A 139,461-nucleotide genomic window follows, 5' to 3' on the forward strand; every position below is an offset into this window, starting at 1 on the left:
CCGAGTGGGTAGGCCGCAGAAAATCTCTCGCAGGGGAAGGATGGAAGTTGCCCTTCCGCTTTCCTGAGGAATGCTCATAGACTCCGACTGACGTATGAGTATGAACTCTGGCACAGGTGATAACTCGCGCTTCCGTAGCTCCTCATTCTGTGGAGCCTCTGACTGGATTTCCACCCCCCCGGTGCTGCGTTGGTGTCGTCCGACCCGGTCACGTGGGTGATAAGATGGCGGCCCCCAGAGCACTCTGTGAGCGTCGAGGTTGGTGAAGAGGTGGTGGCAGCGGCGGGAGCCGGACGGTCTGGTAGGTCTTTCGATCTGGGAGCTCGCTGGAGCGTTCTGGCGGCGGGGAGCACAGGGTGGGGTCCAGGCCTGGCGAGCGGGAAAGAGGAGGGCGCCTCATTTGGAATCCCGGCGCTGTTCGTTGGCTGGTGGGGGAGAGTAAAAAGGCCTCCTCCGACAGGTCCCGGCGAGATCTTTCCCCTTAGTTCTGGAGACCCTATCTCTGAGGATCCATTCGCTGAAGAGTCAAAGTGTGGGGCGGGGGTCCCAGATAGGGCGACTCCTTTCTCGGGGTTCTGGAAAAACCAGCCTGTGAGGGGTCCAGTACTGGGGATCCACGTAAACAGTTCTAGAGACATCCAGATGCTAGGAGACTCTTCCAAAGAGCTTTGAGAAGCCTGTCCTCGCTGGGGGATCCTGCAAGCAGCCCTGAGGTATGCCTTGTCGGAGCGATCCCTCTTTGAGAAAGGTATCTGTCAGAAGTCTTTTTGTTGGGAATTCTTGGTTTAGAGGGGCCAGATTTCGGGGATCCTGAACTCTTCATCCCTTACTAATTCTTCGTGTCTGTCTCTAAGACACACCTTCGCAAGAGTGAGCGGATCCCCAGATTCTGACTTGGCTGAGGGCGGGTCCTCCAACCCCACGCCCACACCCTTGAAAAATGGGCCTGAGGTATGAGTGGCAGGCTTCAAGTGGTTAGGTGTACCTCCTTTGTCCTTCAGAGCACAAAGATGGGTGTTGGACTCCCTGCTGGTATTTTAATACCAGCGCTGGTTTATCAAGTGCATCCTAAGTGCCATCATGGTACTCAGTGCTCTATGAACATAACTTCATTCATAGCAACTCTGTGAGGTTGATGTGCCCGATGTTACAGATGATACAGAGTTATACTGTGTATAAAGCGCTTAGTACCGTGTCTGGCAGACACTGGATGGTCAATTCATTCAAGGGCACTTTTTGAATACCTGCTACCATGGTGACAGACGCTGTGCTAGGTCTTGGGGTCATGGCAAGGAAGAAAATAGTGTGTGTCTCTCCTTTGTGTCTTGAGGGAGGCCCTGCATAAATCAGGAGTCAGGAGTCCTGAGTCCTGTCTGACCTTGATTTGCTGTGTGACTCCAAACAGGTCACAGCTAATCTGTGTAGAACGAGTTCGGGTCTCAGTGGTCCCTAACACCTTGCCAGCTTGCTCACCCCTGGCTTCTGGGGTTTCTGTTGGTCCCTCTTTTCAGAGTTACCTCCTTTGATAGTCACTTATGCTCAGGCAGCCGCACCTCCCTCATTAAACCAGGTCTGCCCTGCTAGCACCACTGGGAGCTACAGCCTGTTGTCAGGTTCATGAAGCATCCTTGTTGGTCTGGAAGATGGAGCGGGGTGGGGGTGGGGTGTGGGGAAATTTCTCCCAGGCTGAGCTGTGTCCTTACATAATTTTTTTTTTTTTTTGGCTGAACCCATGGCATACGGGACTTCCCAGGCCGGGGATCAAATACAAGCTGCAGCTGTGACGTAGGCTGAAGCTGCAGCAATGCAGGATCCTTAATGTGCTGTGCCACAGCGGGAGCTCCTGTCCTTTCATCTTAACTCATCTGTTCAACATGGGGTATGTGGTTTAGAGCTTGACTCTGGAGCCCAGCTGCCTGGATTGATAACTCTTCACTCTGTTCCTAAGCAAGTGATTCGGCTCTCTATGCTTGTGTTTTCTCTCCTATTAAAAGGTGGCGATCCCATTGCTTGTCTTAAAGGGTTATGGCAAGGATGAAATGAGTTCAGGAATGTAAAGGGCTCAGAGGAGACGCCTGGCACATCACACGTCCTATGTAAATGTCAGCTGCCGTTATCCTATGACCGTTGTTCTTACTGAGGAACTGTGTGCTGAAAGTAGGGGTGACTAAGAGAGACTCCATCCCTGCTTCATATTCTAGTGAGGGATAAGATGGACCATAAACAGCTAAGCTGAAATATCAAATACAGTATCTTGTGGTGGTAAGTGCTTCAAAGAGCAATAAAGCAGAACAAGACTAGAATCGGAAAGGCTTCCCTAAGGAGCTGGCATTTGCCGTCTCAGGGATGAGCATGGTGGTCTTTGGGGAAGATGTTCCTGGGGAGGAGAACAGCCTGTGCAGAGGTGCCTGGTGTGTTGAAGGAACACTGAGGAGGCCTGTTTGGTCGAGTGAAAGAAGCTAAGAAGAGAGAGGGAGGAGGTGAGAGGGAGGAGGTGATGGGGGCACATTGTGCAGGGCCTTTGAGACAGTTAAGGAGCTTGAGTCAGGACTTTGTGAGGGAGGCACTGGTCCAGTTTATATACTGAAAGGGTTCTCATGTCAGTTACCAATGCTTTGTAAATTACCCCATACTTAGCAGCCTTTAAACAATAGTAAACACTATCTCACAGTTTCTGTGGACTCGGATCTATGCCTGGTTTTGTTGGGTGGTTGTGGCTGTAATCTCTCATGAGGTTGCAGTGCAGACACTGGCCAGGGCTGCATCATCTGAAGGCTGGATGGGGCCTGGAGGAGCTGCTTTCAGCCTCCTCCTCTCTCCTGGCTGTTGGTGGGAGGCCTCCGTTCTGGGCCCCTGCATGAGGCTAGTTGAACTTCCTTACAGTATGGCTGCTGCCTTTCCTTAGAGCCGATAAGGAGAAAGCCAAGTGTCTCTGACCACCTACCGTCAGAAGTCACACTGCTGTTTCTTCCTATCCTGTTATTCACCCAGGTCAGCCCTATTCACTGCGGGGGGTGGCGGGGGCGGGGAAACGACCAAGGGCACAAATACCAGGAGGTGGGTGTCATTGAGGGCCAGCCTGGGGACCAGTTACTACAGTCCCTCTGGCTGCTGTGTGGGGAGCAGACCAGCAGAGGTCATTGCTGATGTATAGGCCAGAGGCCCAGAGAGGGAAAGCACCTTAGGAAAGGCCATACAGCAAGTAGGCAGGGCAAGAGCTGGACTTTCAACCAGGCCGGTCAGCAGGTAGAAAACCACCCCACTGATGTCCTATCTCTGAAATAAAAAAATCAGCAAGCAACAAAGGGCACCTCTAACCTGGCCTCTCATTTTCTGCTGCAGGTCCTCCAGCCCCTGAGTCCCCTGCTTTAGTCCAAGCCCAGTGACTTGAGGAAGGCAGCAGCACCATGGTGACAGAGCAAGAGGTGGAGGCAGTGGGGAAGATGCTAGTGGATCCTGGGCAGCCCCTGCAGGCCCGCTTCCGGGCCCTGTTCACGCTTCGAGGGCTGGGAGGGCCAGGAGCCATCACCTGGATCAGTCGGGCCTTCGGTGATGACTCGGCACTGCTCAAGCATGAGCTAGCCTACTGCCTGGGCCAGATGCAGGACTCTCGGGCTATCCCCGTGTTAGTGGATGTGCTCCGTGACACCTGCCAGGAGCCCATGGTGCGCCATGAGGCAGGTGAGCGGTGGGTCCAGGCCTGGGCTCTGTGCCACGCGGGCTCTGTGGGGGCGGGTGATGTGGATGTTCAGATGATCTCTATCCCCAGAGCTCAACTCTGCCACCAAAGCATAAGAGCCATCCTAAGCCTCAGTCAACACGTAGGTGTGGCTGCAAGCCAGTTCGGCTTTAGTGGTGCTGAGGTTTGAATTTCACAATCCCTTCTCGCCACATAAAACGCGATCCCTGGAGTTCCCATTGTGGCTCAGCCGTAACAACCTGATGAGTATTCATGAGGATGTGGGTTCGATCCCTGGCCTCTCCTGAGCCATGACGGGAACTCCCCCAGTCGTGTTATGATGGAAACACTTATGTAAGTGCTAAGGAGGGAAATAAACCTGGGAACAGGGGGTTCCTATTGTGGTGCAGTGGAAACAAATCTGACTCGTATCTATGAGGATGTGGGTTGGGTCCCTGGCCTCGCTCAGTGGGTTAAGGATCCAGTGTTGCTGTGAGCTGTGGTGTAGGTTGCAGACAGGGCTCAGATCCCGAGTTGCTGTGGCTGTGGTGTAGGCCAGCAACTGTAGCCCTGATTTGACCCCTAGCCTGGGAACTTCCATATGCTGCAGGTGTGGCCCTAAAAAGCAGAAAAAAAAAGCTGGGAACGGATGGGGGCGCGGGAGGTGCCACTGCACTTTTTGGGGGGCAGGGGGACACCCGTGGCATGAGGAAATTCCCAGCCCAGGGATTGAACCTGCACCACAGCAGCAGCCTGAGCCATGGCAGTGTCAATGCCAGGTCCTTAACACACTGTGCCACAGGGGAACTCTGGTCCTGCTGCTTTTTTCTTTTTTTCCTTTTTTTTGTCTTTTGCCTTTTGTCTTTTTATGGCCATACCCGCGGCATATGGAGGTTCCCAGGCTAGGGGTCGAATCGGAGCTGAAGCCACAGGCCTATGCCACAGCCATAGCAATTCGTGATCCAAGCCAAGTCTGTGACCTATACCACAGCTCATGGCAACGCTGGATCCTTAACCCACTGAACAAGGCCAGGGATGGAACCTGTGTCCTCATGGATGCTAGTCGGGTTCACTAACCGCTGAGCCATGATGGGAACTCCCAGGTACTGCTGCTGTCTAATCAGTGGACAGAGATCGAGTGAAGTAGGGAGTTTTCTAGGTGGATGTCTGGGGAATGGTGCTCTAGGTAGAGGGCACAGCAGGTGCAAAGGCCCTGGGGCCTGTCTGCTGACCCTCCTTGCCTGCGTCACAACTTAGAACCTTCAGGTTTTCAGGGCTCTCCTTAACAGGCTCAACCAGGCTGGATGTTCTTGGCTCCTTGCCACCAGTGCCCCCAAGTTGTTACGACACACTTGTCTGCATCTCCCCTCTAGGCCATGGACTCTAGGGGTGCCGGCCAGGGCGGGTTCCAGCCTGGTTCCAGTGATGTCTGATTTCTGGGGAAGGGACTCTAATTGGTGCAGCTTGGGGGCTGGACCAGCTCCTGTTCTGCTCTGCCACAGTTGGGGCGGTGGTTGGGGCCACAACGCAGGATCCAGGCAGAGTGGGGGGTGGGGCATGAAGGAGGCCATGTGCTGGTTAGTGCCTCTCCACACCTTCCCACACTGCCGAGGCATCCCTGGTTGGTTTCCCAACCAACCAACGAGAACTTTGCCCTGTTCTTCTTAGGGGAGGCCCTGGGGGCCATTGGGAACCCGGAAGTTCTGGAGATCCTGAAGCAGTACTCTACTGACCCTGTCGTTGAGGTATCAAAGCCTGGCTCTCCCTCCCCCTCCCTGTCTCTGGTCTAGGAACCAGCCTCAGACTCTGTGGTTGCCAGGGTGATCACCTGGCCCAGGGATGCTGAGAGAGACCAGGTAGCTACTGCCCCTTTGGACAAAATTGCACTCTTGATTCACACGTAACCCCTGCCCTGCCCTGCCCTGCTCGGCTGGCCCTGCCCCCTCTCACCTCTTTCCCTCAGTGTCCGCAGGCAGCCCCTCCACCTGTGGGAGTCCTCTAGCCTCCCCCCACCCGACTTCTGTACTTCTGCTGCCCCAGCCAGCCTCACCCAGAGTCTGCTTGCTGCCTGCTTTCTTATTTCTTTCTTTTTTTTTTTTTGTCTTTTTGCCTTTTCTTGGGCCGCTCCTGTGGCATATGGAGGTTCCCAGGCTAGGGGTCCAATCGGAGCTGTAGCCACTGGCCTAGGCCAGAGCCACAGCAACTCGGGATCCGAGCTGCGTCTGCGACCTACACCACAGCTCACGGCAATGCCGGATCCTCAACCCACTGAGCAAGGGCAGGGATCGAACCCGCAATCTCATGGTTCCTAGTCGGATTCGTTAACCACTGCGCCACAATGGGAACTCCTCTTATTTCTTTTAATAACAGCTTTATTGAGATACGTGACATACTATAAAATCCACCCTTGAAAATGTACACTCTTAGGTGGATTTTAGTACATCCACAGTGTTGTGCAGCCATCACTTCTGATTCCAGAACATTCCATCACCTCAAAAGGAAACGCTGTCCCCTTTAGCAGCCGTTCCCCACCCCCTCCCCTGACAACCAGGAACCCACTCTTTGTCTCTGGATGCGCCTGTTCTGGTTGTTTCCTGTCCATGGAATCTCACACTGTGTCCTTCTGTCTGCTGCTCTCACTGAGCATCCTGCTCTCAAAGTCCATCCGCATCTCTGGCAGCCAGGGGGTGTATGTAAAACTTAAATCTGTTGACCTATTCTGTGCCTAAAGACTCATGGCTTGTCATGGCCTGTAGGACAAAATCCCAAGTCCTCACCTCAGCCCACAGGCCCTCAGTAGTCTGGCCTGACCCCTTCAGGTCACTTCTGTTACTGCCTCTTTCCTGATGGGTCCAGCATGTCCTGCCCCAGAGCCTTTGCACTGGCTGATTCCACATGACGCCCTCTCTACTGGTTCTGATGTCCACCTCTGAGTGAGCCCCTCCTGGCCCACTGTCCTGGTCACTCCCTAATCACAGCAGCCCCTGCTGCTTTGTTTGGAAGGATTAGTTAGTCCTCTGCCCAGCTCCGCCCCTGCTAAACCTGGAGCCCTGGGGGCCGGGGGAGGGCCTGTCACATATGCCCACCCTGTCCCCAGTAGCCACCTGTGTGCCCTTCTCCCCCCAGGTGGCTGAGACCTGCCAGCTGGCTGTCCGGCGGCTGGAGTGGTTACAGCAGCACAGCGGGGAGCCTGTGGCTCAGGGGCCCTACCTCTCCGTGGACCCCGCTCCACCCGCCCAGGAGCGTGATGTGGGCCAGCTTCGGGAGATGCTGCTGGATGAGGCCCAGCCACTCTTTGACCGATACCGAGCCATGTTTGCCCTGCGTGACATTGGTGGCGAGGAGGCTGCCCTGGCGCTGGCTGAGGGTGAGGAGGGATCTGCGGTTGGGGGTCGGGGTCAGGGCCTGCATCTATGATACCAGCAAGTTGTCCCAGAGCATATGTGTCCTGGGCTCTGCATGAAAATACCCATCCTCAGGTGGGCAGGTACGCTTATTACCCTCTCTTCTCTGTGAGGAAAACCAAGGCCCAGAGAGGCAGAGAGACTTGCCTGAGGTCACACAGCGGTCTGAGTGACAGTGGAGTTGGGATCTGATCCCTGACAGCCTGACTCTTAATTCCTTAACCCTCTTTTATCACTGCCATTTTCAACCCAACTTTGTATTGAGCCCTGTGCAGGCCTGGGGTGCTGGGGTCCCCCCACCTGCAAAGGAGAGGAGGTAACTTGGAGCATCCCAGGGTCCCCTGCCCAACCTCTTAGGCCCAAGGTGTCCTGCTTCCCATCCAGCCCCTCTCTGCTCTGCCCTCCTGGAGCTTCCTGTCTGTCAGGGACCCAGGGAGGCTGGGCAGGAGCCAGGTGGTAGGTTTGTCCTGGGGGGTGCTTGGGGCAGTGGCTGCACAGTCCTCCTCAAAAGTGGCATCTGATCACAGGCAGGCCACTCTTGTGTCCAGCCATGAGTTCCCCATCAGGAGAGGCAAGGGCTGTCTATGAGGCTGTGGAGGGTGAATGGCCAGGGACCCTTATCATGTGTGGGAGCATGTAGAAAGCCAGAAGCACAAATGTACAACACATCTGAAAATGACACTGGGAGGTGTGGGGACCACACAGAAATCCAGGGGGAGGCAGGGAGGGACCCTGGGCCTGGGAAGGATCAGGCCAAGTCCAGCACACCCACAGGCAGGGAGGGAGGGCTGAGTTCCCAGTGTGGCTGGGTTCTCACCGCTTCTCTTGCCAGAAGGCTCTGGCAAGCTGAGCTGTGCTAAGCACCAGGACAGGGCTGCGGTATTCTTGAGACTGGAACCCCCTTTCCACCCCTTCAGTCCCTTCTGACTCCCAGTGCCCCACCCCAGGTCCCCTCCTGTCCCGACGATGCCCCCAGGCCTTGACCCTCTCTCCCACAGGCTTGCTCTGCGGCAGCGCCCTCTTCCGCCATGAGATCGGCTATGTCCTGGGCCAGCTCCAGCACGAGGCAGCGGTGCCCCACCTGATGGCGGCCCTGGCACGGCCGGCTGAGAGCCCCATGGTGCGACATGAGTGCGCGGAGGCCCTGGGGGCCATCGCCCGGCCCGCCTGCCTGGCTGCCCTGCGGGCCTACGCGGCGGACCCCGAGCGCGTGGTGCGGGAGAGCTGTGAGGTGGCCCTGGACATGTACGAGTACGAGACGGGGCCAGCCTTCCAGTACGCAGACGGCCTGGAGCAGCTGCGCGCACCCCCCTCCTGAAGCTGCACTGGGGTCTCCCCTGCGGACTTCGTGTTTAAATGACCTCACATATAAACCACGTTGGAGTGAATTGCATCTCGCGGCCTGTCTCCTGGCCGCTTTGGCATCTTGACCCCCCGAGGGAACTGCAGGCTTCTGGGGGCCAGGCTGAGGTCTCTTCTCTCCCCCACTGAGCACAGGGCCACAGTGTCAGTGTGGGAGGGGACACCTGAGCAGGGGCAGGGCTGTGCTTCGGGGCATTGGGGTGCTGTGGCCCAGCTTTGCTAGGAATGTGGGGGTGTGGGGAAAGGTGCTGTGGGGAAACCCACCCCCTTCAGGCTGAGTAGGGTCTGGGGGCAGTGGAGTGCTGTTCTTGGGGTAAGGAGGTGATCCCTGGGTCGGGTGGTCTGGGCTGGAGCTCAAGACCTGGGGAGGGACGAGCAGGTCCCAGGATACTGCCTATGTGGACTATTAAATTATTTTTGCCAAGTGATGACTCTCTGTGTTGTGGGGGTGGCAGAGGGAAGGGTTGGGTGCTCTAAGGAAACATCTTTTTCTACTTTTTTTGGCCTCACTCGAGGCATATGGAAGTTCCCAGACTAGGAGTCAAATCAGAGCTGCAGCTGAGGGCCTACATCACAGCCATGGCAACAGCAAGACCAGACCTGAGCCGCATCTGCGACCTATACTGCAACTCAGGGGAATGCTGGATTTTTAACCCACTGAGCAAGGCCAGGGATTGAACCTGCATCCTCATGGATACTAGTTGTGTTTTTAACCCACTGAGCCACAACGGACACTCCTAAAGGAATATCTTTTAAGTGTGGAGGGCCAGGGCCTTTGGAGAGCTCAGCTCTGGGATCTGCCCTGCTCCAGATGCTGTGCTCCTATTTCACCATCAGTTCTCAGAAGTAAAGCCTGCCCAGCAGCCTTCTCCAAGGGGGTTGAGGGGAATAGCCCTTCAGCTGGCCCTCCCCAAGACCTTATCTTCACCCAGCCCATATTGGGGGCATGGGGGAAAGGGTTTAGTGGTATGGCCAAGAGCTCGGGCTATGGGTTCCCATTCCCACTCACCTCCCCTACTTCCTCCACATGCAGTCTCAAGCAGCCCACACACCACTCTATAAAATGTGTTAACAGTAGAACCTAATTTCACATGTGATGCACTTTCCACACCAAGCAATTTTCCCATTTCTCCTTGGACATCAGTTGGGAGTCCTACGATTCAGTTCTGTTCTGATGCTCTCTACCCAGAGTCAGCGAAGCCCCTACAGGTTCAGGGCTCAGTCCTGCAGGACAGCCTCCACTTTAGACGCCGGTCCCAAGACCAGGCCTCCTATACTTCTGGCTATAAATTGGGACTCCCACCACCTCCTCACATTGCATGATTTGTGAGAATGGCACACAGGACTCAGGAAAGCATTTTTCTTACCTGTTGATCGTAAAGGAGGCAGATGAACAGCCAGGTGAAGAGGCACGGGGTCCAGAAGGTCCCGGAACACAGGAACGTCTGTGGAGTTTGGGATGCATTCTTCCTCAGACACTTCCGTCCACCCAGAAGCTCTTCAAGCCCCTTCCTTTAGGGTTTTTGTGGCTTTTATGGTGGTTCCATCACGTGGGCACCACTGATTACATCATTGGCTATTGATGATTAGCTCAATTCCCAGCCCTTCACCTCTCCCGGGGCGGGGGGGGGGTCGGGGGGCTGAAAATTCCATCCCTCTAATCCCAGGGTCGGTTCCCTTGACCACCAGCCCCCATCCCCAAGCTACCCCTGCCCCCGTCCTCATTAGCATACATGCAGGTGTGGAAAGGGGCTGATTATGAACCATAAAGGTCGCTCCTCTGGCCCCCATCACTTAAGAAATTACAGGGTTCTGGGAACTCCATGCCAGGCATCAGGACAAAGATCAAACACTTGTTATTTCACGTGAGCCTCAGGTGCTGGCTGGGAGCCACCTCCACCATGTAGTCCCTGGACGCCAGCCCCATTTGCCAATTTGGCCATCATTTCAGCCATTCTCCCTTCCCCCGGTTTCTCTCATTGCCCATTAGCATAGGCAGGCTGTAATTTCTTAAAAACAGAAAAACAGCAATCACCTGCAGCACTTCCTGACCCCAGCCTTCCAGCGCTCACCCCCATAAGCTCTAGAAGGTTGTCAGACTCTCACAAGCTCTCATTTCCCTCCCTTCTTTCCTTCCTGTCTTCAGAACTGTTCTTGCTTACAGGTAACCTCCCAGTGTCCAAATCTAATGGTCATATCTCAGTCTGCACCCCACCCCTCTCTGCAGCCTCTGACCCAGCCTGCCCTTCTACTCTAGGGAACTTGTCCTCCATCTCCCCTTCCTCTCCCTCACTGGCCCAGCTCTGTACTCTCAGGCCCCACCCACACCCCACCCAAGTGGCCTCATTCACTCTTGGAGCTGGCATTCTATGTCCAGTGACAGCCACAGCCCTGACTGCAGCAGGGGCCTCCTCTGAGTTCCCGATTTGGGGTCTAGTCTGGGCATCTCCACTTAGATATTGAGGAGCATCGCAAACTTAGCATGTCCTTGGGATTTCCTCATGTTACATTCCAAAGTGGGTCCTCCTACAGGAAGTGGAAACGCCATCATTCCAGGTGCTCAGCCTGAAAACACTAGGGTTTGGTCAGTTTAAAAATCTATCCCTAAAACAAAACAAAGAAAGAGAAAGAGGGAGGGAAAAAGGAAGGGATTGAAAAAGACAAAAAGAAAAAAAAAATAGAAAAAAACAAGAAAAGAAAAAAAGAAATAAAATCTACCTCACCTCTGCCCACACCCAACCTCCCGCCCTGCCTCCACCTGGTCCAGCCTCATTTTTACCCACCTGGACCAGAGCAGTCCCTCCCCACCGGGATCCCTGGTTCCTACCCTCACTCCCACAGTCTGTCCTCTCCATAGAAGCCACCAGAGGGCGCCCAGTGAACCAGTCTCGCCCTTGGGCATCCCACCATCCTCAACCCCACAGTCTGTCCTCCCCGCAGCTGCAACTAGAGGGCACCAGTGAACACCCAGGTCAAGTCCAGGCACGGCCCGCCGCAGGGCCTTTGCACCTGTTGTTTCCTCTGCCTGGAAAGCTTTTCCTCCTGATACTCCCATGACTAATTCCCTTCCTCCTCTAGGTCTTGGGTCAAATGTCATCTGAACATGGCCCTGTCTGCTCTACTTAAACTTTAACTCCCCTCCAAGCAGTCCCACCCCTTAAACCATGGTCTCCCCCACCCCCAAATCACTTTTCATTTTCTTTCTTTTTTCTTTTTTTCTTTTGGCCTTTTTAGGTCCGCATCCAAGGTACATGGAGGTTCCCAAGCCAGGGGTCGAGTTGGAGCTGCAGCTGCCAGTCTACACCACAGCCACAGCAAACGTGGGATCCGAGCTGCGTCTGTGACCTACAGCACTGCTCATGGCAACGCTGGATCCTCAACCCACTGAGTGAGGCCAGGGATTGAACCCTCAATCTCACGGTTACCAGTCGGGTTCGTTAACCACTGAACCACAACAGAAACTCCACTTTTCATTTTCTAACACATCATTTATTCTAAGGCTATACATTTCTCAGAGTCTATGTCCCCGTCTTGAACATCGGATCCACAAGGGCAGGGAACGTCATCCCAGAAGAGGGAACAGCATGTGCAAGGGACCTGAGGTGGAAATGAACATGCAGGGTAGCACTTGGTGAGGCTGGAGCTGAGTGGGGTGGAGGTGCTGCGGGCGGAAGTGATTTGCGATGTGATCAATCCAGGCAGATGGTGGCCACGGGGGAGCCCCAATCCTCTTACCCAAAGCTCCTTAATACTTCCGCCACGAGGGTCACCTCCCGGCCTCTCCTGCTCTGGGTGGCTGCCATGCCAGGGCGGGCGGTTGAGGAGGGCATGGAGGGCTGGAGCCCAGCCCCTCCACTCTACGAGGAGTACCGTCCGCCACCACTGGACACCATCCGCCTGCCCAGGTACGTGCTGTACCTGCTGCTGGCTGCGCTCCTGGTGGTGGCTGTGGCCTATGCCATTGTCGGGCATCTCATCAAGGACCTCGCCCACGACCTGGCCGGTGAGCCGCTATGCACCACGAGTCTGGCTTGGCCTAGTGCTGGACCACTGGGCGGGGGGTGGGGGATGAGGGGGTGGTCCAAGGGCCTCTCCTGGCCAGGGAGGGAGCCAAGGGGCGTGGCCCCACCCTGGGAGGCTCCTGACCAGCCTCCCACCCATAGACTGGCTTTTTGGCCCGAAGCCAGACCAGGAGGACGCCCCCCGGGAGCTGCCGGAGAGCCCAGAGGGCGAGGATCTGGAAGAGCTGGACCTGCAGCTGGCGCTGGCCTGGCGGGGTGACGAGGATGCCACCTGTGGGGGTGGCGAGGGGGCCCCTGCAGAAGCCCCAGCCCGCATGCCCCGCCGCCCCTCCATCACCTTCAAAGATCCACCATCCCGAAGCTCCTTCTGGAGGCTGGGCTGAGCCAGGGGAGCCGGTTTAAATGCCGTTGTAGAGATGGGATGTGTGCCCATCAGAGCCCTTCACTTATCTGCAGCTGCCTTGACAGAGAACATCCTTGTTCTTGGCTGGCAGGCGCCAGTGGTTGGAGGCTGGTTTATTTCCAACACTCCTGCTCCCCCTGTATTCCCAGAACCTAAGCTACCCAGCCTCCTCCAAGCACTTGGCAACCTGTAAACCGAAAACGCTAAGAAGCTTTTTAAAAATAATAATAATTATAGTGGCCAATCCTTAGCTAGTGCTTTGAATGTGCTGGCTGTTGTGCTAAGCAAGCCCTTTCCTTGTATTATTTCACTGAATCCTCTGAGGTAGGACTTATCGACCCCATTTATCAGGTGGGAAAATGGAGGCACACAGCCCAGGAATGACTTGGTCGGAGGAAAGAGAACATTTTGCTGACCGAGGCCAGCCCATCCACCTGCCTTGCAAAGCAGCAGAAGACTGCTCCGCTGTGCTCCTCCGCCTCGCACAGCATTGCTGGCTCTGCTGCAGGGCTGCGGGATCCAGCTGTCTCTGAGGGTCTTGACTTCCCAACTGGCGGCATGGAGATTTCCTTCCCTCCTGAGTTTTGCACAGGACAGGGCACACAGGGGGAGCTTCACCTGTGCCTGCCTTCCTGGTTGCAGTCAACTTGTCCCGGAGCTCCGCGGAGGCCGTTGTGCACAAGGACAGCTGTGATCAGACCTCAGGAAGGGAGGGGCTCCGGAAATATGCAGGCCCTCTGGCCCTGCACTGTGGGAGCCATGGGGCTGGCATCCGCCAGCCCCTAGGGGCCCTGCCAAGGACTCAGGCCTGGAGAAGGGCCTCCCCACCCTGGCCTTCTTGCCACGTGCCTGGGCTGTGGCTGCCCCGTGGCAGCTGGGGTGCGGTTCCCCCTTCGCCCGGGCAGGCCCCCCTATCTAATCAACCTGGGATCAAGGTTGACAGGAGAGCCTAGAGCCTGAGTCATCAGCTGCTCGGGCGGCGAGTGGCGGGGGGGGGCATTCTCCGGCCCCACAGGAGTGGCTGGGCTTGGAAGTGGACTGTGGGCATGTGGCCCATCCCTGTGCTCAGCCCTGAGCTGGCTGCAGGTCCCCAGGGCTCAGGGAGCCGGGGAGGGGGGGAAAGCGGTATAAGCAGGTGGTGAGGGAGCCCACGTTCATGTCCCAGCTCCAGCTCTTTTTGCCGGGCCTGGTGCTCCTGGCCTCCACGGCTGCTCTGCAAAGTGCAGGTGGCAGCATCTCCTGGGGTGTGTAGAGAGGCAAACGTAATGATGGGAAAACACACTGAGTGGGGAAGGAGGGTCAGGGCCGCCTCAGCAGGGAGCCTGGAGGACCATGAGGCTGGCGGTCCTGGGGCGGGGCACCAGGATCTGAGTTAATTGTTACGCAGGGTCCAGAGTCTGCCCTCCAGGAAGGCGGGGGAGAGGGGATGGGATGCCAACCAGGTGGGGCACAGGGAGGGCCCCTGCGTTGGACCTGCTCCGCCTCCAGACCTGCCTGCCCCCTTATCAGGGGCTGGGCAGGGTTTCCCCTGGCTCTGACCAGGACTGCGCACTCCAGCACCCTGGCTGCTGGTTCCTCGGTGCCATGGGGACCCTGGAGACCCTTCTTCTGCTCAGCGCCCTGCTCCTATCGCCAGCTGAGGCCCAGCAGGGTAGGGCTCTAACCTCTGGGGCTTGGGAGGGCGGACGGGGGAGGAGGGGTCTGGGGATGGGCTGGGTGGGCCATCTCCCCATCTGATGAGAAACTGAGGCGCCTGATAGGAGGGGCAGGTGGAAGAGGAATGGGGTCAGGCCCCTCTCGGAGGCCCCCTTCCTAACTCCAGCCCTGAGAGTGTCCCCCCAAAACACCCCTCTGAATCCCAGACCTTTTCCAAGACCCCTCTGTCTGACCATTCCCAGCCCCCTTCTCCCTCTCTCCTTTTGGGAGCTCCCTACCCTTGCCATTTCTGAGTCCCCTCCCCGCCACCTTCCAACAGCCTCAGAGTATCGCCTGAAGCCCTGGCTGGTGGGCCTGGCTGCGGTTGTGGGGTTCCTGTTCATCGTCTTTGTCCTCATGCTGACCAACCGTCTCTGGTGCTCCAAAGAGAGGTGGGAACCCCTTTCCCCAGCCTCCTGGCCGCCTATCCCTGGGCCCCCCTCCCCCGCCCTTCCCCCTCTCTCCAAAGTGCTGGGCACCTCCTTCCACTTTATGATCCTCTCTGGTCCCTTTCCCCATGTCCCCATTTCCCTGCTCCACCTATACCCTACACCGAGGACAGCCATGTAGTACACGTTTTGCTTCCTGGAGTCCCCCCCCGCCCCCAACTTGGGGGAGACAGACTGAGGCTGTCCCTGCTCTTGCCCTTCTCCCAACCTCACCCCTCCATCTTTATCTCTTCTGCAGAGCTGAGGATGAAGAGGGGTCCATACTGAGAATGAATACCAACCCGTATGAGAATGTGGACTTGAGGTATGCCTGTGTGGTGTGTGTAGACATGGGGGGTGGTCAGGGGGGTCTGTGTGAGTTCCCTCCTTAGGAAGGGCTCCTTAGGGGCTCTCCTCAGGGGAGGGGTAGGTGTGCAAGATGACCTCTGTCTGTCCTTGAACACCTCAATAACATTCCTGCCCCAGGGCCTTTGCATGTACTGTTGATTCTGATTGATAACACTTTTCCCCATATCATCTGGCTGGCTCTGTCCCTCCTTGAGTCCCTGCTCAGATGTTTCTTCCTCACAGAAGCCCACTCTGCCCATCAGCCTTCCTGACACTCTCTATCCCACAGCCCTGTATCTTTCTCTGAACATTCTGCCAGCTGAAATTATCTTTGTCATTTATCAATTTCTCAGCACTAGAGAGTGGCTTTCAGTAGGTGAATTAGCTTTGGTCCTGGCTGTGTCCCCAGTGCCCAACACAGAGCCTGGCACACAGTAGGGTCTTAACAAAGACCAATTGAACAAGTCTATGGTGTGGGATTGTGTAGGTGTCTCTGCACAAGTGTGTGAAGTGGTGTGGATGACACTCTTGGATTCAGCATCTCCCATGGTCCTGTTTCCAGACACGATTCTGACAGAGGGCTCAAGGATATGGTCAGGGCTAGGGGCTCTGCTGGGGCAAGATCCCAACTTGGGCAAAGGCATGAGGACAGGAGTAGGAGTGCAGGAGCTGGAAGGAGACTATCCTAGAAGAGTCTCAGCTGAGCTCAGGATGCGCCTGAGGGAGAGGTGCAGGCTAGACTATGCTTTGTTTAAGACCCAATTCAGCCCTAGTAAAATGTAATTCCTACTCTGAGGATGTGTTGAAGGTTCTAGATCTCACAGGTGCCCCTAATTGGTAGTGTTCTCCCAGCCTTGTTCCTTCTTCCTTCCATCCATCCATCCACCCATCCATCCATCCATCCACTCATCCATCCATCCACTCATCCATCTACCCATCCATCCCTTCATCCATCCAGCCAGCCAGCCACCCATCCAACTATCCATCCATCCATCCACAATCCATCCATTCACCCATCCATCCACCTATGCATCCACCAATCCATCAATTCACCCACCCATTCATCCATCCATCAACTTATGCATGCATTCATGCATGTATCCATCCACCCATCTACCAGTGCAGCCATCCCTGCCTCTACCCATCCATCATCGATCCATCCATCCACCCACTCACCCATCTGCCCATCCATCCATCCATCCACCCACTCACCCATCTGCCCATCCATCCATCCATCCACCCACCCACTTATCCATCCATCCACCCATCTACCACCCCTTCATCTACTCATCCATCCATCCATCCACCCACCCACTTATCCATCCATCCACCCATCTACCACCCCTTCATCTACTCATCCATCCATCCATCCACCCATCCACCTATCCATCCATCCATTCATCCATCCACCCATCCATCTATCCTCTCATCACTCATCCTTCCTTAGGGCAATTGAGACTTAGTTTCTGCCTTTGTAAAATGGAAAAAACAATGCTGACTTGTTAGGGCTGTTTTGAAGATTAAACAAAGATATATAATATATTTTTTGTAAAACACTCATCACAAGGCCTGCCATAGGTAAGTGTTCATTAAGTGGGAGTGACTCTGTTCCTTATTGTGGTCTGGGGCCTTTGTGTTCCTACAGTAAAGAAGGCAAGAAGGAGAAGAAAGAGAAAGAGAAAAAGACTAATAACAACAAAAAGGCTGAGGACAAAAAGTCCAAGAAGAAAGGAGAGAGCAACTTGGGGCTGGAGCTGGAGGAGAAAGAGGAGCCCCAGGACGAGGAGAAAGTCAAGAACACGGCCATGTGAAGACTCCACAGCCACCACCTCCAGGCAGCCCCCCAGAGATGCCACTTCCACGCCCTAGAAGCTATGACCTGGACGTGAAGCCAGCACAGTGACTTCATCTGGGGTTGAGAGTACAGTGCCCTGAATGAAGACACTTGGGACCCACCCTCCCCCCTCAAGGAAGGCTCTTTGTGCATTATGTGGTCTATATGTGTTATGATTGGTTCTGCCTGGTGATTCTTCTTGCACTTGAAGAGCATTCCTGGTTACCAAGAAACCCCCAAGCCGCTGCAGTCTCATGGCTCCACTTGCTTCTACCCACCGTCTGCTTTCTTTCCTCTCTGCCTGATATCTGTCAGCCAGAACTTCCTCCCTCCCACTCAGCCTCAGGACCAGTATTGGCCAGAGGCTGCCTCTTGGGGAGCCTTTCAGAGGGCTCCCATCATCCCTCGGGACTTAGTTTCTGCTGTGGGAGACAGGGTGGGGGCAATGCCCCGGCAGGTGTGGGAGACCAAACTCCACAGAGCCCAGATGCCCAGGGCAGATTAAACGCTCCCCCTGTGATCTTGATTCTGTTGTCCTGAGTCCTGGACTTTGAGCCTGAAGGCCTGTCTCCTAGGAAATCCTTGCTCCCCCCCCACCCCAGGGTTTTGGGTCATGTGACTCCATTTCTGGGAACTGGGTCCTGGAGGGTGGAGGGCCCCAGGGTGCACTATCTTGGGAAGAGACAAGCACTCTCCCCTCCCTGTTTCCATCTACCCTGTTTTCTCCCCCCTCTTCTCACTTTCTCTGGGCCATGGACCTTGCCCTGCATGTTAACCATTTCCTGACGAGAACTCTGATAAAGACTGGCAATTGGGGCTCCCTTGTGGAGCATGTAGCGGTGGGGTTGGTACAGGAACCAAACTAGAAGGCAGGGAGTTTCTGTCTGAGGACATCCCAGGATGGTCCACCAGGGGGCAGAAAAACCATAAATTAAAAAATGTAGCAACCGCCGTAATAGGTGCTGGGGCTGAACACCTAGCACCCTTCTGGTCTCAATCTCTGTCAGTAGGCATTTAGTCCCACTTTCCAGGTGACACTTAGAGACTTAGTCTCTTCCTGAGACTTAGAAAGAGATAAGTCACTGGCCAGATCTCCCTGACTGCTGTTGGCAGAGCTGGGATGGAAGCCCAGGCTGCCCAAAGGATGGGGCATGTGCAGGCTCTGGTTAAGGTGAAATTTGGAGGTTCATGTCCCAGGATGGGAGAGGGTTGTGGTAGGGGGTTATTTCTCCTGGCTAGCTGGGAGAACACTATCCCTCTGGAATGCTGTGTGGCCCCAGGGAAGTGGCCTGACCTCTCTGAGCCTAAGTTGGTTCCTATTCTGCAACGTGAGGACAGGAGTTCTGACCATCTGACTGCGAAGCTTGAAGGAAATGCCAACGGCTTAAGAGCCATTGTATGGCCTGGCACATAGTAGGTGCTCAGAAAATGAATTCCCCAAATTTCCAGAGCCTCCCCTCCCTTGGCTCAGGCTGTAGGGAGTGACTAGGTCAGGGTGGGCCTGGGGCGGGGAACCCAGCGCTGGGATGCTTGAGACGCTGAGCCCCTCCCCATGGTGCCCGGAACCCAGTGGGGGGGGCCCACCTCCCACTTCCTGCGGCACCGGCCACACCCTGCCCTGGGTTGCCCAGGGCAGGCCACTTCCTACTCCCCAGAACTTTCTGACCAGGGGCGAGGACAGGTGGAGCAGAATGGATAGATTCTGGACGACCCCTGGCCAACTCTCCCTTCTCACAGCTCTGGTACCGCGGCTGGTTCAGGCCCAACCCTGTAAGGTCTTGGGAGGGACTGGGGATGGGGTGGGGAAGCGAGTCCCAACCGGGCGGCCAGGCCGCTGACCCCACCCTGCTCCCATCAGCAGTGGCCCAGCGGAAGCCGTGGCTGGTGGGGCTGGGGGCTGCGCTGGCCTTCCTCTTCCTCATCTTTATCCTCACCTTGGTCTATGCCATCTGGTGCCTAGAGTCCCGGGACAGGTAGGTCCTCATCCTTCTGAGCCCCTCCCTCCAGAAATCCCTCTCTCCCCTCTGAGCCCCGCCCCTCTAAGCCCCTCCTTGCGCCGAGCCACCTCCCTCTCTGAGTCCTGCCCCTTTAAGCCCCTCCCCGCGCCGAGCCCCCTTCGCTGTCTGAGTCCCGCCCCTCTAAGTCCCCGCCCCTCTCTGAGTTCCGCCCCTCTAAGCTCCTCCCCGTGTCAAGATCGTCCCCTCTCTGAGCCCCTCCTCTCTCTGACCATCCTCCTGGGAGGTCGGGCAGGACCGGGGAGCTATTCTTTGAACCAGAATCCACGCGGGCCTGACATAACCTCAGTTACTTCTCTGCTGTCTCCCTACCTGCAAAACGAGGATGGCTTCCTTACAGAGAACCCCATCCCTAACATGTGTTTCAAATGGGGCCTGTAAAGTCTTTATCATCCCCACACCAACTGCATCCACAAATCCATCCATCTATGCACAGCCACTTATCCATCCACCCTCTAGCTGTCCACTATCCATCCATCCACTCATCTTCCCGCCACCCATCCGCACGTCCATCCCCCATCTCTTTGCTCGTCGTTCACTCATCCACGGTTTTGACACCCAGGAAGCCAGAGAGGCCAGACGTTAAGAGCTGAGTTTTGGCTCAGGCAGCTCAAGTGCAGGCTTCTGCGCTTCCTTTGTGTTCAAACAGGGCTTGTGTCCTAAGCTGCCTGAGCCTCAGCGTCCCCTTCTGTACCAGGGGAACAGCAGGGGGACGCTGCAGGACTCAGAGGTTCTGCGTGAATTGTAAGAGGCCTGGAACACTGTTAGTCCTTATTAACTTGGGTTATCTGGGCTCTTATCTCCACAGCAATAAAGAGAAGGAAGAGGAGACTGTGAGAAAGGAGGAGAAGGAGGGGGAGGACGACTGGGGGCTGGAACTGGAGGAGAAAGAGGGGCCACCAAACCATGAAACGGTGGTGAGCTCCTCCATGTGAAGGCGTCCCAATCACTTCCTCCAGGCAGCCACCCGCCCCCATGCCTCAACACCTTCTCCACACCCTATCTGCAAAGACCAGGGGAATGACTCCGGCTGGGACTCGGGGTAAAGCATCCCTGAGTGCAAGGACTCAGGACCTGCCCCTGGTTCCTCTGGGAGGGCTCTATGTGCGTCACATGGTCATCATGTACCCCTGCCCAAGCCTGGTCTCCACCTAATGATTCTTCCTGAGCTTGGAGGGCACCCCTGGACAAGGAGCCACCCACATTCCTGAGAACCTCCCCACTCTCTCATTTCTCAACCCATCTGCATCACAGGCTCTCTTTTTACTCACTGTCTGATTTCTTCTCCTGCCTCTGATTTCTCTTGCCCTTTGGATATCATCAGAGAAGCCAGCTCTACCGCTCGTCCAAGTGCTTTTGAGGCCCTGCTTCAGTGAGGCCCTAGGAATAAAGTGGCTCCCATCCCCTCTCCTGGCCTCAATTTGCATCTCTGCCATGTGGGAGCTGGGGGAGCCCCCTGTGCCTCCTATCCAAGCCCCCTTTTCACTGGTCAGAGGGATGGTGGGGAGAAACCATGCAGATGGTTCTTCAAGTCTTAGCAGAATCCAGGGCAGATCCAGCCCTCCTCCTGGTCTCGCTTTTGCTGCTAGGGAACTCGAACTTTGAGCTGGTTCAGAGCAGGGCTGTTTTCTGGGAGATGAGGGCCCCTCCTACTCTGTGCTGAGTTTCAGGCCACTGTCCTGGAAGCTGGGACTCGCAGGGACCCAAGTGAAGGTGCAGGAGTGGGAGTGAGGGGATTCTGCATGACTGCAGTCTCTAACTGTCCTGCACTTCTGGTGGTGGCCCCATGGTGAAGGAGAAGGTGCTAGTCTCAACCTCTTTGCTGTGTGGCCCCAGGGCAAGTAACTTATCTTCTCTGTTCCTAAGTGTCCTGTCCTGTGAAAGGCAGGATAATAGATCCTTTATAAATTGTCTTGAGGACTGAATGAAATACTGTCCGCAAAACCCCTGAGTGCTGAACCCAGTACCCAGAAGACGTCTAATAAACGTCAGCTTTTTCTACGCTAAAATGGTAAAGATGTGTGGGCCTCCTCCCTCAGACTTGGGGGCTCCTGAAGGTCAAAGGGAGTGTTTCCAGACAGCAGCTCTGGGAGCGGAGAAGTTTTCTGCGTCAGGTCTCCTCTGTGCGTGGCCTGGGGCTTCGGTGGGTGGCGGTGCTGGGGGCGGGGGCAGGGGCGTTGTGGGGGGGAGAAGGGAGGGGCTGTCAGGGCTCCTCCCTTTCCGCAGGGACAGGACTTCCCCACTAGGGGGCGCCTGGGGCATTTTTTTTTCACTTGTCACAAGCCTGCCCCTTTTTATGGCATTCAGTGGGAAGCCAGTACTGGGACAGACCCTCAAAACCAAAAACTGCTTCACCCCAGAGGCCCATGGCCGAACGACAACAAAGGCTTTCCTTGAGATTAAAGGCCAGATTGAGCCCCCTATCCCTGCTGGCGCTGACCCCAGAATGAACCTCCAGACCGCAGCTGAACACTCCATCCCAGCTGAACCCCCATATGCCGCTGGGCCCCCACTTTCAGCTGAGACCGTGACCTCCGGACTGAGCCCCTTACCCCGACCCCTTCCCCTCAGCGAGTATGAGTTATTTTCTTTTTTTTTTTCCTTTTCTAGGGCCACTCCCGTGGCATATGGAGGTTCCCGGGCTAGGGGTCTAATCGGAGCTGTAGCCGCTGGCCTATGCCACAGCCACAGCAACCCCAGATCCGAGCCGCGTCTGCGACCTATGCCACAGCTCACGACAACGCGGGATCCTTAACCCACTGAGCAAGGCCAGGGATCCTCATGCAACCTCATGGTTCCTAGTCGGATTCGTTAACCACTGCACCATGACGGGAACTCTGCAAGTATGAGTTCTGTACCTGTTACTGGGTGGTGTGGTTGGGCTGGCACCTGCCTGGGTGCCTCTCAGTGTGTCTCGGAGTCTCTCCGTGCCTCAGTTTCCCTGTCAGTGAAAGGGGATATAAACGTCCCTCCCTGTCCCTCCCGGAGGCTTGGAGGTAAGATGGAGGGAGCTTGTGCACCAAAGAATTTTTTTTGTTTTGTTTTGTTTTTCTAGGGCCGTACCCGCGGCATATGGAGGTTCCCAGGCTAGGGGTAGAATTGGAGCTGCAGCTGCCAGCCTACACCCCAGCCAGAGCAACCAACGCCAGATACAAGCCACGTCTGCGACCTGCACTACAGCTCACGGCAATGCCAGATCCATAACCTACTGAGCCAGGCCAGGGATTGACCCTCTGTCTTCTTGGATGCTATTCGGGTTCCTTAACCGCTGAGCCACGATGGGAACTCCCAGCAAAGAGCTTTTTTTTTTTTTTTTTTTTGTCTTTTTGCTATTTCTTGGGCCGCTCCGCGGCATATGGAGGTTCCCAGGCTAGGGGTTGAATCGGAGCTGTAGTCTCTGGCCTACGCCAGAGCCACAGCAACGCGGGATCCGAGCCACGTCTGCAACCTACACCACAGCTCACGGCAACGCCAGATCATTAACCCACTGAGCAAGGGCAGGGACCGAACCCACAACCTCATGGTTCCTAGTCAGATTCGTTAACCACTGCACCACGACGGGAACTCCCCAGCAAAGAGGTTTTAATGCACGTCTGGGGGCGGTGGTGGCAGGGGGCGTGTCTCTGGGAGACTTGAAATGAGAGGCAGGCAGGATAGGGGATAGGGATTCAGATCTCAGCCCCCAAGAAAGTGAAGGGACTGCCCCCCATACCCATGGTTCTTCCCTGACCCCAGCCTTTGAGGGGTCCCTTTGGCTTCAGGGAATGAGCTGGGCATGGACACAGCCAGCTCTGAGTGGTCAGGGGTTGGGTGGGAGAGGATGGGGGGTTGGAGTGCTGGGAGGGCCAGCAGGGGCTCTGCCCAGGCAGGTAGGGAGGGCCTCCTGGAGGAGAGGGTATCGGAACCAAGTTAATTCCCACCCCCTCCTCCTCTGCCCACAGCCCTCCAGGGGCTCCCATCTGCCCGAGGGAAAAGCCCAAGTCCTCCCATGGCCCACAAGGCCCTGTACAACTTGTTCCTGTCCCCTCCCTGCTCCCACCTCCTCCCTCTCTCCCCTTAGCTCACTCTGCTCCAGGCACATGAGCCTCCTTCCTGTTCCTCCAACACACCAGGCACAGTCCTGCCTCACGGTCTTTGCACTGGCTGTGCCCCCTGCCTGGAAAAGTCTCCTGCCAGGAGGTTGTTTCCCTCCCTCTCTTCAAATCTCTGATTAAATGCTCTTTCCTCCCATGAAGCTGACTCTCCTACCCCTTTATTTGTCTCACTGGTGCTCACCTCTTCTGACATACACTTTTTATTTTTTGGCTGCACCCGTAGCACATGAAAGTTCCCGGGTCAGGGACTGAATCTGAGCTGCGGCAAGGCTGGATCCTTAATGCACTGTGCTAGGCTGGGGATTGAACCTGAACCTCAGCAGCCACCCGACTCGACGCAGAGAAAATGCTGGATCCTTAACCCACAGTGGGAACTCCAGACATACTTATTTGTATTGTTTATTGTCCTTTCTCCCCAACTTGGAATTGTAAGTGCCATGAGGGCAGATCATTTGGGGTGTTTTTTCTCCATTGTGTCCCCAGTACTTGGTACCCAGCAGATACTCAGGAGAAAAATACTTTTTTTTTTAGGGCTGCACCTGCAGCATATGGAAGTTCCCAGGCTAGGGGTCAAATCAGAGCTGCAGCTGCTGCCTATGCCACAGCCAAAGCAGCGCGAGATCCGAGCTGCTTCTGAGACCTACGCCGCATCCGTGGCGATGCTGGATCCTTAACCCACTGAGCAAAGCCAAGGATTAAACCTACATCTTTTTTTTTTGTCTTTTTGTTGTTGTTGTTGTTGTTGTTGCTATTTCTTTGGGCCGCTCCCGGGGCATATGGAGATTCCCAGGCTAGGGGTTGAATCGGAGCTGTAGCCACCAGCCTACGCCAGAGCCACAGCAACTCGGGATCTGGGCCGTGTCTGCAACCTACACCACAGCTCACGGCAACGCCGGATCCTTAACCTACTGAGCAAGGGCAGGGACCGAACCCGCAACCTCATGGTTCCTAGTCGGATTCGTTAACCACTGCGCCACGACGGGAACTCCTAAACCTACGTCTTGATGGACACCAGTAGGGTTCTTAATCCACTGAGCCACAACGGGAACTCCTACTCAAATAAATGGGAGTTTGCTAGGTGGGAAAAAAAAAAAAAAAGGAAAGGCATTCTGTGCATATATAGAGCACAAACTGTCCTTGGAGCCAGGTAGGAGATGGAATTCCCTGTGCTTGGCACAGAGCAGGTGCTCCATGGATGCCCATGAAATTTGTTGATCAAAGAGTCTGGGGAATTCTGAGACTGGTGGGGGAGGGAGCCAGGCTGGGGAATAGAGGGAATGCTTCCTGGAGGAAGAGGGTGTTGCTGTGGGACCTGAAGGATTCTACACAGATAGGGAGACAGTGATGGGCAGAGGGGAAGCTGGAGCAAAGGTGTGTGAAATGGCCCATCCCAGGAAGGGATCTCCCTTGGGGCAGGGGGGATAGAGGAGCTGCATCTACAGTGGTTGTAACCACAAGGTGTCCAGATATTGCAAAATGTCCCCTGGGGCACCTCTGATCTGAAGGTCTCAGAACACCCGCCAGCTCCCTCAGGGTTGGGGGTCCCTGTTTCCTGAGGCCACCTGCCCCTTGGCTTGGGCACACAACGCAGAACAGCTCAAACAGAAAGGAGGACCCGAGACAGCCAGAAAGAGTCGAAGCATAGCTTGTTTAATTTTTATACATTTTTTCTTTTTTCTTTTTTTTTGCCTTTTATTGAATCTTTTATGGAACCCCCCCTTTCATTTTTTTTCTTTTTTTCATTTTTTTTTTTTTTGCATAGGGAAACAAACAAACAAAATAATAACAGCCAGAGTCACTTTCTGTAAATGGTACTTAGGTAGGCGCGTCCGCGGAAAACCGAAATGACTGCTTAATATACAAGGTTATGATCGGAGTATGATGTGAAGGAGCAGGGCGGGGGAGCCGGGCCAGGAGAAGGCTGGGCCTGGCTCTGCCCCACGTCCCCTGGTCCCCCATCCTGTCCCCACCTTAGGGAGGAGGAGGGGCACAAGGTGGGTAGTGGGCCTGGCCCGAACCTTCTCATGACATGGGTTCATGAGCATGGGTGTGTGTGTGTGTGTGTGTGTCTGTGTGTGTGTGTGTGTTTATCCATTGTGTGCAGCAAGCAGAAAGCGAGAAACAGAGAGTAAACTATCCTGGTAATATTGGTAAAATACAAAATGGGGAAAAAAAACTCAAAAAATATCTGAGGGAAAAGAATGAACAGCAACACCACTAAAAAATCTTAGAAAGAAAAGAGATGAAGAAAAAAGAGGAAAGAAAGTTCAGAGAGGAAAATGGGTCTCTCCCTCTCTCCCCACCAACCCACCACTGCCCCCCACGACCTGCGTTCTATCCTCAGGCACTCTGCCTTTCTGTCCCCACGTGCGGTTCTGGGAGGGGGAAGAGGCCAGGACCCCTGGATTTGAAGGGGCTTTGGTTTCAGGGGGGCCTGGCTGGGACCTGAGGTGGGAGGATGGGGTGTTGATGCATTTGGGGAATGGGCTTTGGGGGTTCACAACTGGAGGGGGGCTGAGGTGGCCCCGACCCCTTTCCAGTGGGTCCCCTTCTAGCCAGGTGGTGTGAAGCAAGGGCTGCAGGGAGAGTGGTGGCTTGGGCGTGTGTGACTTTCTTCCTCTCCTGGAGCCCTTAGTCCTGCTGGATCCCGCCTCCTCTTTCCTGAGGCCTGGGGGACCCCCAGGGAGTGGGGGAGGAGAACCCCAAAGCCACACCAGCAGACATGTGAGGCACTGCTTGGGAAAAGACTGTTTTGGTATCGCTGGCAACAAGTCCTGCTGGGATTGCTTTGGGTCTGTCTCCCCCGTCTCGCTTGGGGGGAGAGGGTGGGTGGGGGGTGGGCCTCCGGGCCAGCTCGGACCCCACACGCTCTGAAATGCTTAGGGATGGATGGACGCGGGGGAGGGGGTGGGGGTGGGGAGGAGGTGTCAGTTTGGAGTTGAGACTCTCAGGAAGTGTCCAAAGGGGCAGAAACGGAAAGACAGGAGGATGCAGGGGAAAAGTCGGCCTCAGAGAGAATCCAGGCCAAAATAAAAAGTAGCCACTGTATAATCTGTAGTACGAGAAAAGAAAGTCCAAAATTATATATATATATGTATATGTATACTCTAGCCCTACACTGGAGTCAAAGTACCGTTGGAGAAGCCAGAGTGGGGGTTGGGGACCCTGTGTGTGGTCTCTTCCAGGGGCTGGACGGGTGCTCCCGGCCCCGGGTCCTGCCTCACTGGCCGCTGTCCAGCCATATCTGCTTCCTCCTGGAACACTGCTGTCTCTGGGGACAGAAAGTTCTGGAGCTGTCTGCTGCTTGGGGAGCTGCAGCAAGGCGCTCCCTCCCAAGTCTCTCCTTTGGGGTTCCTTTCCAGTCTGATTGTCTAGCTTGGAGTGGGATCTGGGCTCAGGGCTCTGCCAGAACCTGAGTTTCAGCCATGGGCACGGGGGACCCCAGATGCCCCCATCTCCGCGTGCATCCAGGGCCGGGTCTGCTCCCTCTCCATACCTCCCTCTCCACCCCGCCTGGGGTCTGGTGCCCTCATCCAAAGGGAGAAATGGGGCAACTTGCATCTACTGGGGAGGTCTCCCTAGTCCACAGCAAGGGCTGGATCCCAAGGTCAGGCTAGGGGACTCTCCATGGGATAGACAGTGGGTGAGTGGGTGACAGTGGGCTTGGGAGGGGATGGGGTTTGCCAAGATGTCAGTTTCATACATATCAAAAAACCACCCAACACACCCTGCAGGCCCCCCGCCCCCGCCCCCTCCCAGACATGAACCCAAAGTGCAAAGGCTAGTGTTTCTGCCTTATTCAGACACACAGCTGGGGGCCAGGAAGGGTGGTGCTTTGGGTGCTGTGAGGTGTGGGTCATGAGGGACAAGATGGTCCCAGTGAAACCCTTGGGGAGGGGTCCTGTGGGGATGTGCCACCCACTCCCTCTGCCACTGGCTGCTCCCACATCCCTGGCGTGGGCCTGGGGAGTGAAAACCAGCAATCAGCCCTGGGGAAACTGACAGGCATGGCCTTGGGCTCTCAGGCCAAAGGGCAGTCCTTAAGGGCAGTGTCAAGGCCAGTGGAGGCCTCAATCTGGGCTCTCCCTCTGTCCCCTGGGGCTTGCTGAGGTGTCTTTTTGGAAGAAAACATGGCATGAGCATATGGTGGTGCATGAAAGCCAGGGCCTGTCTGCAAGGCCCCACCCGGCTCTGGAGACAATTCGAAAATCTGAGGTGTCGGCTGGAGGATGAGTGGGGACCTTTCTCCTGGTGTATCCCCATGGGAGATGGCTGAGGGGCGTGGGGGCGGGGAGGGCCAGTGGTGGCCAGGAGGGATGGCCTGAGGTTGCAGGACCCAGCCCTTTGGTCCTCCTGCCCAGACACCCCACTAACAGCTACTGTCTCAGCTTTGGTTGAGTTAAAGTCAAGGAAATTGGGGGGGGGGTGGAGTGGAAAGAATCAAAAAAAAAAAAAAAAAAAAAAAAAAAAGAAGAAAAAAGAGAGAGAAGATAAAACCAAGTAAAAGACAACAGCATGGCCAGCCCCCAGGACAGGGCTTGGGACGCGGTGCCCGCGGCCACTCCTCACGCCCTGGCCCCCTGCCGCCGGGCCTCCAATGGCTGAGCTAGACCTACAGGTACAGACAGACAAATATTGCATATATCGGGTTTGGTTTTCATCTTTTTGTTTCACACCAGACCCCCTCCACAGTCACAGCTGGAAGACTTGGTGGAACTGGGTGGGTGGGGCAGGAGGGACCTGCCACCCAAGGCCAGTCTCCACGGGTGGGTCCTTTGGCAAGAAGGAAGGGGCTGCACAGGGGGACGAAGGAGTGGGGGTGGGACAGCGATGTGACCCTGAGCCAGGGGGACGCCAGCTTGCAGGAGAGGTGGGTGGGGGAGGTCTGGCTGCCAGCAGGGTGGTTCCCCCATGGGGACACCGCCTGGGTCGTGGGTGCACGCGTGGCGTCTGGGGGGCTGGCCAGCGGCCCAGTGAGGGGAGAAGCCCTTGCTCAGGGCCCACCCCTGAGGTCTGTCCGCTGCTTGTGGGCAGGGGATTCAGAAATGACCCCTCTGGAGCCCGAGGGTGGGGCCAGGGGTTGCAGAGCACCAGGGGGCACCCCCAAAGCAGCAGGAGGCGTGGAGACAGAGCTGAGGGTGGGCTGGGGGTAGGGCGATTGTTCCATGGATTGATTTTTTAGCAATGTGATTTTTAAGCATGTGATTTTTCTTTTTTAAATTCTTAATTTCTTTTACAAATAGAAATACGTCCCTTTTCAATTTTTACTTTTTATTTCATGTCACTGTCTTTTTTTTTTTTTTTTTTTTTAAACTACACGAGCAGTGCATGCAGCTATCTGTGTGCGCTGATATTGTTTAAAGGTAATACTTATTTTCGGAAGGCAAGGCACATCATGTGGTAGAAAATTTCGTGCAAATTAGGAAACATGGAATTTTTTTAAGGTTTTTTTTTTTTGTATCTTTTTTTTCTTTTAAAGAGGAGGGGGTGGGGGGAGGGCTGGGGAGGGCTGGGGAAGGGAGATAGAGCCAGGTATAATTTGCCATGCAGATATCAGCCGCCGCGAGCTGACGTCAGGAGCCAGGTCACAGGAGTCCTTGACTAAGCACCATGCAAAGTTAGGTAGCTGGGGGCCCGCCAGGTGCCCCCTCCCCTACCCCGCCTACCCGCACCCTAAGGTTCCCAGCTGAGAAGCTTCCAGACACCATCAACTGCACGAGCCATCCCTCCTGCCCTGCCGGAGAGTGACCCATGCTTTGGTCCCCAACAGCCACCTGGTGGAGGGGCCCTGGGGACAGCCGGACCAAGGGTTCTGAAACCCCTCCGGACAGCGGGAGGGGGGCTGGTGGGAAGGGTCTTGGGTCTTTCTCCTTATGATCGAGTGGGTTTGCCAAGCCCCTTGGGCTCGTTTGGGAGGAAAGTCCGGTGTCTGGGGAGGTGGGAGGAGGCTGACCAGGCCCGGGGTATAGGCAACCGGAGGAGAGGGCCAGGCTGGGAGCAGAGGAGGTGGAGGCCCTGCCCAGGGCAATGGCTTTGGCCTAGGCCCAGGGATGGGGGATGTGGTGGGGAAGAGATTCCCCAGCGCCAGGCATGGAGGAGACCAGTTGGGGCTCAGACGGATGGGCCTGGTGACCCTAGAACACCTAACACCCCCTCCCAGGCCCCCCCACCCAAGATGGCCATCCTGGGGTGGGGGCAGGGATGGAGCTGGGCAGCTGGGGTGAGGGGGCACCTGGTATCCCCAGGTTTAGTGTTTTTGGAGCGGCTCAACGGAAAACGCTTAGCGGATGAGATCCCCTAACCGGCTGCAGGGAGCCCCGAGGTGCTGACCCTCCCCACCCCCATTCAGAACCCTCCCCGTCCAGGCGCCATGTGGACTGCACTCGGCCTGGCTTTCTCTCCTTCTGGTGGGCCAGCTGCAATGAACCTCCCGGTTGTGCCCCACTTTGGGGAGGGGGATGAAAGTGCAAACCATGGTCCCCTTTTGGGCCGGGAGGCACCAGGGAGGGGGTGTTGCTCCAGGATGTAAGGCACTGGCAGAGGAGGTGTGTGTGGGGGGGCACACCGGCTTCCCCAGATCCCACCCCTGCGCCACAGCATGGCAGGATGCTGGGGGGATGCCCAGCTCTGCCCCTTGGGCCCATTTGGGGCGGGGGTCCCATCTCTCTAGCTCCCAGGGAGGCATAGCAATGAGGGGTCAGCGACGGGAGGGACCAGGTTTTGGGGGAGGAGGGCGGAGGATGCCCACGGCCACTTGCGTCCCAGCTGGACAAAGGGGAGGGGGGCGGGCGGTGGGAATCAGGCACTTAAACCACTCGCTCTCACCTCCCACCTCCATGGGCTAAGTGGGGGGTCCTCCCCTTTCAGGGCTTGGGTGGAAGGAGAGTCAGAGGGGTGCCCCCTTGGGAGCTCTGGGTCTCTCCCCTCCACCGCCCCCAGCCCCTTCCTCGGAAAGTGCATTTCTTACAGTGTGTGCAACTCGGAGCCCTCCCCCCTTCCCCCAGGGGTGTGGAGCCGGGGCTGGGGTGCGGTGGGGTGGCCTCCTATGCCTGGGGTGGGGCTGGGGGTCATTTGCATAGAGACATCTCCCAAACCGGGTGGCGTGGGGCTTCGCGAAAGACCAAGTCCCCAGTGCGCTCTGGGGCAGGCGGAGGTCCATGACTACAGGACACTCCTGAGAGTATTGGCCACGTGTCCTGGGCCCCTGGCGACGCCCGGGGTCTCCCCACAACCCTCTTCTGCCCTCGTCACTTCCCTGCCCACCTCGGCCTCCATGGTAGCCTCCAATGCCTCCAATGCCCGCTGCTGGGGTCCTCCACGGCCCTGGCCCCGTGGGGCCTGCCTCCCCACTTGGCAAACAGTCGCAGGGGCCCAGCTGATGTCCAGTGGAGAGGTGGCCTCGCTGGGTGTACCGCCCTGTTGGCCGGGCGCGGGCACCAGGCTGCGCTCACCTGGTCCTGGGCAGAGGCGGGAGCGGCCGTCCCTCCCAGAGCAGCAGCAGCGAGAGGAGATGAATAACTTAGGGAGGCCCCTTCGCGCCGGCTCCCAGGGGTGGCAGGGCCTGGCCCTCTGGTCCAGTCCATCCGGCCGTGGCTTCCCAAGAGTCCGAAGCGTTGCCATCTTTACCTTTTGTCTTCTTGGTTGGGTGGGTTTGTTTTTATGTGTGGCTTTTTTCTTTTTCCCTTGTTTTTTTTTTTTTTCTCCTTTTTTTCTTTCTTTTTTTCCTCCTGTGTGTATGTGTCTGTATGGTTTGTCTTTCGGCCGGGCTGGGCGTCGGCGGGGTGTTCTTGCTTGCTTTAGCTTTCCACCGAAAACGTGGGCCGGGGGCCAGCTATGCAGCCCCCCGGGATTCCCGGGACGAAGGAGCAGGGCGTGGGAAGAAATCTTTCTTATCCCAGATACCAGGACTGGGTGGCCCAGAGAAAGAGAGAGAGAGGGAGAAAGAGACAGAGAGATGGGGGTCAGGCTCTGACAGCTACTGCCCATACCCACCACGGCCCCCCGACCCCCAACCCCGGGACCTGTGACCTCTGTCTCCCCTATCCCAGATCTGTCATAACCTGCTGGCTGAACCCTGGGCAAGTGACCTTGCCCCTAAACAGTGCTGCTACATAAAAGTCAGGATGCCCAGGGAAAGCAGAATTCTGGATACAGTGAAGAGACCTTTTAACACAAGTATATCCCTTTCAATTTCGGGGATATGCTTATGCTTAAAAATTTTTTTTTTCTTCAATCCTTCGATTATCTGGAATTGAAGTCTTCATTTTGCTTTTTTTTTTTAGGGCTGCATCTGTGGCATATGGAAGTTCCCAGGACAGGGTTCCCTACACCACAGCCACAGCAACACTGGATCCAAGCCACGCCTGCAAGCTACGCTGTAGCTTTTGGCAACACCGGATCCTTAACCCACTGAAGGAGGCCAGGGATTGAACCCACATCCTCATGGATACTCGTCGGGTTCTTAACCCAGTAAGCCACAACAAGAACTCCTGGAATTGAAATCTACCTGAGCATCCTGTAGTTTTGTTTGCTAAATCTGGCAACCCAACACCTTTGAGCCTTGGGCCCTGAGAATAAAACGGGGGGGGGGGGGGCGCGCGATGGTTGAATTTTTATGAAGCACCACCATATTGAGGCTCTGGGACTACGGTGGCTTGTTTCCTTTTTTGTTTTTAACATTTGCCTACTTAATGGTTTCCCCAGAACACCCACAAAAGAGGAACCCTTGCTTCCTACTCCGTTTTGCAGAGGAAAAACCAGGCTCATAGAAGTAAAGTAACTTGCCCAGGTCCACCAGCGTGGGAGGGGCAGAGCCGGAACTCAAACCCAGGCCTGTGAGGCACCAGTTGTTGCTTGTCCCTTGCCTGGGGCTGACCCCTTAGCCTGGCCTCTGGGGGGGTCATGACCCCCACTTTACAAAAAAGGAGACGGAGGATCCAGGACAGGAGGCCAGCCTGCACAGACTGCCCCAGTCTGGGTCTCCCCAGGGAAGCGGCTGTACAGCCCCTTCCCCTGAAAGTACATCTTCCGCCCCACACCGCTGAGGTCACAGCAGAGCTGTCCCCCCAACCCCTGCTGTAAATCAGTAACACCCCTTCCCACCAGGCTGCCCTCCAGCCGAAGGGCCATCCCATAGAACTGGCGCCGAGGCTCCCAGCCCCCCACCTCCAGCCAAGTTCAAGTTCATCTTGGCCATTACCTCATGTCTGGTTTCCGTTGGCAACCAGACAGATTCTGGGCGTGACCCTCCCCTGTGGTGGCCGGCCTCCCCTAGGCCCTTCCTCCCTGCCTCCTCCCCTCCTAGGCTCTCTGCTAGGCTCTGGCCCCCCTCTGTATTGGGGGGAGGGGGGCAGACACCCTCAATATCCTTCCCCATCTGCGTTGCCAGGGGCAAGGTCTGGGCTCTGGCATTCCCTTGACCTGGCCGGAGCCACCAGTGTGGCTTTGGGCACATGGCTTAACCCCTCTGGTCCTTAGTTTGCTCATCTGCTGAATGGGTGTGATGCTGAAGGAAGCTGGTGGTGTCTGGTGTAAGCGGGGTGGGGGGTTGGGGAGGGGGGGTGTCAGAGCCCACAGGCCCCATTCTGGGGGCCACAGTGAAGGACGGCTCAGGACTGGGGGGATTGACTATGAGAGCCGAGGGGTGGGGGGATACAAAGTGCACAGTGGATCAGGGAGAGATCAAGTGACATTGATCATGGGGAGGGGATATCGATCAGGGGGAGAGGCCCTGACTGGGGGCAAGGCAGGAGAAGGAAGGGCACGTGGCGGCGAGGGGGCAGGGGCGGGGGTCAGAGAAAAGCAAACCCACCAGGGCTAATGAAGGCAGAGGAAGTGCTGACTGGGCCAGAAAGGAGAGGCCTCTCAGCACTGAGCCCTTTGCACAGGGGCTCCAAGAGGGGGGAGCGGGTCTCCCGGCTCCCTCCTCACCTTTCCCTCCCTCTGGGGTCTTCTGGGGCCTTGGGCACCCTTAGTGCAGGGACATTTAGTGCAGGGCCTGCCTGCATGGTGCTGGAGGGGTCCTCCCTCAGACTCAGACTGAGGGCCTTGCCTTCCCACAACCCCTGGGGGCCTGTCACCCACCTGTCACCTTCTGTACCTTCTCCCCCCACCGCCACCAGCCCAACACAGTTCTTTCCAATTCCCAGCCCTGGCTGTGCCCCTCCCTCCCTCTAATCCCTCCCAAGGCTCCCTCTGGCCCCCAGGCCAAAGCCCACATTTGAGGGTTTTCCACATACAGGCTGCCTCTCCATCGTTTCCGGCCTTTGGCAGTGCTGAGCCCCCTGACTGGACACCCATATCCTTCTCTGCCTGACACCAGGCTCCCCTCCCCGCCCAGAGAGGGCCCAGGATGCCCCTCTCCCAGGCGCCCCCATAGTCCTGGTCCCACCTGCTCTGCATCCCCAGAGGGGCCTGCTGGCCTGAGAGGGGTGACTAGAAGCACAAAGAACCAAAGGAGTCCCCCCACTTGCCTTGATTTCCCTCTTTCCAGGCCATCTGCTGGGGTGGTGGGGGTGGTCCCACCTTCCTCCACGCAAGGCTGATAATGGGGAGGGAAGGTGGAGGGGGGGAGGCTGGGGAAGGGTTAAGAGGGCAGGGCCCCCTCCCTGTCACTTTTATTAGCTTTGGTTTCTGAAGCAATTAGGACATTCCCAGCCTCCCGTGGGGAGGGATGTGAGTAGAGGCGGGAGAGGAAACGCCTGGCTCCCTGAGCACTGTGGGGGCAGGGGTGTCCATGGCTGGACAAAAGCCAAAACCCAAATCAGGGAGTCCTGGGGCCGCCCAGACTGGTGGGTGACCCTGACTAAATGACCCCTCTGTCTGGGTCCCGGCCTGGGCTCCATAAGGCAGGACACAATATTTTGGGTGTACGAGGGTGTATGTATGTGTATGGGGGGAGACCTTGGCCTTTCAGTGCCCTTTTTGGATAAAATTGTCCCCTAATGGTCCAGACCCTTCAAAGACTCCCCAGGAGGTGCCCAAGGCCAGAAGAGACTGAGGTTCAGAGTGGGAGAAGTGGATCTCCAGTCTCCTGATCCCAGCAGCCCCAGTTAAAGTCTGGGCAGGGAGGGAGGGGGACAGCCAGGTCCTTCCTACCCACTCTGATCCCTTGAGCACCAGCAGGAATCTGGTCAAATGCTCTCCAGGCAGTCAGGCTGTGGTGGGAGGTTCCTTGGGCCTGGTCAGTGTGGCTGATTCTGGTCTGTAGAGGATGGGGGACGTGGTTACCTCCCACCTCCTCCTGCCCCTGTCTGCGGCCTCTGCTGCAGGAGACCCTCTCACAGTGGCTTGAGGATCTGAACATGACCCTGGGGGACCCCAGAAGTCCCTATGCTCTCTGGCTCTGGTGATCTGGAGAGGCTGGGGGGCCAAAGTTGGGCCTTGGAGGGCCTGTGGCAGCTGGTGCCTCCCTGTTTTATATCCCTTGACCCCTTCCCCAGCACACATCAGGGAGTGGGCCCTGGGGCCCAGCCACCACCCTGGAACACCATCTGCCAGCATGCTCCTGGCCTGTACACAACACAGGTATGGGCCCCAGACCGAAGGCGGGTGTCAGGGCCACATGGGCTGGGGCTGAGGCCACCTTCCACCCTGAGGGAGGCTGGGAGCCAGGAGTCTCAGTTCTGGACCCACTGAGGCTCTGCCACATACGACTGTGCAGCCTCAGGCAGCTTACTCCCCCTCTCTGAGCCTCCCTGTCTGGCCCTCAGCCAGCCCACCCTGGGGCAGCAATGTCAACTCCGCCTCTGCCCCCTCCTCCCAACCTTGCAAGAGGGGGACTCGCACGCTCTATTGGGAGGCCCTGCCTCCTGCCATGGGCCTGTCCCTGGGATCCTGGGGTCCTCTGCCACCCTCGACCCCCTCTCCTGTGGGCCCTCTGGCTGGTGTGGGAGGGGATGAAGGCTGGGGGTTGAAAGCATGGGCGGACGCGCTGTGTGATCCTGGGCAAATCTCCTCGCCTCTGTAAGCCTCAGTCTTCCCGTCTGTACAAATGGGGCCAGGGTTGTAATAACCTCAGCCCCACGGCAGCTCTGCCATGACTGTGCCCTGGCAGGAAGTGGCAGGCAGAATTTGGGGCCATACCACATCCCCGGGTGTGGGCTCGAGGCCCTGGAAGGCTGGCCCCCTGCCACGCTCAACAGCCACGGCGCCAGGGGTGTGGCTGTGCGAGTGGCATAGGACCCAGCGGGCCGGCCTCTCCCTGTGCGCCCGGCCGGCCCCTCTGCCCTGCCCCTCCCACCCCCCCCAGCAGCCGGCCTCTTGGCCCCTACCTGTGCCTGATAAATGCCCGTTGGATCCCTTGGTCCTAATCCCACAAAGGAACGGTTTGCAGGGGACGTGCCGGGCGTAGAGTAGGCTGCGGGGAGGAGAGAGACCGAGAGCCCGTTAGCGCAGGGGCGGTGCAGGAGCACCAGAGAGGGTGGCTACTGCCCAGGGTCACACAGCTGGGCCTTCGCACCCAGCACCGAGTGCCTCTGAGCTTGCCGCCCTCCCCTGGACAGTCCGGGCCCCCCTGAAAAGCCCACAGTCTTGGGCCCTGAGGGTCACGCGGGCGGGCGTCAGCTGAGAGGGAAGGCACAGGATGAGAGATTCATCATCTAGTAACCGCCTGTGAATTATTCAGGGTGTTCCACTGCCTGGTCCATCCTGCTCCTGTGGCCTGCATCCTGCGCAGGGCACCATGAATTATTGAGGGCATTTTATTTATTAATTTTCCTCCTGGAGAGGGCCTGGGGAAGGCTGGGTGTGTGCATACACGTATATATTTATATTTTAATCTCACTGATTGCGTCTTGTCAGTGAGTGAATGATTCACAAGCCAGGCTGGGGAGGGGACAGCAGGGAGGAGAGATGGCAGGAGGGTCCCCCACGTGGTCTCAGCCACAGCGCGGGTCCGTGGGAGGTAGTGAGGCTTGGGGGGGCTTGTGGGAGGTAGGCTGGACCTGCAGTTAAGAAGCCAGTGCAGGGGAAAGGAGAAGATATCCACCTTTATTCCTCATCTATTAAGTGTCTACTGTATGCTAGCACTGGGCACCACCCCACTCAGCGCAGCAGACATGATTAGTATGTCCATTTCACAGACAAGAAAGTAGGTAGAGAAGGGTGAAAACCAGCTCTGGGTGCCGACTCTGTACTTTGCACCCAGCCTCCCACTAAACACTCTCCCTGATTTGTTTCATGGACTTGCTCTCCACTGTCCGCAGGTGACTGTCCCATTTTGCAACTGAGAGAACTGAGGCTCAGAGAGGGGAGGACGTTTGCCCAAGGTCACACAGGGAGCAAGCTGAAGGGGCAGGATTCGAACCCAGTGTGTGCACCACACCCGGTGTTCAGAGAAGGCCTGTCTGCATGCGAAGCTGCCCCGAGTGTTGGCGGACAGTGGGTGCTGGGGAATAAACATAGGGGCTGGGGTGCTGCGTGTGGGGAGTGGGGCCAAGAGGGCCCAGACGGACCAGCTGGCCCCTCCTGCTCGGGTGGGGGAGGAATCTCACTTGGGGAGCAAGGGAGAGAGATACACTCAACAGGGGAGGGTTAGGAGGAGAGGCTGGGGGCAGAGCCACTGCTGATGGGGTGGACCCTGGGACAGGTGAGCCACATTTAGAAAGTGGAAGAAAGCTCTAGAAGGTAAGGAGACCCACCCAGGGCCCTCCACCAGGCTATCAGCTGGGAATGCAACCAGAGAGTGGGAAGTTCTAGAAGGCCAGGCAGCCAACCCAGGGCCTCCTTAGGTCAGGCAGGCAGGTGGGGACTGTCCTGACTAAAGGTGTGGCCCAGCCCCAGTTACCAGCAGGAATAGGTCCATTTACCCCCAGAATCCAGAACTCTGGAATTTTTATGTAAGACGTTCTGATTTTAAAACAGTAGCAGCAGCAGCAACAACAACAACAACAACAACAACAACAAAGGATTCTCCACATTTTTTTCCACAAACAAAATGCATCTGGAGGCCGGGCCTGGCCCTCCCGCCTGCCTCCCGCTTAAAATCTTCATCTACTATCAGCTGCTGGTTACAGGGAGGGTTTAGAGGCCCAGAGCAGAACACAGGGGCCCAGGCCACTGGGCCAATGGGGGCAGACCCCGGACTTGTCCTTGGCCATCCCCTAGGGCTGCCTTGGCCCTTGTGGACCTGACCACGCAGTCCCAGGCCCCTATCTGGGGACCCACCAAACTCGCCGGGACCCACCGGGTGGGCCTGAGCCCCTGACCCCAGTAGCAGGGCCAGGGAGGGGAGGGGCCCCTCGGGGATGCCCGCCCTGCCACGGGCACCACTTCCCGAGTGCTTACAGGGCGAGGTCGGCGACGAGCTTCCTCCCTCGGAGGTGGGTTTGGTGGCAGGGGGGAGCGCCAGCCGCGGCAGCCCGGGGGGCGGGGGTGCCAGCATCTGAGCGGAAAGGCAGTGACTGGACATTTTGAGCTGGCCACTTCCATTTAACTGAGGGGAACAGAGAGACAGGTGGTTAAGGCGGCAGGCGCCCGCGCCGCCTTGGGCTGCATTTGCCTGCGGCCCCGCGGGGTCGGGTGGGGGCCCAAAGGGCATGGCCGGGGCGAGTTTGGTGGGTGCCCGGTGCTGGCCTGGCCCCGCAGGCCTCCAGAATCCTGGGATGTGCTCCCTTTGCCGCCTCCTCAGGCCGCTTGGTACCCACTCACTTTCCTTGCTCCTAAACAACATGGTTCAAGCTCGCGGGTGGCCCGGGCGCATTTCCCTGTTCGCTGCCATACACCTTCATCCACCACCTTGCCCGTGGCTCCCAAAAGGCTCCCAACACCCAAAGCTTTGGTGGGCATTTGGCCAAAGCCAGCCTGAGCGCAGCCGTAACCGTGTTTGATTTCGGGGCTTCCTATGTTACACGTGGTCCATTCTGACACCTGAAAAAGCCTCAATTCCCACCCCGTCTGGTTCCAGGGCCTGCAGACCAGCCATCTGCAAAACAGAAGTTGTGCGGAGGAGCAAGGGCCTCCTGACACTGGCAGAGATGCGCCAGGGCCCCGGGGAGGTCGTGCCCCCCAAAACTCACCGGTCCAGGTTGCTGACTGGCCGGGTCGCAGGCCAGGGAGACCAGATCTTTGAGCGGGTCCTGGGGGTTGAGGTGAGGCGGGTAGCGGATGGCTGTGTGGGGGAAGTAGGTGGAGGCCGTCTGGGGCAGGATGGAGGTCGTGGGGAAGTGCAGGGCCGAGGATGGGTGAGGGCTCCGGGCGATCCCTGTGGAGAGGGGGCGGTTAGTCCGCTCTGTCTCCCAGTAACTGTGGACATGGGTCACACCTGCGTCTCCATGTGCTTACAATACTAATGTAGTGAGAGCCAGTGGCACCTGCCATGACCAGGCCCTGCTGTCATTTACACCCCCCAATTCGCTGACTCCACTGTGACCCCACAGAGTTCTGCTATCATCCCCAGTTTTTCGTTTTGTGTTTGGCTGTAGCGTGCAGGAGCTTGATGTGGGATCTCAGTTCCCAGACCAGGGAACAAACCCAGGCCGCAGCGGTAAAAGCATCAAGTCCTAACTACTAGGCCACCAAGGAGCTCCCACCCCAGTTTTTTTTTTGTTGTTGTTTTGTTTTTTTATAAAAAAACACTGTCTGGTGGCTCTCAAAGGGAATTTCCCCTCCCCCAGGCCACATGGTAAGCAGGCAGCAGAGCTGGGGTTGGAGCCCAGGCTGACTGGCCGATTTGGATTTTTTCAACTGAAATATAATTTGCACACTATAAAAGTTACTCTTTTTATTTTCTTTTTCTTCCTTTCTTCCTTTCTTTCCTTCCTTCCTTCCTTTCTTTTTTTGCCTTTTAGAGCCGGAGCTTCTCAGGCTAGGGGCTGAATTGGACCTCCAGCTGCTGGCCTACACCACAGCCACAGCAATGAGGGATCTGAGCCGCATCTGCGACCTACACCACAGCTCACCTCAATGCCAGATCCTTAACCCACTGACCAAGGCCAGGGATGAAACCCGTGTCCTCATGGTTTCTAGTTGGGTTCATTAACCACTGAGCCAAGAAAGGAACGTCTCTTTCTTTTTTTGGTCATGCCCGAGGCATGTGGAAGTTCCGAGGCCAAGGACTGAACTAGCACCACAGTAGTGACAATGCTGGATCCTTAACTTGCTGTGCTACAGAACTCCAAAATTCACCCTTCTAAAATGTACTACTTACTGTTTTTTAGAACATTCGTGGAGCTGGGCAACTGTGACTATAGTCTCTTTTAGAGCATTCCATCGCCCTCCAAAGAAACCCTGTCCCCATCAGGAATCAGCCCCATGTCCCCTCCCCGCAGCCCCTAACAACCAGGAACTCACCCTCTCTGTCTGTGGATGTGTCTGTACTGGATGTTCCCATCCATGGACTCACACACTGTGTGACCTGTGTCTGCTCTCTCACTGAGCATCATGGTCTCAAGGTCTGTCCTCGTGATAGCGAGTGTCAGGGCTTCTCTCCTATTTGTGGCTGAGTGATGCTCCCGTGTGGTATGTGCTTTTTTCCCTCTTTCTAGACAATTCAGTGACTTTTACTATATTCGCTTTGTAATTCCAAAGAAGCCCTATGCCCATTAGTGGTCACTCCCCCTTCCTCTCTCTCTAGCCCCTGGTCGGATAGGAAATGTTTTTAACTTTTCAGGCCACAGGGTCTCATAGCCTGAAAGTTGCCACAGATGTCCATGTAAATGGATGGGCATGGCCTTGCACCCATAAAACTTCATTTACAAGAACAGGCGGTGGTGGGCAGGGTGGAGGGGTGCTGCTTTGCTGGCTCCTGGTCTAAACCGCTGACCTCTTTTGACTTTTGCCCCCTCCCTGTTATGTGTGCTTGTATGGACTAAATCACCATCAAAACCAAGGGGCAACAAGTGATATTTGAGCTCTTATTTAACTCATTCGGTTCAACAGACAGCCTGGAGGGGGCTGTTTCTGAGGCTGAGTGAGACAGGTGACTGGCTCATCTCATGCCTAACAGTTGCTGGAAGTCTGTCTCCTCTGCTGTGAGTGTGATGATTCCCATCTGTGTGGCCGGGGCACGTGTATCCCTGTGTGACCTCTGTGTGTGTGTGTATGTGTCTGCCTCCTTCTGTTGCCATCCAACTCCAGTCTGTCCAAGTGTCACTCAGGTGTGACATATAAGGAGCAGATTGAGGGGTGAACCCTGGGCTGCACCTCCTCATACAGAAGGGGAAAATGAGGCCCCAAGAGTTGGGCCAAGCAGTCTCTACCATGGCACCTGTAGGCTTTCTTGCCTGGTTGGGAGGCTACGGCAGATAGCTGATGGGACTTCCCTGGCCACCAGGGGGCTGATGAGAGGGCCCAGCTGCCCCTCCCTGCCTGGGGCCCTCAGTGCTTACCACTGTGCACGGCAATGACGGGCCGGTGGTGCTGGGTGAAGCTGGAGAGGCGAGGCGAGTCCTGGGGAGATGGGCTATTGAAAGGTGACTTGTCCATCTCTGTTTTCTTCACCGGGGATGAGATGCCTGTGGGGAGGGCCATGGGGTCAAGGGCCTGCAGGCAGGGTCGCTCCATTCCCAGGACCCCTGGACTGCCTTCTCCCAGCAACTGTGGGTGAGGGGATGGGGCCCAATGTATGGAAGAGCAAACAGAGGTTCAGAGTTGAGAAAGGGGTCGCCCAGGGTCACAAGGCCGTGGGATGAGTCTGATGCTACACGGGGCCCCAGGACGGCACAGCTTGGCCCCACCTCCTGTTCTTCGATATGAGGCTTGGCTCAGGGCTGCCCTAGTCCTCTGGCAATGCCTGAGCCCTGGACAAGGTGGCAGGGCAGGCGGCGGGGAGGGTCTGGTCCAAAGCCCAAGTGGCTCTGGCTTGTAGCCGCTGGTCCATCCTGGGGGAACCGAACTTTCCCTCTAGGATCATCCCCACGAGTAGATGAGACACAACACGTAAAATCATTACACCAGGACCTGGCACACACCCATGTGCTAGCATTACTTGCTGCCATTTCTCTGTAGACTGGGGCCTCCTGACCTCCCCGGGGTGCCCTCAGGATCCCAGACAGTACTCAGCTCAGCCTCAGTGAGTGAAGAATGTAAGATGGGTACAGACTCCGTGGAGGCTCTGGCGCAGGGCAAACACTGGCGCAGAAGGATCCTTGTCATGATGTGCAGGACGGACTGCCCTGGAGGAGCGCGGATTCCCCCGCGTGCCTCCCAGCAGCCCCTCCCTGCCACCGTCTGCAGAGGCTTTTTCAGGTCTAGAGACCTGAGGATGACGATGGCCCTGAATAAGGACAGAGTCCCGGCCCTGCCCCGTCCCTGGAAGAGGACTCTCAGGGAAGTGGGGCCTGGAGATGGACATGTTGAGAAATTATTTTAAAATTCATTTTAGGGTGAAAGGCACTCCCTCAAGTCCCACAGCGGATTCACACACGGTGAGGGGTTTGACATCCTTCCCACCCAGCACAAGTGGCTTCTCTGCTGACATTGGGGGCACTCTCTGTGGGGCCGTTCTAGGCGCTGCAGAGGTGGAGCCACAGTTCTGGCCTCACCCACTTGATGCCAGGTGCCCCCCCCAGCCATGACAACTATAGATGTCCCCATACAAGGCCCAGGGTCCCCTGGGGCAAAACCACCTGAGGTAGAACCCCCGCCTCTCTATAAGTCCACTGTTTCTGGGGTCTCTTGCCCATGATTCTGTGAGCAGGCATCTCTGTCCATCCCCCACGCAGAGGCATCTTCCTCTGTGTGAGGCTATGTGTATGTGTGCATGTGTGTGGAAGGTGGCGGGCTCCCTGCTGGCGCAGGGCTGCGGCGGGAATGAGGTTAGGGCTGTCAGATGTGCACTTAGGAGGATTTCCTAGAACAGCCTGTCCCGGATGGAAATAGCCCAGAGTGGATCCCGCCCCCAGGCCCTGCTAAAGCTTTCTGAGATGGGGCCTGCTTGAACCAGGGTGGAGGGGAGGGGTGACTGCCTGGGATTGCAAGAAACAGTGAGCCCTGGAGCTCTCTTGTGGTGCAGCAGGTTAAGGATTGGTACCGTCCATCATGGACACGTGGGATAGACATGTTTGCCGGGGCGGAGGGGAAGGGAGTGGGGTGAATTGGGAGTCTGGGGTTAGTAGATGAAAACTCTTGCATTTGGAGTGGACAGGCAATGAGATCCTGCTGTACAGCACAGGGAATTGTATATCTAATCACTTGTGATGGAACATGATGGAGAAAAATGTGAGAAAAGGAATCATATATATATGTGTGACTGGGTCACTTTGCTGTACAACAGAAATTGACAGAACACTGTAAATCAATAATAATAATAATAATAATAATAAAAAGACTGGTATTGTCACTGCAATGGCTGGGGTCACTGCTGTGCACCTGTTTGATCCCTGGCCCAGGAGCATACACATGCCATGGGCATGGCCAAGAAAAAAAAAAAAAAATGTGACCTCTTGGGTAGGCTCCAGGAGGGCCCCGCACACGTCTGTGTTCCTGCATCTGAACAGCCCCCGTGTGTTCAACAAACATGCCAGTAACGGCCCCAGGCCAGCAATCTCTGTCCGGGTAACACAGTGCATGCCCTCAACGTCCCTGGATCCGAGCAGCCATCTACTTGCTCAACATACATGTCTACAGGTCCCCATCTGAGCACCTCTATGTCCCCCGTTGAAGATATAAACCCTAAGGGACACACATGAGGAAGTTCCTGGGCCAGGGATCGAAGCCGTGCCACAGCAGTGACAACGCCGGATCCTTTTGTTGCTAGGCCACCAGGGAGTTCCCTGAGTGATTTACCACCTGCCTGTCATACATGTCCGTCTGTCCCCTGTCAAAGCACATACTCTTCATTCAACAGGCAGCCCTATGCATCCCCATGTGGGCACCCATTCACCTGCTCAACAAACTAGCCCATGCCCTGCACAATGCCAGCTCCAATGGGGAGGACACTGCAGCCGACTGCTGGGCCTCTGGGGTCCAGAATACAGGGGTGGGTGGGAGCACGTACAGTGGACAGCTGGGTGGACAGAGCCAAGTTCTGCTTGCCATGGCCACCACCCATGGGTACTTACTATGCCAGAGGGTCATCCCCTCTCCTAGCACTGCTGACGTGGGGGCTGGGTTGCCCTGTGGGGCTGTCCTGGGCACTATGGGACATGGAATAGCCTCTCCTGGTTTCATCCACTGCACGCCAGGAATCCCCAGTCATGATGACCAGAGATGTCCCCAGACATCTCCCCGTGACCAGAACTGACCTGGGTGAGGACCTTTATGAGGTCCTAAGGAGCCAAGAGGTGGTGGATCTGGGATTCAAAGGCAACTCGTAACTCCACAGACCATACTCTGCCACCCCCTGCCCCCCAAGTTCAAAAAGATATGGGGGAAGTCCTCCTGGGTAGCAGAGGAGAGAGATGGGAGTTACGTGTTTCATTTCATATAACTGCCTGTGGCAGGAGGGTTGGGGGGAGGATATGTCCCCTGTGGAAAGGCCACAGAAACAGCAAGAGCAAAGTGCTTTGGGGCCCCCTTTCTGCCCTGTCTGGGTGGGTATCAGGAAATGCCTCAGAAAGAGCAAGGGCACTCCTGGCCTGGGCACGGTGTGTGGGGGGGGAAGGACTGGAAGCTGGCACATGGGGCCTGAAAGATGTGGTTGCAGGAGTCTAGCTTGGGTGGAGGGTCTTGCCTGGGTGGGGCTGGCATGATTCCCCCCAGCCTCCACCCGCTTCTGCCCTTCCCAGGCACCATAGCGTGGAGGCTGGGGCTGGGCTTAGCCGAGCGCTGCCCACAGTGGCCACGGCAGAGGAAGGGAGAGAGTGCTCTAATCAGCTTAACCCCCTTAATGAACAGCTAATTGGGGGCCGTCTAGACAGGAAGCTGGAGGAAGCCAGGAGGAGGAGGAGGGGAAAAAGAGTGAGGAGGAGCAGGGGTGGTGGTGGGGGAACAGAATCCATCTCCAACTAGCCTGTGAGCACCCAGAAGGCAGGGGCAGGCACACACCAGAGGTTTCTACTGAGGCTCCCACAGGAAGGAGGGAGTTTGCCATCACCCAAGGCAACCAATGGGAGGGACAGGGGGACTGACTTCCTCTGGCATTCCCTTCCAGCTCTGTGAGTCCCCATCACACACCAGAAGCTAGTATGGGCTCCTCCTTGTCCTGCCCCATCGTGGCCACTTTATTCTCAGGGCAGGAAGGCCAGACCAAACCCCAGTGGCTAACATTTCCTTTGCTTTCAAATTGTGCTTTTCTTTGTTGAGTGTCCTCAATTTAAACCTCGGTTCTTTATTTCCAGACTTTCTCTTTTTCTAATCAACAGACATAAAGGCTATAATTTTTCCTCTCGGGCTGCTGTGGCTACATCACAGAGGCTGTCTTTCAGTTCTAAGTAGTATACACTTTATACATAGACACCCTCTTCAATCACAGAGTTAATGTGAAGTGCTTTTGAGTTCCCAATCAGCAAATGACAGGGAAGAAATTAAATGTCTCCCAATATCTGCCTTACCCTTCTTCTTCAGTAATGGAACCCTTGAATTTGCGATGGGTACACAGTTACCCAAAATAAGACTACATTTCCCAATATCCCTGACAGCAGAGTATATCCCTACTACTAACTCAGAGGCCTAGAGATAAGTAGAAGAGGTAAATCCATCTTCTTTTTTTTTTTTTTTGTCTTTTTATGGCTGCACCCATGGCAATATGGAGGTTCCCAGGCTAGGGGCTGAACTGGAGCTGCAGCTGCCAGCCTACACCACAGCCACAGTGATGTAGGATCCGAGCAACATCTACAAATGGAGCTGCAGCTGCCAGCCTACACCACAGCCACAGTGATGTAGGATCCGAGCAACATCTACAACCTACACCACAGCTTACGGCAACACAAGATCCTTAACCCACTGAACAGGGATGGAACCTGCATCCTCATGGATACTAGTTGGGTTCATTACCACTGAGCCACAATAGGAACTCTGCCTGCAGCACGCAAAAGTTCCTAGGTCAGTGATCAAAACCGAGCCACAGGAGTGACATGGCCAGATCCTTAATTGCTAGGTCACCAGGGAATGCCCCTGAGAATCATTTTTTTTTTTTAAAGTCATTCTTAAAGGGAGAGGACATGCCCAGATTTGACCCTTCTTCTTTCCTGCTGGCTGGAAAGCAGACATGATGGCCGGAGCTCCAACAGTTACCTTGGACCATGAGGTAGCAATGAACCCCACATTCAGTGAAACATAAGGCAGGAGACTAAGTCCTTCACATTACACTTGCCCAGGGCTACTGATTGCTGGACGTTTACTCATGAGAGAAATGTACTTCCTTTTGGGTTTTCTGTTATCCACAATCAGACTTAAAGCTTACTGAATAAAGAGTCTTTATAGAGACAGACTTGAGACAGATGGGAGACCCACAGAAATAAAACCATAGAGACACTTAGACCCATAAATTCAAGCCTAATAAATAGACAGGCCCTCCCAGCATTAAGTACCTGCTCTGGAAGCCCTCCTGAGGAAGGAGGACACATGGAACCTCCAATGTCACAACCAGATGTGTTAGAGACCGATTTAAAGAGATGAGAATTTTTATAAAGATATGGAAATGTTGACCAAGAAACTTCTGTTTTCTGGGCACTTCTTTTGTTGTTTGTTTGGTCTTTTGTCTTTTTAGGGCTGCACCCGTGGCATATGTTGGTTCCCAGGCTAGGGGTCGAATCAGAGCTACAATTGCCGGACCATGCCACAATCACAGCAACGCTAGATTCAAGCTGCATCTGCAGATTGCGGCAACACCGGATCCTTAACTCACTGAGCGAGGCCAGGAATTGAACCCACATTCTCGCCAATACTATAATGGGTTCTTAACCTACTGAGCCACAGTGGGAACTTCAGTATGGCCCTTTTTACAGACAGATCTTTTTTTTTTTTTTGTCTTTTCTAGGGCCACTTCCGTGGCATATGGAGGTTCCCGGGCTAGGGGTCTAATCGGAGCTGTGGTTGCCAGCCTACGCCAGACCCACAGCAACACGGGATCCAAGCCACATCTGCAACCTACACCACAGCTCACGGCAACGCCGGATCCTTAACCCACTGAGCAAGGCCAGGGATCGAACCCACAACTTCATGGTACCTAGTTGGATTCGTTAACCACTGAGCCACGACGGGAACTCCCCAGATCTTTTTTTTTTTGTACAGACAGATCTTTATGAGAAATTGGACTCTACAAGGATAAGTAGCAGGGAGAGAAGAGAAGGAGAGAGGGAAATAATCATAAGGTATTCTGGGCACTTATTATGTGCCAAGCTTGTTTTAGGGATCATATGTATTAATCCACTTAGTTCCTACAACAACCCTATGAGGTGGTTACTGCCAGGTATTAACATACCTATTTTACAGATGAAGAAACTGAGGCCCAGAGTTCCCTTAGTGGCTCAGTGGTTAACAAACCCGACTAGGATCCATGAGGATTCGGGTTTGATCCCTGGCCTCGTTCAGTGGGTTAAGGACCCTGTGTTGCCATGAGCTGCTGTGCTGTAGGCTGAAGACACAGCTGGGATCCCGTGCTGCTGTGGCTGTGGCCATGGCTTAGGCTGGCAGCTGCTGCTCCCTCCCCTAGTCTGGGAACTCACTTTGACCCCTGGCCTGGGAACTTCCATATGCCGAGGGTTCAGGCGCCACACCACACCCCCCCTCCACAAAGAAACTGAGGCCCAGAGAGGTGGGGTCACCAGGAAGCTAAGGGCTGAGGGACTCGACTGCCCATGTTTGTAACCACTAGGCTATCCTCTGGCATGAAGTTTTTTTTTTTTTTTTTTTTTTTTTTTTTTTTTTTTTTTTTTTTTTTGTCTTTTGTTGTTGTTGTTGCTATTTCTTGGGCCGCTCCTGCGGCATATGGAGGTTCCCAGGCTAGGGGTCGAGTCGGAGCTGTAGCCACCGGCCTACACCAGAGCCACAGCAACGCAGGATCCGAGCCGTGTCTGCAACCTACACCACAGCTCACGGCAACGCCGGATCGTTAACCCACTGAGCAAGGGCAGGGACCGAACCCGCAACCTCATGGTTCCTAGTCGGATTCGTTAACCACTGCGCCACGACGGGAACTCCCCTCTGGCATGAAGTTTTGATACAAGATGGGGGCTGGGAAGAGCCATGCTTCTAAAATTTTGGGGCACAGACCCAGCTGAGGATCTGAGGAATGCCAGGGTCACCCTTCCTTCAGGCTACTTTGCTAACAATTTCCTGAAAGTCACGGATGCTGACCCGCTAGAGAGCAGCAAAATCAGAAGGTGAAAGGGATTTTTTAGATGAGAACCACAGTGAAGGGAACTCCACAGGGAAATCTTCAGAAAAAGCTCCTGGGGAGACGGTAAACAAACAAAGAATCCCGATGAAGCAGCGCTCGACAGAAAAGAGACCCTTCGGAACCACTGACCCTACAGAACAGGAATCCCATGAAAGGAATCCTCTGGAGAGGACCCTAGGAGGACAGAAGAGCAACAAGAAAATCTACGGGAAAAAGACGCTATGAGAAAAGAGGCGGGGCTCCTATGGAACTGGAATCACATGGAGCAAGATCCTACGGAGATGGAAATCCTGTAAAAACAGGAACTCCAAGGAGGACCCAGCGAGAAGGGAGCCTACATCGCAGGACCTTCTAGCGACGACCCTTATAGCTGACGGTCTATAGCAGACTCCAGGAAGAAGCATCCCGTAGATCTCAACCGCTACTAAGTCAATTCTGTAGATCCGGAACCCCACAGAGATTGGCCCTTACAGGCAAAGCGCAGGAAAGCCGGGCAATTGATAATCTCCGCCCACCCCGGCCAAAGCGGAACCAAAGAGTTCCGGAACTTTACTTCCAAACGTGCACAGCCGGCGCGACTACAATTCCCAGGAGGTCCCGCGGCTCCAGGCCGGTTCCCAGCTCCCTAGCGTCTCCCGCAGTGCCTGACGGAATACGTAGTCCCAGCCCAGCCGCTGTAACCGCGACCGGAAGGCCGGCCCGCCCCCGCCGCGCCGCCAGCCCCACCTCCTTCCATGTCCTCCGTCCAGTTGCGGTTGCTACTCGTGGGAGAACTGGGCGAGGTGTAGTAATCGCCGCCGGGGCTCGTGTCCACGTCTTCCTCCATCGAGCCCGATTTGTGCCGCTTGCTCCTAAGGGACGAGGGGAGGAAGCCAATAAGACGGTTACCAGGGAGATGCAGTGGGCCAGGCGGGCTTCGCTCCTTCCGGCTCTTAGGGGGCGGGGCGAAGGCAGTGCTATCGCGAGACAGAATGCGAGCCGCAGACCTGCAGCTGGTTCTCACTTAACACCTGTTTCAACCTGCCAGTTACTGGGATGGGATGCCTGGGGCTAGAGGCAGGGAAGGACTCAGTCGAGGTCCAAGCTAGCAAGCTAGCAGAGTGGAGCCTAAAGTGCTGAAGGCCTTGGCCTACTGCGATCCTCTGAATAATTCAGTAGGAGTATGATCCCATTTTACAGATGGGGAAACCGAGGCAGACAATGTGATCGACTCATGGTTATATAGCGTATCTCAGAAAGAACCGGTGTCTGCATTCTTATGTAGTCTTAAGGTGTGGGCTTGCAGGACTCGAGGCTGTGGGAGCCCAGAGTAGGACATCAGGGCTGGGGAAAGAATCACTTGGGAGCTGGGTTTTGAAGGATGAGTAAGTTTCCCAGGTGGAATGTGAAAACAGAGAGAGGAATGAACAAGATGGGGCTGGATGGAAGTGGGCGGGGGGCCGTCAAATGACCATAGGTTTGGCTTTGGGCACATACCCGCTGGAGGAAGTGCTGGGTAGCGTTCTTCTCATGCCAGTGCTGGCTGGATTTAGGTCATATGCCAGGTGCCCCTGAAGCTCCCCCAGGGAGAAGTTGGGTCCTGTTCCAGTCACCACAGGTGCTGTGGAGGGCAACAGAGAGGAGAGTGAGGGAGGGAACAAAGCCCAGGGCTGCAGTTTGCCCTGGAGAGGTGGGGGGAGCCATCTGAGGGCTGGCAGTCTGAAAGGGAACCCCTTCCCAAATTGACCAGTTTCCCAATTTGGCTGAAGCTGGCCTTATTCTATGGATCAGAAGCACCAGGCCACTGAAAGAGGCCAAGGTCACACTGTGAGGTAGAGGCATAGCCAGAGCTGGAGGCCAGGCTTCCTGGCACTCCCAGAGGCCAGGCTCTGCTGATCTGGGCAGGGAGGGCAATGGTTAGGGTTAAGGCAGGACAATGCCCAGAGCTATTTGTGGCAGGATTCAAACAGGGGTGTCTGGGGGGGGGGTTTCATATGGGTCCCCCGCAGGTCCACAAGTAAGGCAAGAGGATAGGGAGCAAAGCAGATGGGGGAGGGGCCCTCTGGGGTCTCCTCCTGGGGGGGTGAGGGAGGCCCCAGGAAGTGGGGATGCTGGGGCAGAAGTTTCTTTAGCCCTTCCACCAATCACCTGGAGTCTTTCCTGGGGAAGAGCATTTTGCCCTAACCTTGGGCTCTGGGGTCTGGATACCGTCCTTCCTAGGAACTTTGGCTCGGTGACAGTTGTGGCTAGAGAGGACATGGGGGAGTGGGGCAGGGTGCTGGGCTCCTTCTTCTTCTCTGAGCCCTGCCTCTCCCCAAATCCTTTTTCCTCTTGAAGCCCCCATCCTGAAGACACTTCTCCTTTCCAACCCCCCTCCGCACTGTGGGTCCCAGCACAGTGTGGGTGAGGACACTTACTCCGGGACACTTGGATGAGCTCAGTGACACTGAACACACCAGAGGTGACGAAGCTCTCCTGGAAGTCGGTGGTGTCTGGAAGAGTAGGAGGATGGGGGTCAGCAAGCGGTCACCCAAGCTAGGTCTGCTCCCCGCCCCCCCTTGATACCTTTAGGCCACCCTGACTCTAGGGGCTGGACCCAGCCCCGGTGCCCCCTGTCCCCTGCAGCCCAAGGATGGCCAGCTAAGCCCTCCAGTCCGATGCCAGAGTCCTAACACAGCTGGAGTGGATAGTCTTTCCTGAGTGTGCTGTGTTTTTCTCCCTGCAGCCTCACCCAGCCTCCCCTTCTCCAGCCCGAGCCTTCACACAGCCTCCCTGTGGGTCATGGTGTTCCTGGCAGTGGGAACAGCCAGTGCAAAGTCCCTGGGGTTGGGATGCACTTGGCAAATCAGAGGCCAACAGGGCTGGAGTCAGGGAGAGACTTCAGACTGGAGGCGGGACCCTCAGGTGAGCAGCTCCTATTTTTCTGGGGTAGTAGAAGAAGTTCTTGTCTTGGCCCCCAGGGGGCAGCAGGGAGCTCACAGCAGCGCCCAGTTCCCCAGAGGTCTGCTGCCCCTGATCCCTGCTTTGTGTACACCATTTCTTGAGCAATTACTACCTGCCCAAGCCCACGATGGGAGGCTCGGGACCATTACATCCCAAGGAGGACAGGGCGGTGGCCCTCAGTGTCCAGGGGAAGTGGCCATGGCCATTTCCTGCTGACCCAGCTGGCCAGCTGGTGTCAGCATGTCCCTGAGCCCTCCCCCCACCGGGGTTTCCTGTTTGTGCAGCGCTAGCCCAGCTCCATCTCCAGGGGACTCCCTGGCGGGTGGGGAGGAAGTGATTTCCTCCACCAGACGCTGGAACTCCCAACGGGACCAGGCCAAGCGCCGCAGCCCCCACCGCCTGCCTTGAACATCTGGCTTGGAGGGAGGTGCCTGGAGATCACAGGAGGCCAGGGAGGACTCGGGTCACAGATGGCCAGTGAGGTGTGGCCTGGGGGCCTGTGAACCTCCTGGAAACATACAGCCTCCCTTTGCATGCCTGTGCTGGACCTTCCAAAGACGATGCCCTCACCCACTGGCTGATTCGTCTTTCTCTCTTTTCATCTCTCCTCCTTCTTCACTGCTGATGTACTGTCTCTTTAGTTTCTCTTCTCCCCTCTGCTTCATCCCTCCGTCTCTCTCTCTCTTTTTTTTTTTTGGCTGCACCCAGGGCACATGGAAGTTCCCAGGCTAGGGGTCGAATCAGAGCTGTAGCTGTCAGCCTACACCACAGCCATGGCAACGCAGGACCTGAGCCAGGTCTGCAACCTACACCACAGCTCTTGGCAACGCCGGATCCCTAACCCACTAAGCAAGGCCAGGGCTCAAAGCTGCATTATCATGGATACTAGTTGGGTCCATTACCACTAAGCCACAATGGGAACTCCTCCTTCTCTCCTTCTTTCTTTTTCTTTTTCTTTTTTTTTTTTTTTGTCTTTTGTCTTTTTAGGGCTGTACCTGCGGCATATGGAGGTTCCCAGGCTAGGGGTCGAATAGGAGCTACAGCTGCTGGCCTACGCCAGAGTCACAGCAATGCAGGATCTGAGCCATGTCTGTGACCTACACCACAGCTCACAGCAAGGCCGGATCCTTAACCCACTGAGTAAGGCCAGGGATCGAACCTGCAACCTCATGGTTACTAGTCAGGTTCGTTAACCACTAAGCCATGATGGGAAGTCCCTTTTTTTGATTTCTACAAATATTTTTTGAGTACCTACTGTGTTCCAGGTCCTGTTCTAGGCCCTGAGCATACAATACTGATCAAGACAAACATCTCTGCCCTTGAGGAGGTGATAGTCCACCAAGTGAGATAAGCAAACACATATGCAATCACTAATTTCCTCTAAAGGAAATAAAATTGAGGGCTGCCATTGAGAGTGGCTGAGGCTGCTTGGGCTGAGGAGCTCAGGGAAGATATGCCTGAGATGGAGGCAACTGAGCTGAGACCCAGGTGATCTGGAGAGAGAGTGAGCAGGTAGTTGTCCAGACAGAGGTCACAGCACATGCGAAGGTCCTGGGGGCATGATGGTGCCTGGCATGTTAGAGGAATAGTGATGAGGCCCATGTAGGTGGAGTGGAATGAATGAACTGGAGAAACGGAGGAAGTGAGGACAGGGGAGGGATGAGGGAGGTTGCAGGGCCTGTGGTCTGAGGGTAAGAGGTGGGCTTTTACCCTGAAGGAGGTGGGAGCCATGGAGAACTGTAGGCAGAAGAGGGGCAGGAACTGACTCAGGTGCTCCTAAGCAACCTCTGACTAGGGAGGACAGTCTGGGGGTGGGGAAGCGCAGGGTCCAGGGGACCAGAGTAGAAGCGGGGCCTCTTCAGCTTCCAAATCCTTTCTGTCCAGAGCATGGATCCCTGTCCCCCTTAACACAGAACTGACTTGTACTACTCATCCTTAAGTGTCACATGAGACTGCAGGGCCTCTCCCATGGGGGGAGCACCTCAGAGCTCAGACACTAGAGCTCTGGGTCGTGGGTTCCAACCCCAGCTCCCTGGCTGCCCCTGGGAAAGCCCATGAGCCTCTCCTGGCCTCAGTCTCCTCATCTGCAAAACGGAACAACAACAGCACCCACCCCACTTGCAGGGCTGTGAGGAATGACTTAGGTGCTCACACAGGACCATATAGAATCCAGAGGGAGTGCTCTGAAGACGTTTTCTAAGTAAAAGATGGAAACGAGCTGTGCCCCCATCCACGCTCTCCCCAGACTCACCCAGTGTGATGGGCTTGCTGTCCTCCTGGTCGGAGCCCATCCCTGCCCGCGGACTGCCGCTCTGCTCTGCATCTGCAAAGAGATGGCAAGGGAGTTGGTGGCATGGCAGGGACGCCCCCCACCCCAGAGGGGTGGGGACATCAGTCCCCTGCTAGGCTGGGCCAGCACCATGGAGATGGTGGTTCGGAGCATGGCGTGGCCCCGGCATCTCTGCTTGGCCCCCTCCCCTATAGCTGCCCAGGGGTTCATGGATGTCTGAGGTCACTGGGTTCCAGCCTGCCTGTGTGCGGGACCATAGTGAGAATCTGTGGGTAGGGGTGGGTGCAGTGGTGGGGAAGTGCTCCCCAGACTGTCTCTTCAGCGGCAAAGTGAGAACCACTCATTCATCCTGCCTCTATTGTATGAAGTGGGAGCTCTTGTTATGCCCATTTTACAGATAGTAAAACTGAGGGCCAGAGAGATGCGTACTTGCCCCCTCTGGACCCTCCCCTCTGCCTCTACCTTCGAAGTCCTGGGGGCCCATACTGTGGTCTTGGGTTGCTACTCAGGGCTCCCAGAGAGGGGGCTGAGGGGCATCTTTCTGCAGCCCATAATGTCCCCCCCGCCCACCCGCCTGGCTTGGAGGCTCCCTCCCACCCTGGCGCCCGCCCCTCCATCTTATCTAAAAATAATCAGGCTCCTTGGCAGACAGACGAAGCAGACAGACGCTGAGCTCAGCGTTATCGGCTCCTGAGGCCTGGATAGAGGGCGGGTGGAGCCAGCCCACTCTGCAGCCCCCACACCCTCCACCCCAGACTACGGGGGAGCACATGGCTAAGCCAAGCCGGACAGAACCCCCAGCCTTACCCATTTGTTTCTCTGGTCAAGGATGAAAGTGGTGGGAATCACCATCAAATGCCATCAAATGCCAGAGAAAGAAAATCAGGCCCCTCCCACCTTCCACGCTCCACAGCCTAGAGGTAAATTGCTGTGTGACCTCAGGCAGATTGCTTAACTGCCCTGGGCCTCAGAGTTTTCTCTTTCAAATATGTGAAAGCTGAGTTCCCTGTGGTGCAACTGCTAAGGATCTGGCTTTGTCACTGCAGTGGCCTGGGTCACTGTGGTGGTGCAGGTTCTATCCATGGCTTGGGAACTTCCACATGCCCCCAGGGCAGCCCCCAAAATAACAATAATAATAATAACAAGTATGTGAAAGCATCTCAAGGCCTGTCTAGGTTGCCAGGAAGTGGCAAGGAGATAATAACATGAGGCGCTTAGGGCATACTGAGCTCCAGATATATGGTAACATCCATCCCATGATTATTACTGTTATTGATTGTTTTTCTTTTTAGGACCACACCCACAGCACATGGAAGTGCCCCAGCTAGGAGTTGAATCAGAGTTGCAGCTGCCAGCCTACACCACAGCCGCAGCAACAGGGGATCCGAGCTGCATCTGTGACCTCACGGCAACGCAGAAGCCATAACCCACTGAACAGGGCCAGGGATGGAACCCGCGTCCTCATGAATACTAGTCGGTTTCCTTAAAGCTGAGCCACAATGGGAACTCCTGTTACTGTTATTTTTAAATCCCCTCTGATGACTGCAGATGTGGAGCTTTGCTGTTCCCATTTCATATGTTCCCTTAGGTCCTTAAGAGAGCCACAAATCTGGTACTGGGATTGTACCCATTGTGTAGACATGGAAAACCGAGGGTAAGAAGGAAGGAAAACTGCTGGCCCCACACCCCGTATTGTAATTGCTGGTTTGCTCATGCATCTAGACATCTAGCCGGCTGCCGGCTGCTGATGCCAGCATGAGTCTCCAAGCTTCATCGATCAGCGGGCGCACGTTCGCATGGAGCAAGTTCGCAACCCGGCTCTAGGAGTCTAGGAGGTCGCCTGGTCCTGGGGAGATCACTTCCCCTCCTGGGGCCTAAGTTTATGCAGGGTTGCTGTGGGGATAATGATGACGTTTCCTACAACAGTCACCGTGCACTTGCTGTTTGCCTGGCATCGCACTAGTGGCTTTGCACACGCTGTATGCTGAGCACCTACTGGCAGCCAAGAGCGGGGATGCTGTAAACAGGATGGGAGCAGTCCCACCCTGCCTCAGTTTCCCCATCCGCGACAGGAGCAGATGCACAGCCCTCCTTGGCTTGGCTGAGTAGCCCCTGTGTAGTCAACTGGGCTGGGCAGCGGTGAGGGGACTGTGCCCGGCTCGGCCCCACGCCCTGTGGCCACTCCTGGGCTTGCTGGGCAGCCAGCAGCCCCTTGGAGCCGGCCTGTCCTGCTTGGATGGCCACACGGCTGGGCACGGGTGGCCACTCCGTTGGGAAGGGCCCAGCCTGGGCAGCCAGCCGTCGGGCTCCAGGCCTCGGGCACAGACCCTCTTCCGGAATCAGCGTCCACAGGGCCTCAGCGGGCAGCAGTGCCCGGCTGGCACTCAGGCGCTTATTCAAGAAGGGGGATGTGTCCTGAGCTCAGATTATGTGCTTGAGTTTTGGAACCTGGCAGCCAGGGCTGTGGGCCCCAGTCGAGTCCCCTCATTGCTCTCTGTGCCTTACTTCCTCCATCTGTGAAATGGGCACAATTACAGCATCTCTCTCAGAGGCTGTTCAAGAGGGGAAAGGTAACAATGAATGCAATCAAGTAACCCAAACAAGTGGCTGGTATGTAGCAAGCACTTCACTCCCTGGAGGGAGGGGTTCATTACTATTATTACTATCTCCTTGCTGTTTCTGCCTTGGGTGCTGTTACTTCCTATGGATTGAAAATCACAGCCACTCTATGGCTGGCTCTAGTTTGGAGCCCTTATCCATTAATCTGTGACCTCAGGCCATACCACCTGTCTGAGCCTGAGTTTTCTCATCGGTAAAATGGGAATATAATAAAACCCACCTCCCAGGTCTCCAAGTCAGCTAATAACGAGTATAAAAGAGTTGGCACTTGGAGTTCCCGTTGTGGTTCAGCGTTAACAAATTGGACTAGGAACCATGAGGTTGTGAGTTCAATCCCTGGCCTTGCTCAGTGGGTTAAGGATCCTGCGTTGCTGTGGCTGTGGTGTAGGCTCGCAGCAACAGCTCCGATTAGACCCCTAGCCTGGGAACCTCCATATGCCGAGGGTGTGGCCCTCAAAAGACAAAAAGACCAAAAAAAAAAAAAAAAAAAAAGAGTTGGCACCAAATTGACAGTATATGGTGGGTTTGGGGAGCAATTATAAATAAGAGTTTTTGGGGTTTTTTGTTTGTTTTTACAGCCACACGTGCGGCATATGAAAGTTCCCAGGATAGGGGTTGAATCCGAGCCACATCTACGACCCACTTGAAGCTTGTGGCAATGCCAGGTCCTTAACCCACTGAGCAAGGCCAGGGACCGGACCTGAATCCTTATGGATACTAGTCAGAATCTTAACTTGCTGAACCACAATGGGAACTCCTAAATGACTGTTTTTAAAATTTAGGTATCTAATTGTTCATTGCTAGCATTTAGAAATGCCATTGGTTTGGGGGTGTTAATCTTGTATTCTGCAACCTTATTGAAAACACATACTAGTTCTAAGAGCAAATTTTTTTTTTTTTTTAGGTAGATTCCTTGGGATCTTCTATGTAGACCATCATGACAGTTGCAAATAGAGCTAATTTTATTTCTTCCTTCCTAATCTGTATGCCTCTGATTTCTTTTTCTTGCTTTACTGTACTGGCTAGACTTCTAGAACCATGTTGACTAGACATGATGAGAGCAGATGTCCCAGTTTCTGATGTTAGGGTAACCCATTCAGTCTCTCACCACTAAGAATGATATTAGCTATGGGTTTCTGCAGATCCCTTTATTGGGCTGAAGACGCTCTTTTTTGCTATAGTCCTGGGAGGTTTTTTTTTTTTTTAATTTAAATAAGTGCAGCTTCTAAATAATATGATGCTGTAATTATATGCCATCTCATTAAAACTTTTCAAATTCATTTTTAGATACGGTTCAAATATACTCACATAAAATTTAACATTTAACTATTTATAAATGCACAGTTATATTAATCATATTCACATTGTTGTGCAACCATCCCCACCATCCATCTCCAGGACTTTCTCTATCTTCCCAAACTGAAACTCTGTCCACATGAAATACTGACTCTCCCTCCCCTCCGGCAGACCCCGCCCCACCATCTCCTTCCTGTCTCTGTGGATCTGACTCCTCTAGGGACCTCCTGGGAGTGGAATCAGACAGTCTTTGTCCTTCTCTGCCTGGCTTCTCTCACTGAGCATCACGTCCTCAAGGTTGATCCACGTTGTAGCAGGTGTCAGAATCTCCTTCCTTTTTTATTATGCCGTCTTATTTTTAGTCATCTCTAAAACCTCAAACTATTTCTCACCCACCTGTTGACAACTTTCCTGTCATTTGGCTCCTGGCAACTCCCTGTCTTCCAGAGTTGTCCACTATGGAGCCCCTCACCATGTGTGATTTGAAATTTAAATTGGCTAAACTGAAATTAAGTTCAATTTTCAGGACTTCAGCCACACCTCTCTCAATACTCAACAGGCACATGTGGTTGGTGGCGACTGAACTGGATGGCGCCACATATGCTGTCATTACAGAAAGTTCTATCAGGTTGAGCTGCCCTGGATGTTTCCATGAAAAATCAGGGAAAAAAAAAAAAAAAAAAAAAAAAAAAAAAAACAACCCACAACACAAAAAACAGGGCACAGATAATTCTTCCTCCTCCTATCTACTTAGAGATCCAGCCCTAAAATGGACCCAGATGTACCCTGAATGGATAACGCCTAAAGGCTGGCTCATGTCCAGAGTCCCAAGATGCCCCAGCCCCCAGGCAGGCAGCTTTCATCTGCTGAATTTTTACTGTGTTAAGAGCTTCGTGACACCATAGATGAAATCAACTGATTGTTGAGGTTAGTAAACTGGGGCCCAGCTCGGAGAGTCTACATCCCAAAGCTGATGTCTATTTAATTTATTTATTTACTATGCTTTTTAGGGCTGCACCCACAGCATGGGGAAGTTCCCAGGCTAGGGGTTGAATCAGAGCTACATCCACTGGCCTACACCACAGCCACAGCAATGCGGGATCCAAGCTGCATCTGCGATCAACCCACTGATCGAGGCCAGGGATCGAACCCACGTCCTCATGGATACTAGGCGCATTCATTTCCACTGCGCCACAACGGGAACTCACTGATGTCCATTTAAAGAAATTGTCTGCCTAGGACAGAGATTCTTAACTGGGGTGATCCTGCCTCCTAAGATGATGTTTGGGGACACCTGTATTTGTCACCACTGGGGGGCTCCTGGCATCGAGGGGGTGGGGGCAGGGAGGCTGCTTCATGCCCCACAGAACCCAGAACAGCCCCACAGAGAATGACCCCATCCCATGTCAGCAGAGGGGGAGAAACCCTGTTCTAGATCCATCCATTCTCAGTGGGGGCAAAAATTGGTTTTTGGTGGGGGGGATGAAGGGGGCTAAAAATTTTTGTTCTTTTTATGTATATACACATATAGATACAGTATATAAATAGATATATACTATAGCTGTGCTATTAAAACTCCATGGGGTGAGTGATTAGGGAGAAAACTGTCTAAAACAGCTCTTTAGAGGAGGCAATAATGAAGAAAAAGGTTCTTGTACAATTTTAAAGGGTTGTCAAAAGAGAAAGAAGACTATGCAATAGAAACCACAGGTGACCCGACAGGTCTAACATATTTTACATTATGGGAAGTCTGCTGACTCTGGCTATGTGTCCTCATGCAAGTCATTTGACATCTCTGAGCCTCTATTTTTCTCATCCATATACTGGAGCCGAACTGCACCACCGTTTACTTCTCTCCTTTGATCACTCGGCAAATTGATGACTGAGCACTTTGTGGGTGCCACATGCCTCGGGGAACAAGGCAGCAACCACGAGGACAAAATTCCCTGCCCTCACGGCACTGACCTCCTAATGGGGGAGCGTCAGGTAATGAACAATAAGCAAACAAACCAGGGCTATAATTTCAGGCTGTGTCAGGTGCAAGGGAGGCCATACAACCCAGATATGTGAATGGCAGCCCCTGCGGGATGAGGGGCTGCGATGAGCACCTAGGAGGGTTGACAAGCCCGTGCCATATGAAATGGTATACCTTTCAACAGTTAATACTTAGTCATTCCTTTGACTATGGTAGGCTGCAAGTTACACCTCCAATGACTCATTTAATCTTTGAAACTTCTCCAAAAGGGACATGTGATCATCACCCCCATTTTTAAGATGGGGAAACTGAGGTACGAAGAGAGGGGACGACATATTCAAACTCACACAGCACCAGGTGGTAGCGATGAGCCTGGGATCAATACACAGACAGCCTGAGGCCTCACTTTTGGGTCTTGTGCTTTTGACTAGGAGGGGTCTGGTGGGTCCTTGGAGGAGGGGGCTCAGTTCCCCTCCAACTCCAGGATCCCTTTCTTGTGAAAGGTTTGGATTGATCACCGGTGTTTGGACCCTGTTGTCTGACCGTCAGCTAAAGCCCCCAGGTGGGTCTCCCCACTACTCTGTTTCTGCCAAAGATCCCTTCTGGCACTAATTGCGGTGCTGGGGGGCAGAAAAATTGTTTGCACATTCCTGTTCCACGTATGCCAAAAACACCCCATGAGAGCAGAGCCCCGAGACCCTGCTGCACAGGCCAGGGAAATTTCAGAGCACCCCCACTTCACTGAGATGGGAGCTGAGGTGTGGAGTGAGAAGATACAGGCTAATAACAGTAACAATGGTAACTGCTGAGCACAGCTTACCTAATGTCAGATGTCACGCTATGCATTTAACAGTCTTGTCAAACACCCTCCAGCACTCCTTAACCGAGGCTGACAACCATAGGTTACCCAGAGAAGGTAATTAAGTTACCCAGGGCCACACAGCAAGGAAAGCTGATGGGCCGACCTGGTTTTATCTGTTCCTCTCCTAAAAACATATACATGAGGAGTTCCTGCGGTGGTACAACAGGATTGGAAGCATCTCTGTAGCAGCTGGACGGATGCAGGTTGGACCCCTGCCTGTCACAGTGGGTTAAAGGATCTGGCGTTCTGCAGGTCACAACTGCGGCTCAGATCTGATCCCTGGCCTGGAAACTCCATATCCCGCAGGGTACCCGAAACAAAATGTATATATAGATATAAATACATGAACATCTTGTTGAGTTTTATATCATGTTGATTGCCGGCTTTGAAAACCTGGCTACCTGGAGTTCCCATCATGGCTGTTAACGAACCTGTCCAGTATCCATGAGGATGCAGGTTCCATCCTTGGCCTTGCTCAGTGGGTTAAGGATCCGGTGTTGCTGTGAGCTGTGGTGTAGGCTGCAGATGCGGCTGGGATCCAGCATTGCCGTGGCTGTGGTGTAGGCCGGCAGCTACGGCTCCATTTTGACCCCTAGCCTGGGGTCCTCCATATGCTGCAGATGTGGCCCTAAAAAGACAAAAACCAAAAAAAAAAAAAAAAAAACAACCCCACCGTGGCTGCCTGTTTATGAGTTTTCTCCTGACTTAGTCACCTTCCCCCGATTGCCTACCCCTGAATATGAGTTTTCTGTGGCCCCACTCAGATCAGGCGTTCGATTTCACACTTGGTATGGCTCAAAAGGCACCCCCAACCCCACGAGAAAAACAAGACCACTCAGAGCAGGACTGTGGAACCAAGATGCATGCTCTCAGCCGTAAAGATGGAGACTTGGGGGTTTCCCATAGATGTGCCTAGGGGTGTTCACAGACTCCACTTGAGTGTGGGGTTTGTGGTCAAACAGTGTGAGCATTGCCACTGATTCCAGAGGGCAGCAGGGGGACTTTTCAGAGTCTTTAAAATGCACGAGTGTTGTGAAGAAGAGGCCACGGGTCCCAAACACCTGATACTGGGTTATCTTTTTTTTTTTTTTTTTTTTTTTAACTTTTGTTGGCAAAGCCCATGGCATGCCAAGTTCCCAGGCCAGGGACTAGACCGGTGCCACAGCAGTAACCAGAGCCACAGCAGTGACAACACTGGATCCTTAACCTGCTGAGCCACCAGGGAACTAGAAGCTAGAGTTACACCCTGAAACTTGGGTTTGAGCCCCAACCCTGGCACAACCTGGTGTGTGACCTGGGACCAATCAGGCATCTCTCCTCTTTGAGCCTCGGTTTTCCCCATCTGTAAAGTGGGCTTTCCCTGTTGTTGTCTTACTTTATACAGACGTGAGGCTGAAAGTCCTGGGAGTGGATAAATACTGTTCGGGTGACAGCATTTTTTTCAAAGTCAGAAGCTAAATGAACTTTGTCCCTCCTCTGCCCACAGCCCTCCGGAACTCCTACCTCCCTTGGAGTGAAAGCCTGAGTCCTCCCCATGACCCACAAAGCCCTGCATGACCCGCCCTGTCCCCTCCCTGCCCTCCCTTCCTCCCTCTCTCCCCTTCGCTCACTATGCCCCAGCCACACAGGCCTCCTTGCTGTTCCTCCAACACACCATGCACTGTCCTTAGCACTGGCTGTTCCCTCTGCCTAGAAAACCATTCCCTCCATATCTACATGACTCGTATCTCCCCTCACTCTGGGGCCTTCCTGAAAGATCTCCTTCTCGGAGAGACACACAGGATTCTTCAGCACCATGCATGAAGTGGAGGTAACCACACTCACGCTAGTAGAAGTGACGGCCCTGGACAGCAGCTGTGTTTCAAGTGACACCCTGATTTGGCCTGGGACCAGTTCTCTCAACTTCCCAGATCCGTGGGATGTTCATGGACAGCCGGAATGTCACCATCCCCTGTGGCCTTTTGCTCAAACACATGATCACAGCAACAATAGAAATGTAAACTGGATCCCATTGACAGAGTGTACAAACTGTTCTTTCCTGTCGTGGCCAGGAGCCCAAATTTGGTCTGTCCCAACCCATGACAAAGGCGCCGCTGTGGCCTCCGGACCAGCCCTTCCTGCCCTGGAGCACCTACCCACTTTGCACCGGACAACTCCCTCCATCCTGGTGGCTGAGACACCCCCAGTTCCTAACTGGGAGATCAAGACACCGCCCTGGCATTCATCTCCCAGATGTTTATCGACCACCTACTACTTGCCAGGCACTGGGGGGATGGCAGGGGGCCAAGGGAGGGGCTACAGACAGGAAACAAGCCAACAGAAGGAGCCCCAGATAATTTCGATGGTTCTAAGTTCCAGGCAATAAAACTGGGTGAGGACAGAGTGGCTGGGGGGTGGGGGGTATGGGGGGGTAACTTTTGACAGAAAAGTCAGGGGAGACCTCTCTGAGGACCTAGGGCTGGGAAGGAGCCAGCCAGGGGGAGAGCTGAGGGCAGATGGCACAGCAAGTGCAAAGGCCCTGGGGCAGCAGCAAACACAGGATGTGGGAGGAACAGACGGCACCATGGCCCAAACACGGTACCCAAACTGGGGAGACGTCAGACCCCTCAGGGCCCCATGGGCTGTGTCGGAAGCTTGATTTACCTTACATTTTAAAACGTCTTTGGCTCTAAGGAGTTGAAGAAATTGGAAACCTCATGCAGGGCTGATGGCTCATGCAAGGCTATGCAGCTTGGTGGTCCCTTCAAAAGTTAAACATAGAATCACCATCTGACCCAGCAATGCCACGCCTATGTACACACCCCAAAGAACTGAGAACAAGGCTCAAGGAGATACCTGCCCACCCATGTTCACAGCAGCGGGATTCAGAGCAGCCAAAGGAGAACACCCCAAGGGTCCACTTCAGCTGTGACAATAAATAAATAAATAAATAAAGTAAATTATAAAAAGTCTAGCTACTGAGGGAAGAGAAGGGAAGTCCAGGAGGAGAGGTGGAAAAGCATCCTGCTCGGGCATAATAATAGCCTGGCCTGGGGTGATAGCCTGGGGGTGAAAAGGGGTTATATTTAATTGATCTTTGGGATGTAGAAAGGACAGGTCTTGCTGAAATCATAATTACACTTATTTAAACCTGGCAGGACATGGAAGAGGTTAGGGTTCCCACTGGGGCCCAGTGGTGCATCCGCTGGACCAGCATCAGCAGCCATGGTGACCTCGCCGGCAGGATTTCGCTTCCAAGCTTAGCGGGCTTCCAAATGTAGCTGGCTCTGCCGGCTGCCACGTCCACCTCCCCACATCAGCCAGCTAGAGAGAGAACCAAAGCCAGGCCCTGGAATTCCTAGCTCCTGAGTGTCACCAGCCATTTTTAAACATCACCCAGCCGAGGTTCAACTTTCTTTGTCCTGGAAGGCCACCCCATTACACATGACCCTGGCCTTCGTCCTCCTCGATCTTGCCATGAACCTTCCCTGCCCCCTCACTCCCAGGCAAACTCCAATCATCTCTCCAAGCCCAGTTCTAACCTCTCCTTCACTGGAACTCCTTCCCTTGGCACCTTGTCCAAGCTTTATCTTAGTTCCCACCACACTGGACTGAGTCTGGGTCTTCAAATGTACGAAAGTCCCGTCTTCCCCAGGGCCCATACGGCCTTGCACAACCTGCCCCATCTCCTCCATGCCCTCCCCTCCTTCCTCTCTCCCCCTCCCTCACTCTGCTCCAGCCACACAGGCCTCCTTACTGTTCCTCCAACACACCAGTGCCTGCCCCAGGACCTTTGCACATGCTATTCCCTGCCTTTCCTGCAAATGACTGCCTGGCTCCCTCTCTTGCTTTATTCAGGTCTCTGCACAAGTGGGGTTTATGTGTCCACAGGGTCTGCACTTAATGCTCAGTAAGTCTGGGGATTCACGTCCTCCTCTCCTTCTAAGAAGAGTGACAAAACTTTCCCATGTATGTCCAGTTATGTTACAACTTTTGTGTCCCGAAGCCTCCACCCCCACCCTATACAAGAATCTTGCAAACCCAAGCCTAAGGGGAAAGAAATGGTGATTCTTTCACTCAACACATACTGAGCACCTACTGCATATCAGGCCCTCTCCTAGGCTTTGGGGACACAGCAATGAACCAAAGAGACACAAAGTTCTGCCCCAAGAGGTTCATGGTCAAGGTTTCCTCCCAGCCAACCATAGGAGGGCCAGGGGTTGAGCCACTGCACAAAGGCTTCAGGCTAGACTGAACTCGGACTTCCCCGGCCTCTGCGGGGTTAAATGTGGTAGGAAGACCAGAACCAAAATTGCCCCCAGCTTCGAGGAGTTCCAGTACAAACCCTGACTCTCCCTGGAGACACTCCCTCCTGCTCCTCACCTGCAGGCTCAAGACCCTGGCCCCCAAGGCCAATAATCACAAGAACTGGATGTCCCTCTCACCAATGCTGTGTGACCCCAGCAAAAGTACTTTCCCTCTCTGAGCCTCACTTCCTAGCATGGAGGACCTAACACCCCCGGGGGCTTCACTCCTCCAGAGGCTGTTTGGACAAATCCAAAGGAAAAAAGCAAGAGGCTAGCTGGATGTTCTCTGCCCTCATGGGCCCCTGGGGGAAATCTGGATAAGGCGTCGGGGCCGAGAGGCAGAAGGCCATGGCTGGGGTGACCTCCTGGACGCCGGCTCTCACCCGCCCGGGCCTCCCCCGCCTTGTCCTTCCTGACCCGCCGCGTTCCTCGAGTCTGGACCACACTTTCCATCTCCCTCTGCCCTGCCGCCGGCCGCCTGGGCCCCAGCCAACCTGCTTCGGAATCACTTTCAAAGAAAAGTTTCTTTTTTCTTCCCACCCGGCCCGGCTCTCGCCTCCGCCTGCTCCCCGGCCTGGCTGCGGGCCCCGCCGGGCACTCGTGAAACACCTCAGGCCGACGGGTCAGGGCAGCGGCCGTCCAGCGCCCCCCGCCCGTCCGCCCCAGCGCCTGGTCCGGGCTGTGCCAAAGCGCGGCCTGAGGCTGAACTTGGGGCGTCCGGCGGGCCCGGGGGGGCTCTGGCACAGGTGGTTTGGGGGCGTCTGGCCCGATTAGCCGGCGGGGAGGCCCCTGTGGGACGCGGGGCCCACTGCGAGGCCTACAGGCAGGGACTCGTCCCACCCCAGCCGCTCTTGGCGGCCACGCCACCTATGACATCAGCGCTCAGGCGGCCATTTTCTCAACGCTCCCTCCCGGGCTTCCAGATGCTTCTCTGGCCTTGGCGGCCATTTTGTAGGCGCGGGAGGAGCGGGCTGACGGGGCCTGGAGCACGGGCTCCCCTCCCAGGGGAGGAAGCTGTAGCGGGGGCCTGAGCGGCCTCTGCGGGGTTAAAGACATTTGTGTCAGGAGGGTGGCGGCCGTACCAGGCTGGGGGAGGCGCGTGCCCGATGCCACCCCGGCCCCCTGCGCCCCCCGCCACCGTCACTTGGCACAAACCAGACTCCGGGTGGCACCAAGGATGTGAAAAACAAGGTTAAAAATACCCACACGCGCAACCTCGTCCCCCCTCCCCTCCCCAGTCCCCTCCAATGTCAAATGTGTCAGCGCCACCCGGGGAGGGGGGCAGACCTAAAATAACTCGCTGTTTACATTTGGAGCAAATTCTTGGCTTCGCCAGCAGCCAAGCCAAGGCCTCGGCCTGCCTCCCTGGCAGCCCTGCCCGGGGGGTGGAGGCGGGGGTGAGGGGGGAGCGGGGGAGCCACATGTGCCCATGGGCTGAACATGCACGTGTGACCTCAGGAGAAGACGCAGTCCGGGAAGCCGTCTGCGGCCACACGGTGGATGGAGGCGGCGGATGGAGGCAGCGGAAGTCCGCTGCAGGAGCATCACCCCTGCCGAGGACCAAGGATGGGGCGGGGGTGCCCGGCCCCTCCCAGTTTCCCTTCCTTCTGATGTTTCTGGGGCTGCGTCACCAACTCGGCAGCCCCGGGGGAAGTGGAGGGGGGAGGCCAGAAGCTGGCAGCCTGGCCAGGGAGGCGGGCACCAAGAGAAGGGCTCCGGAGCAGGGCAGGGTCCTGCCCCCAGCTGTGTGGCCATAGACCAGCCTTGCCCCTCTCTGGGCTATGCCAGGGGTCCTCTCCTAGTCTTTCCGCGCGCGGGGGCGGAGGGGGGGGGACAGGAGAGCGGCACAGAACATTGGAGCCTGCTTAGTACCTGTTTCCTTCTCTGCAGAAAGATTTTGAATTGCAAACACTTCAGAGTGCTGGGCCTCCATGTTAACAGAGGGGGTCAGAAACCGGAAGGGGCTTGCCCCAGGTCTTAAGCCAGTAGGTGGACAAGTGGATTGGAACTCAGTTACTCTGGTTCCAGCGCCTGCAATTTTTGACCTGCTGCCTGGGAGGAGGTTGGAAACCGGAATGCCCAAGCCTGGAGGGAAGGCTAGTGGGAGACTTTTCTCCTCCCCTGCCCTTCCTATGGTCTCTCTTCCCAGAGCATGGCATGCAGTCGGGGCTCAGTAAATGCTTATACAGAGCTGGCAGTCAATAGATGCTTGCAGACAAGTGAGTGCAATTATTCTAGCAGAGCCTGATGTACAGTAGGCACCCAATACATGCCTGCCACATGAATGATTGAGATAATCCTCATGGGGCCTGGCATACAAAAGGTGCAACATAAATGCTTGTCAGGCAAAAGACTGTGAGGAATGCTGGGAAAACTGGGGGATATTCAGAAGGAAAGACTAGGTTTAGGGGTGTAGACTCCAACCAGTGGTGATACATGGGATTTATTTCTACAATGGGCCCAGGCAGGGATATCACCCAAGCACTGCCCATCTCATCCCCCTTGGTCCTTTGAGGATCAGTGGAAATCCTCTTTTGAGAAGCCCACCCAACTGCTCCAGGTCCTAGATATCAGAGGGAAGGACCTCTGGGCAGGAGGAGCTCAAGAAAGTAACAAAAACCTGACCTAGGAGGGCTTCCTGGAGGAGGGGACATTGGAGCTGGGACCTTGATGTCTGAGTAAGAGTTTGTCAGGCGCAGAAAGGGCTTGTGGGAAGAGAGAATAGTGTATGAAAATAATCATCATCATCACAACTTCCATTTACTGAGTGCATATATGCCAGGAGCTACATAAAGATTTATAGAGGGGCAGAGGAGGCCTCAGGGAAGTTGGGCAGTTGGGCTGAGTACATGCAGCTAGGACATGAACCCAGGCAGAAAGACTTGGTCTTGGGCTGTGGGATGGAAATCCTGTCAAATTAGATTGTTATGATCATTATACAACTACAGATGTGATAAATTCATTTGAGTAATAAAAAAAAAAGGAAAAAAAAAAAAACACTTGGTCACACCACCTGACACCTTAGTGAATGTGTGTGAGTCTGGCAGAGGCTGGGCAGGTGCCCAGTTGGTATACAGCAAAGGTCTGGGGTGGGCCAGACCGATCCAACTTGGAGCCAGGCCATCTGTTCCAGGGGCATCTCTTTGCCTGATTGGCCAAGTGACTCCCGGCTGAACCCCGGATTCTCTCTGGGTCTCAGTTTCCCCAGGTGGGGCTGAGACAGGGTAATAACAGCCTAGACAACTTTCTGTGCTGACATCTGGCCAGGCTGCACAGGGGTTCTGTGGCTTTGGTCTCATTTTACAGGGACAAAACAGGGGCTCAGACAGGGGACTCAGTTAGTTGCCTAGTGGCCCATCTCAGTGAGCATTGTGGGTTTCCACATGCCTGCTTCCCATGGAGGGGGTTCCCTCCCTCCCAAGCCTCCTGCATTATTGCTGCTAATCACTGAATTGGCACCTACTGTATGCTGGTGCTTGTGGAACCTGCCAAGCAGTTACAGATGCTCACTTGCTCCCATTTTACAGGGGAGGAAACTGAGGCACAGGGCGGGACAGGTGCTGGCTCAAACTTAACCAGTGAGATCTGGACTAAAAATGGAACAATGCAGCTATGTGGGTGTAACGCCCAGCTTGGGGCTGGGAACCTGGCAGTTGCTCACCCAGCTGGCCTTGAGCCCCGTGGGCTGCCTGGGCACCAGAGCCCTACCCCAGCTTGCCCATAAACAACGTCCTGACTCCAGGAGAGGTTCTGGGCATGTCTGGGGGGGCCTGTTCCCTGCCCCCCCTCCTTTCCCTGTGTAGGTCCAGGCAGGGGGCAAGGGCAGTAGGGCTGGCTCCAGCCTCTGAAGGGCCATATGACCCACATGACCAATGTGCGGTGTCTCGCTTGTCCCAGGCTGAAAACCTCCACTAAATCCTCACAATTCTGGAATCAGCCTGGAATCTGCCTCTGCCTGGCTGGTCCCCACTGCTGCCCCTCTGAACCAGGCCAGTGAGGTGGCCTCAGCCCAGGTCTCTCAATTCCCACCCTGCCTCCCACAGTCTGTTCTCCCCACTGTGGCCAGAGGGTGACGGAGAGCACCTGAGTCAGGCCCCACCCTCCTCCACCCACAGCCCTAGCGGTTCCCGCCTCCCAGGAGGTAAAGCCCCTGTCCCCTTCTTGCCCTTCCCTCCTTCTTCCCTCCCACCTCACTCACTCTGCTTCAGCCACGTGGACCTCCCTGCTGTACCTCCAACAAGCCAGACACAATTCTGCCCCAGGGCCTTTGCACTGGCTGTGCCCTCTGCCTAGGGTGCCCTTCCCCTAGTTCTTCACACAACTGGTTCCTCTTCACCCCTCAGGTCTCAGCTCAAATGTCACGTCCTCAGAGAGTCCTCTCCTAACACCTCACCACTCTCTATTCCTTGCCTTTATCTTTCTTACAAATTTGTTCTTTGTCTGTCACCCCATCAGACTGTGACCCCCTGAGGGCTGGATTTTTGTCTGTCCTATTCACTGTGGTGTCCCCAGGACCTAGAACAGTGCTTGGCACACAGTAAGTGCTTAATAAATACTGACTTACCTCCAACCAGTTGTACGTTGTACTAGCTGAGTGCTTGAAGGCATGTGCCCTCAATGCCGTTCTAACCCTTCATGTGTCTTAACTCATTCCCCCGTGGCAAGCATGTTTTAATACGGGAAACCAAGGGAGTTCCCGTTGTGGCACAGTGGTTAACGAATCCGACTAGGAACCATGAGGTTGTGGGTTAGATCCCTGGCCTTGCTCAGTGGGTTAAGGATCCGGCATTGCCGTGAGCTGTGGTGTAGGTCACAGACGTGGCTCGGATCCCGCCTTGCTGTGGCTCTGGCGTAGGCCAGTGGCTACGGCTTCGATTAGACTTCTAGCCTGGGAACCCCCATATGCCACCGGAGCGGCTCCAGAAAAGGCAAAAAGACAAAAAAACCCACGGGGAAACCGAGGCCCAGAGAGGGTCACCATCTGCCTGAGGTCACACAGTAAGCAGGTGGTGGACCAACTCCCCCATTATGCCCCCCCTGCCTTCCTTCACTGACACCTTCCCTTGCCCAGACAGGGAAACTGAGGCTTAGGGAGAGAAGGGACGGATCGGCCGAGGGTTGGAGGCAGAGTGGGCTTTGTACCTCTTGGGAAAGAACAGAGTGATGATAAACAACATCAACAACAGTAATAATAATAATGACAATGATGGCGCTGATGACTGCAGAATTGGCCAGAATTTATAAGGCTCTCCCTCCATGGGTTGGTGCAGGGCTTTGGAGGAGAGACTTGGGGGACACCAGCTCCTTTAAGAGCCTCCCCCTCCCCAGCTGGGCGCTGGCCCGGCCTTCCCTTATGTAAGCAGGCCAGCTGCCCTTGCATAACCTGGTTACATAAGGAAGCAGGGAACAGGCTTGTCCATCCGGCAGCAACCTGTCCCAGGCTGTCTGTGGGGCCAGCCTGGGGCACAGGAGTGCCGAGGCCACTCAGAGCAGCCACTGGGTACAGCCCAGATCAGGGGCCCTCTGGCTTGGCTCCTGTCCGGGGTATGCCCAAGACACCCAGCCACAGCATCCTGTAGGCAGGAGAAGTGAAAGGCTCCCAGTCTGAAAGTGGATGTGGGCTGTCCCCATTGCTATGAAGGGGAAACTGAGGCCCAGAGAGGGCAAGGGAGGAGCCTGCAGCTTCATGGCCCCAAGCAGAGGGTGGAGGTGGCAGAGCTGGGTGAAATCTGGGTTACTGTAGCCTCAGCAAACTGGACCTTTCTCAGCGCAGCCTGGTGTGCAGCTGGCGCTCAGTAAGTGCAGCCTGAAACTCAGCACTCTGCCCAATGACACCCTGTTCCAAAGCCCTTTTAATTCTATTAACTGGCTTCACCCTTGCCTCATTCTACATTTGAGGAACGGAGGCACAGAGGAAGGTGAAGAGGTTAACTGCTCAATCCACACAGCGGGTGAATGCCACGAGGCTCAAGAGATGCCAAGGCAATGGGTGCTACATAATTGCATCATGGGCACAGAAAAGTGCCGACTGTGTATCAAATCTTGGTCCAGACATTATTCCATCTGCCCAGTGGGCCGGGCACACGGAACTCCAGATAACAGATGGGGAAACGGAGGCTGAGAGAAAGATTTTGTCCTAGATCAAACCCAAGCGCCACCATGTACACACAGCCCTAGGGCCACCGTCTGACCACGTGGGGTTGGGGTGTCCAGGTACAGTGCTCCCCTCTCATGCATGCACTTCAGTTCCCCCCATCCTTGGGAGGCTCAGGGCTGGTACTTAGGAACAAGGCGGCCCCCCCTTTTCCCCCCTCTCTGGGTGCTGGCCCTTTAAGGCAGTAGGCTGCCAGGATTTGTCCTGGGGTAACCCCAAGGGGCGGGTGTGGTCGGGAACAAGGGGCCCATTCAGCTGCTGTTGCCACCTCCGGGCAGCCCACGGGTGGTGAGGGGAGGAGACTAGCCAAGACTGGGAGAGACGGGTTGGGCAGACTAGAGACAGGGGCTAAGAGAGAGACAAAGAGACAAAATCAGAGACAGAGACTGCAAGGGAGACATGTGGCCTTAGCTGCATCTCTCACTTCCCTGGTCCCCCCCCCCCCAGCCCCCAGCCTTGCTGCAGCCTCTAAAAGTGCTCCTTGATCCAGCTGAACCTGGCACCCACTCACTAGCACCAAAGTCCTCCAGGCCCAAAGGCGGGATCCTGGGATATTCTGGGGAGGTCCCTGACACACCCCAATAGCCCCTTCCCAGGGGACCACTGTGGGCCCTCAGATCTGCCAGACCTAGGTTCAAATCCTGACTCTACCCTTTAGCTGTGTGACCTGAGGCTGGTGTCTTAACTTCTCTGGGCCTCAATTGTCCATGTGTTAAATGTGGTTTGTGATAATCCCTACCTTTGCGGAATTAAGGTGAAATGAAATGGTGCTAATAATTCCTAACGTTTACTGGGGATTTAACGTCGTAAGTCCTGAGCATGCGGCAGTTCTCCTATCTGTGCACCCCAACATCCCAGATACACACAGACAACCCCTGCCTCCTGCCAGATGTCACAGTTGCCAACTAAAGCCACTGCCTTCCACCAAGGACCTACTAAGTATCCTGTCTCCACAACAGCCTCTGGGAAACATCCAGGTTCCACATCGTCACATCCAATAAACAGCCTTTTTTTTTTTTTTTTTTGCTTTTTAGGGCTGTACCCGCAGCACATGGAGGTTCCCAGGCCAGGGGTCAAATCGGAGCTGTAGCCTCTGGCCTCCACCACAGCCACAGCCACTTGGGATCCGAGCCACATCTGTGATCTACACCACGGCTCACGGCAACACCGGATCTTTAACCCACTGAGCAAGGCCAGGGATCGAACTTGCACCCTCATGGATACTAGTTGGATTCGTTTCCGCTGTGCCACGACGGGAACTCCAAAGAGACATTTACTGAGGACTAAATGAAGTCCTGATTCTTATTCCCAGGCTCACTAAGTCCCAGGTTCCCATCGTCATGAATCCCTACAAACTGCTCCGGAACACCTCTGCCCACACCAGGGCCCCCATCCATCTGGCTGCCTACAAGCAGACAGTCCCAGCCTCAGCCACTCTGGAAGGAGCCTCGAAGAAATGACAATCTACCTCCTTCCCCTTCTACAGCCATCTTTTCTGGAATATTCTGATCAGACACCCAGTGTCTGAAGACAGGCTTCCTTGATTCGGACCCGAACTTTCTGGCTCTCCGACTCAAGGAATTCTAGAAACTGCCCTGGGTGTTCTAGAACCCAGCTGGAGAAAATTCCAGAGCCTGTCCTTGGGTGTGCAAAACCCAACATGTAGGATTCTGGAAACTGCCGTCCATGATCATGAGTATGCTTCATGGTTTCTTGTATGTGGATGAAACCAACACCTGATTGATGATCGATTGGGGAGTTTTATAATCTGTCCTCAGAGTCTCAAGAACCCCAAAACTGGGAGACTTGGGATCTGCTCCCCAAAACGCAATGTAAAAAATTATAGACCTTGTTTTTGGATGCTCAGAAACCCAACTCAGGAAGTTCTGGATCCTGCTGAAGTCAAGAATACAAATGAGTAATTCTAGATCAACCAGCTTGGAGGATTCTAGAACTGTTTCTTAGATGGTGGTGAAATAACTTCAAAGAAGTCTAAGGTTTCCCTTACTATGGTGGTTCTCAGCCAGGGGTGCTTCTGCCCCCAGGAGACACTGGGCCATGCCTGGGGACATCTGTGGTTGTCACAACTGAGGGGCTCCCGGTATCGAGGGGGTGGGGACAGGGATGTTGCTCCACACCCCACAGCACCCAGGACCACCCCTACAGAGAGACCCAGCCCCCTGTCCATAGTGCCATGGGGAGAAGCCCCATCTTTCCACATTAAAGAGCCCTGGTAAGAACCTACTCTTTGCAGCCTCAAACCAATTTGAGAGATTTGAGATCTGCCTTGGAATTCTCTAGAACTCAAATGCTCTAGCATGGACACGGCAGCCACTGGCCACATGTGGCGGTGAGTACCTGAAATGTGGCCAGTCTGAATGGAGGTGTGAGTATAAAACACACACAGAGTCACAAAGACTTAGGACAACAGAGAGTGTGAAACATTTCGATCACATTTTCCTATTAATTAGGACTCAAAATGACAATATTTTGGATGTCTTGGGTTAAACAGAATAGGTGGTTAAAATTAATGTTCTCTGTAGGTTGACACTTTTAAGTGTGGACACCAGAAAAATGCTAACTTATCCAAATGGCTTGCGTTGTTTTTCTATTGGACTGTTGCTGTCCTGAACCCACCTGGGAGAATTCTAGAACTGTCAGATAATGAATGGCCTAGCTCTGAAGAGTCTCAAACTCAGCCTTAGGGATTCCAGAACTTGTCCCCTGGAGGGTCTAGAAGCCACCTCAGCTCTGGCAATCTGGAGCAGCACCCCCCTTGAAACCCCTTTCCCATTTGTAAGCCATTTACCCTGAGGTACTGGGGTCCCCCCTTTTTCCCAGTCCTGGCACCCTTCCAGTCAGCCTGGGACAGACAGAAGGTGGGACAGAATGGGAGTTCTCTTGTGGTACAGCAGGTTAAGGATATGGCATTGCCACTGCTGTGGCTAGGGTCACTGCTGAGGCATGGGTTCAATCCCTGGTCTGGGAACCTCCATATGCCTCGGGTGTGCCCCCGCCCTGCCAAAAAAAAAGGGTAGGATGGGACAGAATGGACCAGAGGTAGGGCCCTTACTGGGCAGCCCTGGGCCAGGCCGCACCCCTCGCTGGCCCTCAGTTTTCTGCTCTGGACAAGATACCCAGTGTTCCCACGCACCCCCTCCCTCATCCCTCACCAGCTCTGACCATCTGTGACTTCCTGCCCACACCCAGCTGGAGGGAGAGGGGCTAGCCTGGCAGCTGTCTAGGGAGGGGGGGCCCGGAGATGTCCCGAGCTGCCCTCAGCCTCCCCTTGGCTCCCCGGGCACAGGGCCAGGGTGGCAACTGCAGCCTCACCACAGGTGCATGGAGATGCCTCCCGCTTCTGTGGGCTCCGCGGAGGACCGGCCCTGCGTGCGTGGACCCCAGCACCCCGAGGGTCCTCAGAGCCTTGGCAGGTGTAGACGTGCGAGATGGGAGCCCGTGCAGGGGTGTCCTACTCATGTAAGAACTCCCGAATTCTTCTGAGCTCTCATCATGTGCTGAGAGGTTTCTTTCTCATAGATAGTATCTTAACTTCAATTGCTGGACACTCCCTATGCTCATTTCGCAGATGAAGAAATAGAAGCCCAGAGATGGGCACCAACTTGCCCAAGGTTGCCCAGCGGGCCAGAGGGCAGAGTGGAGACCAGAACCACAGTAGTGATAATGATAATAAAGGTGGTGGTAATAACAATATTACCATCACTGACCTTATGGTTATTATTTATCATTGCATCATAATAAGGAATGTATTATTATTCATTATTATTATCATTTGACGGGAACATTTTATTTTATTTTTTTGGCCACACCTGCAGCACACACAAGTTCCCAGGCCAGGGATCGAACCCTTGCCACAGCAGTGACAATGCCTGATCCTTAATCACTAAGCCACCAAAGAATTCCCTTTTTTGAAAATTTTAAATTGAAATATAGTTTATTTACAAATGATTATTATTATTAACAACAAATAATTTTATAAAAATTGTGATAAAATATCAATAACATAAAATTTACCATTTTAAGCCTTTTTTTTTTTTTTGGTTGCATCTATGTCATATGGAAGTTCCCAGGCCAGGGATCAAATCTGACACTGCAGAGACAATGTCAAATCCTTAACCTGCTACATCACTGTGGGAATTCATTCACTATTTTTTTTTTTTTTTTTTTTTTGGCCATGTCCTTGGCATGTAGAAGTTCCCCAGCCAGGGACTGAACCTGCACCACAGAAGTGACAATGCCAGATCCTTAACACACTGAGCCACCAGGGAACTCCCATTTTTAAGTGCACAGCTCAGTGGCATTAAGCACATGCACACTGTCACACGAATATCCCCATTATCCATCTCCAGAACTTTCTCATCTTCCTAAACTGCAACTCTCCCCTTTAAACACTGACTCCCCTTGGAGCGCCCATCGTGGCTCAGCAGTAACAAATCTGACTAGTATCCATGAGGATGCAGGTTCAATTCCTGACCTCGCTCAGTGCATTAAGAATCTGGTGTTGCCGTGAACTGTGGTGTAGGTCGCAGACTCAGCTCCGATCCTGTACTGCTGTGGCTGTGGTGTAGGCTGGCAGCTGCAGCTCCGATTCAACCCCTAGCCTAGGACCTTCCATATGCCGCGAGTGTAGACCTAAAAAGACAAACAAAACAAAACAAACAAATGGAAAAAACTCCCACACGGACTCCTCGCGCCCTCCCCAGCCCCTGACCCCACCATCTCCTTCCTGTCTCTGTGGATCTCACTCTTCTAGGGACCAACTGGGAGTGAAATCAGATAGTCTTTGTCCCTCTGTGTCTGGCTTCTCTCACTGAACATCACGTCCTCAAGGTTCATCCACTTTGCTAGAACAGGTGGATTCTAGCAGTCTTCATGCATTAACTCACTTCACCCTACACAGCCTGGTAAGGTGGGCACCATCTGCTTCATGGCCCATTTAGGAGAGAAGGAAACTGAGGCCCAGAGCAGTGACATCGCCTGCTGAGGGTCATGCAGCTCATGAGTGGTGGAATTTGAACTTGGGCCATCTGGCTACAGACTATGTTCCTCCCTTTCCTGACACTGGGCTCTGACCTGCTGCGTTAGCACCCCACCTGCCAGAGTCCCTCTCTGCCACTAACCAAGAGCCCATAGGCTTCCCGCCGCTGCTATAAATACATCGTCAGCTGTTGTCTGGACCTCACCCGGGGTAGCCACCTTCCCCGCACTGACAGACTGCTAATCCACCTGGCTGTCCAGCCCTGAGGGAGGCCAGGCTGCCAGGAGCCCCTTGCCCCTCCACCACCCAGACACCTGAAGAGGTGGCCTCTAGCAGGCGCCTGTCCTGAGGCTCAAGTGCCCCTGATGGTTCCCTCTCTGCACTGTAGTTCTTCCCCTTTGCCTCCTGGGGCTGGGGAGAGGATGTAGAGAGCGACTGAGCATTTATGGAGTGCCTCCGGTATGCTGTTCAGGAAGCAGCAACTCCAACCGTCAATGCAGTAGACATAGTTTTTATCCTCTCCACTTCCAGATGGGGAAACTAAGCCTCAGAGAGGGGGACACACCTTACACAGCATGGAGCCAGCACAGACCCAAACTGTGTCTACTACACAAACAAACCGTGCCCTCATGCGCCCTCCTGTCCATGTTTACCCTGTCTCCTGAGCACAGCACCCAGTGCTGGGATGAAGATTTACAGCAGTCAGAGGAGGTGGGAGACCCTCAGTCAAGATCTGGCTTCCTTCTCTCTATGGCCCACAAGGTCTTACCTTCCTGGCCTCAGTTCTCCCCCAACCCCAGACCAGAGAGGGCAGGACTCCATCCTAAGGCACACAGCAAGCCAGGGGATGAGCTGAGGCTGACCTAGGCCCCCTCGCTCCAGGTTGAGGCCCTTTCTCCTGCCACCGAGCCCAGAGTGTGCTTTATGGGGACCTGGCCTCCCAGCTTGGGCATGGCAGGCACTTTAGGATAGGTCACTGGTATTCGTTCCTTTATTCACTATGTATTCTGGACCTGCTCTTTTCATGATCCTTACGACTGGGAAGGTGTGGGTTCCATCTGATAACCTCAAAAGTGGTTTTCAGGTCTTTTTCCTGTAGTGGTTTCAAGGACTTGGAATCTATGGGTTCCAATTCTGTCCTACCTCTTAGGAGCTATGTGACCTTGGGCAAGTGGCTGACCTTCGCTGAGCCTGTTTCTTTCTTCCTTCCTTTCTTCCTTTCTTTTTCGTCTTTTTAGGGCTGCACTGGTAGCATATGGAGGTTCCCAGACTAAGGGTTGAATCGGAGCTGCAGCTGTCGGCCTACACCACGGCCACAGCAACACAGGATCTGAGCCACGTCTGTGACCTACATCATAGCTCACGGCAATGCCAGATCCTTAACCCACTGAGCGAGGCCAGGGATTGAACCTGCATCCTCATGGATGCTGGTCGGATTCGTTTCCACTGAGCCACAACAGGAACTCCTGAGCCTGTTTCTTTATCTGAAACATGGGAGAAGGTAAGAGTCCTTCGCTCCCAGGGCGGTGGAGAGAACTAAATCAGAGGTAGGGTGGGCTCAGCACCAGGCATACAATGTGTGGTTACTATTATCTCTGTCGTTATTACTGCTCCTGGTTCCATTCAAGTGGGGATGGGACCTCCAGTTCTTTCTGTCCCCTCTCGGGGCACCCTGGGCAGCCCCTCTAGCAGCTGTGAGTTTCCCAAGCCGGCCCCTGCCCACAGCACCATTCCAGGAGGTTGGCACCGAACAAGGCGGGAACAGGAGGCGGGAACGGGAGGCCAGCCCACGGCAGCGTCAGCAGATGGGCACCATCTGGGCTGGCGGCTCAGGGCGGGCTGGCAGCTGCCGGAGCGGGCGGGCCTGGCAGCCCCTCCCCCGCTCGCCCTGGCATGGTGCCCGCCGGCGCCTCAGGTTTCTCAGGCCGCCAGAGGGGGCAGGGAAGCCTGGCTGAGCTTCGGGGCTGGGCAGACGGCTTCCCTCTCTGGGCCCTGCTTCCTCCAGGCTCCTTCTCAAGTGTAAGGCAGGAGAGGAAGGCCAGGCTCACCTGCTCCTGGCTTCACCATCACCAAGCGAAGCCCAGTGACTACTCAGCGGGCCTCACCTCCCCCTCCAGCACTCCCTGCGGCCTCCACGCTCTGCTCCCTACACTCAGGGCCATTCCAGCCCCAGGGCCTTTGCACTGGCTGTGCCCCCCCACCTGCGGCACACTCACTCAAATGCCTCCATGGCTCCCTTACTTCCTTCACGCCTCATCTCCAGGGTCACCTCAACCAGGCCCTCCCATCCACGGTACACCCCTGCCCCTCTCCACACCCATCCCTGCCACCAGGCTTTTACTAATTTGAGAATTGTCATTTTTCCCAGCCCCCACTCAGTTGCACATGCAACCCCCCCATCACAAAGTGCATGCATTTGGCTGGCAGCCCCTATGTCCCAAGCTGGAGTACATGTCACCCCCTCATCACGGTCCTCCAGCTGTCCCCTAGGCCACCCCCAGGGCACACACTGAATCCACCCGTGTCCACAATGGCGCCAGATGGATGCCTGGGGCGGCCAAATTCAGCCCCAGGTGGTGCCTTAGGCTCTGACCAGCCTGGCAGCCCCAGAACTAAAGGGACCTTTTCATGGCTCGTCCCCACCCCTCCGTCCTTCAAAATAAACCAGAGGATAGAGGGCTGGGATTCCCCTTTGGGGTGCGGCCCCAGCAGTCCACCTGACACCCTCTGGGAGAGATGCAAAGGCTGTGGGGGAGGAGGGAGCCAGGCCTCGTCCCCTGGTCCAAGGACAGGGAAGAGCCAAGGATACCTTGTCTCTGTGGGTCTCTCTGTGTCTCTCCATGTCTTTGGATCCCTTTGTCTCTCCATCTCTCTCTGTCATTCTGTCCGCTCTGAGGTCCTACTTCTGATGCTAGAGGTTGCACCTCCTTTCAGCTGTATGGCAGGCGCCCATCCCGACACCCACCCTGTCACAGCCTCCCCCCGACGCCGCCCCAGGCCAACCGAGGCTCACTTCCCCCACTCCCCATCAACCACATGGCCTCCCAGCAGGGCTGATTTGAGCAAGCACTGTGCTCTGGTCTCGGCCCGGACCTCCTGCAGTCCTGAGACCCACAAGGTGAGCAGGCCAGGGGTGGGGGGGAGGTAGCCAGTTCCCTCTATAGTCAGATGACTACCTGGCTGAGAACAGAGACATACTTCTGGCCCAGAGGAGGACAGGGGTCTTGTGATAGAAATCGGGATGCTGGGGCTCAGCTGGGGGGGTGGTCCTGGAGGGCAACCTTGGCCGGTGGGACTCTAGAACACAGGCCAGGCGTGGAGGTGGCCAAGCCACACTGACTGGATACTTACATGGTACACTGTGGTTTACCTCCATCCCCTTCAGCCACTGAGTGTGGAAGGCTAGCAGAGGTGTCAGCAACAAGCTGCCCATGTTCAAACCCTACCTCTGCCCTCTCATAGCCGTGTGGCCTTGGGCAGAGCAGTTATCGTCTTTGGGTTTCTGACTCCTCATCTGTAAAATTGTACAACAATGATCCCTGCCTCGCAGGGCTGCTGTGAGAATGGAGTATTGATAAGCCCTCAGCACAAATGCCTGATAGAAAGTGGAGCTAGGAGTTGGGGTTTGGAAGCATAAGTAGGAGTTTTCCAGATGGGAAAGGCATTCCAGGCAGAGGGAACAGCATGGGCAAAGGCACAGATGTGGGAAATCATTACCCTAATGAGGATGGTAACATTAATAATAACAGTCCAGGAGTTCCTGCCATGGGGCAGTGGCTTAAGAATCCGAATGCAGCAGCTCGGGTCACTGGGGAGGTGCAAGTTTGATCCCCAGCCCTGCACAGTGAGTTAAAGGATTTAGTATTGATGCTGCAGCTGTGGCTTGGATTCAATCCCTGACCTGTGAACTTCCATAGGCCGTGGGTACAGCCATAAAATTAAAAAAAAAAAAAAAAGGAGTTCCTGTAGTGACTCTGTGGTTAACCAACCTGACTAGAATCTATGAGGACGCGAGTTTGATCCCTGGCCTTGCTCAGTGGGTTAGGGATCCGGCGTTGCCATGAGCTGTGGTATAGGTTGCACAGACGCAGCTTAGATCCAGCATTGCTGTGGCTCTGGTGTAGGCTCTGGTGTAGGCTGGTAGCTGCAGCTCTGATTCAACCCCTAGCCTGGGAACCTCCATATGCTGTAGATGCGGCACTAAAAAGACAAATAATAATGATAATAATAGTAGTAACGGTCCACAGAGCCCTAGCCCTGTGACTGGTACTTGTTTTCATGACCCCATGGGGGTTATTTGTTGAACACTTACTATGAGAACTCTGCTCCTACCAGGTGGCTATTTTTGAGCGTCCCATTTTAAAGACAAGAAAAGCAGGCGCAGAGAGATTAAGTGACTTGGCTGAGCTGGGGTTGGGTTCCAGGCCCAGCCCTCACACCGGACCCTCACTCCTACACTCCCAGCCAGCTGAAGCTGGGTGAGCTGGGTCGGTTTGAGCAGAGATCCCCTGGGATGCTGGAGCCGGCTGGAAGCAGTGGAGGGTGCAGCCTTGACCTTCCCAAGCCCTCATGCGAGGAGACTGACCAGACTGGCGAGCAAAGACAAGGCAGTCGGACACGGAGGTGTCTGGGGAGGCCTGGAGGCCTGGTCTGCCTGCTGAGTGGAGGGGGGAGGGGCCGAGGGGGGAGGGGAGGCACCCGGAGATTGTGCTGACACTGGCAGAAAACACGCTTCAAAATTTTATCAGCTCAGCGTGGAGGAGGTGGGGGCGGGGCGGGGCACGGAGGATGGATGTGGTGGGAGAGACCGAGACCTGCATGGCAATGAGCACTGCAGACCCCAAGGCTGCCCCTGCCCACCCCATTCCGCCCACCGGCAAAAGTCACCTTGCCCACCCCTCTGCCTCTGGCCCACCCCTCTGCCTCTGGTGCCAGTTGGTGGGGGCAGGGAAGGGGGCAGATGGGGCCAAGGTCGAGGAATCAAGGTCAAGACTGGGAATCTCTGCTCTGGCTCTTCCTCCTGTACACCATGAGACCAGGAGACCTCATCAAATTCACACCATCGTTAGGAATTGGCACAGTTGTTACCCCCGCTGAGGTGTCCAAAGTCACAGAGCCAGCACGTGGCAGGACTGCATTCATTCTGACCCTGGGCTGTCCCGCCCCAGGATCTCCCCTCCTCTCACCACCCCTTCCCCAGCCCTCCTCCATCATTTCTGGTTGTGTGATCATGTGGGCTCATGTAGGGTCCACAGGGGTAGGGGCTGGATTTGAACCCCAAATGCACACCTGACATGCTCAGGCAGCTCCAGGTTCAAGCCCATGTGTGGACCATGCACAGCACACCTGATTCCATCCACATGAAGACAGTCACAGCTGACAGCTGCCCATGTGGCAGGCCAGAGTTCAACATGCTACACACAGGATCTCAGAGAATCTCCTGGGGCCCAATCCAGGTAGGGACTCTGATAACCTCCATTTGCCAGTTCCATTGGACACACAACGAGGAAGATCCCACCATCCTCTCAGCCAGGCCCACCCTTGGTGGCCGGCACCTGCAGGCAGGCTATACTTCCAGCCGCCACATCTCTGCCCAGGCTATGACCACTGGGGCTATCCCCACACTCATCACTGTCCAGTGATCCTGCAGAGCTCAGCACAGGGGAGCCTCCTCCTCCAGGGAGTACTGTGGATTTCCTCATCCTCACAAACCCTGCTGATGTCATTTGATCACAGAGTCAACAAACATCCAGCTGGAAGGGCCAGAATGGAGGACACTGATGACCAGAAAGGGTGGTGAGCTAGCCAAAGTGCCCCAGCTTCACACTTGGCACAAACATGGGACCTGTCAGGTCTCTGGGGGAGGTCTGTGAGTCAATCAACCAGCATTCTTCCAGCTTTCCCCACAGAGATAAGACACTCTCTCTCCCATGGGTCGCTCGCCTATCCTCACCCCTGTTCTCAACAGACCTGCTGGGACAGGGTCTCACTCCCTGAGACCTGCTGCCCCCCTGACATCAAGGTCAGAGCCTGCCTCTACCTTCAGGCTCCCATGAAGCACTTCCTCCACCCCAGGCTCTCCTTGAACCATATCGCTATCTCTTAGACCTTCACAGGGCAGAGGCCTGCCCCTTCCGACCCCAGCATAGGCCCACTTCCCTGCTCTGACCCTCTCAGTGCAGCTTCTTCCCCCCTCAGACAACCTGCACCAGCCTCCTCCCTCAGACCTGCCTCCTTGCTGGTACCTTGTGTGAGCAAGCCTCCCCGCTGGGTAGACCACCTTGGGTGGACAAGCCTCCGCCCTCAGACCTCTTATAGGTCAGCCTGCCCACCCCAGGCTGCGCGTGCCAGCCTGGTCCCTCAGGCCTGCGGGTCCACTTTCCCCAGGACGTCCGCTCTGCGGATGCCCGGCGCATCCCCTCTCGGCCGTCAGACCCGCGTCCACGTGCACGCCCCGCCTCACCTCGCTCGCGCACGAAGTAGGCCAGGTAGAGATCGAGCTCCTTGACCGCCACCCCAATGTGGTGTGGCTGCACGCAGAGCACCGGGTGGCCGCACTGTGCCGCCTTGACCAGGCGCTCGCCGTCGGTGCTCTCCAGCGGGATGCCCTTGAAGAGGATGACCATGACCAGGTCCAGCCGCCACACCTTGTCGGCCTGGCGCAGGCAGTCGATGCGGCGCATCTTGCCCTTCTGGTCGGGGTTGGAGAGCACGCAGCCTGGCGCCTTCTTGCCGGTGATGGCCAGCACAAAGTCCTCGCGGCATTCGGGCCGGATGTCCTTGCGCAGCTTGGCCAGCAGCCGCGACGCCCACTTCTGCTTGACCTCGGCCTTCTCGCCCAGCAGCTCGTCCTTCACCGCGCGCTCCTCATCTTTTGACATCCGCTTCTCATGCTTCTTGAAGTACTTGCGCTTCCGCGCCTGCAGGTTGAACCAGGTGTAGGCGAAGGCGCGGACGTGAGGCAGCAGCGCCTCGATGAATGGGTGGAACTCATCCTGCGGGCGCGAGAAGCCAGAGGTCAGGAGGTGCTGGGGTCCGTGGACCCACTGCCCGGCCCAGAAGACTGAGGCCGCAGGGGCCCCATGCAGACCCACTAGAGGGAGGGAGGGCAGAGGTGTTCAGGGGGCCTCTGCAGAGCCCTCTACCTCTTGGGGAAAATGAGGCCAGAAGGGGCCCCGCCGAAGTTCACTGGGTCAGACGAGAGCCCATTGTCCAGATGGGGAAACAAGAGGCTTGGACCACATGGCAGGCACGGGCCAAGGCAGCCGTTTATGGACTGTCCTGAACCCCAATATACAGGTAGGACAAGATGAGGGTCCCAGGTAGAGTCTGATGGGGACCCATTGTCCAGATGGGGAAAACTGAGGATAGTAGAATGGGGGTAGCATGGACCCATTCTCTGCCTTCTAGAACTGGGGTCAGCAAACTTTAAAAGTACCATAAAGAATCAAATAATGAGTATTTCAGTCTCTGTTGCAACCGCTCCACTCTGCACTGTAGTGTAAGACTGGTCACAGAGGACATGTAAGTGATGGCTGTGACAGTGTTCCAATAAAACTTTATTGATAAAGACGAGCAGTGGGGACTTCCTGTCATGGGGGTTAACCAACCCGACTAGCATCCATGAGGACTTGGGTTCCATCCCTGGCCTCACTTAGTGGGTTAAGGATCTGGTGTTGCCATGATGTAGGTTGCAGAAGCGGCTTGGATCTGGAGTTGCTGTGGCTCTGGCATAGGCTGGTGGCTACAGCTCCGATTAGACCTCTAGCCTGGGTACCTCCATATGCCATGGGTGTGGCCCTAAAAAGACCAAAAAAAAAAAAAAAAGATGGGTGGGGGGGCACGGCCCCCTGGGGCTTGCAAACCCCTAAACTAGAGTGTGAGCTGGAATGTCTAGAGCAAGACTGAGCAAACACTGGGTGTTCAACGATTGTAAGAGGTTCAAAGAGTGTTGCTGGGCCTTGTTTCTCAGACCTACTGCTCAGCAGAGGAAGCTCATGCCAGACAGGGGTCCAAGGGCTGCCTCTACTGGATCTTGGCAGTGATGAAAAAATGAGGACAAGATGTCATTCCTATGGCCCAGGTGTACAGACAGGACTGGCTGAGGCCCAAGCCCAGACTGAGGCCACCTGGATGTCAGGGGCTGATGGAAGGGTGGGGCGTGGTTCCTGCATAGGCCCTTTGCAGGGGCTGGGAAAGTTGAGGCCTAAGGAGGCTAGAGATTAGAATGCACCAAAGAAAGAGGAGCTTGGCCATGGAGGTTCAAAGCTGGAGAGAGGAGCCCAAGGGGGTCAGTTCACCCTTGCCTGTCTCCCCACAGACCCACTCCACCAATAGAGAAGGAGAGGCCTGGGGAGGCTCTGAGACCTGGCCAGAGCTGTAACTTCTATATCCCTTCCTTTTGCCTCATTTGTGTTGCTGGGCGCCCACAACACCCATTTTATGGATGAAGAAACTGAGACCCCAAGAGAGGACCCTGTCACGAGGGGCAGAGCTGGGACTGGAACCCATGCCCATCTGGCTTCTCCCCAGAAACAGTAGCAGCCCCAGTTGGGCCCCTTGGAGAACAAGGGGTCCGGGGAGGCCCCCATCCCCTCTACTTGGGTCGGGGGGAGGGCTGTCTCATTCTCATCATTTTTTCAGCAAGGGAGACTGGGTCTGCAGGACATCCAGGAGCTGGCTTCTCAGCTTCCAGGGTGAAAAATTCAAAGAGAAAGGAAGACAGACAGACAAAGAAGAAAATCTTCGGTTCCTCTTTCCTACTCTTGCCTGGAGGGCTGTGGTGGGCTTCTGGAATGGGGGTGATGTCTTTTCCTAGCATGTGAACCTCATTATCCACCCAGCTCTCAAAAACCTGTTATGCTATTATCATTATTATTACTGACATTGTTATCTCTGTAAGGATTCTTTTGGTTGCTTACAATCGTCCAAGGGCAGCAAAAGGTCCAAGGCTCCACTTCACATTGTGTGATGGGGAAACTAAAGCTCAGAGAAGGGCAGAGAACTGGCCAAGTTACCGCAGGGTCTCCAGGCCTGTGTAAGGACGTGAATCCAGGACATCCTTGGCCCCTTTCTCAGGGCAGCCTGTACTCCATGCAGCTGAGACAGGAAAACAGCTACTCTGGGCTATGAGTTGGTTTCTAGATGGACGTGGCTGGGCTTGGTCCCATCTCCAGGCCTGAATACACAGGGTAGCCCCTGCCTGGTGCCTCCTCCCTGCCCTGTGCCCCATCTCCCCTGGGCCACCTCTAGCCATGGGGTGCTGGGCGTCCTCAGATCTCCCCTATTACTGAGGCTCTGAAAATAGCCTCCTGCCCTCGCAGGGTGGGGCAGGCCAGGGCTCAGCTTCTGCCAGCCCAGTTCCCCCACTCCAATGTCCCCCAACGTGTGAGTCACCATGACAGCTGTGGCAGGGACTGGACCTCAGGGCCCTTTTCCGCTGCCCCCACCCCCACCCCGCCCAGTCCCAGCTGACTTGCTGAGGCAGAGGGCGGATGGAAGGGGCCCATCCCCTAATGGCCTCTGTCCATCCTCAGAGGTGCTTTTCCTGTGTCTCTGTGCCACTCAGCATGCCAGCCCTAGGCATGGGAAGTGACTCGCTCAGGGTCACACAGCCAGTTAGCAGAGCCAGGACCACAGCCCGGGCTGTCTGGCCAGAGAAGCCAGGGTGGGGAATCGACAGAGGCACAGGGTGCTGCCCCCTGTGGAGGGGACACTAGGGTGACAGAAGGCCCAGGCAGTGGCACTGATGCTGCCACCAGAGGCCATCTGTGGCTGCCATCAGAGGCCTGGAGCTTACTGGAGTTGTGATAAGAGGAAGCTGGGAAGGGGCAGCTGGGTTATCAGCCAGCTGACCTTCTTGAAGGAGGTGCTGTCTCTTCTTAGCATATGAACCCCGTTATTTGCCCAGCACTCAAAAGCCTGCATTATGTTATTATTATTATTGACATTGTTGTTATGATTATTTTGAATCCAGACTCTTCCTCTCCTTGAGCCCCTTTGTCTCTGAGCCCCCTCCCCTTCCAGCTCCTCCCCTCTCCAAGCTCCCGTGCCCCCGTCCTGTCCCTACCCCTCCTCTCTGGGCCCTCTCTAGGGAAAGGTGCCAGGGAGGCGGGCGGGGGCGGGAGCCCACGTCACTGGTGACCCCAGCTGGTCCTGGAGAAAGGAAGACAAACAGCCTGTAACTGGGTCATGGACCTGCTGCCCCAGCCTTCCACGTCCTCCATGGGAGGTCAACCTAGGTGAGAGGCAAGCCCGTCACTCTCTTTGTCCCATAAGACATATGACAATCAAGACCTCTTCCCCAGCCACCTCCCAATGCCCTCGCTGGCTAACAGGGCAAGGAAGACAGCCAAGTCAGTTAGATGCCAAGGATCCTCCTGAACTCCTATACATCCCTCAAAGCCCTGTCTCCAGAGTGCCTTTCTTCAGGCAGACTTTCCTGCTCTCAGAGTTCTCTGAGACCTAGCGTGGACCACACAACGGGGCGGGGGGGCGGTCTCTGAGTCTGGCTCAGTCATTCTCCCCCAACCCTGAGGCCCAGGGCTGAGGCATTCATGGCCAGGACAGACTTGTCGAGGGAATGAGGTTGGGTGACAGTGGCTTCCTTTGTATGATCCAGGGACAAATCACTGCTGCACTCTGGGCCTGTTTCTCATTCTGTGCAGTGGGCAGGAAAGGACATTGAACCCTGCTGGGGTTTGGCTGGGGGCTCATCCATTGCCCTGGTAACCAGAGATGCCAGGTGAGGGGAGGCAGCAAGGCCAGGCCTTTCCCAGAAACCCTGCTTGGCCCACTGGGACTTCTTGGCCAAAGATGGCGGCAACAGCTGGAAGGCAGACACCTGAGTCCAAGCCCTTGCTGGGCGCTAAGAACTAGACAACTGTGCACAGGACTGTGCCCTTCTCTGGGCCTCCTTGTGGCCCTCCCACCCTGATTGTCCAGGGCAACAAACCAAGACATGAAACTCCAATTCCCAAACCAAAAGTTTTCCATGAAGGATTCTCTCTCCTTCATTCACTCAGTGATTAAACAAATGTTACTGAGAATCTCTTATCCACTAAGTTCTTATCCCAAACACTATGCATCCCTCAAAGCCCTGCTTCCAATAACCCCTCCTCCACGTTAAGCCCAGGTCAAGAGTCAAACAGCAGAGCTCATATTTGAATGCAGGCCCACTTTGTGCCAAAGTAAGTGTTCCTAACATAGAATGATTCCTCCCTCCCCCCTCCACTGTGTGCCACCTCCATGCCTAATGCTGGGGACACAACAGTGTCCTGGGCTTGGCCCTCACCTGGATCCTGATGTGGGCAAGGATGGCTATTAAACAACCTAAGAAACAGGTAATAAAATAGTTCCCGTCACAGCACAGAGGAAACAAACCCAACTAGGAACCATAAAGTTGCAGGTTTGATCCCTGGCCTCGCTCAGGGGGTTAGGGATCTGGCGTTGCCATGAGCTGTGGTGTAGGTTGCAGACACAGCTCGGATCCCGCATTGCTGTGGCTGTGGCATAGGCTGGCAGCTACAGCTCCGATTCGACCCCTAGCCTGGGAACTTCCCTATGCCGTGGGAGCAGCCCTAGAAAAGGCAAAAAGACCAAAAAAAAAAAAAAAAAAAAAAAAAAAAAAAAAAGAAACAGGTAATAAAATGTCACATTGAACAAAGTGCTCTGAAGAAATTCAAAGGAGTTTGAGGAGAGGGCCAGGGAATCCTGCGGGGTGGGGGGGGTTGTTTGTTTGTTTTGTTTTGTTTTTTAGCTGGGGGTGGTCAGGGAGGGTCTTTCAAAGGAGAGAATATTTGAACAAGGCCCTGAAAGGTGACAATGCATGGTAAGCTTTCCAGACAGAGAAGACAGCACATGCAAAGGTCCTAAGCCAGGACCATGCCTAATATTGGGGGAGAACAGTGAGGAGGTCAGTGAGGCTGGAGCAGAGTGAACAATTGGGAAAGTGGAGGTAGTAAGCATGGGGAGGTAACAGGGCCTACTGTGCAGCACCTTGAGGACCACTGGGAAGACTTTGGGTAAACTAAGTCCAGGGAGTAGTAAGTCCTGGCCCAAGTGACTAGTGATTCTGAGCCTTGGATCTCCTGACTTTTCTCTCTGCCTTGCTGTCTTGGGAGGATGATGGGGGCTGAGCCAGAAGTCCAGGGTGTGGGAGAGAGAGACAGGGAGTGAGGTCATGCCATTTAGAGGCTGAGCATTTACTAAGCTATCAACTCTATGAAATGGGAATAATCATTGCACCCACTGTCCAGAGAGAGAGAGGGGCTGAGGTGCTGAGCACAGAAGCCACTGGCCCCAAGTCACACAGCCATGAAGGAGCTGAGCTGGGACTTGAACTTGAATCCCCTATGACCATGAACCTCCTGACTCCTTGGCCCCACCTGCCAGCTCCCCAAGCACTGGGTCTCACCTCATCCTTTGGACTCCCCAGAAATGTCCGTTCTGCACCCTACCTGCCCTCTCTGAAATCTGGGTGGCCTCTTGCCCCTGCTCAGTCCTGGGTCATGTACCACTTCCTCCTCGAGGAGGCAAAGCGGCAGCTGGGTCCTGTCATCCCCTCACCTAGCCTGCAGCCCCTGGAGGGTGTGGCTTTGATCTCTCTGGTGCACTGCTATGTTCCCAGCATCCAGATCCACAAAGGACCAACCTCATCTCCATGCACACACCCCAATGGACAAAGGATGCTGGTATCCACGTGCGTCTGGCCAAACTCAGGGAGACCTTGGACAGGGCTGGGCTGAGAGGAAAGACTAATGGAAAAAAACCTGGGGGTTCAGGGGTCAAGGTTTTGGGGAGTCACCGCTGTCCCTGTCACCTGGCCCATGCTGAGCAGACAGCAACAGAAGGAAAAGAGGGAGAATTGGAAAATGCCTATGGGATGTTTAATCCAATTATTAGTTTAGTGACAATCACAGCCACGCTGCTTTGGCACCTACTGTACACCAGGCCCTGGGCTAAGGGTAACAGAGAAAGACACTATTACGTGTCTCAGTCTCCAAGGGAAGAGACTGAGACTCAGAAAGACTGCAGCACCGTCTCTCAACTGGCAGAACCATTCACTCCCTCATACAACAAATGTTTGGGAGCACCTACTGTGTGCTAGGCCCTGAGCAGAGCACACCCCAGAGGTGTCCTGCCTCCCGAGTCCTCATGCGGCCCAAGGAGGTGGGGATTACCGTTAACTTCACTCCACAGTGAGGCCACCAGGGCGACGAAGGGCAGGATCACCTGGCCAGAGTCACACAGCAACCTGGGCAAGATCAGCATGTGGATCATGCGTGTTTTGGTGACCCCCGCAGGACATGCGTGTGTTCACCTTTCTGTGCTCTCGCATGTGGGAGCGTCGGCTTCAGGCACTATGTGCTGAGGGTCCACATGCACCCAGGTGAGGAGGTAGCATGCATCCGTGTGATAAAGAGGCCCCAGGACATTTGGTGTGTCCCATCCATTTGATGTAAGACAGGGAGGGAGGTGGCTCAGGTAGAGAGAGAAGAGATTGGAGAGAGAGAGGAGAGACAGAGAGAGAGAGAAGAGAGGCAGAACGCTGACTCAGCCAGAATCCCAGCATCCCAGCTTCCTGATTTACAAGGCGCCCGACCCTGACAGTGCTGAGGCACCTCCGCTGCAGAGGAGGGAGGGGGGAGAGACACAGAGAGACGGAGAGAGGGAGGGAGACATGGAACGAGGTTGTGTCTTGTTTGGGAGCCAATCAGAGGCCATCAGACCATGAGGACTTGGGGGAGGGGGCACAGGCAGTGCCCACCTGCCCAGGCCTGGCCAAAGAGCCAGGTGGGCAGTGGCCCCAATGCCTAGCCTCATCAGCCATGCTATGCCACCCTGGGCAGGCCCTGGCCCTCTCTGGTCTTGGCCCCTCTCCCAGCCCTGAAGATCTGGGGAACCCCAATTCCAGAAGAGCCTCCAGGAACCCACACCAGGCTGGCACCTGGATGACTCCTGCCCACCCCACCCCCACACACACCTGGCCCACAGGAGGCGCTTCATGAAGATCTATTATATGAAAACAAGCAAAAGTCGGGGACTTCAGTCTCCCCATGGAGAAATGGTAGCAAAAAAGAGTGCCACCCTGTGAGGCACCTAGGTGAAGGAATGAAGGAAAGAATGAATGAACGAGGGAGGGGGCCCTGGCGGTCGGCGCTGCCATGGCCTCGGCCCAGGCTCAGCCTGCAGGCCCAGGGAAATCCTGGGCACTGCAGCCAAGAGGGATTTGGCCCCAAACCCGGAATAACTAACGTGGCGGTAGAGGCGGGTGGGAGGGAGGCGGGGGGCGGGGAGGCCCAGAGTGGGGCAAACGCGGGGAGGCCGGCCTTCCCGCCGGCAGGATTTATGGAAGTAACGGCCACTCCACACAGTTCCTCTTAAGAGTAAAAGTGAAAAGCACTTGAGTCACCATTGAAACAGGGACTGGGCTCCCAGAATCCTCCAGGGCTGCCTGGGCCGCGGCCGCCCCCCCTTGGTGGGGCACAGGGCGGGCTGGCACCAGAGCAGTCCGGCCCTCCCTTCACACACCCCGAGCTGGTCTCAGCTCGGAGTGAAGGATCCGGGTCGGATCAGCTAAAAGGGAGCTATTTTAGGATGGGCTCAGGTTGTAAAATTAGTCAGGAAAGGGGGGAGATGGAAGCCCAGAGATGGAGAGACAGGGAAAGACAGAGATGGAGCGGGAAAGAGACGGAGAGGGGGAGAGATGGTGCCAGGTAGAGAGAATTGGGTAGGGTGTGACTAGGCAGCCAGAAGTGGGGGTCCTGCATGGGCAGTCTGAGTCCTTCAGGTCCCCCAGGCTGGGCCTGCAAGGAGCTTCAGGGACTACACTGAAGCTCCCCATGAGAAGGGGTCCCAGGTTCCCCTCCAGGGAGGGGGTGCCCAATGGAGAAAAACAGAGGAGGGGGAGCCCCCTGAGTTTGGGCCACCCATTCCCACCCTGGCCTGGGAACTCCCTGGTCCCTGGTCCGTCTGTCTTTCTATCTCCTCGTCGCCCTGTCCCTTGCACCCAGCAACCTCAGGTTATTTCTCACTGTTCTGAGAGCCTGCCTGGTTGCTCCTTGCCCAGCGCCTGGGGAAAGCCAGGCCCAGAGTGCAACACCAGCTCTGCTTCTCACCGCCACCCCCTCTGGGCAACGTGGACGGAGGCCTGTCTCCCGAGGAGTCCTGATGGGGGAATTCCAGGGCGCAGTGACAATAGGCAGCCGTCCAACCTCCTCGCCTGGAATAGCCTCCCTGGGCTCAGCCCACCGGGTGGCTCTGGGAGCTAGAGCTCGGGGAACGCTGGAGGGGGCGGGGACACCCCAGGGCCACCTGGGCCACCCCCCTGAGCCCAGAGACTGGGAAGCCCAAGGTCAACCCCACCTAGGACCTTAGCTGTTCTTGGGGAGCTTCGGGGTGATGGGAGGCAGAGGTGGGCCAGCAATGACTGCTTAGGGGGGACCCCCAAAGTTGCTCTGAAAGAGAAGAGAGGTCTGGAAAGGGACAGGGAGGTGCCCAAGGTCACCCAGGGGATCATGGGTAGGGCGAGCCTTGAGACCCCTCAGCACCAGCCCTCACATTCCCTTTGGGGAGCCAGGAACTGGAGAATCTGGAGGAGGCCAGCGATAAAAATCCTGTCATGAATGAGGGGCACCCCAGGATCATGAATGGAGGGACCCCCCCACAGAGACTGGCATCCATGTGTTCCTACTGTAGTGCTCCTCAGGACGCTCAGGTTCCTGCTGGACTCCCACGTCCAGTGCACTTTACAGCCTGGAGCCCACACTGCCCTTCTCTCCAGAACCCACCTTCGCCCCATGTCACCTCAGGGGAAACTGAGGCCGGTACCCCAGAGGCCTAAAGAGACACAAGGACATGGAGTGGGGGCGGAGCTGGAAAATAGAACCCGAAGCCCTGGGTGGGGGGGATCCAGAGGGAGCTGGGGGAGGGAAGGGGTCCGCGATGCCGGCAGTGCAGGGGCAGCGGCCCCCTCCCCATAACCACCTTGCTCGTTGCACAAGGGCTGAGCCCCGGGCAGTCTGGGAGCGCGGCCAGGGGTGAGAGGCTACGGGAGGGGGCAGAGGCAGGGGCAGGGGCAGGTGCCGGGCTGGCGAGGGCGTCCGCAGCGCCGCAGTGCCCGGGCCAGACCCCGGAACGCCCGGCCTCCCGGCTCCTCCCGGCGGCGGCGGCGGCGGCTGCTCGATAACCCACAACCGATGCGGCGAAAATATCGGGACGCAGTTGAGGGGCGGGCGGGAGAGGGAGACCCAGCTGGGACATCGGGGCACCCCCTCCCCCCCCACAGCTGGCGCCTCCAACTTCGAGTGCCTCCTCCCCCTCCTCGCACACGTGGGCCAATAATGGGGGGAAAGGCGGCCCAGGGCTGGGGTGGCGGAGCACAACCTGGGGGGGGGGGTTGGGGGAACACATCAGTAGGGTCCTTCCCTCAAGAGTCCCAGGGCCCCCAGCGTCCAGCCAGGACCCCCCTCGATTCCTTTTAGGGGCAGGGCCGGGTCCAGGCCAGGGGTTCGGCAGAGCCCCGCCTTTGGCCTTCTCCCGGGCACCCCCCCCCACCTTCCCGGGTGGGGTGGAGAAGCGCGTCCCGAGTTGGGGGGAGGGCAAGACTGCAGGGCGAGCCCCCAAGGTCTGCCAGGGGGAGAAGTACCGGGGGTGGGGCGGGAATCCCGCGTGAGGGTCCCGGGTTGCGGGGGGGGGGGTGTCCGGGCCCAGCCCATCCCCCACCGGACCCAGGCCCGTGGCGGGGGCATTCCGGCCGCCGCCACGGGAGGGACGCGCGCCTTTTTCGTCCCGCCTCTGTCTCCCAAACTCCGGGGCCCGGCTATGGGGGACGCGGGGCTGGGGCGCAGGGGGCGCGGGCAGGGGCCAGGCGGGGGGCGTACCTGGGTCAGGCAGAGCGGGGACGAATACATCCCGGGGCGCGGCGGGAGGCGCAGGGCCGGCCGGAGCGGGCGCGCTGAACTTACTGAGTCATTTTTCCAAACCTCCCCCCCCCCCCCCGCGCGGCCGGCGCGCTCCTCGCCGCCTCCTCCCTCAGTCTCCCTCCCTCCTCCCTCCCGCGCTCTCCCTCTCTCCTGCGCCCGACTCCCTCTCTCTCTCCCTCTTTCTGTCTCTCTCCCTTCCTTTCTTGTCCCTCCTCCCTCTCTCCTCCTCTGTCTCTGTCTCTCTCAGCGTCTCTGTCTCTCCTCCCTTTGGCAACCTCCTTCCTCCCTCCCTCCCCCAATTTTTCTCCCCTCCCACCCCGAACCTCCCACTTCTCAACATCCAACTTTCAAAGAAACGAGGGAAAAAAGAGCGCGAGAGGGGATGGAAAGCGGCTCCCCCCTCCCCATGCCTCCTGAACCCCCATCATGGCTTATTATTACAAATTTCGAGCCGCCCTGGGCCGGGGCACCAGACGGGGACCAACGGGCCGCGCGCACCCCAACTACAGCGGGTCCCCCTGGACCGCCCGCCCTAGTCGAGTGGGGAGGGGTGGGCTGTTGCGGGACATTCATTTTGGGGCCGGAGGTGGATTCTGAAGACACCCCCCCCCCCGCAACCCGCCCCGAGCTGGCCGGGAAGTTGGAGAAAGGAGCCAAGGGGGGGGGGGAGGGAAAGAATGAAGAAGTGACGTGTGCAGAGGCCCTGCGCGAGCGCGCGTCTTTCCCCTTAAAGATGTAGGACCCGGGGTGCCAGGCAGGAGAAGGGGTTCCACGGTACCCTCCCCCGCTGCTCTCCCATGAGCCAGATAGGGGCTGCAATGCCTGGGCAGAGGGGCTTGGCCACAACTGTCCTTCCTGGCCAGAAGGGGCACAACCAACAGAAGAGCCTCTAGGAATCTGCTTTCTCCTCCTCAGCCAGAATCAAGGGGAAACTGGGAGGTGGGGGCCTTGGTCTCCCCCATATGCAGCCCCAGAACCCCAGGAGGAAGATGTCAGGCAGAACCTCAGGCTGGCCAGATAAACCCTTGCAGCCTCTTCCTGAGTGTCCAGTAATTTCTACTGACCCCAGCAGCGTGCCCATTTTCCAGATCCAGAAACTGAAGCAGTCAATGGCTTGGAGCCCAGCTCCCTGGCCCCAGGGCCCACACTCTTCAAGCTCTGTTGTTTCCCTCCAGAATAAATGGGTACAGACCTGCCCTCTCACAGCCTGAGCCCCCAGGGAGCCTGAAGAACTGCAAGGACCTAGCCTCACCCGCTCCGCATGTTCACTAGCAATCCTCCAAGCTTCGCTCAGAGGCAACTGCAGGTCTGGGGACTGCCACCTCGAAGACTAGGGCACTCCCCCCTTGGTGTCCCCCCCTGTGAAGTGGACCAACAGTGCCCAGCCCATGGGGTTGGTCGGCATAGGAATAATGGCACTTAACCGAGCCTTGACCTTCCGTCAAATACGCACTGAGACATTCTTAGAAAGCTTGGCCATTTCGACTCATCTCTCTGAGAGTCCTGAGGGCAAATGATACCCTCCCACCACCCTGGGGCCGCTGCCCCATGTCCAGGGGCATGGAAGATGCCAGCCACCCTGTTATCCTCCCGCGCCACAGGGGAGGAAACTGAGGCCCCAGAACGGTCGCTACTGACCGGGGCCCCAGGGAGACATGCGCAGCACTGATGCCCTGTCTCGCCGCTCCCCCTGCACGTGGGTAATGGTCATTCAAATAGTTCACAAATAGCTTTTTTTAAAAGCCCACTTTGTAGCTATGGGGGGGAAGGGGCACTTAAACCTCAGGATGAAGGGGAAAGGCAAGTGTCTCAGAATCGAAATGCCAACATAAATAACATAAAGCACTCTTTTATTTAAAAAAAAAAAAACGAAAATGCCAGGAGCATCCTCCCAGGTAGCAGCGAACCCCACTGCCCCCCACGGCACCTTCACAAGGCAATTTAGGTAATTTAGATTCCATTCCAAGGCAAAGTTGGAGAGTACAGACTGCCCCCCTCCGACACTTCAGTTTCCACATCTGTAAAATGGTAACAATAGAGGCATCTCACATTTTGGAAAGTTAGGGCGACTGGAGTCCTTGAAATAATGTGTGGAAAGACCATATTAATATACTAGTGGTGGCGGCTGGTAGAACCTTCTGCTAGTTCACAAACAGCAGTGAAGTACATAAAATAAATTTTATGTATATATAAAATCCAGTTCGGGCAGGAAGGTCCCCTGCAGTGCACACAGCAGGTCCACAGCCGGCCAGGTGGAGTGCAGGGCTGCAGACTGGGTCTATGTCTCCCACAGCCAGGAGCTTAAACCTTCCTGTGCCTTAGCTTCCCGCCCAAAGAAATGGAGCAAGCGACCATCGTTTCTAGCCCTCTGGGTTGTTGTGGGTAAACCAGCCTGTGTTTGGACTGAGTTTAGAACTGTGCCCCTCACACAATGGTTTCTAAACAAAGCGGTGGGGGGATTGGACCTGTGTGTGTTAACACTTCAGAAGCTGGGGCATGATTTAGCTCCTGGCACTTTGGAGTGCAATTTAGCTCATTTGTTTAAAAACGTACTCTCCCCATCACTCACTCTCAAGCTCCTCTGTAACTGTTCCACATACAGATGCACAAGGGTGTTGACTGTCATCCTGTAAGGCTAATGCCAACATTTTGGAGCCAGCCACTGTGTCCACCTGTGAGGACCAATTCAGCAACGCTGCACAGTCACAGGCTGGAATACTACACAGCTCCACAAAAGAACAAGGGATTCCCACCTGGAGATGCCTCTGAGAGCTGGGGGCTGGGATGGGGGGAGCAAGATGCAGACAAGGGCTCCTCTCCGCTCAGGCACCAAGGACCATGCTCTGTGGGGGGTGGAGCAGCCTCCCTGCCCCTATGCACTGGATGCCAAGAGCACCCCCAGGACAATACCCAGTGTCCCCTGGGGTGTCTCCACCCCAGTTGAGAACCCCTGCTATAAACTCAGCAAGCAGTCTCAAGATCTCATTTGGGATTTTTTTTTTTAAAGAGAATATACATATGCCCTTTATAAGGATACATATGCATTTGTTCAGACAAAGCTGGATAAAAACAAGGCCCTTCTAGAGCGGGGAGAGAGGGGTGTCCCACCAGAGTGAGGGTGATTTTCACTCTGGGTACTTCTGCATCCTTTTGAGATGTTCCTGAATGGCTTGTGTTATTCAAAAACAAACTTCAAAAATGTGAGTGGAATTCACAGCAAAATTTTAAAAAATGAGAGTAGCTCAGACAGGGGGACCAAGGAGCCCAAATGGCCTGGGAACACCACCACTACCACACCCAGGGAAGAGAGAACACAGCATGGGACCAGGACCTGGGTATGCATGGTTGACATTGCTACCCCTCCTCTGACTGTGCAGGGCATCCTGTGTGTTCCATTTTACAGATGAGAAATTGAGCCTCTAGAAGGGGCTGTTAGGGTCCTTGGCCTTGAGAAGTAAAGGTGGGATATAACATTAGGGTGGCAGAGACATACAACACAGAGACACATGAACACACACAACATGCCACCAAGAGACACAAAGACACACAGACATTCAGAAACACACAAATGCTCAGATGTCACACAGACTGCAACAGATACAGATATCCAGACCCAAGGTGACACATGGTCATACAGACTCACACAGAGGGACACACAACCCACACGAGTGCCTGCACAACCCCAAGCACAACACACACACAATCAGCTACAACAATACACTCATACCCGAACACAACTATACCAGCACACTCATGCCAGGCAGAAGTCCTTCCAGTATTTATACACTGCCACACACAACACACACGCACACAGTAACCTACAGCACACCGCATTTCTGCTCTTCCCTTGGGCTGGTCCCCACCAGCTCCTGCCACAACTGGGGTCTTTGCTCCCCAGACCCTGCAAGGACAGGACCTGGCTTGGAGTGGAGGTAGGCAGAGGGTAGGATGGGCTTATCTCTTCTGCTTTCCACAAATGCAGGTGCCTGTCTGTGAGTGTGTGTGTTTGTGTGCCTCTGTGTGTGGCTGTGGGTGCACCTGTTTGTGGGCAGAGTTCTGGACATGTGTGGCTGTGAGGGTGTGTCATGGGAGTGTGCACCAAGTGACAGGAGAGGATGGAGGTGAGTGAGGCGCAGGGCAGAGGGCAGTGCTCCGAATGGGCTGGGGAGCTGTGTGTCTGAGCAAGGGTAGAGGGGAGGGTGAGTGCCAGAGTGGAGGGGACTGAGAGGGTGGGCAAGCTTACCTGAGCTGGGGACCCTGAGTGTTATGTATGCATGGACCCCTGTGTCCATTTGAGACCTATTTTTCTCCCCTTCCCAAACAGCTCCTCAAAAGGGGGTGCATGTTGAAGGTAAAAAGGACTCAGGCCTTGGGGCTTTTATATATAGAAAATTATATAAAGTGCCCTGGGGTGGGGGGTGGGGACCCAGCAGTGATTCCCCTGGAGCAGAGAGTAACAACACGGTGTGTCTGGCCCAGTCTGGGGGTGAACGCTGGGAGGCAGAGCTGGGGGAGCGTCTCCCAGCCCAACAGGGCAAAGGGGGTCTTCTGGGCCACCTCCTGGTCCAGACCGAACCCGCACGTATCGGTAACCACCCATCCATCCCTAGAGACCTCCTCATAGGCGGGGTGTGTGTGGGGGGAGAACCCGCTGCCCCGCCCCCCTCTGGGCCAGGTCCCCGCGCAGGCGCAGCCCCTCACGGGAGACGTCGCCGGCCAAGTGATCGCGTCCCGGCGCCACCTCGCGCCCGAACCTCAAGCTGGGACCACCTGGAGCTGCGCGGCTGGGGCACCCTAAGGCAGGGGGAACAGGAGGAGACCCTGTGGGGAGTGAGTGGAGGAGGCAGAGCTGTGGCAAGGTAGAGGAAGTATTCGTCCGGCACCTTGAAGCCTGGATTAAAGGAAAAATGGAACTGGAGGGGTGGGTGAAGAGTGTAGACCCATCCCCAGGAATAGTCACTCAACGCCAAAGGTACACAGCGACATTAAACTGCCCCCTGAGATGCACCCACACGACACAGATCCCCACTCACTGGCAACCCCCTAACCCCCACATACTCACATGGGGACACCCCCACGGTCACCCAGGGACATCACGTCCCCGGGGAACACACAACCCTGCCACACAACTTCACAACACCGCCCCAAAGGGGACGCATGGCAGAGTCGCCCAGTTACCTCAACACACACACTGTCCCATAGCCGCACAATGCTCTTAACACACGCAACACAACACACACAGCCACGTGGATGCGCAGACACACAGATACATAAAGAAGAAGACCCCACGCCTGGGGACCATGGACATGGATGGGGCCACCCAGCCGCACAGACCCGCGAACGCACTCCCCGGACTACTGTGCCGACTCGTTTGAGAGCGCAGGGGTCTCCAAACGCACCCATCGAGTGCGGATGCCACCAACAACAGCGGACCGGACACCGGAACCCTCAAGAGCAGCTACCGGCGCTGGCGGGCCTGGGGCGCGCCCGGCCTAGACCCCTTGACCCCTCTCGGCTAGGACCCGGCCTGATCAGCGGCAGGGCCGGGGTCGGCCCGGGGGCGGGGCTCAGGCGGCACGAGGGCTAGTCGGGCGGCTGCTCCTGCGCGGCGCTCAGCGCGGCCGCCCGCCCGGCTCCAAGTTCAAGGCGCCCGGCGGCGGCCGCTGCGCGCTCTCCGCCCCTCTCCGCAGCGGCCATTTTCCGCTAGCTGGCGCGCCGCGCTTACCCGGGCCGGGACACCCCGCAGGGGCCGCCGCGACCCCAACCCCTCACGGCCCGGTTCCGCGCCCCCTCCCTGGCCCCGGCTCCCCCGCGGGCTGCGAGCTTGGGGGTCTTGTGCCCTGGGTCGCGCCCTCCCGCCTCCCGCCTGGCCAGGGAGGGGGCGGGGGCCTGGCCTGGGGGGGGACCCTCTCTCGGGAGCCCCGCCCTCCCCACCAACTCCGCGGCGCCCTCGAGGGGCCCCCATTTGGGGTCCCCGGCTGCGACCCGCGCACCAGCTCCGCCCCCAGCCGCTGGCGGGGGGGTTGTGGATCGGCGGGCGGAGGTCCCCGGGCTGCGGGCGGGAAGGGGGGGGGTCCTCACATTGAGCCCCTCCCCTGGGCGGCCCCCGCCCCCTGCCCCCCCAGACATCGCAACTTTCGCCCGGAGCCCACGCACCACCCCAAAAACTCCCCGGGCGAAAACGAAAGTGGGGGCGGCGACGTACCATGGCGCTGCTGCGAGGAGGCGAGGCCGGCGCCGGAGCGAGCGCGCTCGGTCCCCGGCGAGGGGGGGGCCGGAGGCGGCGGGAGGAGGCGGCGAGGGAGGGCGCGCGGGGGAGGGAGCGAGCGCGCGAGGGAGGGGGCTCGCCGCGCCCGCCCCCCCCTCGGCCCAGGACCCTCCCCTCGGCCCGCCCTCCCCCCCGGTCCCGCGCACCGCCCGCGCCTCAGGCGGCTCTGCGCCCCGGCCCCGGCTGCGGCGGCTCCCTCTGCGGCTCCATCCTCCGTCCGGCCCTCACCAGGGAAGGCCAGGCGAGCGGTCGTAGCGGCGGGTAGTGGGGCCCGAGTCGGGCTCGCTGCGGAGGGAACGGATCCACCTTCACCGCGCGCGCGCGCGCTCACACACATATACACACACATACACACACACGCACGCAGACGGCTGGGGACACGCGCGGACCGGGCCTCCTCGACTCCGACACCGACACAGAACGCACACCGCCGCGCCTGCATCGTGTTACAGACACACAGCCTACGGGTGTCACCTAGATACCCACGGGGCCCACGCTCACAGCCGATGAGGTTCTCGGACACACACCTCTTGCAGGATGCCACGAACACAGACTCACACTCACAGCTTGTGGGTGTCACCCAGACAGACACACGGGGACCCACATGCTTACAGCCTGCTGGGTGTCACCCAGACACCCACAGCCTCCATGCTGTTGCATACACAGACTCACAGCCTGCAGGGGCACTCAGACACTCACACGGATTGACAATAGTAGAAAGACACTTCAGACCTTGGACGGACCCACAAGCCGACCCCCAGGACCCCTTCCCCTAGGCCATCGCGGCAGCCACCCTTGCCAGTGAGTGCAGGTGTCCCGGATACACAGACACAAACAAGCACAGCGGAGAGACGGGACAGATGGGGATACAGACAGAGACTTGGACACCGAGGGCGACAGACCTGGGGGGGCAGGGGTTCCCTGAGGGTCCCGCAGGGGCTCCAGGCAGGGCAGGGGGCGGGGAGAACGCGCGGCGGCTCGGTAGGTGTATGGGGGGGAGCGGGCGCCCCCTCCCCAAGTCAGGATTAATGGCGAGGCCTCCGCGGGGTGGGGGGGAGGGGTCGGGCCGAGGAGGGTCAGCGCCCCCGCCCCTGCTGCGCGGGCCGCGGGCTGGGAAGCCGTGCCGCAGCGCCCCCCCCCCACCCGGCCGAGCGCTTTCCCGCAGTCCCCCCTCCTCCTCCTCCGGCAGCCGCAGAGTAGGCACCGCCCCCTTCTCTCCGCCCCCCCGCCCCCCTTCCCGGCTCTGCGTCTGGCGCAACTGGGGGACGACGGGAGGGGGGCTGGCCGGTACCCCATGGGGTGAAGGAGATTCTGTTGCGGTTTTGCTGTCTGGATTCCCCACCCCCCGCCTGCGACCTCACTTCCCTTCAACTGGGGCTCCAGGATTCTGGGACCCCTTTGGGGAAGTGGTTCCCTGCTCCCCCAGGGAGGAGCCAGGGTTTAGGATGAGTGCAGGCGGACCCCGGGAGGGGAATCAGGCCCTGGACCGCCCTTCTGGAGCCACAGCTGACTCTGGGGGCTTCTGAAAGTTAATTCTATGCAATGCTGGCACCCTGGGAAATGTCCCAGGCGAACGATAGTAACAACAGCCCCGCTACATAGTAGGTGATCAGAACGTATGGGCTCCATGGAGCCAGCATCTCAGGCGTTCACTCTAGGACGCAGAGGTTTCTCCTTTCGTCTGTCTTCTGTCCGCACATTCCTTTCCCCGTTTTTAAGAGAAGAGTGAGGCCCCAAGAGGGGAACCCATCAACCAGGCTGTCAGAAGCCCAAGGGTCCTCATCCTAACACTGCTTTCAGGGTGCTCCGCTGGTGGGCAGGGGGATTCTGGAGGTGGCCGCTGCTCTCATACACCAGAAGGCAAAAGGAAGCAGAGTGGCTCCAGAGAGGAAAGGGTTAAGAGGATAGAGACCCCCCCCCCCCCAGGCACTTGCTCTCTCTCAGCTCCTCTCTAATCTGCCTCAGTTAATCCCCAGCTTGAATCCTCGGTCCCTCCCCTGCCTCAGGGAATTAGGTACCTGGGAGGAGAGGAGAGGAGGCTAGGGATGGATCGATAACAGCCAGGCAAGGATTGGGGTCCAGAGGGCACTAAGGGGGGCACAGAAGTAGCCCCCCACCCATCATTCTCTCCATGAGGCCACCTGACTGGGCCTATGCACATAGAATTAAATGCTTTCCACAAGGCTATCCACTGACCCTCACAACAGCCTTATGAGGTGGGTGCTTACCTTTGTATCCCCATTTCACAGATAAGAAAACTGAGCCTCAGACAGGTTTAGACTCTTGCCCAAGGTCCCCAGCTGGTAAGTGATGATTGTCTGGAGCACGATTTCCTGACCGTGAACCTCCTAATATTAGCATCTTTTGTGATCTGCATTGGCTGAGAATCTCCCAAATCATCAAGTCCTGGTTCCTTTTTGCTTAACAGTTTTCCCCTCCATCTATCTCTTTCCTCTCACATTTTACTATTAGCAGTGAGAAAGAAACCGGGCTGCACCTTTAAACACTTGACTGGAAATTCCCCTCTGCTAAATATCCAAGTTCATCACTTACAAGTTCTGCTTTCTGAATAACCATAGGGCACAACTCAGCTAAGTTACTGCCACTGTATATAAAAGATCCCCTTTCTTCCAGATGTGCTGGCTTGCATCTCTTCCACTCTAGAACATTCCCGAAAGTCAGACAGATTGGCAAACATAAAAAATGTCCAGCTTTACAGAGACCAAAGAAAGGATTACAAGCAATAGGAAACCGACTACCCTTTGGCACCTATCAAAATCAGTATAAATTCTTAAATTGATGAAACCTAGTGCTAGTGAGGGTATGGTAAAACAGGCATTCTCATCAACTGCTTGGAGGTGAATGCGTATATGAACTGGGAAAGCAATTTGGCAGGCATGGCAGAGGCCTAAGACAAGCTCAGACCTTATGGTCCAAATTCCAGGAACTCAGGAACTTGGGAAAAGGTATGTATACCCCAGTGAGGTTCATTGCCATAGACTTGGGAAAATTGCTATGAACCAGTATTTTTCAGCCTTTTTTCCTTATCACCCCCCTCCTCAGTTGTTTTAGATATTTTTCCTAAAAACTCCTTATGAAATTTTAATGTCACAGGTATACTGTATATTTGTTTATATACCGTATGTATATCTGCATTTTGTACATTAAAAGTTAGATTTTTTCACCCACCAAGAACTGATTTTTGCTCTTGCTGAGAATACATGCTCTGAATGATGGTATAGCCCTCTGATGGAATGATATTGTCCTTTAAAAAGAAGTTTTGATATGAAAAAGGCAGCTACCCAAAAAGAAAATGTGTAAAAACATGTGAACAATGAGACATGGGTGGCCAACAAGTGCATGAAGGGATTCCAACCTCCTTGGGGATCATGGGGATGCATAACAAGGCCATATCAAGGCCCCATTTCTCCCCTATATCATTGCCCCAAATTTATTTTTTAACTCAGTGAATTTTATTACAATTTATAGTTGTACAACGATCATCACAACCCAATTTTACAGCATTTCCATCCCAAACCCCCAGCCTATCCCTGACCTCCCAACCTGTCTCCTTTGGAAACCATAAGTTTTCCAAAGTCTGTGAGTCAGTATCTGTTCTGCAAAGAAGTTCATTGTGTCTTTTTTTAGATTCCACACGTAAGTGATAGCATATAACGCTGGTGTCTCACTGTCTGACTAACTTCACTTAGCATGATAATGTCTGGGTCCATCCATGATGCTGCAAATGCCATTATTTCTTTCCTTTTAACTCATTGCCCCAAATTGAAAATGTCCAACAATACTAAATGATGGAGAGGCTGTGGATACACAGTGCTCTTCCACACTGCAACCCCTTTGGAAAACACACTAAACATTCATGTGCCACATAATATAGCCTTTCCTTACCCAGATCCATAGACACAAGAAACCCTGGCTTTTTGCCTCAGGAAACATGCACCAAAATGCTCATCCCTGCACTGGGAAGAAGGTGGACACTCAGAAAGAACCCAAATGCTTATCTCTGAAAGAATAGAGAAATGCACCACGGAAGATTCACCCAGTGGTATATTAACCAAAATCCCCAGTGGTGTTCTCAGCCACAGGCAAACAATAAGGATGGACTTAGCAATATCACATGGAGTGGAACAATAAACTCCCAAAAATTACAGAACCAGTCTCTCTTTATGAGTTCATAGTAACTAAAATGAGAAGAAAATTTAAGGAAATACCTATTTGGGATGCAATTATTTTCAAGCAAAGAACGATTAGGAGGGTGGTTAACTGTGGGGAGAGGAACCCAGGAAGCAAGTTGGGGGAGAAGTATTTTGGCTTATTAGTTATTGCAAAAGTTGTTTACCCTGGTGATATTTATTTGGGGTGTTTGGGCATTTAGTCTATTAGCAAACATTTAAATGTACTAGTAAATGCAACAATGATAAGAAGTTATGAGTTAGACTGGGATTAAACTCATGCCAGCATTGAAAGTCCAAAGAAACAGCTAAATCACAAACTCACAATTAGGATTTGCTGGGAATAGATGGTCAACTCCCTGTTGGAGGGGAGAAGGGTGTCTGTTTTGTTCACAGTTGTGTCCCTGACCCTGAGACCAGTGCCTGGTATATACAGTAGGCTCTCAGTAAATACTTGATGAGTAAGTGAAAGTTCTTGGAGGGACAAGGCCTGTTTAAAATCCCATTTTTTTTTTTTTTTTTGGAGTTCCTGTCGTGGCTCAGTGGTAACAAATCCGACTAGTATCCATGAGGATGCAGATTCAATCCCTGGCCCGCTCAATGGGTTAAGGATCTGACATTACCATGAGCCGTAGTATAGGTTGCAGACAAGGCTGGGATCCAGTGTTGCTGTGGCTGTGGTGTAGGGTGGTAACTGCAGCTCTGATTCGACTCCTAGCCTGGTAGTTTCCATATGCTGCAGGTGTGCCCTAAAAAGACCAAAAAAAAAAAAAAAAAACAAAAAACCACTTTTATTTTATTTTATTTTATTTTTATTAAGCGTGCAGTGGCTTAATGTGGGATCTTAGTTCCCAGACCAGGGACTGAACCTGGGTCACAGGGGTGAAAGTGCCTAGTCCTAACCACTAGACCGCCAGGGAACTCCCACAAAAATATCGGGTCTTTTTCTCTTTTGCCCATTCTGCAGCATATGGAGTTCCCAGGCCAAGGATCAGGTCTGAGCCATAGCTGCCACCCAAACTGCATGTGTAGCAGTGCTGGATCCCCAATTCTCAGTGCCAGGCCAGGGATCGAACCTGTGTCCCAGTTCTCCCAAGACACCACTGATCCCACTGTACCACAGCAGAACTCCTAAAGATCTCATTTTTGAAAAGAACCATATATGTGTGTTTGTTAAGTCTTATATATACATCTAAAAATGTATCATAAAGAATAATTAAAAAATTTTAAAAACCAAAAAATTTAAAAGAAAAAAGAAAGACAAAAAAATGCATCTTATAAAATGTATATATACTAAACATGTGTTATGTAGTATATATTGTAAACACAACTTTATCTTTTTTTTAGGGCTGCTCCTATGGTACATGGAGGTTCCCAGGCTAGGGGTCAAATCAGAGCTGTAGCCACCAGCCTACACCACAGCTACAGCCACAGCAACACCAGATCCAAGCCTCATCCTCAACTTACACCACAGTGGCAATGCCAGATCCTTAACTCACTGCGAGGCAGGGATTGAACCCGCAACCTCATGGATACTAGACAGGTTCTTAACATGCTGAGCCACAACAGGAACTTCTAAACACAATTATTATATATTATATAATTCATACTTGTACATTAATCTATGTATATATGAAACGTATATTAATATATATTTAAAAGAATCACACACATCAGGGTTCCTCCACCACAGCATCAATATGAACTAATCTCCAAGATGCTTTCTTATAGAGAGGAAGAAAGAAAACCCAAACAACTGGATGATAAAGATATGGGTCTAACGTTTTATAAGAACATGAACGAAGACACCCAGTACTATAGCTGTAGTTACCTGCACCTGTGCATGGATCATATGCTTATCCCCATTTTGCAGACGTGGCAACTAAGGCCCAGAGAGTTACATGCTAAGTAACCAAAGTTACTTACTACTCAGTGCCGTACCCAAGAGCAGACAGACGGTAAGCAAATGAATAGGTGGGCCACATGTCAGTTCCATTCCTTGTGTCTGGCTTCTTTCACTCAGCATACTTATTTTGAAGTTCATCCACACTGTTTTTTTTCCACACCCAAAGCGTGTGGAAGTTCCCGGGCCAGGGATCGAACCCAGCCACACTTGCGACCTGCACCACAGCTGCGGCAATGCCAGATCCCTAACCTGCTGCACCACACAGAACTTCCATCATCCACATTGTTGAGTGGACTGAGAGTTCCTGCTTTTTTATCACTGACTAGTATTCTGTTGTCTGGATAGGTTACCATGTTTATCCTTTCACCAGCTGATGTTCCCTGTTCTGGACTATTACAAATAAAGCTGCTATGGACCTCCATGCACAAGCCTTCGTCGGAACATTTGTTTTCATTCTTCCTGGTAAATGCCTGGGAGTGGAAGGGGTCATACGCTAAGGGCATTTATGTACAAGTCTTTCATGGCCATGGGCTTTCATTTCTCTTGGGCAAAGACCCAGGAGTAGAGATGGGGTCCCAGGGTGGTAAGGTGTGTGTTTAACTTTTTAAGAACCTGCCAAACTGTTTTCTGAAGTGGTTGCACCATTTGACACACCCTCCAGCAGGGATCAGGGATTTCAGTTGCCCAACATCCAGGGGCCAAGATGCATCATTTCAGACCCTATGAATGATGGGGAGCATGCCAATCAGATGGCAGCAGGGGTGGGGGAGAGGGCAAGGTGAAGGATAAATCCAGCAGAGGCTGGATTCTGCAGGGTGCTGCTGGCCCCCTTTCCCCCTGGAACCCCAGGGGGAAAAGCAGCTACAGGTTTGGGGTGGGGATCCTAAATCCAGACCTGAATTCCACCCAGGGCTTGTCACTTCCCTGTCTTGGCAGGGATGACCAGTTCGCCTGGTGACTCTCAGAGTCCAGGGCCTGGCCTCGGAAAGTCATAGATGGGGCTCAAGCCTCAAACCCCATGTTGGCCCTAAGTGATCTCCAGATGTGTCTGGTGGGGACATTTGCCAGTAAATGACTAGAGTCTTTGACTCCTTGTCCTTCTCTGCTTCTGGGTCTTTACCTCAAGGAACGAAGCAGGCGCCCAAGGCACTGACAGGAGTCACCCAGCCTGGGTTTACGTCCCAGTGGTGTGATCCTAGGCAATTCACCTCAACTTACTTAGCTTGTTTGCCCATCTGTAAATGGGCCTGGGGGGCACATGATCATCCTGGCAAGGATGAAATAGATGATATTTGCAAAGTGCCTAGAACAGGACCCACTGCAGCTCTGTCTTAGCAACTGGGAGCAACCTAAGCACTCAGCCTTAGGCAATCATGGGGGAGATAGCACAGGATGGGGGAGTAAGGCAAGCTCCCAAGAATTGTAAGTGGTGTGGGGAAAATACTGGCCATTCTATCTTCACGGGGGAGGGGGGAAATAGCAACAATTTAATAACAATGGCAAACACGCCTGCACCAAGCTCATTTCGTAGCCCACCACAGTTCAAAGCAATCCAGGGCTTGCAAGCTTTTTCTGCAAAGAGTTAGAGAGTGACTCTTTTCAGCCTTGTGGGCCAGACGGTCTCTGTGGCACACACTCGGCTCTGCGCTTGCAGCTGGAAAGCTGGTGTGGGCATGTCAACGAGTGGGCATGGCCGGGTGCCAATAAAGCTTTATTTATAAACACTAAACTGTGAATTTCATGTGATTTTCACTTGTCACAAAATTATTATTCATTATTCTTTTGAGGCCTTTCAACCATGTAAACATTCTTAGCTGGATGACTGAACAGAAAAAATCCAGTCCCCACCTCCTCCCACCCCATACATTCCCATGGTACAGGTGAGGAGGCTGAGGCACAGAGAGGTTGAGGGGGTTGCCCAAGGTCACACAGCCAGTAGGCCTTTTCAGTATTTTTCCAGGAGGGGTGGGGGTGGGGGTCCAGGCTTCCCAATAGAAGCCACTGTGCCCAGCTTCACAGAACTTTCTCAGCCTTCAGATGATCCCTCTGCCAAGCATCACTATTCCCTTTTGAACCCTCAAGAGCCCTGGGAGGTGCAGGTATCATTATGCCCATTTTATAGATGAGGAAATTGAGGCCCACAGGTGGCCCTGAAGCCCTAATAACAGCTTACATTGTGTAGGCAACTATTTTCGGCTATTATGCCATTTCATGCACAAACAGCCCTCCAGGCAGGCAGGAAACTCTCATTAGCTTGTTTGATGGAAGAGGCCTCACTCTGACCCAGAAAAGGAAATGACTTGCCCAGGATCACACAGCGGGTAAACTGCATGTCCAGGGGCTGAGCAATGCTGGGGCCCCTCCACTATCACCTGTGACTCTCGCCTGTACAGCATCTGTCTCCCTTGGTGGGGGTCAGATGTCTGATCTTTGTATGCTTTGCCTTGTCTCCGTCCCCTGGCTTGGGTTTCAGGCTGGCACGAACTAGGTCCCCGGGGCTGACATGTGGGTGAAGCACTTATGGAGATTCAACCTTTAAGGGGGGAGGCACCAAAAGCTCAGCTGTCAAGATAACTAGTCTTTTAAAGTATCTGCAGGGAGTTCTCTTGTGGTGCAGCAGGGGTTAGGGATTCAGCATTGTCACTGCAGCTTCAGCGGCTCAGGTCCCTGTTGTGCCAAAGGTTTGATCCCTGGCCCGGGAAATTCTGCATGCCACAGTACAGCCAAAAAATAACAATAATCTGCAGAAAATCTACAAGGAAGAAAATGCCATCTTTAAATAAAGTCCAAATTGGTATTACTGATTTTCTATTTTTTGGCCGTGCTCAGGCATGTGGATATTCCCAGGCCAGGGATTGAACTCATGCCACAGTAGTGACCAGAGCCACTGCAGAGACAACACCATATCCTTAAGCACTAGGCCACCAAGGAACGCCTACTGATTTTTTAAAATACATACATACATACATATAAATATATATTTTTCTTTTTACGGTGATGTCTGCGGCATATGGAAGTTTCCAGGCTAGGTGTCAAATCCAAGTTGCAGCTGCTGGCCTACACCACAGCCACAGCAACACTGGATCCAAGCCACATCTGTGACCTACACCACAGCTCATGGTAATGCCAGATCTTTCACCCATTGAGCGAGGCCAGGGATCAAACCCACATCCTCACAGAGACAACATCGGGTCCTTAACCAGCTGAGTCACAATAGAAAGTCTATACTGATTTTTTTTTTTTTTTTTTTGGCCTCCGGCTCCAACCTGAGGCCTGTAGGTCCAGAGAGATGGACGACTAGATTTGAGGGGGCCTGGGGAGGCACTGAGAGGGATGGGAAGAGCATCCCAGGTGGAAGGAACAGCCTAAGAGAAGGTATGGAGGCTGAGAAGCCTACTGAGTAGCTGGTGGGAGAAGGAGGAGCAGCCAGGTGGGGGCTTTGAAGGTCAGGTCTTCCAGGAGGCCGCCCCCCCCCTTTCTGCAAAATTCAGGGATGCTGGTGGAGGATGAGACGCGCCATCAGCCCTTCCCGCCACCCCCCCTCCAGCTGCCGAGCGCAAGGCCAGGAGTGATTCAGAGTGAGCCTGGCCTAGGCTTGGCTCCAATCCCTTCCTCCTGCCAATAGCTAGCTCTCTCTCCTTTGGATTCAGTTGGAAAAAAAACAAAAAACAAAAAACCCTCTCCCCCCCCACCGCCTCTGCTGGGAGGAATTTGACATGGCAGCGGGCCCAGGCCTCCACCCTCCCCCAGGCCATCCTCTGCCAAGCACGACGTGGCCAAACTGGGGGACCCTCTGAGGATGGCACCCCGCACCCTGGACACAGAGGAGCTCCTGGCCTCAGCGATTCTTCTAGGGGGCCATAGTGCCCCTCCAGGACTCAGCCCAGCACCCCACTCCCCGCTCGGCCCCAGACCATCTGTTCATCATTGAAAACCTCAGCACCAGGGCTTGGTTGGCAGAGACTCTGGAGCTAAGAGGCAGGAACCCTGGGGCAAAATGCAGGAGGAGAGGGCTTGCCCAAGCCTCAGTGCCCCCTCCTTGCTCAGGGTGGGCCATGCTGGGCTTCTGGGCCCCCTGGGAGATCAAGACCCCTACATACGTCTGCACACACCCACACGGACCCATTTCCTCAGTTCCCCCCCAACCCCGCCCCGCGGGAACCAGGCCAGAACTGAGTCCCAGCCAGCCGCCTAGCAAGGCCTCGCCAGGCCACGAAGTCTCCCCACAAACACAAACACACCCTGCCCCATCTCCCCCCTCCTCTAATTCCAAAAGCAGATCTGCTGGATGTGGAAGTGGCTCGTGGTTGCTGGAGGTGGCTGCCCTGCTGCCAGGACAGGGGGTCCTGTCCTGACCTTGGAGCCCTGGGGGACCCCTGCCTGGTTCTTCTTGCTACATCTGCTCTTCCCTTTCTCAGCCCAGTGAACCCCAGGGGCTCCTCCAGGACAGTGTGTGGGAGCGCACAGGGCAGGGGGCATGAAAGGGGACAGAGGCTGAGCTGGAGCAGTGTGGGGAGGGGTAAAGATAATTAAAGTCGGAGTTCCCGTCGTGGCGCAGTGGTTAATGAATCCGACTAGGAACCATGAGGTTGCGGGTTCGATCCCTGGCCTTGCTCAGTGGGTTAATGATCCGGCATTGCCGTGAGCTGTGGTGTAGGTTGCAGACACGGCTCAGATCCCACGTTGCTGTGGCTCTGGCGTAGGCTGGCAGCTACAGCTCTGATTCGACCCCTGGCCTGGGAACCTCCATATGCCATGGGAACGGCCCAAGAAATGGCAAAAAGACAAAAAAAAAAAAAAAAAAAAAAAGATAATTAAAGTCTTCTCTCATTACTTCATCCATCAACATTTATCCAGCCCCTAATGTGCACCAGGCGCTGTTCTGGGTACTGAGGATACAACAGGGAACAAGAGTCAATATTCCCACTCTCATGGAGCTGAAAATGCAGTGGTGGGGGTTAGACGTGGAGGTGCAATTTAATAAGCTGAGGCCTGAAGGAGAGGGAGCCATGTGGGGGAGAGTCTGGGGTGGGGGAGTGTTCCAGAAGGCACAACCCTGTGCAAAGGCCCTGGGGCAGGACGTGACTGGTGTGTTGGAGGAACAGTGAGAAGGGCAATATGGCTGGAGCAGCGTGAGCGAGGGAGGAGGGGAGGGCAGGGAGGAGGCAGGAACGGGTCGTGCAGGGCCTCATGGGCCCACCACCGGGAGGACTTGGGCTTTTACCCACAGGGAGGCAGGAGCCCTGGAGAGCTGAGGGCAGAGGAGGGGCGGGACCTGACTCTGGGGCTCACAGGCGCCCTCTGGCTACTGAGGGCACGGGTGGGGGGGGGCAGGATGAAGACAATGTGGTGGTCCAGGTTAGTGGTAATGGGGGCTGGATCAGGTGAGGGCTGGGTACCTACTACGTGCCAGCTCCTCAGGTAGGTACTGTCAGCCTCTTATTTGACGAATAAGGAGATGATGGCCCAGAGAAGGGAAGGACCTCACCCCAAATCCTAGTTTTTAGATGTCTACAGACATCTTCCCACTGTCTAAAACCCTCCAGGGCTTCCCACTGCCCTGCACCACCTGCCTTGTCCCCTTCCTGCCCTCCCCTCCTCCCTCTCTTCCCTTCACTCTCTCCGCTCCAGCCCCATGGACCTCCTCCCTATCTCTCTAACACACCAGGCACAGTCCTGCCCCAGGGCTTTGCACGGGCTATGCCTGCTGCCCTGACTCCTCTCCTTGCAAAGTGACTTTTCCTCTACATCTGTCTTGTTCATCTTCACCTGCTCAGTGCCCAGACGTGGTATCGGCTAAGTAAGTGTTTAGGTAATGATTTACTGAACTTGTAAGTATAATTCTGGCTTTGATAAGGTGATAACAGCCCAGGGGCACATATCCGAACAGGGAGCTCCTTCAAACCAACCCTTAGGCCTCCAAGTTAGGAAGGACCAGCAGAGGGATGTCTGTGAGGGACCAAGAGTGCTGGATTTAGGGAACCAAAGGGACCCATTCATTGGTCCAATGGGCTTCGCCTCCAGATGGGGCCTGACTCGCTAGGGCATTCTCATTGGTCAGAACATACCCAGCCGTGTCCTGATAGGCCACACAAGCAAGGCGCCTTCTCTGATTGGGTCCTTCTTCTTCCTCGGCCGTCCCCGTGCCTGGGATTCCACCATTTGTCTTTGTGCCCAGTTCTGAGTTGCTTTTTCTTTCCTGGCGGTGCCCTCGGGGCCGAGGAGGTGGCACTGCCCAGGCACGCCGGCCCGCCGCCCTCAGATTTTGCAACTGTGGCATGCCCTGGGATCCTTCTTCCAATTCCTGGAACCCTGGCATGGCCCGCGGTGTTGCCTGCCCGCCCCTCCCCAGGTGGGCCCAGAGTCGTCCGCAGCTGCGGATGCCCGGGGCGGCAACAGGGCCTGGCACTACCCTGAAGTGCTATGATCCCTCTCTGAGCCTGAATCCTCTTCTCTGCTAAAGGAGCTGGCTGAACCTTGCCGAAAGTGCTTGAGAGATTCTCGAGGGGGCGGTTCTGCCCCCCCAGGGGACACTGGGCCCCGTGGACACTTACAGGGTGGGCTTTATTTATTCTCCTAACAGCTAAGGGAGGTGGGAACAAGGAAAGCGCGACAGGTTTATGAGGCACCTTCTGTGTGCCAGGTACCTCCCGTGCCTCTTCTGCCTGTGACTCCATCACACACACACACACACACACACACACACACACACTAAATCGACATGGTCTTTTCTCCTTAACCCATTTCACAGGTGTGCAAACTGAGGCACTGGCCCACAGTCACACACTGAGCCCCCGGGCTCTCTGTGTGCTCTGCCTGGTGACCAGTGACCACTGGGTCTGCTTCCCCAAGCTGCCCTGGGCTCCACAAGAGCACACAGTAGGTGGGCCTGCAGTCCAGCCCCCACCCACACCCCTGGTGCTTACCTGGAACAGAGCCTCCTCTTCACCCGCCCAGAGGTCCGCCTCCAGCGTCTACACCTGACATCTATTCTCATTAGTCAGACCAGGCTCTGGTGCTTGTTAAATGGTTTGGGTGCATGCAGTGTAGACAGACTCACTTGTACCATAGTAGGAATATCAATAGCTGATATCAAATAGTGACTTCTGGGTGCCTGACTCTGTGCTAAATCTTTTTGGTGGTTGTTGCACCCTTGGCATGTGAAAGCTTCCAGGCCGGGGATGGAACCCCCACCACAGCAGTGACCCGAGCCACAGAATTGAGAACAACATGTCCTTAACCTGCTGCACCACAAGGGAACTCCAAGTGCTAATTTCTTTTTTCTTTTTCGGGCCTCACCCGCAGCATATGGAGGTTCCCAGGCTAGGGGTTGAATCGGAGCTACAGCTGCTGGCCTACACCACAGTCACAGCAATATAGGATCTGAGCCACATCTGCAACCTACACCACAGCTCACAGCGACACCAGATCCTCAACCCACTGAGCGAGACCAGGAATCAAACCCACAACTTCATGGTTCCGTCGGATCCATTTCCACTGCACCATGCTGGGAACTCCCAAGTGCTAATTTTTTCACTTACTCAATGCACGAATTCTCAGAGCAGCTCTCTGTGGGGGAAGTAGTACTATTGCCCCAATTCTACAGATGGGGAAAATGAGGCCCACAGTGGAATGGGTCTGTTCCAGGGCTCTATGGTCCTATGCAACGTGTAGTTTCCCAGATCACCTCAAACTTGCTTCCTTGTTTCTTCTGAGCTGGGCTCCCCCCAGCGCCTCACCCTAACCAGCTGGGAGATGCCGCTGTCTATCTGCTCAGGGTGTGGCCCCCCGCTTCTCTGGGCTCATCCCTGTGGCCCTGCAAACAGCTGGGAAGGGATGCAAAGCAGCAAGAGAAACTGGGGTTAGACACCTGGTAGCACTTCCCGGGTTTGGAGACCTGTGAATCCGGATATCTACCCCAAATTTCTCCCCCTCTGGACAAATTTCACACCCTTGAAAATGGAGCAGAGAAAAAAGCAGGTGAGTGACATCCCTTCTGAACAAGACAGGGAGACTGCAGCTCTGGAAGATGCTGGAAAATGGCCACATGCCTGTGGGCAGGGGCACTCCCAGCGGGCCAGGGAGCTGTATCCTTGAACAATCTTTGAAATTCTCCGGGCATCTCAGCTTTGGAGTCTGGCTGAGCTGCTCTGGGATCCCGGTTTGCCACTTGCTTGCTTGCTCTGTGACTTTGAGTGGGGAGCTTGCCATGTTTGGGGACAGTGAGAAGGCCATGGAGGGTGGCAGCCAGAGCCAAGCCCAGGCCTCTGCAGAGGCACTGGGGGAAGGCCTCCACCCAGTGCCATTGCCGGCGGGGCCTGGCTCGGGTACCTGGGTGTGGGCTCGGGCACCGCCTGGAACCCCTGAGCCTGCCCACACATGCCGGCCCTGGCCCGGCCTCCACAGTCATGCTCCCATCTCTCTGGCCTCTCCTTCAGATAGAGAAACTGAGGCTGGAACTCATGGGGTGGGAGGTGCCGTGGGCGGGCGTGGGGACACTGCCTACCTGGCTCTCCTGGGCCCAGCGTCTCCCACTGTTGCCTGCGAACCGGACAGATTGCCTCTATTTTCTGGGCCTCAGTTTCCCCACCTGTCCAAGAGGAGCTCAAGGACACGCCTGGCAGGGGCTGCTGCAGGGAACAGATCATCCAATTCTGCGCAGCAAGGATGGCAGGATAGCACTAAGATTTCCAGCCCCAGAGAGCCCACGAGGCCTCCCCACCAACTCCCACCCTGCCAGACCCCAGCAGTCAGGCCTTTGGAGCTCAGACCCCAGCTCGGCTGCTCACAGGGGACATTGGCTCTGGCAGGAGGCATCCTTGCCTCTATTTCCCCATCTGTAAAATGGGCACAGTCATATGATGACCGGGCTTGTCATTTGCCGGCTACCCTGATGGCTGGAGGAATGTTCCCAGAGACACTGGGGGCTCCCTCTTGCCTCCTGCCAGCTGCTCAGAAAAGTCTTGCCAAAAGGGAAACTTCTTTCCCTTGCAGAAACTGGGGGCAACTCCTGCCCCTCTAGATCTGAAAAAGGGTCTCTTTGGCCTTTGCCCTTTGCCCTCTGACCTCCAGCTGCAGGTAGGGGGCAGCCAGCAAGTGGCATAAGGAGCCATGAACACACCCAGGTAGATGTGCTGCTCGGGGGAAGATGCTTTCCTAGGAGTGGGTACCTGGGGTGAGATTGGACCCCTCAGCACTGTGGCCTGGGGTGGGGGTTGGGAGCGGGTGGCTGGCACCCTAGGTGGATCATAACGGCAGGAAGTCGGTTACAGAGGGAGAGAGTCGTTGGCACCGTGATTTCCGGCTGTGCTGCTGGGTTATGTAAAGGGGCAGAGCAGCAGGGTGGAGAAGGCGGGCACCCCGACATCGCCGCCCACCCAGCCTGCCTGAACAGAGGAGGGAAATGGGGTTCAGAGCAGGATGGCTGCCAGCTGGAGGCCACCCTGGGGAGTTTGAATCAGGCCATGGGGACTGATGCCCTCACCTCATTTCTCCATCTCCTCAGCCTCCCTCCCTCTGGATGCCAAGGGGCAGAGGGCTGGGGGAGAGCCCATTGGGGTTTCTCAGCTCCCAACGCTACCACAGACCCACAGGGGCACCCAGCCTCAGTTTGCCCATCTGTGCAATGGGCCTGGTTTATGGATTTGTTTATTTACATAGCTTTTGGTGCTCACTTTATTTTTTCTCAAGAGGCTTTTTCATTTATTTTAGTTGTTTTGATTACTACCAGAAGTTACTCATCATCTCAGGTAGACACAAAATTAAAAAAGGGCGACCAGGGCCATTCTTGTGCTACCTGTACCCAGTGTCCCATGGGGTGAGGGTGGGCATTCCACCCCTGGGTTCATTCAGCTCCCAGGCTCCCAGAATGGTGACCAGCCCGCCTTAACTGAGCACCTACTCTGTGCTCGCTCCTTTAGTGGACTTCTCCACAACCTGGAGGTGGGAACCCCACTTTCTGGAGGCGAAAACAGGCAACATGTCCTGGATCAGAGCAGGGCCAGAGCCTGACTCCGGTGCCCTGGCTGTGGGCCCTCAGCGCCCATCTCCCAGACACGCTCCATCCGCCACATCCAGCGGCCCCACCGCTCCCACCAGCTGGACCTGGCCTTGGCCGGGGGAGAGGCCCCCACTTGCGTCTCCACAGACAGAGATGGGGGGTGACAGGGAGTTGGGCTACAGACAACCCCTCCTAGGACAGGCCTGGCCTCCAGCACCCCACCCCCAGTTCCGTTAACAGGGCGATTAAAGAGTGACAGATGAGGGGGAAACCTGAAAGAATTAAACAAACGAAGGGAGAGGTTGGTTTATATAATCGCTAGTACAACGTGTCCTCTGGAGCCAGGATTAGGCACTGGCAATTCCCGGGTGGCTCTGGGGGTGGGTGGTGGCACCCTGCTCCCACTCTGCCTTGCCCCAGGGTCCGCCCTGCCACCTTCCTGGGGAGCCCAGCACTCCTGGACCCCTGCTGGGTGGAGCTGGGCCTGGAGCGGAGGGCACCAGCTCTGCCTGAGAAGTGGGGGAGTGGCCAGGAAGTCTGCCACCGGGCAGATCAGCTCCCAGACCCTGCCTGCACAGCCAGCTCCTGACCTTGGACAAAACTAAGACCTCACTTTCTCTCCCGGGAAACAGGCTTTTGGAGGGTTAAGCATTTCAAGCGTGGTACGCAGAGGGCGCTAAATAATCGCACCCCTTGGAAAGCCAGGGAAGCTGCAATGTGGGCTCGCCATGCCATCCATGGGCCACCAACAACCTCTATCACAACAATAATAAAGTCTAACGACCGGGGGCTCAGGGTCTTTCAACATCCTGGCTTCTTTTTCCTCTGTGGTCGGTCTTTCTCCCTGGAATGTCAGCTCCACAGGGACCCGGCACCCGGGAAGCGCCCTGCACATGTCTGGGGAGCTGTCTGAGTGGATGGCATAGGCGCTCAGGACCACGGTCTGTGCTGGGCATTTGGGTTCCCACTGGAGCCTCACAAAACCAGGAAGCGCCCTTTTCTTGCTCCCATTTCCCAGGGACAGAAACTGAAGCTCAGAAAGGGAGGGTCACCTGCTCAAGGTCACCCTGCAAAGAAGTGAAAGAACCAAGGGTCAAATCCAGCTCCCCCCCAAATCTGAGGCTCCTGGCTCCTCCTGGGCCCAAGGGCTGAGGAAGCTTGGGGCTGCCAGGGCTGCCTTTTTCTGCACCCACTTGTCAGGCCTTGGGGAGAGCCAGGATGGGGTGGGGGATGGGAGTGGTGGCGGTGTCACTCCAAGGTCCCTGAAGTTGGGGGAGTGTGGGCATGGGGTGGGGGTAGAGAGTTGGGGGGGAGGAAGGAACTTGGCCCGGTCACACATCATGGCCATGGTACCCTGGGGACCCAGAGAGAACCCCCCACCCCGCCAGCAGCCTCTCAGCTGGCTTAGTTTTCCAGTAACAATTACTCAGCTCCGGGATCTGGGAGAAAGGTCAGGGCCTTGGGCAGCGGCAGTAACTAGGCTGGATGAGGGAGGGCCTGGAGTTCTCACTGCTCCCAACTGACTGCCCGCCGCCCCTTGCAGGCGGCTGGTGTCCCCGGAGGCAAGGAGGGCACAGTAGAGGTTCCCTGACTTTGACACGGGCCAGACTGTCCCATGGGCTGGTCCCCGAGCTGGTCCACCCCACCACCACCTCCCGTCCACCTGTCTCCAGCCTTCAGCAGCCACACCCGCCATAATAACCAAACCCACCAGGCAGCCTCTCCTGGGGACCCCATGCCGTGACTGGCACAGACCCAGGGGGAGTGAAAATGAGTGGAAAGGGCTCTGCCCCCCGGGACTTGCCCATGGGGGCCTGACTTCAATCCTTCATCCTCTGCTCCCCACCCCATCCCATTCCTCTGTCTTCAGAATGGACAGGTACCCAATTTCCTCATGCCTTATAGCATCCCTGTGGCCCTACTGTGCGCAGGGCACCTACTGGGCATGCGCAATTTCTAAGCGCTCAGGGTAGACCTTGGAACTGCCTCTGGCTGCAAGACCTGCACATATGAACACCCCATGGGCTCTCACTTTGCTGTGTGAGAAAGTTGGTTTCATGGGTCCCATCTGCCGAGTGGAAGCTGCTGCAGCTTCTCTCTGGTTTCTGGACTTCCCTCCTCCCTCTCTCTCCCTCGATCACTCTGCTCCTGCTGCAGGGGCCTCCTTGCTCTTCCTCTAATGGGGTCAAGCACTGGCCTGCCCCCGGGGCCTTTGCACAGGCTGTGCCATCTACCTGGGTCACCTTTCCCCAATACCTTTGAGGCTGGCTTCTCATTTTTCAGGACATCTTCTCTATGATGCCTTCCTCCCCACTTGCCACTCACCTATCATCCTGTTTTTTTTTTGTTGTTTGTTTTGTTTTGTAGTCTCATAATTGTCTGAAGTCATCTTACTCATTTCTGTGTTTGTGTACCCATGTCTTGGTCACTGCTATACCTTGGAACAGGGCTTGATACCCAATAGGAATTTGATAATCCTTTAGGCCAGTGGTCAGCAAACAATAGCCAGAGGTCAAGTCCAGCCCACCACTTGTCTTTATAAATAAAGTTTTATTGGCACACAACCATCCTGTTCGGTTCCATGTCATCTACAGCTGCTTTTATGCTGCCACTGCAGAGATGAGGAGTCATGACAGAGACTGGCCCACCAAGTTAAATATTGACTATCTACCCCTTTATTGGAAAAGTTTGTGGCTCCCCCCCACCCCACACATCACCTTAGATTAACAGCAATAAATAGAACCAAAGAAAACATTCAAGCTGCCCCAGCTTCTGACTCTACCCTCGACCACCCACAGTACAACTTTGGGAGCTCTCTTTCCTTCCCTGAGCCTCAGTTTCTCCAACTGTTAAATAGAATAAGAGTCCACACCTCACCATGGGCATCAAGTGGGGCAAGGTGTTTAAAATAATCAAATGGACCAATCAGAGAGATTTGAGAACCCTGAGGCACATCCTCGGGTATCTGCAGAGGTGATACCACAAAGCAAGGAGGAAACAACCCGGGTGGTTTGGCAATGGTACTGGGGAAAACTGCTTGCGCTCCGTGAGAAAACTCAAATTGTTCCCTGACTGACGTCCCCTGTGGATGAATGGACCCTGGATTAAAGACCTAATTGTGAAAGATAAAGAAGAACACTGATAGAAGATGTAGAATAGCTTTAGGACCTGGGAGTGAGAAAGGATTTTTTTTTTTTTTTTGGCAGCACCTACAGCATGTGGAAGTTCCCAGGATCAAACCTGTACCACAGCAGTGACAACACCAGATTCTTAACCTGCTGTGCCACCAGGGAACTCCAAGAAAGTACTTCTTCTTTTTTTTTTTTTTTTGTCTTTTTAGGGGTGCGCCCAGTGCATATGTAGGTTCCCAGGCTAGGGGATGAATTGGAGCTGTAGCCGCTGGCCTACACTACAGCCACATCAATGCGGGATCTGAGTCTTATCCACAACTGACACCACAGTTCATGGCAACATCAGATCCTTAACCCACTGTGCAAGGCCAAAGATCAAACCTGAATCCTCATGGATGCTAGTCAGATTCGTTTCCAATGAGCCATGACAGGAACTCCCGGGAAAGTACTTCTTAAACAAAACTTCTGAAGCAAAGCCAGAAGGCATAAGATGTATGGATTTAATGACATTAAAATGAAGGATTTCTGTCCATTGAAAGAAAGACACCAGGACAGAATGAGTAGAATGATGATGGGACAGGAAGAGAAATGGCAGGGCTGATAGCTGGAGCATATAAGGATCTCCTCCCCAGGGCTGCTGTGTTGCTTACTGCAGGGGGAGTCATTCTCACTCTAATCTAATTGAGTCCCAAGATGTCCCAGTGAGAATGTTTACCTTGAAAAAGTATACACAGTGGCCCAGCTCCTCAAACCCACTGTAAGAGGTGGCATCCTCAGGGCAAAGTGGACAACATGTATGAATAAGTGACTTTCAGAGAAGATAAGAAGTGGTCAGCCCAGGAACAATGCAGAGTAGCACAGCAGTGAAGTACCACTTTACCCCTGCCAGAGGGGCAAATGTGAGAAAGACAGATGTTGCTGAGGGTTGCTAAGAGCCTGTGTGTGAGTGAGTGTGTGTGTGTGTGTGTGTGTGTGTGTGTGTGTGGACTGGCAAGTGGCCTGTCACTCCTAGTTGACATAGGTAGGTACACATCTAACAGTAATGCCACATGTATCCAGCAGAAGGCACACATAGGAACAGCTATGGCAGCTTCACTTGTAAGAACCCCAAACTGGAAGCAACCAGAATGCCCATTCTCACTAGTAGAGTGAAAAAAGTAAGGTATAATCATACAATGGAATATTATACAGCAAGGATAAAGAATCATTTACATTTATAAGAAGTCAAACTGTATCCTCCCCAAATGCATACATTGGAGTCCTAGCCTCCAGGACCTCAGAATGTGACTGTATTTGGAGACTGGGTCTTTACAGAGGTGATCAAACTAAAAATGAGGTCATTTGGAGGGGCCCGATCCAATATGCCCAGTGTCCTTCTAAGAAGAGGAAACTTGGGCAGAGATGTGCACACAGGGGGAGGCCATGTGAACATGAAGATGGACAAGCCACGGAGGGGGCCATGGAAGATTCTCCATCACAGCCTCAGAAGGAACCAGCCCTGCAGACACCTTGATTTTGGACTCTAGCCTCTAGAGCTGCAAGACAGCAAATTTCTGTGGTTCGAGACAGAACCTGGTTTGACATTTTGTTTTAACAGCCCCAGGGAACTAAGACACAGTTGTTGGATCAAATCCAACCTGGGAGGGTTAAATTTTGTGAACGCTCATCTAGGTACTGCCCTGCAGGAATTGTGTAGATACTGTTCACATTTACATCAGTTGATTTTAAGTGAAGGACGTACATTGCGCTCTGGAGTGTGGCTGAGCCACATCCAGTCAGTCGAAGGAAATGATGGCAAATACTGAGGTTTCCTGGGGAAAGAAGGAATTCTGCCTCAAAACTGTGACAGAGAAGTCCTGCCTGAGTCTTCAGCCCACCTGGCCAGTAGGCTCATGGTGGCAACACTGCCTCTTTACTAAATTTCCAGCCTGCTGGCCCTACAAATTTTAGACTTGCCAGCTCCCACATGGCATGAGACAACTCCTTAAAATGAGTATCTTTATCTATTTATAACTGTATCTCTAAATCTATCTGTCTATGTCTTTATATATACACACACACACACCCACTCACACACACACCCTATTGTTTCTGCTTCTCTGAAGAACCTCGACAAATACACAGCCCATCCCTGGCTTTATAAATAAAGTTTTATTGGCACACAGCCACCCTCATTCACTTACGCATCATCTTTGGGTATTACTTCTCTGGGCAACCTAACAAAATACATTTTCAAGGGCACATAGAAATGAAAAAGAGGAGTTCCCGTTGTGGCGCAGTGGTTAACGAATCCGACTAGGAACCATGAGGTTGTGGGTTCGGTCCCTGCCCTTGCTCAGTGGGTTAACGATCCGTTGCCGTGAGCTGTGGTGTAGGTTGCAGACACGGCCCGGATCCCGCGTTGCTGTGGCTCTGGCGTAGGCCGGTGGCTATGGCTCCGATTCGACCCCTAGCCTGGGAAACCTCCACATGCCGCAAGGGCGGCCCAAGAAATAGCAAAAAGACCAAAAAAAAAAAAAGAAATGAAAAAGATACACACTGAACACTTGAGACGTTTGCCTATGGAGGGTAAGTAATAGGGAAAAAAGGATATAAATACACACATAAACAAAACAAAGCCAAAAGGAAGAAACAGAAGAAAGGGAATGTTCAGTAAGGAGCCAACGGTAGCAGAGCAACATTAAGGCGGGTCTCCCGGTCATGTGCTTCCCTCTAGCGGTATACGTAGGTATTGCAGCCTGTATCATACAGGCTTGGTCTGAAGACAAGCTTATCAATTGCCGATCAAGAGCCAAAGCACCTTGCAAAGGGCTCCAGCGGTCCCCTGAATGCTTGCACAACAGTATTTTTTTTTGTCTTTTTGTCGTTTCTAGAGACACACCCACAGCATATGGAGGTTCCCAGGATAGGGGTCTAATCTGAGCTGTAGCCACCGGCATACGCCAGAGCCACAGCAACATCAGATCCGAGCTGGTCTGCAACCTACACCAGAGCGCAGGGCAACGCCAGACACTTAACCCACTGAGCAAGGCCAGGGATAGAACCCGCAACCTCATGGTTGCTTGTCGGATTTGTTAATCACTGAGCAGCAACGGGGACTCCCCGACAGTATTTGTTTTAAATGGTGGTAAAATATATACACCATAAAGTTTACCATATTAACCATTTTAAGTGTATAGTTCAATAGCATCAAGCACTTCCACACTGTTTTACAACCATCCCCACCATCCATCTCCAGAACTTTCTCACCTTCCCAAACTGAAACTCTGTCCACATGAAACACTGACTCCCCCTCCCCTCCCCCAGCCCCTGCCCCATCATCTCCTTCCTGTCTCTGTGGATCTGACTCCTCTAGGGACCTCCTGGGAGTGGAGTCAAGACACTATCTGTCCTTCTGTGTCTGGCTTTTTTCATTCGGCACAATGTCTTCGAGATTCATCCATGTTGGAGTGTGTGCCAGAATTTCCCTCCTTTTTTAAGATTGAATAATATATTTCATTGTACAGATGGACCATTTTTGTTTACCCATTATCTGTTGCTGGACACTTGGGCTGCTTCCACCTTTTGGCTGCTGTGAATGATGCTGCCATGGACATGGGTGTGCAAAGCTCTCTTTGTGACTTTGCTTTAAATCACTTGGGTATAAGTCCAGGAGTGGAATTCCTGGAGCATATGATGATTTTGTGGTTAATTTTTTGAGGATGCATCATACTGTTTTCTTTGACCATGGTTTCTAGAAGTTAGTCTCCCTTTGATGCTAATTTTGCTTTTTGCCAGAATAACTTTGCTGTACACCTGAAACTAACACAATAGTGTAAATCAACCATACCTCAATTTTTTTTTTCTTTTTAGAGACACACTCGCAGCATATGGAAGTTCCCAGGCTAGGGGTCAAATTGGAGCTACAGATGCTGGCCTACACCACAGCCACAGGAAAGCAGGATCTGAGCCGAACCTGCGACCTACACCACAACTCACAGCAATGCCAGGTCCCCGACCTACTGAGCGAGGCCAGGGATCGAATCTGCATCCTCATGGATACTAGGCAGATTTGTTTCCGCTGTACCACAATGGGAACACCTTCAATTTTAAAAAAATTATAAAAAGATGTTTGCATTTTAAACTAGCAGATACTACCGAATTGCCTCTAAAAAATGTATGTTTCCACAAATAATACACAAAAGAGCTTGCTTCCTTATTGACATTTCAGGCTGTGGCATTCTTGGCTCGGGGAGAGGCCTTCTGTGCATTGTAGGGTTTCAGCATCATTCCCTGACCTCCTCTCGCTAAACACCCCTTAGTCACCATAATCAAAAACGTCTTCAGGAGTTCCTGTCACGGCTCAGTGGTTAACGAATCCGACTAGGAACCATGAAGTTGCGGGTTCGGTCCCTGGCCTTGCTCAGTGGGTTAACGATCCGGCGTTGCCGTGAGCTGTGGTGTAGGTCGCAGACGCGGCTCGGATCCCACATTGCTGTGGCTGTGGCGTAGACTGGCAGCTACAGCTCCGATTAGACTCCTAGCCTGGGAACCTCCATATGCCGAGGGAGCGGCCCAAAGAAATAGCAAAAAGACAAAAAAAAAAAAAAAAAAAAAAAGGCTTCAGACTTTGCAGAGTATCCCCTGGTCAAAATCACTACTAGTTGAGAACCAGTGCCCTACGCCTTAAAGTGTAGCCAAAAAGCACATGAAAAGATGCTCGACGTGGTTAATTATTAGAGAAATGCAAGTCAAAACTACAATGAGGTATCACCTCACACAGTCAGAACGGCCGATGTCAAAGAGTCTACAAATACTAAATAGAGAGGGTGTGGGGAACAGGGAACCCTCCTACACTGTGGGTGGGAATATAAATTAATGCAGCCGCCACGAAGAACAGTATGGAGGTTCCTTAAAAAAAACAGAACAGAGTTACCATATGATCCGGCAATCCCATTCCTGGGCATCTATCTGGACAAAACTCTATTTAAAAAGATACATACATCCCTATAGCACCAATCATCATTGCTAAGACGTGGAGACAACTTACATGTCCATTGACAGAGGAATGGATTAAGAAGTGGTAATAGGAGTTCCCGTCGTGGCGCAGTGGTTAACGAATCCGACTAGGAACCATGAGGTTGCGGGTTCGATCCCTGCCCTTGCTCAGTGGGTTAACGATCCGGCGTTGCCATGAGCTGTGGTGTAGGTTGCAGACGCAGCTCGGATCCAGCGTTGCTGTGGCTCTGGCGTAGGCTGGTGGCTACAGCTCCGATTAGACCCCTAACCTGGGAAACTCCATATGCCGCGGGAGCAGCCCAAGAAATAGCAAAAAGACAAAAAAAAAAAAAAAAAAAAAAAAGAAGTGGTTATATATGCAATGGAATATCACTCAGTCATAAAAAAGAATGAAATACTGCCATTTGTAGCAACATGGATGGACTTAGAGATTATCATACTAAGTGAAATAAATCAGAGAGCGACAAATATCCTACAATATCACATATATGGAATCTAAAAAAATGATACAAATGAACTTACAAAACAGAGGAGTTTTTTTGTAGAAATCAAAAAAGGGGACTTCCCATCATGGCTCAGTAGTAACGAACCAGACTAGTATCCATGAGGATGCGGGTTCGATCCCTGGCCTTGCTCAGTGGGTTAAGGATCCGATGTTGCGGTGAGCTGTGGTGTAGGTCACAGACTCTGCTCGGATCTGGTGTTGCTGTGGCTGTGGCCGGCAGCTGTAGCTCTGATTTGACCCCTAGCCTGGGAACTTCCATATGCCGAGGGTACAGCCCTAAAAAAAAGAAAAAAAAAAACTTACAAAACAGAAACAGACTCACAGACATAGAAAACAAACTTAGGGTTACCAAAGGGGGAAGGGGGTGGAGAAAGGATTAATATGAAGTGTAGAATTAACAGATACGAACTATTACATATAAAATAGATAAACAAGGTCCTACTGTATAGGCAGGGAGCTATATTCAGCATCTTGTAATAACTTAGATGGGGAAAGAATCTGAAAAAGAATATATGTATAAAACTGAATCACCTTTGCTGTACACTTGAAACTAACACACTATTGTAAATCAATGACATTCAATTTTAAAGAAAGTTTTTGTTTTTGTTTTTGTTTTTGTTTTGGTCTTTTTAGGGTCAAACCTGTGGCATTTGGAGGTTCCCAGGTTAGGGGTCTAATTGGAGCTGTAGCTGCTGGCCTACGCCTCAGCCACAGCAATGCCAGATCCAAGGCACATCTGTGACCTACACCATAGCTCACGGCAATGTGGGATCCTTGACCCACTGAGCAAGGCCAGGGATCGAACCCATAACCTCATGGTTCCTAGTCAGATTTGTTTCCACTGCGCCACGACGGGAACTCTGAATTTTATTTATTTATTTATTGTCTTTTTGTCTATTCCAGGGCTGCACCTTCAGCATGTGGAGGTTCCCAGGCTAGGGGTCTAATCAGAGCTACAGCTGCTGACCTACACCACAGCTCAAGGCAATGCCGGATCCTTAACCCGCTGAGCGAGGCCAGGGATCAAACCCAAAACCTCATGGTTCCTAATCGGATTTGTTAACCACTGAGCCACGATGGGAACTCCCAGAACTCTGAATTTTAAAGAAAGGTTAACATCAGGGTGATGTGGTGTGCACGTCAGGAACCCTTGGTGGAGATGTGATGAGGACACCTCACCTCTGTGTTTTCCTCCCCCAAACCCATAACCCTGGTCTAATCCTAAGAAAATGTCCAAGAAACCCAGATCGGGGAACGTTTTCAGGATACCTGGTCCGTCCTCTTTGAGACAGTCAAGGTCATGAAAAACAGAGAAAGATGGGGAAATTGTCACAGACCAGGGGAGCCTCATGAGACAATGATGATGAAATGCCATGTGGGATCCGGAACCAAAAAGAGGACATCAATAGAAAAACTGGTAAAACTTGGATAAATTTTGGAGTTTAGTTAATACTACCATCCTGAGGTTAATTTCTTACTTGTGATGAATGCACTGCTGTTATGAAAGGGGAAGTCAGGTGGGGGGTACATGGGAATTCTCTGTGCTACCTTTGTGACTTTTCTCTAAATTTAAAAGTATTCCGAAATAAAATGTTGGGGTTTTTTCCCCCTTAAAGCTGTCCCATGAAAATTTATTTAAAAAACCTCTCATTTCTCCACCAATTGGAAAAGCCCCTCAATAGATCAAGTCTATCTCTGCCCTATGAATCTCTCTTATCGCATATATAACTGTTTCTTCGGTGGGGGCACCCCCAGTGGCATGTGGAAGTTCCTGGGCCAAGGATCGAACCCAGTGAGCCACCAGGGAACTCCTGTAAATGATTCTTAAAAAGGGAAAGTGAAAAGAAAAAATGAGAATGGCATCTATGAACTACTATTTTAACATAACCCTTAAGTCAGGCAGAGGAGGGGAAAGGAGGGTGAGGGGCCTGGAGATGGGAGTTCAAGGTGCCACTTGGCCCAATGCGTGTGATTTGTGTGATGTTTATTTCTGTGTTCATTTTCCAGTAAGCATTTATTCGGCACCTCCTGCATGCGGTACCCTATGTGGAGTGCTGGGGACTCAGAGGCCAGGGCAGAAATCCCTGCTCTGTGGTCCTGTGAGGGATAGAGAATTACACAGAATATAATTGCAATGTGTGATTGTTGCATTCAGAAGAATGGGGGAGGGGTGAGGACAGAACAGCAGATGGACCTGCTTTAGTGGGGAGGGGGAGGACTGTCCTAGGGCCATTTGAGTTGAGAACAGAGGAAAGAGACAAAGGCAACTTGGCCAAGGGCATATGAAACAGCATTTTGAATGGAGGGCACAGCCTGCGCAAAGGCCCAGGGGCAGCACCATGCATGGTTCATTGAAGGCACAGCAAGGAGGCCCATGTGTGGAGCAGAGTAAGTGATGGGGAGAGAGGGAGGAGGGCAGAGGAGGGAGGGGGGCATGCAGCTCCTTCAGGGCCTTAAGAGCCACAAGGGGGACTTGGGTTTTTACCACAGGGAGGGCTCTGCACAGAGGAGAGGCGAGACCTGACTCGGTTGCTCACAGGCGCCCTCCTGTGGTTACTGTGGAGAGGACAGACTCTGGCGGGTGAGGGTGGGACTGTCTCAGGTGCTCACACTCTCGCTCCTGTGGCTGCTGCGGGGAGGACAGGCGGTGAGGGTGAGGGTGGGAACTGACTCTGTTGCTCACAGGCGCCCTCCTGTGGCTTCTGTGGAGACTCTACAGTAGACTGTGAGAGACTGAGAGACTGGGGGTGAAGGTGGGACTGACTCAGGTGTAGACGGGTGCCCTCTGGTGGCTGCTGCAAGGAGGACAGACTGTGGGGCAAGGGCCAAGCCTGACTCAGGGGCTCACGGGCGCCCTTCTGTGGCTGCTGCAGGGAGGACAGACTGTGGGGTAAGGGGCCAAGCCTGACTCAGGGGCTCACAGGCGCCCTCCTGTGGCTGCTGCAGGGAGGACAATTAGGGCAGAAGGGATTGTACTAGTCTAGGCACAACACAGCAATGGTATCAGGTCAGTACATCTAATTGTGGGCTTCAGTGACACCATCCCTAAAATGGGAATGCTCAGCACATAGTAAGTGTCCAGTAATTACCAGTTTGCCCTGAATAGCTCACTGAATCCTCCCAACAGCTCTATGAGGAAGGGGTTATTATCATTCCCGTTTTACAGATGAGGAAAATGAGGCAAAGAAAGGGAAAAAAACCTACTGAAGACACATGGCTAGCAGATAGCAAAATGGAGTTCTTGCTCTTAACCCCTGCATATCCAAGAGGATAAGATTACACATATGAGTGGGTAGGGCAGATGCTTCTGAGAGTAAATGATTGGAATTGATCTAGCCTGGAGAGAGCTTCGTGGAGGTGGTGACATTAAACCTGAGACTTAAAAGATGAGCTGAAGCTACCAAGCAAGTGGGGGAAAAGAGCATCCCCACAGGACAGATTGCAGGACAGAGGGAGGGAGGACTCACTGGGATCCAGGGCCCAGGTGCGTCCACACCCAGAGCCCAGAACCATCTTCTTCCTTGTTTCCCCATCACGAGACCACCGTATGGCCCTTCCTCTCTCCTCGGCAGCACTGCCTCCAGGGACCACCCCTTTCCTCGCCCTTTCAGATTGGGTGGCTTGGCGCTGACCCCCTCCCCCAGCCACCTCCAGCTGGTAACAATCCCCAGAAAGGGGTCATTAAGTGGCCCAGCTGAGGCCGCCGATAACCAGCACACAGGCACTATTTTAATTTTCCACTGATTTGTCTGCGGTGGGCCCCCCAGAGCTGAGCCATGTGTGTGTGGAGAAGAACATCAAGGCCCACTGCCGTCTATGGGGAGCGAGGGCAGAGGAGAGGACTTGAGGGGAGGCCTCACCAAGAGACAGTTATGGGGGAACTGGCATGGTTTCTGGGTCCCCCAAATCTCCCCATCCTGGCCATGTAGTGGGGGCTTTCCAGAGTTGTGCCAGGTTCTTTGCCTTCTCACTCAGGGCAGGTACTTCTGCCTTCAGCCTCCACCCAACCATCCATCCAATCATCCATATGTTCATCCACGACCCATCCATCCATCCACCTTCCCATCCATCCATCCACTCATCCACCCATTCATCCTCCCCTCTATATCTCTATCCAGATCTCATGGACCCTCCCTCCCTACCACAGACAAGCAGTTCTTGATTGTGTAAAATGCACCAGGCACTACTTTGGGCCCCATTGGTTTTCTCCACACCTTACTCAACATCTCCCCAGAACATCCTCTAGGGTCCCTAGACTCAGCATTTTCCTCCACAGTGCTGCTGCCCGCACCCCCCCCCCCCGCCCATGTCCCCATCTCAGGGACAATTCCACCACTGCTCACTGTCCCTTAGGCAGGGATCCTAACACTGGGCCCTGCCTCCTCCCTGCTTCCCCCGCACCCCCCCCCCCCAGCCTGTGAGTCACCATGTTCAAACCCATTCTCTCCCTTGGGCCTCTCCCTCATCCATGACCAGGTCTCCCTTTCTCCCACCAGGATCACCACGCCCATCTCCTCCTGGCCCCCATTCCAGGTCCCTCAGCTGCCTGAGATTTGGCCATCCCCCTCCCGACTCAAACATCTCACATGGCTCCCTGCTGCCCTGCAGAGAAAGCCCTGCTCCACAGCCTGGCTTGCAAGGCCCACCAGGGGCTGGATTCACACATCTCTCTGGCCTTCCTTGCTTCCTGGCCTCCTCCCCACTTCACCTCTGTCACACCCAGCACACTCCCACTGCCACACCTGTGTCTGAGCACTTCCTTCTGCCTGGATGGCCTCCCCACCGTCTCTCTGAGTTGAAAGTCTTAGCAGCCCCAAGCTTGGCTCTGATGCCACTTTCTCCAGGAAGCCCCCAGCCAGGGTTTTCATCCAAGGACCAGGCCACCACCATGCCTTCTGCTCTGCCCCTCAGGCTCTTGGAGCCTCTTGAGGCCACCAGGTGCCAAGGTGGACAGATGCACCATGTTATCAGCTTGTGGGAGGCTAGATGTGACACCCACCACCTGGGTGAGGTAACCTCCCAGAATATCAGCTACTTACAGAGCCAGTGGCTGATCCAGAGGGCAAGCTCTTTATTTTTGGTCACGCCCACAGCATGCAAATTTCCCAGGCCAGGGCTCAAACCCACACCATTGCAGTGACCCAATCCATAGCAGTGACAGCACTGGATCCTTAACTGCTAGGCCACCAGGGAACTCCCCAGAGGGCAAGCTCTGAACCACCCTATTATCCTGGTCACATCCCTGTGCCCTCATACAGTGAATGCCTCTCTCTGAGCCTCAGTTTCCCCATTGATAGGATGGCGGGCATAGCACTGTCTTCTTCATAGGCTGGTTGGGCTCCCTGAGCAAGACATAACATCGCAACTGGCGGTGACTCCAGCTGACTTGAGCTCTCAGCTCTCAGTTTGCTGTGTGACTTTGGGGAAGGTGCCATCCTTCTCAGAGTCATGGCTTTCCCTTCTTTTGATTTCTAGAATGAGCAGCAGCCCAGTTCCACCCAGCTCCTGGAGGGGCAGCCTCAGGAGCCCCCAGGGGAGGGTCTGAACACCCCATGTTTGCTTGCCCTGGAGAAGAAAGGATGGAAGCGAGGAAGGACTTCCAGAAAGGAGAAGTGCTGGGGCCTGGAGCCAGGGTCGGGATGGGGGCTGACAGGTGCCAGGAGAAACTGGTGTCTCAGGTCCACGTGAAAGGCGGGGCTGGCATGTTTCCTGCCTTCATTCACTCAGAAAGACCATTCATTCATTCACTTGTTCTTTCATTCATTCACGAAAAGAATTGCACTGACTCCTCTAGCAGTTGAGGCCTCCAAGCTTTGCAGCCAGATGGCCGGGGTTCGAAACCCTGTGCTGCCTGTGGACACCTCCGTTCACTGCCCTGTGCCTCAGTTTCCCCATCTGTAAAGTGGAGAGGCATCGCGGTGACAATGGCGTCCCTTCAGCCCTCCGTGCTGCTGGGTCCGCCCCCACCCCCTCCCTGGCCCTGCTTTCCGTGTCTCCCCAACTCTCCTCTCCGGGGCTCCCCGCCCTTCCCCTCCTCACCGCCGACATTCCCGGCCCGGGCGCTCCGGGAAACATTCCGTGGTTTGCAGCAGACTGTCCGGCTCCTCGGTGCCTCAGATGTGGGCAGAGTGGGCGGCGGCCGGGCGGGCGCGGGCCGGGGGCTGGGGAGACTACGTGCCCCTCGACCCCCCACCCCAGTGCTGGGCACACGGCGGGGGAAGCAGCTGGTGGCACTTCCAGCTGGGCAAGCGACCCGATGGGCAAATGGCAGCAGACCCCCCTTGCCTACATCCCTCCAGGGCTCCCCCGTGTCCTGAACAAAACCCCACCACGTCCTCCCACAAAGGCCCTGCACGACCTGCCAGGGCTCTCCCTCCTGCCTCCCCTGCTCCAGACACATGTGCCTCCTCATTGTTCCTCCAACTCACCAGCCCTCCCCAGGGCCTTTGCACCAGCTGTGCCCTCTGCCTCCAGACCTTTGGTCCCTGAGATCACTCAGCCTGCACCTCAGCGGGGCCTTCCCTGCCCACCTGGCTTTCCTGTCAGGTTCACCCCCTTCCTCTCTAATGTCCTAGCAGCCCTCCTCCCAACTTGAAAGTATCTCCCGTGTTTATTCATTTTTCTCTCTTACTTTTCTCCCTGCAGGACCATGAGCCCCAGCAGGGCAGGGCTGGGTCAGCTTGGTCCACGGCTGACATGTAATAGGCACTGGCTGACTAGACAGACCATCTGGGGAAGTCCTCCTGGAGTCTAACCACAATCTCTCCTGCTTCAGCTGTGTGAGCATCACACAGTTCCTGACCTGCACACAGCCCTTAACAGTTTGTAGATACCTCTATGGTCATCAGCTCATGGAATTTCCCACAGAGAGCCTATTGGACAGAGGCTTTATTATTCATGCCCCCACCCCCATCTCACAGATGAGGAAACTGAGGCACAGAGAGGTGAGATAATTTGCTCTTTGACCAAATGAACAGAGGAACAGGGATGCACTGTGATTTCTGAGGGCCCACTGCATTTTTACCATCCTTCTTAGAAAGAAAATGGTTAAAAATGTTTTCTAGGTACATTGGTTTACAGATGAATCCATAAGGCTGGGGTTCATTGCTATATATTTAATATTATCATATTATGTGTTTTCTTCTCATTGTAAAATAAGTTAAAATATTTCTGAGGGTCCTGGAAGTCCTGGGGACCCGGGGTGCTGTGCCTTCATGGCTATAGGAGATGTGGGGTCTGCCTGGGGCTTGGGGGCTGAGGCTGGAATCTTTGACCCCCACCCACTCCCCTCTGTCCAGTACTACATTTTGAATGCCTCCTGGGCCCCTCACCCACCTTGGGATCTTTGATGCTCTGCGTATAAAGGGATCTTTTCAGAATCACCTGGTCCACTCTGGAGAATGGAATTCCTACCAGTTCGGGCTTAGATGCCTCCTGTGACAGATGCCTCATTACCTTTCAGCCAGTGGGATGAAATTCCTTACCGAGGTTGAACTGACCTCTGTAGAGGTCAAGCTCTGCCCTCTGGGGTTGCAAAGAAACCCCCCCAAGGGCAGCCCTAGTAGGAAGACTTGAGACCAGTCTTGGACCTGGCTGTTTCAGCTCTTGTGTTGGGGGCTCCTTGAGGGTGGGGGAAGGGCTGATCTTCTGTAGGGGGCCCAGATGACCCAGCTCGGGACTGAGCCCAGAGCAAGATTGTTAATTTAACCAAATTTGCCCAGGCATCTTTTTAGGGCTGAAGCCCTGAGTCTCTCTCTCGCTCTCTCTCTCTCTTTCTTTTTTAATGCTTTTTAGGGCCACTCCCATGGCATATGGAGGTTCCCAGGCTAGGGGTCTAATCGGAGCTATGGCTGCTGGCCTAGACCACAGCCACAGCAACACCAGATCTTTAACCCACTGAGCAAGGCCAGGGATCAAACCCACAACCTTGTGGTTCCTAGTCAGATTTGTCTCCGGTGCTCCACAATGGGAACTCCTGAAGCCCTGAGTCTCAATTTTTCCCTGCAGGCTGCTGAAACCCATCCTCTTTCCTCTTCTGAATATGCCCAAGTTTGACACCTGTCCTTAGCTGGTTAGTGAATCCATAACCTCCTCTGTACTGGGACTTCTACCTCTATTGATAAGACCTCACATTCGCACAGAACTATCCTCCTTGTCACAAACTGCCAGTTCTGCTTGACATTCCCAGGACCAGGGAGCTGGGGGATGGGGAATCACTCCCTCACCTCTGACCTCTAGCCCTAGGCCTCTTTTCCAGTTCCCAGCTCTGCTCTCCACTTGCCCTTTGACTTTAGGCAAATCACGCCATTATTTTGGCCTCTAATTTAATCACCAAGTCCCACCATTCTCCATCTGGAACCTACCCACTTCCCTCCACGCCCAGGCCCCCATGATGGCTGGCCTGGAGGCTGCACCAGCCTCCCCTTGGTACTAGCTGCCACGTCAGCCTCAGACCATCCCTTCTCCCCGCAGAAGCCTAAGAGAGCTTTAAAGAATGTAAAACAGGTCCCATTCCTCCTCTGCCCACAGCCCCCCAGGGCTCCCACCCACTCAGGGTAAAAGCCCAAGTCCTCCCTGCAGCCCCCAAGGCCCTGCACTATTTGCTCTGTCCCCTCCCTGCTCTCCCCTCCTCCCCCACTTCCCCTCCCTCTCTCTGCTCTAGCCACTTGGGCCCTCCTTGTTGATCCTATAATACACCAGGCACAGTCCTGCCCCAGGGCCTTTGCATGGGCTATCCCTGCTGCTGGGAACACTCTTTCCCCTTCTTTTCTAATGAATTCTGTCATCCTCCAGGTTTTCAATGAGATGTCACCTCCTCAGTGAAGCCCTCCTAGATTGCCCAGCCTAATTCAAAGCCCCCAGCTCCTTAGAATCCCTTCCATAAGCATAATTAAGTCTGATTTGGTACACTGATATCTTTATTTTCTGTCTCCCTCAGAGTAGCATCTGTTCCAAGAGGACAGGGATTTTGTCTGCCTGGGTCACTGCTGTGTCCTCAGCAGGAGAACAGGGCTGGAGACAGGTGTTTAATAAATGTTGGCTGAATGAGGAATGAAAAATGAAACCAACTCATGATGCTCCTCGAGGATGTGGGAACACCTCTGTCCTCGTGGACCCCAAGACCTTAATATTCCAAGATCAAACTGCTCCCACTGCCCGCCTGAGTCATCTGAACCCCAGAGGTGACAGTTAGAAAGGGTCCAGGGAGGTCATGAGGTGCCATCCCCCGCTGAAGCCCAGCTCTCTGTGGGGAGCACTGGCTGCCAAGCCTGAGATGTGCGGGCTGCAAACCATTGCTTCCATGGAGGAACCTAAGGACCAGAGAGGGTAAGCCACCAACTCAAGGTCACACAGCACACCCATGTTCAGACCCAGAACCACACAGGTAAGGAGAAGGTTTCTACTTTGGGTGTCCTGTCAGTGCTGGGAGGGACAGATGTATGGATGGACAGCGGGGCAGACAATGGTGCACTGGCCTCATGGTGTCATGCTGGCTGGAGAGCCTCAGACGGTCAGTTTCCAGTGCCAGGTTCCACAGCCTGCCTTGATCCAGAATGTCCCCTCTCCCACCAGCTGGGTCCTGGGCTCTGGGAACGTGGCCATCCCACACCCTGCCATGGAAGCTTCCAGAAGGGAAGCTTAGGGGTGGACGGAACAGGGCGCCACTCCGCCCTTGGGGTCTGGGGGCACAGAAACTGGCAGAGGTGTGGCAGCTCAGGCCCTGAGCCTCCTGCTTTCTGCCTGTCAACCTGGGCTTCCCCCAGAGTCCCCAGCCCCCTGACCTCACTGCACACAGAACTTGCCATCACAGGCCCTGGGGCAACCCAAGTCACGGCCGTTGCAAGGTTTCAGGTCTAGCTAACTCACTGCAAACCTCCCGAGAGGATGGCCGCCCTCGGCGCCCTCCCGGCCACGGACACCAGCACATTTGGACTCTAATCGCCACTCGGCAGCCCCGGCCAGCTGCCCGGAGGACTGGGGGATGGTTTCTCCCCATGGTCTGGCCTCTGTTTCCCCCCTTCTGAGCACCTCTCCCCGTCTCCCAAAGGCCCAGGGAGCGGTCACCACCTCTGCCAACAGCGCCTGACTGTCCTCACCGATATCCAAATATCCTTGAACTGGAGAGGCCGAAGACAGGGCGAGAAGCCCCCGGGCTGCCCGCGGGCCCCTCCTGCCCCCCGAGACGGCCACCCGAGCCCCCACCCGGCACCGGCAGGTACCTCCTCACTCACCATCCACCACATTTTGGCCGTCATGTCGTAGCAGAGTTGCCATTTGACGGAGGTCTCCCCGGGCTTGCTGGACACCAGGGGCCCGGGCACCTCCATGCTGGGAGGGAGGGCGAGGGCGGCCCAGGCCTCCTCACTCGGTCAGAAGCGCAGGCTGAGCCGGCTGCCTGGGGTGCAGGTCCAGGGACCAGACTTCCATGGCCCTGAGCGCGGGGCTTTCTCTAGGGGGTTCAGAAGAGGGTGCGGGGGGCTCTGGGAGCTGGAGATCACAGCGAGCGGGATGCAGATGCGCTCGTCTGAGACACACCAGGCTGGTCTCCTGCAAGTGGCCACCCACAGCCCAGGGAGGCCGTGTGTGTGTGTGTGTGTGTGTGTGTGTGTGTGTGTGCGCGTGTGCGTGTGTGTGTGTGTGTGTGTGTGTGTGTGCGCGTGTGCGCGGTCGTCCCGTCATACCAGCCGTGGATTTGTGAATGAGCCTCTGATTGGAATAGTCTGATCAGGACGCCCCCCTCCCACCCCCGGAAGGAGTGTGGCTTGTGTTGTCTCCCCCCCCAACCCCCCGCCTCTTTGCCTCCCATCAACTCCATCAGGGAAGAAAGCCCAGGGGCCAGAGGGTGTTGGGTGTGTGCAGCAGGGGGCCTGACCCTCCCACCCACCCACCCACCACCCAGGGGGCTGGCCAGGAAGGTGCCTGCGAACTGGCCCTGAGTCCTCATTAAACCCAGGGGCGGGGGGTAGAGGGTGGCAGCAGAAGGTGGGAAGAGAAAGCTGCTCTCCAGGCACAAAGAGGGTGGGATACAAGGGCTGGGATTGTTGAGTCCTGGCTGTGTGATCTGGGACAAGTCCCTGGGCCTCTCTGAGCTTCACTCTCCAGGTCTTAAAGATGTCAGGTAATCGCTGAGGACAGGAGTGGGCTTGGGGTTCGAGACAAAACGCAGAAGCCCATAGGAGGGAATGTGACAGGCATTATTTCACTTTTTCTCTCCCCTCTCCCAAATGCTGAGCAGCAGCCAGCCAGGGCAATGTCTTTGATCTCACCCTCTAATCATCACTGTGCATTTATGGAGCGCCAAGTGGGTGCCTAAGCTCCAGGAGAAGGGGCCGTCGCTGGTCTATGGGGGTGGAGGTCCTGGCCTCACACTGGCAGCAGGAGGGCCTGGAGAGGGACAATAGGCAGGACTTTAGGCCCTGTGAGGGGTGGCCAGGAGCTCTGAAATGGCAGTGGTGTGCTCTGGCTGCAGAGCCTTTGGCCTCTGGGATCCAGCTGGCCCTTCAGGCTGCCAATAAGGAGTGGACAGAGGGAAGGGGAGATGTTGGCAGCAGGCACTGGCCACGAATGGGCACCTAAGCTGGTCCCTGTGGAATCTGGAGTGAGGACAGTGGCAGGCTAGGAATGCGGCCGCCCCAGGACTTCCCCTTCTGCTCTCCCAACAAGCTGGAGGATTCTTCCTAAATCTCGGCTCCGATGAGTTCCCCTCCTGCCTGCTGCCCTCCATGCTCCCCAGTGTCCCCAGGTTAAGTAAGGCCTCTACTGGGACTGGGCCCAGCCTCCTCCTTGTCCTCCCTGCCTGGCACACCTTCCTCCTTTTTGTTACTTGGGGACTCCTATGCACACTTCAAAACCCAGCCCAACATTCCCCACCTCCCCCTGAGGGTGAGAGGGAGAGTTAGACAGAGATGCAGAGAAACAAAGATGAGACAAAGAAAGAGACAGAGATGGAGAGACAGAGTGAGTGAGAGACAGAAAGAGAGACACCCTGTCCACTGTCTGGATTACACACTCTTATCTCCTCCCTGAGGGGCTTGGATATCAGTCACCTTTTCCTCAATGAAAAGATATTGTGTGACCCACGCCCTTCAGCCCCAGGATCTGACCCTGAATACACGGGACTGAAGGTTTCTGTGCTGGGCCTGGGGACTCCTGGAGGACAGAGCCCGGGTCCGAGCCCTCCAGCACACAACAACCTCCAACGATCCCTGACAAAGTGGGAGGGTGTGGATTAGACCCAATTATTCAGATCACCACTCTTAATGGCAACTGTTTTCTTGAGCATGTACTCCACACCAAGAGCCATGTGAGTTCAGTACAGATGGGAAAACTGAGGCTCAGAGAAGGTTAGTCAGGAGTTCATGGACACAGAGCGAGTAGGACTCAGGTCTGTGATTGGGGGGATGCTGAATCCCTATCCAGCTCCCAGCCTCGCCTCCTTCAGGTCTCAGCTCAGAGGACCCCTCCTGAGGCAGGCTCCCACCCAGCCCCGTTTGAAAGGGATCCCCATCTGCACCGGTAGCTCCCTCAGCCTTGTTTTCCTTTATCACTGTACTTATTGCTTGTCTGTGGCCTTCAGGGGGACAGGGTGTCACCTCTTGTCCGTCTTCTTCATGGCTTTGGCCTCAATGCCTGGAACAGTGCCTGGCACAGAGCAGGCGCTGGGTAATCTATTTGTTGAATGAATGAATGAATGAATGAATAACGGGTCAGGGTTTTGCAAACACTGGCATTTCCTGCTGACTCTTCCCAAAGGCATTTTCATCTTGGCACAAAAGCTGCAGGTCTGGCAAGGGGAGTGGGGGTGGGGCGAGGGCTGGGCATGGCTCCCATGGCCTGAGCCGGGCCACGCCTCAGCCAGCTCGCCCCACGGAGGCCAGCAGGGCCCAGCCCAGCGGACGCGGTTCGCCCACATGGAGGCCCCCGCCCCGTAACTATAATTTGCCTCAGTACCTTGTGGTCGAAGGAGACAATTACCCCACAGATGTGCGGTTGGAGTGAGGCATTCAGACGGCGGGTCAGAGCCCGGGCCTTGGCGGAAGGCAGATGTGGGAGGTGGCTTTCAAACGGAAAGGGAGAGAGAGGGAGCCTTCACAGAGAGACACAGAGGCCAGGAGAGACAGAGATGGAGGCGCACAGAAAAAGCCACAGAGAAAGAAATGGAACGAGAAAGGCCTAGAGACGCAGTCGCGCCCTGTCCCACAGAGCAGGTGGTGAGGCTGCTGGGTCACCCCCTGTACAGCCAACAGAGAGGCCTGGGTTCTTGTTTGTTTTGTTGGTTTTCTTGGCCGTGGCCACGGCATGTGGACGTTCCTGGGCCAGGGATCAAACCTGCACCACAGCAGTGACTCGAGCCACGGCAGTGACAACCCCACATCTTTAACCCTCTGAGCCACCAGGGAACTCTTGAGAGGCCTGGTTTATCAGCGACATTTCCACTCAAGGAAACAGAGAACCCTGAGGACAGCTCAGTGCCCAAACCTTCGGCAGCAGCTGAGCTGGGTCAGGGCCCATTGAGGGCCCCCTAGCACTTCCCCCCACTCCGTGTCTGTTGCCCCAGCTGCAAAAGGAAGAGACAAGGTAGAGAAGCCTTCTCAACCTCCCGCCACACACAGACCCCCACTCCCCGTTCTGCCTGGGTCCCAGTAGTACTGAATATTTTTCTTTCAATCCAACAGTTTCTGGGAAAAGACTTAGAATGTGTTTAAAGAGAAAAGTTCAACTCATCACTACAGGCTGCCACCAGTCAAGGTCAGCTCTAAAGATAAATACAAAAACAAAAACCTCCCCAATCTTGGAGTTCCCATTGCGGCTTAGCAGAAAAAAACAAACCCGACTAGTATCCATGAGGATGCGGGTTTCATCCCTGGCCCCGCTCAGTGGTTTAAGGATCCAGTGTTGCCGCAAACAGTGGTGTAGATCGCAGATGTGGCTGGGATCTGGGGTTGCTGTGACTGTGGTGTAGGCCGGCAGCTGCAGCTCTGATTCGACCCCTAGCCTGGGAACCTCCATATGCCACACCTGCGGCTCTTAAAAAAAAACCACCTCCCCAATCTTATCCAAATCTAACCAGAGGTCAAACCTGAAGCCCGCTCTGTCTTTGCTAAAAAGATAATCAAGTATGAAAAGAGGTGTTGTAGACAGGTTGGGGCCACCTGAAGGCTGTAGGACATGATCAAATGATCTAACAGGTGTATAACTGGAATCCCAGAAGGACAAGGAAAAGCGGGCTGAAGAATATTGTAAGAGAGAATGGCCAATAATTCTCCAAAATTAAAGACACCAAGAAGTTCCCTGGTGGCTTAGTGAGTTAAAGATCCTGCATTGTCACTGCAGTGGCTCTGGTTTCAGCTGCGGTGTGGGTCTAATTCCTAGCCCAGGAACCTCCACATGCCATGGACGTGGCGAAGAAAAGACACCAAATCACAGTTTCAAGAAACTTGGAAAATAACAGATGGACTACATATTCCCCCAAACATATACCCAGATATGTCATACTCAAAACTTGCAATTTAAAAATGAAGAGAATCCTTAAAGGCAGCCAAGGAGAAAAAGACTAAGTGCTGATAGGAAAAGACTGTCCACTCAGAGGTTTATGCCTAGTGGAAATATCATTTGAAAATGAAGGAGAGGGGTTCCCGTCCTGGCACAGTGGTTAATGAATCCGATTAGGAACTATGAGGTTGCAGGTTTGATCCCTGGCCTCGCTCAGTGGGTTAAGGATCCCACATTGCTGTGGCTCTGGCGTACACCGGCAGCAACAGCTCCAATTAGACCCCCTAGCCTGGGAACCTCCATATTTCATGGGTGCAGCCCTAGAAAAGACAAAATAAAAAATCAAAATAAAAAATTAAAAAAAAAGAAAATGGAGAAGCAAAGGCTTTTCAGCAAACAAAAGCAGGAAATTTGGAGTTCCCATTGTGGCTCAGTGGGTTAAGAACCCGACTAGTATCCATGAGGATGCAGGTTCGATCCCTGGGCCCGATCAGTGGGTTAAAGGAGCCAGCTGTGGTGAGAGCTATGGTGTAGGTTGCAGATGTGGCTCGGATCCCACGTTCCTGTGGCCCTGACGTAGGCCAACAGGTGCAGCTCGAATTCGACTCCTAGCCCGGGGACTTCCATATGCCACAGGTGCAACACTAAAAAGAAAAAAAAAAAAAACACCAAAACAACTGAGGAAATTCATAAATAGCAAGACATCTGCTTTAAGACTTAGAGAAAACTAAAAGGATGGGCAAAATATACCAAGGACACAGTCATTTTTAAAATATTGGAATACCACTATATATAAAATAGATGAACAACAAGGACTTACTGTATAGCACAGGGAACTATATATTTTTTTCATTAGTACCCAAGGCATATGGAAGTTCCTGAGTCAGGGATCGAATCAGAGCCATGGCTGTTCAACATAGGATCCTTATCCTGCTGTGCCACAGAGGGAACTCCTATATTCAATATCTTGTAATAACCTATGATGGAATAGAATTTGAAAAAGAATATATATATATACACACATATACATATATATACACATATATATATATACATATGTATCTGAATCACTTTGCTATATACATGAAACTAACATAGTGTGTAAATCAACTATAATTCAATGAAAAACATTTTTTAATTAAACAAATGCTAAGTGGCTGTATTAAAATCAGACAAAGCAGACATACAGAGGACATATATGGATAAAAGGGCCAATCCACAGATCTTGACTATATATGCATTTCACCATATACGACCAGCAAACAACCTACAACATACAGTTAAGATGCACGAAACAAAAACTGACAAAGCTGAAAGGAAAGCTGACAAATCTACAGTTATACTTGGAGACTTCAAACTATGTGCCCAGCAACTAGAAAAGTAGACAGAAAATCTGCAAAGATCTAGAAGGCCTTGCTACATTATCAACCAACTTGAAATGACATTTCTAGAACACGACCCAACAACAGCAGAATATACATTGTTTTTAAGTTAACAAGGGCCATTCAACAAGATGGACCATATTCTTTAATTATACTCACCAATGTAGATCATAAAACGAACCTTAAGTAGTTTCCGCTGTGGGGCAGCGGCTTAAGGATTCCACGTGGTCACAGCTGTGGCTCAGATTTGATCCCTGGCCCAGAAACTTCCATATTCTGCAGATGTGGCCAAAAACCAAACCTTAAATTTAAGAGACGTCATCAGGCAATATTACAGAGCCACAGTAGTCAAGACAGTGTGGTACTGGCACCAAAACAGACATACAGACCAATGGAACAGAATAGAGAACCCAGAAATAAACCCAGACACCTATGGTCAATTAATCTTCGACAAAGGAGGCAAGAATATAAAATGGGAAAAAGACAGTCTTTTCAGCAAGCAGTGCTGGGAAAACTGGACAGCTGCATGTAAATCAATGAAACTGGAACACACCCTCACAAAAATGGCTCAAAACTCAAAATGGCTTAAAGACCTAAATGTAAGACAAGACAACATCAAACTCCTAGAAGAGAACATAGGCAAAACATTCTCTGATATCAACCTTACAAATGTTTTCTCAGGTCAGTCTCAATCAAAGCAAAAATAAACCAATGAGACCTAATCAAACTGACAAGCTTCTGCACAGCAAAGGAAAC

At 54.6% G+C, this 139,461-nt stretch overlaps 5 protein-coding genes and 2 long non-coding RNA genes across 17 annotated transcripts; 4 read left to right on the top strand and 3 right to left on the bottom strand.

Moving 5' to 3' along the window:
- Positions 1–210: 210 nt before the first annotated feature.
- Positions 211–8,869, top strand: DOHH (deoxyhypusine hydroxylase). Of its 3 annotated transcripts, none has more exons than XM_005654707.4 (6): positions 211–301; positions 1,754–1,879; positions 3,343–3,681; positions 5,348–5,424; positions 6,806–7,046; positions 8,082–8,869. In XM_005654707.4, exons 3-6 carry the CDS (start codon positions 3,408–3,410, stop codon positions 8,399–8,401), a joined length of 912 nt encoding a protein of 303 aa, XP_005654764.1. In that variant the 5' UTR covers positions 211–301; positions 1,754–1,879; positions 3,343–3,407; the 3' UTR covers positions 8,402–8,869. The 3 variants fall into 3 exon arrangements, with proteins under 3 accessions (XP_005654764.1, XP_013842761.1, XP_003123090.1); XM_013987307.3 differs by lacking the exon at positions 1,754–1,879 and adding an exon at positions 1,995–2,262; XM_003123042.5 differs by lacking the exon at positions 1,754–1,879.
- Positions 8,870–12,124: 3,255 nt separating this feature from the next.
- SMIM44 (small integral membrane protein 44) lies at positions 12,125–12,888 on the top strand. Its single transcript, XM_085013287.1, has 2 exons — positions 12,125–12,448; positions 12,609–12,888. Exons 1-2 carry the CDS (start codon positions 12,148–12,150, stop codon positions 12,848–12,850), a joined length of 543 nt encoding a protein of 180 aa, XP_084869413.1. The 5' UTR covers positions 12,125–12,147; the 3' UTR covers positions 12,851–12,888.
- A 1,399-nt stretch (positions 12,889–14,287) lies between these two features.
- SMIM24 (small integral membrane protein 24) lies at positions 14,288–17,701 on the top strand. Its single transcript, XM_021084123.2, has 4 exons — positions 14,288–14,521; positions 14,846–14,957; positions 15,253–15,318; positions 16,987–17,701. The coding sequence occupies exons 1-4, from the start codon at positions 14,302–14,304 to the stop codon at positions 17,150–17,152; spliced, it is 564 nt and encodes a 187-aa protein (XP_020939782.1). The 5' UTR covers positions 14,288–14,301; the 3' UTR covers positions 17,153–17,701.
- Positions 17,702–18,804: 1,103 nt separating this feature from the next.
- LOC146405534 (small integral membrane protein 24-like) lies at positions 18,805–21,199 on the top strand. Of its 2 annotated transcripts, none has more exons than XM_085013288.1 (3): positions 18,805–18,945; positions 19,034–19,148; positions 19,999–21,199. In XM_085013288.1, exons 1-3 carry the CDS (start codon positions 18,867–18,869, stop codon positions 20,123–20,125), a joined length of 321 nt encoding a protein of 106 aa, XP_084869414.1. In that variant the 5' UTR covers positions 18,805–18,866; the 3' UTR covers positions 20,126–21,199. The 2 variants fall into 2 exon arrangements, with proteins under 2 accessions (XP_084869414.1, XP_084869415.1); XM_085013289.1 differs by having other exon boundaries at positions 19,037–19,148; positions 19,999–20,598.
- A 7,397-nt stretch (positions 21,200–28,596) lies between these two features.
- NFIC (nuclear factor I C) lies at positions 28,597–98,151 on the bottom strand. 8 transcript variants are annotated; one of them, NM_001444520.1, is given in 11 exon segments: positions 28,597–31,191; positions 35,557–35,642; positions 37,571–37,718; positions 38,302–38,486; positions 40,612–40,737; positions 48,231–48,355; positions 48,981–49,104; positions 49,901–49,975; positions 52,678–52,749; positions 81,371–81,902; positions 98,038–98,151. In NM_001444520.1, coding segments are annotated over 11 exon segments (1,494 nt in total). In that variant the 5' UTR covers positions 98,041–98,151; the 3' UTR covers positions 28,597–31,173.
- LOC146405535 (uncharacterized) lies at positions 62,112–65,310 on the bottom strand. The gene is made up of 3 exons (XR_014837799.1): positions 65,208–65,310; positions 62,304–62,373; positions 62,112–62,209 (listed from the first exon to the last, which is right to left on the bottom strand). It is a non-coding gene; the product is annotated as an uncharacterized LOC146405535 (long non-coding RNA).
- On the bottom strand, positions 73,714–78,863 carry LOC146405536 (uncharacterized). The gene is made up of 2 exons (XR_014837798.1): positions 76,372–78,863; positions 73,714–74,398 (listed from the first exon to the last, which is right to left on the bottom strand). It is a non-coding gene; the product is annotated as an uncharacterized LOC146405536 (long non-coding RNA).
- Positions 98,152–139,461: the final 41,310 nt, after the last annotated feature.

Source organism: Sus scrofa, chromosome 2, assembly GCF_054392235.1.
Source record: "Sus scrofa isolate SSC_HxYL_T2T_F1_AM1 chromosome 2, Sscrofa_HxYL_maternal_Yorkshire_Landrace_v2.0, whole genome shotgun sequence".
In the NCBI taxonomy this organism is placed as follows: Eukaryota; Metazoa; Chordata; class Mammalia; order Artiodactyla; family Suidae; genus Sus; species Sus scrofa.

What these genes read in the sequence shown, in the direction of transcription:
- SMIM24 (XM_021084123.2), top strand. Translation starts at nt 14,302, where the DNA reads ATGCCAACCAGGTGGGGCACAGGGAGGGCCCCTGCGTTGGACCTGCTC. An exon ending in CTCTGGTGCTCCAAAGAGAG is followed by an intron (nt 14,958 to 15,252) that starts GTGGGAACCCCT and finishes TCTCTTCTGCAG; the next exon opens with AGCTGAGGATGAAGAGGGGT. An exon ending in TATGAGAATGTGGACTTGAG is followed by an intron (nt 15,319 to 16,986) that starts GTATGCCTGTGT and finishes GTGTTCCTACAG; the next exon opens with TAAAGAAGGCAAGAAGGAGA.
- SMIM44 (XM_085013287.1), top strand. Translation starts at nt 12,148, where the DNA reads ATGGTGGCCACGGGGGAGCCCCAATCCTCTTACCCAAAGCTCCTTAAT. An exon ending in CCTCGCCCACGACCTGGCCG is followed by an intron (nt 12,449 to 12,608) that starts GTGAGCCGCTAT and finishes TCCCACCCATAG; the next exon opens with ACTGGCTTTTTGGCCCGAAG.
- LOC146405534 (XM_085013288.1), top strand. Translation starts at nt 18,867, where the DNA reads ATGGATAGATTCTGGACGACCCCTGGCCAACTCTCCCTTCTCACAGCT. An exon ending in GCTGGTTCAGGCCCAACCCT is followed by an intron (nt 18,946 to 19,033) that starts GTAAGGTCTTGG and finishes TGCTCCCATCAG; the next exon opens with CAGTGGCCCAGCGGAAGCCG. An exon ending in TGCCTAGAGTCCCGGGACAG is followed by an intron (nt 19,149 to 19,998) that starts GTAGGTCCTCAT and finishes TTATCTCCACAG; the next exon opens with CAATAAAGAGAAGGAAGAGG.
- DOHH (XM_005654707.4), top strand. Translation starts at nt 3,408, where the DNA reads ATGGTGACAGAGCAAGAGGTGGAGGCAGTGGGGAAGATGCTAGTGGAT. An exon ending in CTACTGACCCTGTCGTTGAG is followed by an intron (nt 5,425 to 6,805) that starts GTATCAAAGCCT and finishes TTCTCCCCCCAG; the next exon opens with GTGGCTGAGACCTGCCAGCT. An exon ending in TGCCCTGGCGCTGGCTGAGG is followed by an intron (nt 7,047 to 8,081) that starts GTGAGGAGGGAT and finishes TCTCTCCCACAG; the next exon opens with GCTTGCTCTGCGGCAGCGCC.